The sequence below is a fragment of the Equus przewalskii genome, chromosome 20 (assembly GCF_037783145.1).
Source record: "Equus przewalskii isolate Varuska chromosome 20, EquPr2, whole genome shotgun sequence".
Lineage (NCBI taxonomy): Eukaryota > Metazoa > Chordata > Mammalia > Perissodactyla > Equidae > Equus > Equus przewalskii.
In genome coordinates this window covers 2,443,531-2,581,282 of record NC_091850.1, presented here as the reverse complement: position 1 = coordinate 2,581,282, position 137,752 = coordinate 2,443,531, and the positions used below count along the sequence as shown (strand labels likewise).

Here is a 137,752-nt window from a genome sequence, read left to right as displayed (position 1 = left end):
ATCCGAGGGACAGCCAGGATGGGGCAGCCACTCTCAGGGCCTCGCCCACAGCCCTGAACCCAGAGCCTGTGCAAGGGGGACGAGGCCACCGCTCTGGATCAGTTCACTGAGGACACAGCTGGGTCTCACGCGCAGGAAGCCTGCCAGATGCCTGGCGCCTGACAGCCATGAAGAGCGCCCAGCTCAGAGGGCAGCCAGGGCATGTGCACAATGAATAAAATCCCAGCTTTGGGCAAGTGGCGCCCGCACTCAAAACTGGGGACTGTGGCAGCGAGGGTCTGAGTGGAGCCTCAGGAGGAAAAAGCCACGTTGGCCATGGAAGGCGTGAGGGAGGCAGGAGTGGCAGAGGCGGAAGGGCAGAGAGAAGACAGGGGGACCATGGGCAGGAGGACAGGGTAGAGGGGAGCCCAGCAGCTATAGCCCATGGGCCAAACACGACAGACACCTGCTTTGTCAGTAGTTTTGCTGGAGTGCACACGCACTCACACAGCTGCTTCTGTGCTACAGCTGCAGAGCTGAATATGGGACAGAGACCGCCTGGCCTGCAAAGCTGAAAATGTCTACCCCGGCCCTTTAAGACAGGCTGCTGACACCAGCATGGAGGGTCAGTTTACCTGAGGTGGTGGGAATGGGAGACCCCAAGTGGCCAAGACCGTGGCCTCTCTGGAAAAAGGCCAAATGCCCCAGACAACAGAACTTTAGATGACCCCCACCCTCTGGGGCCAGCCTTGCCCACGGGCCCTGGGGGCCACCATCTCCCTCCCGCTGTGCTGGGAACCCCTGACCTGCCGAAGGGCCCAGGGGCCCATCAGGTGCCTCCTTTGGAATCTGCCCAAGAAAGACAAGAGGTGGCAGCTCAAGCAGGTGCTGAGGCTAGGAGAGAATCGAGAGCCCAGGACAGCCAGGAGCCAAGGACAGGTCACGAGGGGGGAGAAGCGGAGACGTCCACCAGCTCCATGAGGGCAGGCCCACCCCGGGCACTGGAAGAGGGCCCAGGCCAGGGCGAGCGCTCAGCACCATGAGCTGGAGGTGCTGCCTTCACCAGCATAACTGGTCTCTCCCCAGCCCTCCCTAGGCAATTCTAGGCCTGCGCTGACCAACGCAGTGGACAGCAAGCACTGCCACATGGCACGTGTGACCGAGACCAGCTGGGAGGGCACTCCAGGCTCTCAAGACGTGCTCTGGGAAAGAGAAAGAGGAACTATCGAGTCATTTCTTCTCTTGATTACACATTGAAATATCACTTTGGTGTAGTATGCAGGAAAGAACACAGCAAGAGGATTCTGGGACAATGGCACAGTAAGAAGCACCAGGAATCTGTCTCCTGTGCTGGCAGCCCCTCCCTGTAAGGGTGAAGCAAGCTACCTGCAATGTAAAGGACTGTGCCGTTTTGGGGGGGGGGGGGGGGGTGAGGAAGATTGGCCCTGAGCCAACATCTGTTGCCAATCTTCCTCTATTTTTTGTAGGTGGGATGTCGTCACAGCATGGCTTAAGGAGTAGGTCTGCACCCTGGATCCAAACCTGTGGACCCCTGGCCACCAAAGCAGAATACACGAATTTAACCACTGTGCCACTGGGCAGACCCCGGACTGTGCATTTCTTATTCTTCTTCCCATCCCCCCTTCATTTTTTTTCTTTTTCCCCTTTTGGGAGCCAGACATTTAAGGATTAGACATTCAAAAGCAACCGCATATATACGGGAATTTAGAAAGTCACCATGCGTGCCCAGGGAAAGGTGCAGGCACAGCAAAGATCTGAGAAGACCTTACATTCATACCCCAGACTGATGGCCAGCACAGAGACAGCCCACTACAGCTAAACAAAAAAGCCACAGCAAACCCTGGGGAAAGATGAAATTTGGATCACCAGAGTTACCACATTATTAAATTCAAATGACCAGTTTTCAACAGCAACAAAAAAAATCACAAGGCACCCAAAGAAAGAAAGAAAGGCCCATTCAAAGGGAAAAAATCAATCAAAGAAACCATCCAGATGGCAGACTTACTAGACAAAGACTTTAAAAACAACAGTCTGAAAGAGACTCAAAGAACTAAACGAGGACGTGGAGACAGCCAAGAGAATGATGTATGAACAAAACAAAAATAAGGAAACATAAAACAAAAAAATAAATGAAAAATTCTGCCACCAGAAAGCACAATAACTGAAATGAAGAAAATTCACTAGAGGGACTCCATTCAAGGTCTGAACAGGCAGAAGAACCAGGAATCCTGATGAGAGGACAATGGAAACTGAGTTCCAGGAAGAGAAAGAGAAATGAGTGAAGAAAGTGAAGAGAACCAAAGGCACCTGTGGGACACCCTCAAAAGGACTAACACACACATTACAGGACTCTCAGGAGGAGAGACAGGGCAGAAGGATCATTTGAAGAAATAATGGCCAAAAGTTCCCCATATTTGAGGAAAGACATGAATATAAACACCCAGGAAGCTCGATGCACTCCGAGCAGGACGAACTCCAACAGACCCACACTGACTGAGACACACGGTGCCAAACCCGCTCTAGTCAAGCTGCTGAAGACGAGATGAGGAGCAGCCCTGCGGGAGGAGCAGGAGAAACGGGAATCCACAGCTGTAGATGCTTACACCGAAAAGAGGCCCTCAAATCAGCCGCCTCACATTACACCTCAAGGAAACAGAACAAGAACAAAGAAATTCAAAGACAGGAGAAGCAAGGAAATAATACAGATTAGAGCAGAAATTCTGAAAGAGAGACTAGAAAAACAACACAGAAGAAAATCATCAAAACCAAAAGTTGGTTCTTTGAAAAGATTAACAAAATTGGCAAATCTTTAGTGGATGGACTAAGGAAAAAAAGAGAAGACTCAAATGAGTAAGATCAGAAATGAAAGCGGGGACGCGACTGCTGGTTCTATGGAAATTAGCATTAGGAGAGCAGAACGGACTGCTGCACACCAACAAAGCGGATAACCTCGAGGAAATGTTCAAGTTCCTAGAAACAAGAAACCCACCAAGACTGGATCACAAAGAAATAGAAAATCTGAACAGACCTCTAACTAGGTAAGGAGACTGGATCAGTAATCACAAGCCTTCTGGGCTTCAAGCAAACATTTAAAGAACTGACACCAATCCTTCTCAACGTTTCCAAAAAACGAAGAGCAGGAAACACGTCCTAACTCATTCTACGAGGCCAGCATTACCCTATACCAAGGTTAGGCAGAGACACCACCAAGAGAGAAAACTACAGACCAACATCCCTTTGGAACACTGACGCAAAAGGCCTCAACAAAATACCAGCAAACCGAATTCAGCAGCATATTAAAAAGATTACACACCATGACCAAGCAGGATTTATTCCTGAGATGCAGGGATGGTTCAACATATGAAAAACCAGTGTAGGAAGAATGAAGGAAAAACCCCATCTGGATCATCTCAAGTGATGTGGAAAAGGCACTTGATAAAACCCAGCACTATTCCATGATAAACACACTCAACAAACCAGGAACGGAAGGAAACCACCGTAACATAACAGCAACCACATGTGGAAACCCACGGCTCACATCACACTGTACGGTGAGGGACAGAAAGCTCCTCCTCTGAGACCAGGAACGAGGCGAGGGTGCCACTCTCACACTTCAAGACAGCGCTGGAAATCCTAGCCAGGGCAGCAGGCAAGAAAAAGAAAGAAAAGGCCTCCACACTGAAAGGGAGAAGGGAAGTGACCTCTGTTCACAGATGACACGATCTTACATGCAGAAAATCCTAAAGACTCCACACACATAAAAGAAACCTGTTAAAACTAATAGATGAAGTCAGCAAAGCAGCTGGATGCAAAATCAACACACAAAAATCAGCTGTGTTTCTACACACTACAATGAGCAATTCAAAAAGGAAACTAAGAAAACAATTTCACTTACAATAGTATTAAAAAGAATAAAATATTTAGGAATTAACTTAACCAAGGAGGTAAAATATTGGTACGTGAAAATTACAAGACATTGCTGAAAGAAATTAAAGACATAAATTAATGGAAAGACATCCCGTGTTCACGCGTTTAGACTTCACATCGTTAAGATGTCAGCACCGTACAAAACAATCTAGAGGGCCAATGAGACCCCAGTCAAAATCCCAATAACGTTTTTTGCAGACACAGAAAAACACACTCTAAAATTCACGTGGAATCTCAAGGGACCCCAAATAGCCAAGACAATCTTGAAAAAGAACAAAATTGGAGGACTCACATTTCCTGATTTCTAAGCTTACCACAAAGCAACAGTACCGAGACAGAGTGGTGCTGGCACAAGGACAGACATACAGACCCAAGGAACAGAACAGGGAGCCCAGAAATACACCCTGGCATATATGGTCAAAGGATTGTTGACAAGGGTGCCAGAGCTTCCAATGGGGAAAGCGCAGTCTTTTCAGCCACTGGCGCTGGAAAACTGGATCTCCACACCACAGCGATGAAGCTGGATGCTTCTTTAGCACCACGTACAAAACTAATTTAAAATTAATCAAAGAGAAAAATGTGACAGCTAAAATTATAAAGTTATTAGAAGAAAACATATGGCAAAAGCTCCCTGACACTGGGTTAAGCCATGATTTCCTGGATATAATACCAAAAGCACAGGCAACAAAAGAAAAACAGACAAACTGGACTCCATGAGAATTAAAAACTTTTGTGCATCAAAGGACACTACCAACAGAGTAAAAAGACCACCCACAGAATGGACAAAATATTTGCAAATCATATATCTGATAAGGGATTAATATCCAGAATATGTAGAGAACTCTCATAACCCGACCACAGAAAGACAGACAACCCAACTCCAAAACGGGCAGAGACGTGGCTAAACGCTCTCCAAAGAGACAGACGCCCGGCAGGCCCAGGAAAGACACTCCACATCGCTGTCCACCAGGGAAATGCCGATCAAACCTCAAGGCAGCACCAGCTCACCGCCACCGGGACGCCGCTATCAAACAGCCATGAGACAAGTGTTGGCGAGGACGCGGAGAAACTGGAAACTCTGTGCACTGTGGTGAGAATGTAAACTGGTGCGGCCACGTGGAAAACTGTGGCAGTTCTTCAAAAAAATTCAACATAGAATGACCCTATGCTCCAGCAATCCCACTTGGGGTATAAACCCCACAGAACTGCGAGCAGGGACTGAGAGGCGTTTGTACGTGCCGGTCCAGTCACCACAAGCTGGAAGAAACCCACGTGTCCATCAAGGGATGAACGAAGCGCAGTCCATCCACACACTGGAATACTGAGCAGCTCGAAAAAGGAAGGGAATTCTGCCACGTGCTCCAGCATGGATGAGCCCCGAGCGAGTGACGCTCAGTGAAATAAGCCCGATGCAGAAGGGCAAACACTGGGATTCCGTCAGACGAGGTCCCTAGAGGAGTCCGACTCACAGGGACAGAAAGCGGAAGGGAGGGTACCAAGGGCCGGGAGTTGGCATTTAATGGGACAGTTTCAGTCTCAACAGATGAAGGGAGTCCTGGAGACGGATGGTGGGGGCGGCTGTACAAGAAAGGGATGTGCTGAATGCCACTGAACAGCGTGCTGAAAAATGGCCAAGGTGGTAACTTTTATATTATGTATATTTCATCCCAGTTTTTGAAAACTGGAGAAAAAAAGCACAGCAGGCCTGAGACTCTGTCCTTAGAAGCCTCACCCTCTGGCCCTTGGCTGGCGTTTGGGAACCGACTTCAGAAGGGTTCCCCCTCTTCCGGAAAGGGTCGGGGTGCACGGTGCCGGCGTGGCTCGTGCTGAAGACCCGCCGCCCCTCCTGCGGAGTCCGCGATTCTGGGACTTGACCAGCCCCCGACAGAGACCCTGGGAGATCTCAAAGGAGATCCCGGGTGGACAACACTTCACACGTGTCATCGCAGCTTGTTGATGGGGGAGTTACACCCGCGGTGCGACTCCACCGCGAGAAGGCTCTAGAAGCTTGTGCCTGGTTTCCTGGCACACCCCTGTGCCGTTCCTGCTGTATCCTCTTGTTCTAATACACCTCAGCCACGAGCACGACGAGCGCCTGAGTTCTCCCTGCCAACCACAAACTGGGAGGTGGCCTCGGGAACCTCAACACAAACGGGTTAAAGAAAGCACAGCGCTGCCATTAGTGCCGCCCACTTCTCTTGCCAACCCGGCTACTAGAAGCAGCCCACTCACACGTGTGCTGTTTCCACTGACAGCACTGCCTGCACGCCCTGGAACCACAAGTGCCCCATCAGTGAGGCCAGAGCTTCAGTCTTACAGGAGAAACTGAGGTCCAGAGAGGGTGGCGGGAGTGGCGGAGGCCACACAGCAAGCAGAGAATAAGAGAACTTGGGCTGGTAACCCACTGCAGGACTCCAGCCCCCAGGTACTTACCAGATGGGCCCCGACTGGTGGTCTTGGGGACCGAGGACTTTCTAGACAGGGGTGCCCGACCTCCCTTGTCACTGGGCTCGCTCCGGGCGCTGAGTGGCCGACTGGCCCGGTCCCCACCAGCCAGCCCCTTGGTCTTGGCAGTGGTCAGTGGAGAGGCTTTGGGGGCAGCAGTGCCAGGGCTGGGGCGGGCCAGGGACTTCCGCGCACGGCTGAGGCCATCTGTCAGCCGGGCCTGCTCCGGGGGCAGCATCTCAGGGTCCACCATACAGATGCTCGGTGGGGTGGGCAGCGGTGGGGGGAATTTGAGGGGGTCGGGTAAGGGGTCACGGCGAGGGCCCCCAAAGCCCTCCGTGTCCTCGTCAGAGTCGGCAGTGCCAGGGGTGGCAGGCAGGGGGTCTGAGTCAGACAAGGTGGGCAAGGACTCGCTGACAGATGTGGGTGGTGTCTCCTCGGCCCCTGGGGCACTGGCCCGCTCCTGGGACCGGGCGCTGCTGTCGTTGGAGCTGCCTGGGGATGCTGGGGCCGGCAGCAGGGGCACGGCCTTGCGGTGCTCAAACTCGCAGGGCGACACCAGGCACAGGTCCACGTCATGTGGGGAGGCCGAGCGCCGTGCCCGCGGGCCTCGAAGCGGGAGGCTCAGCCCAGCCTCACTCGTGGTGGCGGATGGCGGTGGCAGCACCTGCTCGAAGGAGACGGACAGGGACTCGTCCACCTCTGTGGAGTGTGGGGAGCCCACCTCAGCAGGCAGCGAGGGCGTGGTCACTGTGGGTGAGGCATCCGGCCCGGCCTCCCCGCCCCGCAGCGGGCTTAGGGACAGCCGCCCGCTGCCCTCGGTCGGGCCCTGGGGGGCTCCGGGGGGCGAGGGTGTGCATGGCTGGGGGCTGCTGGTGGCCAGCAGCAGCTCCAGTGCCTTCTCCCCGAAGCTGCCGCCGTCCTCCCCGGCTGGGCTCAGCCCCAGCTCCAGGCTGCTCTCCTGGCTGGGTGTTGCCACCAGTGGGGGGGCTGGGGAGCTGCAGGCCTCGGCGGGTGGGCTGGCCTCTTGGCCCCGGAAGCTGGGGGGGCTGCGGGGCCCATTCTCCGCTGGTGGCACAGCTGGGTGGGGGGTGTTGGGTGCTCTGCGGGGCTTGGGGGCTGCCTGGGCACCGGTCTTCTTGACACTGACCACAGCAGAGGCTGCCCGGCGCACCTCCCGCGGCTGGGTCCGAGCGGTGCTCAGCTTGGGGTCCTTCTTCACTTCCCGGGGGGGCCTGGCCTCCTTCTCAGCCCTGCGAGGGGCCTCAGCCCGTGGGGGCTCCTTCCGGGCCACCGCAGGGCGCTCCTGGGCAGGCCTGGCAGGTGTTGTCATCCGGCTCTCTCTTCTCAAGCTGTCCCGGGAGCCCACACTTTCCTTGCTCTCAGCTCGCCGAGGCCCTGCCAGGTCCTGGGGGGTCACCACAGGCTCCCGCAAGAACCCCAAGTGCTGCAGGCGGACCAGGCCATCCAGGAGGCGGGCGGGCGGCGTGCAGCCAGGGAACAGCACGCGCACCACTTTCTCAGTGGGGCCCGCGGGGTGCCACACCAGCAGGGCACACACGGAGACCGGCGGTCTGTCGGCAGCAGCCGAGGGCGGGTGCAGCACGTACATGTCAAGCCGGCCCACGCCCATCTTCTGGAAGAGCACGGTGGGCTCAGCAGGCAGCGGCCCGCGGGTCAGAGGCAGGGGCGTGATGCCAAGCCGGGCCAGGAGGCTCAGGGCCAGCTCTGCCTCATCCTCGCCACGCACCAGACGCGAGGCAGCCACCCGGGCGTTGAAGAAGACGACCCCAAGGCTGGGCGAGACGAGCCTGCGCAGCCTGTCGTCCCCGGAGCCCCCGCTGGCCACTGCCTCGTCACGCTCAGCCAGCTTGCGCCGCAGCAGACTGTTGAGGCCGGGGAGGCTGTCGGCGCCCGCGTGGGTCACCAGCACGGCGTCCACCCGGTCCAGGTGCCGTACCAGCTTCCAGAAGCTCGACTTTGGGTTCGAGCCGCCGTTGACCAGCACAGTGAAGCCGTTGACGGCAAAGAAGGCAGCATCACCGAGGCCACCGGGGAAGATGTAGCAGCAGGGCCGGGCAAGCCTGAGGAAGCCCACGGAGGCCGGCGGCTCGAGCAGCTCAAAGGGGGATGGCGGCTCCAGCACCTCGGCCACGTACTCCAGAAACTCACGCAGGCCCTCAGAGGCCGGCCCCTGTGCTGGAGGGTTCAACCGCAGCTGCAGCATGCCCTGGAGGCCGGGCACCTCGGGGACCAGCTCGGCCCAGTCACCAAAGGTTGGGCAGGTGATGGTGAGCTTGGGCAGGTCTGCGTGTGGGGGTGCGGAGGCCAGGAGATCCAGGATCTGCAGAGGAGCAGACAGTTAAGGGGCCACCTGGAGCCAGGGGACACCCAGCCCATTGGGAGAAGAGCAAGGATATCCCCGCCCTGCCTCCTGGGGCTGGGAGGGTCGTTCGCCTGCCCTCATCACCCTCCGGACAAAACCCAACCCTCCCCACAGCCCTCGAGGGCCCATGGTCCTGCCTCACCACTGGTCCCCCTCCCTACCATCACCCTCACTCGCTACAGTGTGAACACCTGGCCTGCGCGAGTTTTTCCTCATTTGCCCCGCCCAGTCTAAGGGCGCTCCATAAGGGACCTGTCTAGCTCTCTCCCAGCTGGGACCCGGAATCTGGGGTGCCACTTGAGGCCTCTGGGACATCTGCTGATCTACAGCCCCTGCCTCGAACCACACACTGTAGTGGATGACGGGACTGGGCCCCGACAACATGCAAGGAGGGACACGTGTCAGCACCATCATTCCACAGAGAGGGAGGGGATGGGGCCCAGGGGGACAGCAGTTGGCCAGGCCACGCAGCCTGATGAGGATGAGGCAGGATTCAGAGCCAGGGAGGTGGCGGCTTACTTCTTTGTCCCCCAGGACCTGGAGGAAGTGGCGGGACGAGAAGCCCCCCGTCTGGAGCAGCAGCTCCCCCGTCTCCTCCAGGCAGGGCCCAGCCAGCACCAGCAGCTTGTGAGGGGAAGGGTCCAGCAGAAGGTCCCGGAGCTGAGGGGAGGGGAGACTGTTAAAGGCCTTATTCTGTGCAGTGACATAGCCAGCACCCCACTCTGGGGCAGCCCCCAGTCCCACATCTACGTATAACCACCCCACAGCCAGGCCAGAGAAGCTGGGAGGGTAGCCTCTGGGCACTCCCCTCCCCCCAACAAACCCCAGCTCATCCTACAAAGCCTGGCTCCAGTGCCCCCACCTCCCGGAAGCCCTCCGTACCCTTGATGGGCCCCCTCAAGTCCACCTCTCTCCCGGCCCAGCCCCAACGCCATGAAGGAGGTATCTGTGTCTGGCTCTGGCTCCTTCAGAGCCCCTTGAGGGAGCAAAAGGGAGTATTTTTGATGAGAGGAGTCAACGACACAAGGTCTCTGGAGGGGTGCCCCAGGGCTCTATCTTTCTCGTCTTCCTCACGGACGCGCCCTTCTCTGGGAGAAGGGTGCAGACGCCCAAAAGCCGGAAGCACTGCAGTCGATTCAGACAAGTCCTGGGGCTGGCTCAGCGCAAACATCTTCAGGTCCTACCTGCCCTAGCCCACTCCTTCCTCCCAAACTCCCACCTCTGCTCCACCCTCTCATCGCCGCTCCTGAGGAGGGAATAACTTGAGGCTGGAGCCCCCGGGGAAGGTTTCCCGGGGGAGGAGATGCTGCTGCTGGGTGTTGAGAAGAGGATTTCGGGCAGCAAAAAGTCCGGGACACAGGAGGTCAGGCCGGGGATGGCGTGCTTCCAGTAGCCCGCTCCCTCCAGCAGCTGCCCTTCCCTACCTCGTCACACAGCGACTTGTCTGATGGGTTTAGGAGGACCAGCGTCTCCAGGGTGTCTCCGCGGTGGTGCAGGCTCCGCTGGCCTGGGGGCAATTGGGCCCTGTGAGTTTGGGGCTGGGCCACGTGCAGGGGGTCAGGCTGTCCTGGGGTTGAACCGGGCCTCCCTGAGTTGACCCCAGGCAGCCCCAAGCCCCTCCAAGCCTCCATTTCCTGGGAACCCCAGCCAGGGGTCATCTGGGGGTTAACAGACACATGGCACAGCCACAGGCCTGGATGAGGCAAGAACAGGAAACCCGCCTTGGCAGGCCACACGCTGGAAACAGCAGTGACAACAGGGCCTCCACTGCCTTCGGGGCCCGATTTGCAGCCGTCAGCCCTATGGGGGAACACCATCGCCACCACCACTGCATAAGCAAGGCCCAGGGAAGGCCGAGGGTCCACCAGGAAGAGGCCACGGCCTCGCAGGCCTCGGCCCTGCGTGCCTGAGGGTCAGGAAGTGGTGGGTGGGGCTGGAATGAGGGCGGCGTGAGGAGCTGAGCACAGGGAGGCCTCATGGACCACGGAGAGGGGAGTGGGGTTAACTCCGGGATCCCAACCGTGGTCTGTCCCCAGAGCCCAGATGTGTTTCAAATCTGGCACATGAGGCCCTGGAGCTAAAGGCCAGGGCCCTCCAGTGCTGCTCTGCCTTCATCAGTTTACCACACGCTCCTGTCACAGGCTACTGCCGCACTCAGGAGAGAAAACCAAGGCATGGAGGGGGCTAGCGGCCACCAAGGTCACACAGAACAAATGGGATTTCCAGCTCCCCCCACCCTGTGAGGGGTCAGGAAGCCACCCAGAACCGCTGGGACAATGAGGTGATGGACACTTCCTTCCCCTCCTGCAGCAGCCGGGAGGTGACTCAACAGGCCAGCGGAGGCGGAGGCGCGGGCGCCACTGGGCTTGGCTTACCCAGGCTCAGCCCAGAATCCCCAGGGAGCCATGGGCCACGTGCCGCTGGCCCAGGCATCCCCACCCCTCCTTGATCTTGTTCCTTTCTTAACTCCCCATCTATTGAGCACCTACGGTCTACCTGGTCCTGTGCAGGGGTCACAGCCACGAACCAGACACGGTTCCTGCCACATGGGGCCCACACTCCACTCTCCAGGCCCCTCGGCAGCCTCTTACTTTCCCAGTGTCCTGTCCCTTTGCCTGAGCCCTTCCCTCCACCTGCCACCTCAGCCACAGCTGCTCTCATCCAAAATGCCCCCTCCTGGGTGGGCTCCCTGTCCCCCACCCCTCATCTGTAAAATGGGGACAAAACCACAAGTTCCTGCATTGTGGGTTATTGAGGACTGAGGAAGTCAGCGCTGCGACAGGGCTCACCCCTGCTCCGCCCCCGGCAGATCGCGCTGTACTATTACTGTTGTTGTCTACAGCCGTACCCAACCCCAGGCCTGGCACAGAGCTGGCACTCAGAGAACACTTGCCCAGTGAATGAGTGTACATGGAACAGCGGGGGCACCGGGGTGCCCAGCCTCACCTTTCACGATGCTGGAGAAGGTGGCCGAGTGCCGGGACACGAAGACCTTGAGCTGCTCATCAAGGCTGCAGACGCCAGGGTCAACGTCCCAGGACCGGATGCCTGGCAGGGGGTGGGGGTGCCAAGGGAAGCGAGGTGGGAAATCAGCTGGGCTCCCCAGCTCCCAGAATGTTTCAATGACTGGCACCTGGCAGGTGGGGGCAGCCCAGCCCAGGACAGCCTGGAGACTGAGGACCACCCGAGTGCTCTTGACCCCACTGTATCAAGGAACCCAAAGCGTAACCTGGCATTTTACAGAGACTCAGGACACCAGCAAGAACGCCCCCGCTCAATGGTCATCTTGTCCCCTCCATCACCTCCTCCACCCTGCCGGCCACCTTCCCACCTCTCCTCCTTTGCACCCGCTGTTCCCACGGCCCTGAGGCCCTTTCCCCGCTTCAGGTGCTAAGACCCACTGTCCTCTCAGCCTTCTGCATCCTTCTGAGCACTCCCGACAGCTCAAAACTTGCGGCATCTCCTCCCTGACTTTGGGTCCACTCCCCACCAGACTGTTGGCCTCGCGAGGGCAGGCCTGGGCCTGCGGGGGAGCATCCTCCAAGCAGGGGAGCCGAGCTGTGTGTGCCACCAGGTGACTTTCCAGGCGATGGACCCCAGGCCCTGCCCGCCTGTGACGGGGGTGTGAAGGCCCTCCGACCGCGGTGGCGGCGGCGGGTGCACCACGCCCGCCAGTCCCGCCACGCCACCTGCAGCAGGTGAACCTCGCAGGTGCACCTATGACTCACCCCCCGGGCGCGGGCCGGCCCGCCCACACCCCACTTAGCAGCTCCTCCCGGAGCACCAGAAAGTGGGCCCCGGGGCTGCGGCCCGGCCTCGCCAGCCCTGCTCCCCGCCCCGGAGATGCGGCTGCCCGGGCCCGGGGATTCCAGGCGACCCGGCCTCCCCTCGGCGGGCGGGACGCGGAGGCGGCGCCCACCCTGCCCAACCGCGGGGGGCCCAAGGCCGGGCCCGGGTCCCTCCCCGGTCTGCAGCCGGTGGGCGGCGCGGCCCCGCCCGGGCCCGGACGGCCTCCTCCGCCGGCGCCTGACAGCGAGGCCCCGAGCCCCGCCCGCCCCGGGCCCGGCCCCGGCCCCGGCCCCGGCCCCGGCCCCGGCCGCGCCGCCCGACCTCGCTCGAGCTCCTCCAGCACGTAGGCCAGCAGCCCCGGGCCCGCGCACTCGCCGCCCACCACGAGCAGCAGCGAGCTCGGCGCCCCGACCTCCGGACGCCCAGCCGCCGCCGCCATCTTCGCGCGCCCCGCCGCGCCGAGCGCCGCCCCGCAGGCCCCGCCCCTTAAAGGGCCGGACCGGAAGGGCTGCAGACCCCGGCCGGAAGCCCCTCCGCGGGCCTGCCGACCCCTGGACCTGGGAGCTGGGGGCGCGGGCGCCCAAGGGGTGGGAGGCCTGAGTCTCTGCTTTGGGCCCGCCCTCCCAGTGACCGTTCATTCATTCAACAAGCTTGACTACACGCCTCCCACAGGCCGATCACAATCCCTGCCCTCTGGGGGCTCACCTCCCAGCACAGTGGGCCCAATCAGAACCAGACCCAGATGCTCCCAGATGCTCCCAACCGCCTAGGTCGGGGCTGGAACAGAGAAAAGAAAGGCATCTTGTAGCTAGGGCTTTGAGGGATGTGTAGGAGTTTGCCAGGTATGGGTGGTGGGGCAAGAGCATGTGAGGCAGAAATTAGAGCAGGTGCAAAGTTTTAGAGATAGCAAAGTACATGTATGTTTGGGCCATGTTCTGGAGCACTCTGGGTCTAGAGCAAGGCGACACACTTACTCTGCACCTACTGTGTGCCAGGCATTTTACTCCATTAGCTCATTGTATACATGCACACACCTATAAAGTAGGCGCTGTTATTACAGTCATCTCAGAGGAATGGAGAGGAAACTAAGGCTTGAGGAGATGAAGTCACCAGGCCCATAAGTGGTAGAGCAGAGATTCAAACCCATGAAACTGAGAACAAAGAAGTTAAAAATCTTCCCTGGGCTAGAAGAAAAAAAAATGAGATAAGATTTGCTAACTGCAGGAATGCATACTCAGCACAATCAACTGTTGTTTAAAACTAACCAGGTCTTTCTGTCCCTCCTTAGTATAGGAGGGAGCTGTCTTTCCCAGGATGTCAAGGTCCAGACGTCAAGAAAAAAGAAAAAGGAGAGGCCGGACCCATGGCCGAGTGGTTAAGTTCACGCACTCTGCTGCGGTGGCCCAGGGTTTCGCTGGTTTGCATCCTGGGCGCGGACATGACTCCACTCGTCCCACATGCCACAACCAGAAGGACCCACAACTAAAATATACAACTATGTACTGGGGGGCTTTGGGGAGATAAAGCAGAAAGAAAAAAAAAGAAGATTGGCCACAGTTGTTAGCTCAGGTGCCAATCTTGAAAAAAAAAAAAAAAGAAAAAAAAGAAGAAAAGCAAGGAGATTCAGCCTCACAAAGCTAAACGCAGGCTGAGGATGAAAACTAGCCAGAAAAGTGAAGATAGTTAAAGAAAAAGAGAGATTCAGTGCTCAAGACCAAACAGGCTGAAGATGCCAGCCAGCACAGCCACGTGCTCCCCCTCCCCTACCTAAAACCCCAAATAAAAACCCCTCCCTTTTTCCCTTCAAGGAGGTGGATCTGAGTTCTAGCTCCCATCTCCTCGTCTGACTGCCTTTTGATAATAAACCTCTTTCCCTGCCACAAGGCTGACGTTTCAGTTAACTGACCTTCCTGTGCATTGGGTAGCAAGCCTGTGTTTGTGTTCGATAACACCCAGGTGGGTCTGATTCCAGATCCAGCCTGTGGAAGGACTGACTGCCTGGCTCACGTGGATACCCTTCCCGCCCCAAAGAATCTCATTCAGCCTTTTTACCTATGGCAGCCACTACTAGAAAAATTACATTGCATCAAACTTTTTGACAGTTGCCCATGCCCAGGAAGGACTGGACTGTCACCCATGGGAGTGAGCTCCCCATCTTTGGAGGTATACAAAAGAAATCAAGACAGAATCGGAAAGGTCTGACGCAGATCAGCCTGCCCACTCTTCAGTGTTTGGGTTGTTCAAGCCCAACTTCCTCCCTGGTCAGTGTGTAACAGTCTCTGGCCACATGCTGTCTAATGTTCTGGCTCTCCACTTCCTCTTTTTCTTTTGGGCCTGGCATCCTTCCTCTATCCTGGTCCCTCCCCCTTGGCGGCCTTCCCTGTGTCCTGGCTGCCTGTGGTTTCTTGTATTACTGCTCTGAGCAATAATGACAGTGGGAGCGTCTGTGTCAGACTGTCTCCCCCGCCTCAGGATGGGAGCTTGTTGAAGGCCAGACCCGGCAGAGGCCTCTCCAGGGCCTGGCCTTTGCAGGACAAGGCTGGGCATCCAGGAAGTGCATGATAAAGACTCGTAGAATGGAGGTGAAAAGCCCATTCATCTGCCATTCGTTCATTCATTTATTCCTTCACGTATATTTATTGACTGGGTCAGGACTCGAACCCAGGACCTTCTGAATGAAGTCCATGATCTTCCTCTGCCCAAAGCTGTGAGTTATGATTGTCGGTATTAATTGTAGCTGGCCATAAAGGGCCCTGGGGTTTCATGATGTGTCTCCACCAGGGGGTCTGACTGGGGGCAGGGTCCCTCCTTAGGCCTCTGGGGGCTGATGTTCTGAGTGTTCTGAAGCCCTGATGTTTTCCTGCCCCATAGCGTGCCCCAGCTGGGGCCCCTGGGCTGAGGAGTGTGGGGAGCATCTCCTCAGAGATGAAGAAGAATCTGGGGAGCATTTCTGAAATCCCAGGCGTTGGATTCAGGTCACCGTCCTCCTGCCTTCGTCCACCCCCAGCTCCATGTCTGTTTCAAGGTCGCCAGTCCCCAGAGGGGTCAGACCATGGCGTTTGTGGGGAAAATGGAACCCTCGGCCCTCAGGACTGCCAGATGCTCTCATCTTCTTCACCTGACAATTCTTTTCTCTTTTTAGCATTTTTGTTGAGATTAACATAGGCATGGTCAAGTTCACAAACGTCACAAGTAGAGGCTGATGAGGGTGATGACCTTCCAGTCTGGATCTAGCACATTCCCAGCCTCTGGCAGTTCTTGGACACGCCAGGTGATTCTCCCGTCCCAAGGCGACCACTGCCCTGACCTCTGTTGCTGTAGGTGAGTTTTTGCCTGGGTTTGAACTTCGTATAAATGGGATCACACAGGTGTTTGCTCTTACACCTCGCTTTTCATGCTTCTCATGTTGTGGTAAGGAGCAGGTATCTGCACTTCGTCAGGGCTGTGTAGTATTCCTGGGCACCACTGTTTCTTTTTATATTGTGGTAAAATATGTATAATATATAACTTACCATTTTAACCATTTTAAAGTATGTAATTCAGTGACATTTAGTACATTCACAATGCTGTGAAGCCCTCATTAACATCTAGCTCCAGAACACTTTCATCCCCTTAAAAGGAGACCGGGTCCCCAAGAGCAGTCACTCCCCACCCTCCCTCCCTCCAGCCCTGGCAGCCACTCCTCTGCTTTCTGTCCCTATGGATTTGCCTGTTCTGGACATTGCACACACTGTGTGGCCCTTCCTGTCTGGCTCCCTCCACTCAGCATGATGTTTTCCGGGTTCCACATTGTATTGGGGTGAGCACCTCCTTCCTTTGTATGGGTGGACCACAATGTGTTCACCCAGTCCTCTGTCAGCAGACGTTTGGGTTGCTTCCCACTTGTCATTGATGTGAACAGTTCTGCCGTGAACATTGGAGCGGAGGTTTTTCTTGAGTACCAGCTTTCCGTTCTCTTGAGTCTCCACATAGGAGTGGCGTTGCTGGGTCATATGGTAACTCTATGTTTAGCTTTTTGAACAACTGCCAGACTGTTTTCCACAGCGGCTGCACCATCTTACCTCCCCACCGGCAGGGAATGAGGGTTCTAACATCCTACATCCTTGCAAATGCTTGGGGTTTGTTCTTATTATAGCCACTGAGTACCAATTTTTCTCCATTTGTTCATTTCACCTGTTGGCGGGTATGTGGGCTGTTTCCGGTTTCGGCTATTCTGGATAAAGCTGCTTCGAGCCTTTCCGTCCACGTCTTTTGATGAATATCCCCTTTCTCCCTGAGTAAATGCCCAGGGGTGGACTGGGTGCATCGTGGGGGTAAGGCTGTTTTCCCAGCGCCTTCAGAGGGAGGCTGTGCCACCCAATGTCCTCACCAACTTAGGTTTCAGCCCTTTTAATATTTGCCTTTTTCCCCTCCTTCCCCCGCCTGACTCACCAACTCACCATATTCCTTAAACACATGTGTTAACAACACTCTTGTTCCGAGTGCTGTGAAGGCAAACACAGCTGCTGGTCTTGGGTGCAAGTCACTTCCAGTCGGGGACAGGAGGCAGCCGGAGGTCTCCCAGGGCCATATGCTTTATGTGTTAGTTCATCTCATCCTTGCAACCACTTGAGGCACAGGTTCTGAGCAAACATTTAATAAACGGGAAAGTGAGGTTCGGAAAGGCTGTGGGACAGACGCAGTGCCCAGCGCCCCCGGGCATCTGACTCCAGGTCCTGCAGCAGGTATTCATTCCTTCGCTCCTTTGTTCACTCACCCATTAGGTAAACACTTCCTAACAACTTTCCTGTGCTGGGTGCTGCTGGAGCTCCCAAGAGGTCTCAGTCCTTTTCCCAAGGAGACCTCAGTTTAGAGCTGGCTGCAGATGCCCCCCAGCCCTGTGGACTCAGGCCTGGACTAGAGGGTGGGGCCTGGAGCTGTCTTGGGAGTGAGCGCTCTGTCTTGGAAGACAGGAAATGTATCCTGGAAAAAGGGACATTAGGGCTGGGCTTTTGAAGAGTGCACAGGAGTTCATTAGGCAGATGATACATTCATTAATTCGACAAATACCCCCCAGCCAAATCCTCTGTGCTGACCTCACCCCAGCCTGGTCCCAAGGAGTCGCCAGGTGGGGGGAGACAGAACCAGACACAGACTCCCCAAGGGGTTGTGGAAGAACTGGAAGGAGAGGTAGGAGCTGAAGGCGCCCCAGAGGGAAGAACATGGGGGTCTTCAGGGGGCCAGCAGGGGGTCTCCTGGGAGGAGGCTGTGGCTCCAATTCGCCCCCCAGAGCGGAAGGAGCTGGTGCTGAATGTTTTTGCTTTGAAATCTATTGATTGGGTTGCATGAGGCCTCAAAGAAATGCCTGGACCTGCTCCAAACCATCTCCCCACATCAGAGCCTCAGTTTCCCCAGGTGAGATATATGGGAGGAAAAACATATTGCCCCTTCCCCACAGGCCTTGGTGATGTGGCAGTGATAGAAGGATTTCAATCTGTGGCCTGTGGATGGAGGCCCATGCATTAGAGACAAGCAGGAACCTGTGAATGGAACAGGGGTGTCCCAACCAGACCTGAAGGGATCTAGGATGACTTCCCGGGGGAAGCAGCGCTTGAGTCAGGATTTGAGGGAGGAGGAGGAGTTGAGCAGAAGTGTGGGACAGCAAGAGGAGGAGGACATGAAGGAAGAGCATCTCCCGTGGGGAGGAGGGACAGCATGTGGAAAGGCGCTGGGGCCCCAATAGGCTGCGTGTGTTCGAAGACTACAAGAAGACCACACTGGCTGGATGTGTGGCAAGGAGATGAGGCCACGGAGGTTGGTGGGGGTTGGGCCATGCAGGGCCTTCTAGTCACAGGAAGAGATGTGGGTTTTACTCTGAGGGCCATGGGGAGCAGAGGGGACACGGAAAGTGAACTGTAAAAATGACAGCGAGCTGGTGCCAAGCATTTTACGAGATTAACACGTATCCATCCCATTGTACAGGTGGGGAAACTGAGGACTAGAGAGGGTGAGTTATGTGCCCAGGACCACACAGACAGCACTTGCCAAACCCAGAATTTGAACCCAGATGCCCTCAGTTTTAGGGCCTGGGCTCTTAGACACCACGCCATGGGGCAAAAAGGAAAGGGGGATGGGAGCAGCCTGGGCGCCCCCTTGCAATCAGTTAACTCCGTAAACTCGCAAGGATGCGGTGAGGGGGGTAAGTGGAGGGAGGCTGCATTTTGTTCGTTTATAATCCAGTCCCCTCTGGGAACCCTGAGCCCCTTCCGCAATCCCCCAATTAGTGCAAGGACGCCCCCAGAAATGGCCACTCCCTCCCCTCTCCCGGGACAGGCTCAGGGTCCGGCCAAGCTCCACCCTCACGGGGGATTGGACGAGACAGAGCTCTGCACACCCAATAGAGGCTTCGGACAGAGTTTCCGCCCCTTCCTCTCCTCCCCTCCCATCCTCGCCCCGGATGGAGAGCGAGAGCGGAGGGAGGCGACAGCCTGGACCGCTTTAGGTCCCTGGGGGCTGCAGAGGCCCACGAAATGGTACCATGAGCCACCACTGAGCGCGTCATTGTCAGAAATGACGTGCGTCCCTTCCATCCTCCCTTCCATACACAGGTATTGAACGCCCACTGTGGCAGACTCTGTGCCCGGCCAGCGGCGGGCTCAGGACCTCCTAGCTCAGGGCTCTCAAGAGGGCCGAGAGCTCCCTAATCTTTGATACCAGATTCAGTCATTCAATTATTCCACTGAGCATCTATTTCTTGAGCACCTACTATACACCAGGTAATGGGGAGACGATGTCTTCTGAGACCCCTTCCTGTCTTCTAAGGAGCTTGCTGCCTGGATCGGGAAACAGACAAAGCTGGTATGATAAGAGGGACACGAGGTGCCAAGGGCCTAAAGGGGGTCTCCACCCAGCCTTGGGGGTCAGAGGTTTCCTGGAGGAGGGGGCATTTCAGCTGAGAACGGGAGAGGAAGCAGCTTATCCAAGAGAAGAGAGAGGCAGGAATGTTCCTGACGGTGGGAACAGCGCGTGCAAAGGCCAGCAGGCGAGGTGTGTCGGAGGAATTAAACGCTTCCCTGGAAGCCCAGTCTAGAGGAGGAGGATGCGACAGGAGATGGGGAGGCCCGGGGGCCAATCACCGCGCAAGGAGGGCCTTGTGGGCGGAGCCTCTCATTGGCCGCTCGCTGTGCTTTGAAGGGCTGCCGAGGCGGTTACACCCGCCCCGATCCAATCAGCGGCGGCCACAGGGGCGTGGTCAGGGGCGGAGCTGCACCTGTCTTTGGCACCCAGGCTCAGAGCCTGAGGCGACCTGTCTGGGCGGCTCCCAGGGGTGGGAGGAGGGTGGGGAGCGGGAGGGAGTAGGAGGGGACCCAGATGGGTCCCGGCCCTGTTTCCCACCCCCGTCCAGATCTGGACTCCTAGGCAGTGCTGCGTCCTGACAACCAGATCCGAACCAAGTCAGATGGTCACCATTGTACACACATCCCCTATCCCACTAAGGTCCCGGCCGTGAAACACAAGTTAAGGACAACACAGGGGTTAAGGGCGCAGACCCCACGCCTGGTGGGGTTCAAATCCCAGCTGTATCCCTCCCCAGGTGTGCGACCTCGCTGTGCCTCAGTTTCCCCATCGCTTGAGCCTGTGCAGTAACAGCCTCCACCTAGTAGGATCGTTATGGGGATTAAACAAGTAAAGCACTAGAGCAAGAAGCAGCCCCGGCACGTGCTAGACGCCCACCCGGTTAGTCTCGCAATTTATCGTGTTGCTTCAGCAGCCCCCTGGCCTGGGATAGCTCTCTTGAGTAGACAGCTGACTGTGTTTTGGCTGGGGTCTTCCCAGGAAGGGTAGATCCACCCCCAGGCCTGTTTTCGGAAGCACCGACTTTAACCCCAATAAAGCTGACTCCTGTTCCTGAAGGTAATGAAGCATCAATTCACATGGACTTTGCATTCCCCTTTTGCATCCTGGAGCCAAAGTGTGTATGTAGCTTGGTCTCAAACATTTCCATAGGACCCTGGCGTGCTTGGGACCCCGGCCGGGGCTCCAAGGGTCGGAGACAGCCCTGCATGAGAGTGCCTTTGTGGTAGTCCTAGAGACATTAGAGGCTGCAGCCCTGGGTTCGAGCCCAGCTGGCCTCACACTGCCTGGGCAGTCTGAGCACACGCCTTGGCCGTTTCCTCGCTGTCAAAGGTGACAGCATTGAAGCCCCTGCTTGGAGCGTTCCCAGCCCTCCACCGGGTCTGGATGCGAGTCCAGGGGTCTCCAGCCAGTCTGGAGTGGGGAAGCAGGGCGCGGAGAGGTGGCATGAATGAAGGTGCAGCCCTGAGCTGGGGCACGTTGAGGGGCTTAGCTGGGGGCAGTGGTGGCAGCAGGGGCCTGGAGGCTGGAGAGGGCAGAGTCTTAGGGTTCCTGCTGGCCCTTCCCCTGAGCTGGACCCAGGCCTGATGGTGGACGAGTCTTCCACGCTCCTGGGATTCTTATGTTGGGCATAGCAGTACCCTGGCTCCCAGCGTCACTCCTTCGTGCCTCAGTTTCCTCAGCTGTAAAATGGAAATGATTATACACACCTGGGGAGATGGTGCATGAGTAGGGTACAAGGAAGAGCTCAATAATTATTGAAAGAGAGCCCTTGCTTTTTCGTTTTCTAAAACCATCATTTTAGGGGACTTGGGAGAAGGAGAGCCAGTAGAGTGTAGGGGTTGAGGGCCCCAGCTGGGCTGCCTGGGTTCAAATCCCCGCTCAGATACTTGCCTGCTGTGTGACCTTGGGTGCCTGACTTCATGTTTTCATTCTCAGCTTCCCCATCTGTAAAAGCCTTTACGGGGATTAAACGAGCGCACATTTGTGGAGTTCTGCCCAGCGCCTGGCACACTGCAGGCGCTTGTTAAATAAAATAACTTCCCTCCAGAGGGTCCCAGGCTCCAGGAGGCCCGCCAGCCCTGGGATCGCCCATTGGCCCGGTGCTGCCCCTGCTGGTCACTCTGGGGACTTGAGGCTGAGTCCCCCGGCTCCCAGCCTGGAGCCCCGCCCCCCACTTTGTCTGGACCTGTCCCATCCCTTTGCCCCCTTATATGTCCCGCCTCATCTCACCCTCTTGACCAATTGCTGTCTTTTATTATCCGCTCTTCCCAGGCCAATCCAATCCGTTCGCTTCCTCCAGTTAAGCTGTGCTTTCCAGTCTGCAGGTCAGGACCTGGAACTTGCAAGGGGTCAGCGCTGCCCTCATACCATTAGTTCTCTAGGAAACTATTGTTTTTTATCCTCGTTTTATAGGCAATAAACCAAGATTGCCCTGATCGATTTCTATTCGTCGCCGCCGGCATGAGGGTCACAACCAGGTCCAAGAGGAGGTCCAGCCTCAGAGCATTGCCCTCGCCATGACCTCTGCCAGGAATGCCCTTCCTCCGCTTCCCACTGGGCCTGGTGAGACCTCCTTGCTCTCCAGCTTCCCCTCCTCCAGGAAACTTTTCCTAACATCCCAGTAAGAGCCCCCTTCCCCGCTAGCCCCTCTCCCTTCCTGTGTCCCAGTCCTGACCTTAGAGATGGGGTTCTGCTGCCCCACACCCGCCTCCCAGACTCCAAGTAGGACCCCTGAGCTTGGGCATGGCATGGACATGGGTATGGATCCAGGCTGTGTACACGAACATCTGTGTCGCAGAAACGGCCTATTCTGAGAGTTGGGCCAACCTCACTTCGTATCCCAGCCTTGCCTCTCCAACCTCTCAGAAACTCAGTCTGCCCATCTATAATGAGCACAATATCGCACCCTCCTTGGGTGGTAAAGGATTAAGGGAAATAGCATATGTGGGGCACCCAGCACATTGCCAAGCACACAGTAGGCCTTCAGGAACCACGTGAGTACTCTTCTCCTCTCCAATCATGAGATCCTTGAACGCAGGACTCACGTCCTACCTCTCCTCAAGTGCTCCCTCACCCCTACCCTGCCCCAGTACCCAAGGCCACGGACGACAGAAGTGTCGGGGAAGAAGAACGCATATGAGTTCCATGTTCCCTGCGCTTACCGTCGCCTGCTGCCCTGACAAAAGGGACAGGAGTTGGGGATGGACAAACATGTGGAGCATGGACCCCTGGGTTTGAAGTCTTGGTTTTGGTCTTGAAAGCCAAATGGCCCTTTACCCTCTGTCTACACTCAGTCCCATGTGGCCACACTCAATCTCATGTTGATATCTATCCCGTTTGTGTCACCAGCCCAACCTCTCGCCAGACTTCAGGCTCAAATATCCAACTGCTCTGGGCATTCCCACTGGGTGCCTTGTAGGCCTTTCAAATTCAGCAAGTCCAAAGCACAGCTCTTGGTTTCCTGCCCTGAGATCCGCCGCTTCTCCAATTGGCATGGCAGATGGCTCCGCCCTCACCCAGCTGCCCAGGCCCCAGGCCCTGGACTCATTCTTGTCACTTGTCTTTCCTTACCCCGTCTATCCAGTCCTTCAGCAGGTCTTATAGACTCAGCCTCCAGTGTGACCCTGAGCTCTTCCTGCACTCCCGCGGGCCCTGCCACCTCCTGCCTGGATGCTGCCTTGGCCTCCTGCCACTTATACTCCTGTCCTGGCCCTCCTTGCTCCCTGGGCAGCCTCAGAGGGATTATTAAAATCGTAAGTTGGATCATGTCCCTCCTCTGCTCAAAACCCTCCCATGGCTCCCATCACCCTTCAAGTAAAACCTATACTCCTCTCTGTGGCCAGGAGACCCCACGTAGTCTGTACCCCTGCCAGCCTGCTCACGTCCTCATTCCTCTATCCTTCTTTCACTCCAACATGTACTGACTCATTCACATTTATGAAGCACCTACTGTGTGCTGACATACAGGGCACAGGGCAGTCGCCCCCCCCCCAACCAGTGCAGTAGGAGCATCAGAGAGGGGTCTGGGGGTTGGGGGAAATGGATGCATGCAAGGCTTCAGAGGCCACAAGATGCCCATGAAGCCTCAGGTCCTGCTGGGCCCATGTCCTGCTCCAAAGTGTTGAGGCCCCATCTTTCCCTTTTACTCACAGTCTCCCTCTCTCGGTCTCTCTCTCTCTCTCTCCATCTCATACCCCCCCAGGCCCCTCACAGCCCCTGCCCATCTACCCCCTCCCTCACTCTGCTCCAGCCACACCAACCTCCTCAGTCTTCCTGCAACACACCAGGCACGGTCCCACCTCAGGGCCTTTGCACCTGCTTGCCATCTGTCTTGAATGCCCCTCCCTCATCTCCCCCACTGCCTGGCTTCTTCTCCTCCTTTGAGTCTCAGCTCATGTGCTGCTTTCTCCAGGAGGCACTTACCCACTCCTCCACCATTCCTCTCTGTCAGGGGATCCTCCCTGTTTTCTTCATCATTTTCCTTGTCTTCCTCCGGGCATGCTTACTTGTTTGTTGCTAATTCTTGTGCTAGAGACCGTGTCACTTGATGGAACCTGGTGACAAGAGTAGTCGCCAACATCCAGATGGTGCCAACAAATGTTTGCGGAATAAATTGATTGGCATCTGATTCATATCTGTCCCTTCTGTGGAGCTCTGCACAGTGCCAGAAATGTAGGATGTACCCACTAAGGATTAGGAATTTATTTGAAGACCAAGCAGGGTTGCCCTGGGTTGAGGCTTCTGGAGGAATTTCTGCTCATTCCCCATTAAAAAGCTGAGCTCAGCTGATGCTATAGAGGGAGCACTTTGTCACCCAAAGCCCAGATGTCTCCATAGCTGCTCTTGGCATGGGGGATGGGCAAGTTTTGATAAAAGCAGGGTCCCTGGGGATGGTTAGGAGCTCAGATGACTGGGAAGGGTGTGTGGCATTTGCTGTGTGTGTGTGTGTGTGTGTGTGTGTGTGTGGTTTTCCTCAGTTGTGTACCATTTCCCATCACTTCTCTGTCAATGATTTTTCCCTGTGGATTTCATAGGATGGTGGAGGGAGAGCAAGATATAGGAAGCCAAGAGAGAAGAGAGGTGGAAAGACAGAGAGAGAGAGACAGAGTCTGAGAGAGTTTGCAAAAGACACGAATGTAGATGCATAGTGCGGAGAGCCAGGAGAAAAGGGAGCCGCCGAGAAGAGAAGGCAGGAGAAAGACGGAGGCAGCGTAGCATAATTAAATGGAGAGATGAGATGGCTCAAATAAATAACTTTGGAATGAGCTGAGCGAAATGGGGTGCCAGGGCTTAAAAATTAAGTGGATCTGAGTGATCAATTTATTAAGGGCTTTGGTGGAAGAAGAGAGATGAGGTGTGGGTAAGAGAGACAGAGAACGGGAGAGATCAATGCATATCAAACATATCGAGAGAATGTAGCTCACACGAACAGATCAAAGATGAAAAGTTATATGGGCGTCCCATTGATGAGGAAATGCATTTGCTAAAATTCACCACCCATGTGTGATAAAAGAAAAAAATCTCAGCAAAATAGAGATAGAAATAGACCTCTTCAACTTGATTTTCTATTAAAAACCTCCAGCAGATATCATATTTAATGGCGAAAATTGAAATATTCTCTTTAGGATGGGGAACAGGCAAGGATGCCTGTTATTATGGTGTCTGAGATTGTGTTGGGGCCCTGGACTGTGCAATAAGACGGGAAAAAGAAACGAAAGGTCAAAGGACTGGAAAGGAAGAAATGAAAGTATCTTTATTTACAGATAATGTCATTATATACAACAAAAACTCCAAAGAATCTGCAGATATAATTATTGGATTTATAAAGGGTGAGTAAAGCTCATTAGATGTTAGGACCAATTGCATTCTATGCTCCTACAACTAACAAGTAAAAAAATGGAATCTTAAAAAAGGCCATTTATGTGTAGCATCAAATATACAAAGCATCTAGAAACAAATCTAAAAAAGAAAGATGTGCCACATTTTTATGGAGAATGTTGTAAACTTTATTGAAAGATAAATAAATGGAAAGATTCATTGTAGTCACACTTTGGAAGAGTCAATGTCACAAAAAGTGCTGATTCTCCCTGTTTGGTTTATAAATTCAACGAAATTCCAATCAAAGTCCCAACCAGGTTTCTCCATGGAACCCAACAAGCTGAGAAAAAGGCGAAGAATAACGCAGATGTTCCTGAAGAAAGAGAACAAGATGGGTGACTGGCGTAATGCACAAATCAAGGATTGAATAACGCTTCGGAACAGGGACAAATAGCCCTGGGGCAGGAGAGGGAGCCAGAACAGACCCCCAGGAGGGGCAGACGTCCTGCAGCACTGTGTACATTCTGGTTGGCGTGTGCCCACCGTTAAGTCCATACGTGCACAAAAACTTGCTTTGTAACAATTTCATTAAAGGGTATTGGGACAATTGATTGTCCACACGGAAAAATATGCAATTGGACCGTATCTCACTCCACACTCCCAAGTGAGTTCCAAGAGAGGCCAAGATTTGATTGTAAATGACAAAATTCTAAAACTGTAGCAGATGCTGTGAGAATATCTTTATGATGCTGAGACAGGAAGGAATTCCTTACACAAGACACAGTCTGTGTTCATCACAAGGAAAAAAAATTCTGTAACTATGTGTGATGACAGATGTTACCTAGACTCATGTGGTGATCATTTTGCAATATATACAAATATCAAATCATATGTTGTACACCTGAAACTCATATAATGTGTGTCAATTATATGTCAATTTTAAAAAAAGACAGTGTGCATACTGTAAAGGAAAAGATTAGTCAAGGTGAAGAATTTAAAATTAAATCCATAGAGACAGAAAGCAGATTAGTTGTGGCCAAGGGCTGGAGGAGGAGGGATGGGGATGACTGCTAACAGGTACCAGCTCTCCTTTTGGAGCGATGGGAATGTTCTGGAACTAGATAGCGGTAGTGGTTGCACAACTTGCAAATGTACTAAATGCCACTGAATTGTCCTTTTTAAATGGTTAAAATGGTACACTTTGTTATGTGTATTTTATGGCAGTAAAAAAAAAAAAAAAAAAAGGAATTTAGGGCCAGCCCTTGTGGCTTAGTGATTAAGTTTGGCATGCTCCACTTGCTTCAGTGGCCGGGGTTTGGTTCCTGGGCACGGACCTACACCACTCATTGGCGGCCATGCTGTGGTGGCAGCTCACATACAAAGAGAGGAAGATTGGCAACAGATGTTAGCTTAGGGCAAATCTTCCTCAGCAAAAAAAAAAGAAAAAAAGAAAAAGAAAAAGAAAAGAAAGAAAATGAATTTAAAATTAAGAGCTTCCTAGACCCTCCCTCCACAGGAGGTGGAGCATAATTCCCTGCCCTTGAAGGCGGGTTGGACTTAGTGATTTGCTTACAAAGAACACAGTAGGGAAAGAGAAAAATAATAATTGACAGTGGATAAACTTGGCAGACAGAGCCAGCCCTAGCAGTTAAGTTCGGCGTGCTCCGCTTCAGCAGCCCAGGTCCAGTTCCCGGTCTCGGAACCACACCACTCATCTGTCAGTAGCCAACTAGAATACACAACTATGTACTGGGGCTCTGCGAGGGAAAAGTAAGAAAAAGGAGGAAGATTGGCAACAGATGTTAGTGATATTAGCTTAGGATGAATCTTCCCCTGCAAAAAACAAAAACAAAACAAAACAAAAAACTTGGCAGACAGCACCTTAGCCAGGTGATCAAAGTTAACATCTCTGTGATGTCATGTGGGCATCAGGACCTCTGGTATGATGTGACAAGGAGGGAACCCCATCTCTGTGATCTTCTCCCCCAAACTCTATAACCCCAGTCTAGCAATGAGAAAACATTAAATAAACCAAAATCAAGGGACTTTCTACAAAATACCTGACCAGTACTCTTCAAAAGTGTCAAGGTCACGAAAAATAAGGAAAGACTTTACTCACAGATAAGAGGAAACCAAGGAGATGAGATGACTAAATGCAATGTAGGATCCTGAATTAGATTCTGGACTAGAAAGAGAACATTAGTGGAAAAACTAGTGAAATGTAAAGTCTGCAATTTCACTAATAATGTGTCAGTGTTCATGTTTTCCTACGGACATGTGACCACATGTAAGATGCTATCATTAGGGAAGCTGGGTGAGAGCATACAGGAATGCTCTGTTCCTTTTACAGCTCAGCACCTCTGCAACTTTTCTGTATGTCTAAAACTTTCCCAAAATAAAAAGGTTATATATAAAAAAAAAAGCCTCCGTTAACAAAAGGACACCATAAATAGAATGAAAACAAGCCACAAAATTGGAGATTTTTACAACACATGAAACCAACAAAGGATTCATATCTAATATGGACAAAGAAGTACAAATCAAGAGGAAAAGACAGTCAAATTTAAAAAAATGAATAAAAGACTTGAACAGGCATTTCACCCTAAGAAGAAATCAATAATCGCATAACAAGTTCCACCTCATGAAGAATCAGAGGGCAAATCAAAACCAAAATGAGGCACCACTTCACCCCCTTCACCTCAGCACAAGTCAAAAAACGTGGACACCTGGACAATCCAAAGCGTTGGCAAGGACGTGGAACAACTGAGTTCTTACGTGAGGCTGGTACAATGTAAATTGCTGGAGCCACATGGAAAAACAATTTGATGTTGTCTTGTGCAGCTGAGCGTGTGGCTGTCCTATGATCCAGCTGTCCTGACCTGTGTGCGCCTGCCTACATTTCTGAGAATGGTCATAAAAGCTTTGTTTGTAATAAACTCCAAGTGTAAACAATCTTAAGGTCCACCAACTGGAGAATAGATAAATAATCAATGGTGTACGCATCCAGAGGAATACTATATGGCAGTGAAAAATGCTTGCATTACAGCCACCCACAGAAACTCAGATGAGTATCAGCAGGATCCTGTTCAGCAAACAAAACAGGTTAGTAAAGAATGCGAACATTTTATTTTAGTTACATAAAGTTCAAAAATATGCAAAACTAAACCATGTATTGTTTGCTGACAAATAATATGTGGTAAAACTGTAAGGAAAATTAAGGGAATAAAAAACAAAATCTGGGATAGTTCTTCTTTCTGAGGGGAGAGACTAAGAAATAGGGGAGAAGCCCGTGGGTCTTCCTCTGTGATGGCTGTGCTCTTTCCTCGAGCCTGTGGTTGCTGCTCCTTATTCTTTGCACATAGCTAATGGGTATGTAAGAAACATTTAAAAAGCACTGAGAGTTACAGTGATGGCTAACATGCATTACGATTCCAAGGGATTTCAGGTGTCAACTTACATAATATCTCTGCAACTCTGTGAGGCAAGTCCTTTTATCTTCCTCACTCTTCACAGAGGGGAACGGAGGCACAGTGGTCACATGACTTGCCCAAAGGCATGCAGGTGCCTAGCAACAGAGTTGGGTTCTGAACACAGGCCTCACTTGCAACTACTCCATGTGCACTCCCCGTTTTATGAACTCCTTCCTGTGTGCTGCGCCCAGGGGGCTCTGTGGGGCTCAGCCTCTGGCGCTGTTCTAGGCACTGGAGATACACAGTCAACAGGTTTGCAGGGCTCTGTGCCACATGGAACTGCCCAGCTGGATACGTGGGGAATGCTGGGGAGCGGAGATGTGGGGGGTCAGGGCCAGACCAGAGGAAGAGTTTGGGGGCTGGGGGAGTCCAGACGGTAGAGCAAAGGCTCAGTATGAGAGAGTCAGGGAACGCTTCCTGGAGCAGAGAATGTTCAAACTGGGCATTGATGAGTGAATAGGAGTTTGCCAGTTACACAAGGGAGTGAAGGACGGGATCCAGTCTGAGTGTGTGCAAAGATCCACAGGCTGAGTGGCTTGAAGAGAGTGAAACAGAGACACAGAGAGCGACCTAGACAGGACGTGGCAGAGACACAGAGAGACTGGGCAGAGAGAGGCTCAGAGGGAGACACGTGACCGAGATATGGGGAGACAAAGAGTCAAAGGAACAGAGACACCCAGGGAGAGAAAGACACAGAGAAACAGAGGCAAAGAGACAGATGCAGACGTAGAGACGGAGGAACAGAGCTACTCAGGGAGAGCAGAGAGACAGCAAAGGACTGGAGAGCCGGAGGACCCACAGAGAGACTCAAGGAGAGACGAGAACACGCAGAACCGTAAGGGAACCTGCGTAGAGGCTGCTCTCCGTCCCCGCAGTCGGGGAGCTCTGGGGGCAGGGAGCCCCCGCCCGGCTCCGGCCCTTTAAAGCCCCCCCAGCCTGCGGCGCCCCCGCCCCATCAGGCGTCCCGGGCTCCGCCCACCCGCCGCGCGTCAGCGCCGCGTCAGGAGCTGTCCGCACCCCCGGTGCTGAACCAAGATGGCCGGCGGCGGAGGCCGGGCCCCGGCGTGAGCAGAGCGCGGGCTGCAGCTCCGGCCACGACCCAGCCCAGTGCCCACTGAGCCCGACCCGACAAAGCCGGCCCGCCGGCGACTCCGGAGACATGTCTCTACTTTGCGTTGGAGGTAGGAGGCGAGGTTGCGGGGCGGGGAACCCGTGTGGATCCTGACTGGGCTCGGGGTCCGTGTGTATGCGGCTGGGCTCCTGAGGGGGTGACCCGAGCACACGCGGCTGGACATTTGAGGAGGTAGACCTTGTAGACGCGTCAGGGCGCCTGAGGGGGTGATCCGTGTAGACGCAGCTGGGCTTTCAGGGGGTCCCGGTGGCCGGTGCTGGGGGTCGTGTGGACATGGCAGAACGCGGAGGCCCATGTGCACGCCAGGAGGCATTTGGGGCTCTATCTGGAAACGATCTAGACTGGGACATATGTGTAGACCGAATTATTAGGGGGTCCGTGTGGAAGCGGCTGGGCTGGGTAGTTCGAATGAATCCTACAAGGTACTTGGAAGGAGTCCTGTGCTGTGGCTGGGCTGCGGGTCCCCTCGGACGCGGACTGGGCGTAGAATTCAAGGAGGAGTGCAGGCGGAGGGGTCTCCAAACCCCGAGCGTGTCAGATTTGGGTAAGGGGGCCTGGCCATCTGCACAGCGCGAGCTCTGGGAATCCCCCAGCCCTGGGCGTGGAGATGACTGCGAAGGGGCTGAGGAGACCCTCCCTACGTCCTGAGCGGGCTGCGACTGGGGGTTTGGGGGCGAACCTCCTGTTAACTCTTTGACTTCCCCAGTGGGGACCGGGGGACCCGCCTGTGGGCCTCCCCCTCCCCTCCCCCTCCAGCGCTCCAGAACGCGATTCCGGCCTTCTCCGCGGGGAGCCGACCCCTTGGCCGTGCAGTGCCCCCCTGCACTCTCCCGGGCCATCCTCACCTCACCCACTTTGCGCTGAAGGGAGGGAGGAAGAGGTGGGGTGGAGCTATTTTGGGGCCAGAACGCCATCTGCACCGAGGCCCACGCCCAGGCCCACGCTCTGCGTTGGGGTTGGAGGAGGGAGAGAGACTCTGGAGGGGCATGACCATTCCTCCCCAACCTCTGAGGCGGGGATGGGTGAGAAGCCAGTGCACCAGGACCCGGGCGTCCCGGGCACTCCTGCCGAGAACGCGGGCGCCGGGAGGCCTTGGGCGGCAGGGGTGGTGGCGAAAAGATATTCAAGGCTTGTAATCATCTCAGCCTTGGGTTTTAAGGACTGAGGTCCGCCCCTCGCACTCCTGCTCCCTCCAAGAAGGCTGGGGTGGGGGAACAGGTGTGTCGGCCAAGGCTGAGATTTCAGGCTTCCGGACACCTTAGCCAACGGGCAGCGTACTGTGGGTGTGTGGGTGCGTATGAGTGTGTGTGTGAGAGAAAGCTGAACCCCGGCCTCAGCCTGGACCCGGGTGGGCAGGCCCAACAGCGGGGCACCGCCCCCGCCGCCCCTCCCCCTCCTTCCCCTCCCCCTCTGCCGCTCCATTCACAAACCCAGCCCCGCCCGCCGGCTCCCCGCCGCCGCGGCTTCCCCTGGGCGGATCGCGCCGGGCTGGGCCGGCGTGGACGCGGGTGTTCTTAAAGGGATAGGGGCCTCCTTTCCCTGAGCTCATTCCCCACGGGTGGGGAGAAGGGCCGGAAAAATCAAAAGTCAATTCATTCAGTCCCTGGCCTCTGGAGTTAGGGGAGGTGGAGGGGCCTCCCATGCTACCCCAACAGACTAGGCCTAAGGGGAGGGGGAGGTGAACGTCCAAGCCCCCTCTTGGCTTCTCCCTCTCCTCTACGCTGCCCAGCACCCTGGGCGGGGGCATGGAAGAGGGGGCCAGCGGGGGTGTTCCTGGCTGACAGCTCCACCCCACCCCGCCTCACTCTGCTTCACACCCTCTGAGTTGGGTTCCTCTGGAAGGTTTGCCCAGTGGTGGGGAGGGGGGGAATCTCACCCTTAACTCTGACGCATCAGGAGGCTGGGCTGGGGGGGGTGGTGTGAAGGGAGGGCAGGAAGAAGGGTGAGGCTTCCAGAAAAAGGCCTAGGGGAAGAATTGTTTTGGATGATTCTGTGGAACTTACAGGCAGGGAGTCCCCAGCAGAGTGGAGGGGTCGCTGGGAGGGGCGAAGCTGAGGGTGAGGGGGAGAGGTACAGTGCTGGGAGAGGCTGAGGGGGAAGTGCTGGGAGGGATGGGGATGATGCCCAGAGTGGAGAACTGGAGGGGACAGGGGGCAGAGCAGCAGTGGAGCTAGGCTGGGAGGGCTTTCCATGGATCTGAGCTCATCCTTGGGGTTGAAGAAATACCTGCTGCCCCAACTGGGGGCCCACCCACATTTGCCTGTCCCTGCACACATGTGGGCTGGCACGTTCATACCCAGACTCACCCTCTGTGGACAGAAATGCTTAGGATCCACCGAGGTCTATGAAGACTAGGTGCCTGTGACTGCACACACATGGACACATGTGCACTTTCCCATGCCTGTGGGAACGCACACACATACATGTATACAGGACACAGTCTGCTGCCACAGACATGGCTCCTGCCATACAAGCGTGCCTGTCTGCACGTGCACACACACAGATGTAACCACATGTGTTTGATGTGTGTTCACAATATCCGTGTCACATAAAGATCTGCTCATGCCCTAACTTGCAGGCATGTTCCCATATATGCCTGTTAGGACTCCAAATCCCAATAAATAGACATGTGTACACATAAGTGCATGCCAAGCCGTGTGTATGCACTTGGTAACACTTGCCTGGACATTCAAAGTAGCCCCTAACAGGGGCTAGTAACGGGCGAATGATGTTGCATACAGCCACATGTTATGGATATAGTTTCACATGAGTGTGTACATGTATGCAAGTAAACAAATACACATGCTGTACAACTGCAAAACACACACGCACACACACACATCCCAATATGTGTTTCTACTTAACACATCACCTGCAAGCCCACACGTACCTAAGCTCACACATGCCAGCATTTGCCACCTACAGTCACAGCCCACTCCCCAGCACACATATGCAGAGCCTCCTTGCACTCAGATGCTACTCATGAGCACATGTCCCTCCACACATGTACACACACACCCATGCACACACCCATGCACACACCCACGCACACACCCATGCACACACCCCTGCCTGCCCTGGTAAGAGGGACAAATACACATGCAAGCACACACAAATGCAAGCTCTTGCAGGCATGGCCTGCACCAAGACATAGGAGACCACCCTGTACAGGCCTTCTCTCTTCCCCCTCTCATTTCTTCATCTCTGTGGAGTCCCATTGCTCCCCCTATCCACTTGCTAGGTCTTGGCAGAGTTCTGAGGCTGCACATGCCAAGCACCACCTGGTTCCTTCATGAATTCAATCATATATTTACTCAGTAAGTATTCATTGAGCATCAACTATGTGCCAGGTTCTGTTCTTATCTCTGGGAACCCAGCCCCAATCCTGGGCTCATGCTGGTGGGGACAGAGCCAGAGAGACAGGGAAAGGCTGAGGGAGCCAGGGAGGGGGGCTTGCAGGCTCTCCTTCTCTGGGAAGCCAGCCCTGTCCTCACCCCTACTTGTCTGAGTCTCAGAAAGTGAGGGGGAGCTAAGCAGAAGGGAGATGCTTGTCCAGGTAGAGAGAACAGTATGTGCAAAATCGCGGTGGTGCGGATTCAGTTCTAGACCTTTCTATGTGCCTCACAGCATTTTGCCAGGTCACTCAATGTTTTAAAGGTCCCATAAATATTTGATACATGAATATTGCATACAACTTAGCGAATGCTTGTGAGGGTGAGTTTCTCTCACAACTAATAATAATATCAACAATAAGCCCCATTTATCTATCATTCTACAGGCAGTGTTGAGAACTTTTATGCTCATTGCTCTCTTTAATTCTCACAGCAACCCATTTTACAAATGGAAAAACTGAGGCTCAGAGAGGTTCAACAACTTTCCTAGTGCTGCAGAGCCAGAGATGTAGCAGTCTGACTCCACAACCTACTGGGAGTGGGGAGGGGGAGTGAAAGTTCAACCACCTCTCAGCCTCCAGGACCTGGGAGACACCAAAGTCCCTTCCAGGGGATGAGAATCTGTCGTAGGATCACCTTCCTTTATCCACTCAGTAAACAAACATGTCATGATCTTTCCATTCATCGTGGCTGTTCCCCTGCCCTGACTGCCCCACTCTGATACCGCCCAGTCAGTGGGCTGTACATCCAGGTCTTTGCTCTCACCATCCTCGTAGGATGCCCTCCAGGGTTGGCTATGATTCATTTCAGGGCTGCAATCTTAGCTGCTTCCATAGCATAGATCCCACTTTCCTCCCGCATACAGTGGAGTTCTTCTGTGAGGTGCCAACCGGGACATCCTGAGTCCAGCAGATCTGGATTTGAACCCCTAATTCCACCACTTCCGGGCAAGTCCCATACTCTCTTCATTCCTCGATGTGCCCATCTGTAGAATGGGCATACTAATAGCGCTCACTGCCTAGGTTTACTGGAACACTCCAGTGAGGTGAGGCACACAGAGCTGTTGGCACAATGCCTGTTCTGTGGAAAAGTTCAATAACTGTGAGCCGAAGACAGGAAAAATCAATGATGATGTTTTTATTAATGGGGACTAAAAGCTTTCTGGAAGGAGGTCCGTGGGTGTAGGACATTTCCTGAGAGCTCACAGCGTTCTCAAGTCTGAGGAGGGCTCAGTAGTACACCGGGGAAGGAGGGGCGGAGGGGGAGCGCAAAAGAGGTGCCAAGTTCATTGGAGGTACCCAGGCAGGGATGGCGAGTTCAGCACCGCGGACAGAGCAGGGAGACGGCGAGTTCAGCACCATGGACAGTGCCCTCACCTCGGGCCGCGTCTCAGGGCAGGGCGGCTGCAGGAGGACATGACGTCATTCCTTCATTGAACACTGTTTAATGAGCACTTGCTATGAGCTAGGCCTAGTTCTAAGTAGTACTTGGTAAACAACAGAGACAGAAATCCCTGTCAAGATTCTTGATGTGTTTGTTTTTTTCACCAAAGGCTTCAGTCGGGGTCTGGCTCATTCTGTCCATGGATGGTGAGAGTCCTCTCTCAGATGCAAAGCCAGCGGGGCCAATGTCCTTATCACAGACCGCATGTCCACCATCGGCATCACATATGAAACTACCAAACATCCTAGAATCTATGTCTGAATTCCCCATGCTTCCCTTCCCCGCTCCCCCTTCTAGTGTCTTCTGACACCCGGTAAGCATGTCCTGCAGGGGGCTTTCCGACTGCTTCCCTTGTTGTCTGGAATCCTCTACTGCCCCATCGCCCCCCACCCCAGGCCCGGCAGGTCATGGACCAGGTGCTCCCAGACTGGAGCCAACCTCAATTAGAATCCAGGGCCGCCAGGCCAGGGGCACACTTAAAACCCACCAAATAATAAAAATAGTCGTGATACTAGTCGTGTTAATGGTAATAAAAGTTGTAGTAATGATAGTATAATAATAGAAGATACTAATAATGAGAAGAAGAAGGGGGAGAGGGAGGAAGAGAAAGGAAGAAGAGGGGAGGAGGAGAAGGAAGTGAGACCGGCCAGCCCCACCTGGCCCCATTGCTCAGATGCAGAAACTGAGGCCCAGAGCTTGGCAGCGCCTGAGTCTCTGCTCCCGCCTCCGCCGGTTCTGCCCTTGCCAGCATCTGCATCTGCCTGTGCAACCCCATTAATCAGTCAGCGCTGACGGGGGGCGGGGGTGGGGGTGCGGGTGGGGGCTGGGGACCGCGGAGGCCGTGCAGGCGGCTGACCGGGCGTGACGCGGCGTCTCCTGCAGCCCGTCAGAGGAGCCGGCGGTGAGCGCCTCCTCCCGCCGCCACTCCCCGCTGTCGCGTCGCCCACGCCCTCCGCGCCCGCTTTATAAATAGTCTCGTTATAAATAGCCTCGTGCGTGTGACCAGGAGCTCGCCGGGAGGGGTGGCGCTTCCGCCCCGGTGACCCCGATACTGCAACCGCCGTGAGCAGGGGAAGGTGGCGGGGAGGAGATGTGATGACGAAGGCAGTGAAGGGACGATGACAAGGGTTCCACTTACTGACGAGGAAGAGGCGGGGAGACTATGTTCCTTCTCTGAGTTCTTTCCCACTGGCCCCTCTCTGACCCCCCTCCTTCCTCCAAGCCCTTCCCTCCCCTGAGCCCACCCTCCTGACTGTGCGTGGCTCCCTTCTTGAGTCCCCCTCTGCCCCCCCCCCCGCCCCTGCAGCCTCCTCCGCTCTCAGAGCCCCCTTCTCTTAGCCTCACCCCTCCTCTCCCATGCCCATACCCCACGATGAGCCCCCTACCCTTGAGACTTCCTCCCCACTCTGAGCCCCTTTCCCTGATTCCCCACTCCCCTCCGAGCCCTCCTCCCTCTGAGGCCCTGATAATGAACATGCCTTGTTGTCCTCACCCTGGGCTCCCTGAAGGGGCCTGGGGGCCTGAGCCTGGCCTCAGCTGTCAGAGCTGCTGCCCTCCAGCGATCTCCCACTGCTGGTCGGCCCCAACTGAGCCCATTACCTTCTGTCCCACAGAGGCTTGGAGAGAAGGAAAGGGGGTAGACCGAGGGAGTGGGGACCAGAGAGGCAGAGACAGAGGGAGAAGGAGAGGAGGAGAAGCAGAAAGACAATGACAGAGGAAGAGAGAAAGAACGGTAGGAGGGAGACAGGGAGAGATCCTCCCCCCAGAGGAGAGGATGGAGAACAGACCTTGGTCAACTGGCCTCCCCTCTGAGCCCTGTCCCTTGTCTGTAAAAGGGGGCACAAAGCAGGAGCTGCAGGGTGGGGCCCACTCCTCGGATCCCCCCTGGGCCTGGCACTCCCTCCCCACTCCCCGGGCTTGTCCCCTAACTGTTCTCTCTCCATTCTGCCTCTCCTCTCCACGGCATCACCCCTGCCTGGCCTCCCTACTGGAATCTATGTGTCTCTCTCCTCTGTCTCTGTGTCTTTGACTTTCATGTCTTGTTATCCACGCCCCTCTTCCTCCCTGCTTTCCTTTCTCCCCACGTTGGTCCCTCTGTGTGTGTGCCTTTCGGCTACTGTCTGTGTCTCTCCCCAGGAGGGAGGCCTGGAGCTCCTGCTGGGCACAGTCCTAAGTGCTCTGAGTCTCCCTCAGCCCCAGGGGTGAGGGGCCGGCGGGTGAGCTCCCTGTGCACTGGGTGGGGCTGAGGGTATGAGAAGAGGCCAGTGGGATGGGGGCCGAGCATCCATCAAGAGAGGGGCTTTTGCACAGGTAGTCATGTACCTGGAGTGGGAAGGTGAAGAAGATAGCACATGGTGACAGATTTTGGGTGTAGGGGAAAGAAACAGAAGGAGGGGGAGAGAGAGAAAAGGCCAGATCAAGAAAAATGGGGAGAGAGAAGAGACAGACATGGAGTAAAACAGAGATGGAAGCCCAGAGAGGGGGGTTCACTGGCCCAGGGTCACACGGCACAGTAAGCTGAACCCAGCTCCACCTGACTCCATGTTGAACGCGTGCTCACCTCCCCAGTGCCCAGCCAAGGGGTCCATCTGCGATCTACTTCCCAAATCCAAACCCAGGTGTGATGGGTGCGATGCTCAATCAACTCACATTTAAAGCCCGGGTCTTTTTTGTGGGGAGGTTAGTGTTGGCATCAGAAGGTGCTTGTTCCATCTCCCGCTCTGCAACTGTGGGGAGCTCACTCAGTGCTTCTGGGCATCAACCCCCCAAACACACACACACCCACACACCACCTGTCTGTGCTGGGAACAAACAGTGTTTACTGACAAGTGTTTAGAGTCACTCCACTCCCCTGCCCATGATGGGAATTCTCTTCATCAGCTCCATTCAGGCAATTTGCAAGACAGGAAGTCTCGAGTGATGGAGACAGGGATACCTAATGAGATGGGAGGCCACAGCATTTGCCCAGAAAAAGGCTAAACTTGACTCTCAAAAGAGAAGAAAGAACAGAAATACAATTCTGTTCCTCGGAATTTATCCTTAAATTTACTGGCACACACTGTGTGAGACGTACTGAGAAACAAATGTTCTACGGAGGGTTCAGGATGCTTCCATTTGTGTAGGAAATAAAACCGTGCACCGTGCACAGGCCTGCCAAGGCGCGCTCTGCAGGGTCCGGGGGAGCGGGCCGTGGGGGGTGGGGGAGACTGGGCTCCGGGGTGGAAAGAGCCTCTTCTCATGCATGGTATCATCTTTTGGCTGCTTTGGGTTTTGTAAAATGTGCGTTTATTGCCTTTGCAAATGTAAATATTCTTTTGAAAAGGAAAGAGGGAAAGAAATTCAGAGAGCAGGAGAGAGAGTTGTGTGGGGAGCAGGTTTTGGGAGGCGGAGAGAGAATGGTGGAGACAGACGTTGCGGGCAGCTGCCGGGTGCCAGGGGCGTTGACAGTGAAGGTTGAATGTCCTGTGGGAAGAGCCGGAGGGGAATTTCTTTGACTCACTTGGGACTGTGGGGTCCTGTCAAATCTGAAGAGCCTGGACCGCACGGGGCCCTGGCATATGTTCCAGTTGCCCTTCTCACAGGCGCCCGGGCTGGACAAGCTCTAACCACCCCTGGCCGGTTCTGGGATGTCTCTAGGTGTGTTGTGGAGCCAGCTCTGTGGGTTGTTCTGTTCCACGTCACCCAGTCTCCTTTAAATATTGGACCCCAACTCTGGGAGCATTTATTAGGACAGAATGAGCTGGACAGTTCGAGAATTCTCACTGGCTTGACAAGGGAGAAGGACAGTTCTCTTCTCTGCTTTCCTCTCCTCCTCCCCAACTCCCCTCCTCCCTCTGTGCAATCCCAGAGGCCTTCCTGTGAGAGGCCTCTCCTGCCACCTGCCCAGCTCCTTCTTTTGAATCTCGGTCAGCTTCGAGTAAAGGCACAGCTGGGGGTGGGTGGGGGAGCCTGGAGGGGTGTATGGTGGAGAAGGGGGAGGGGCAGGGACTGCTCCCAGGGTCCAAATTCCCTCCTGCCTCTACGTCTGCCTGCGCTCTGATGCTCCTCTCTCTCCCTCTCACCCCTGCCTCCTTCCTCCTTCCTCTCCTTGTCTCTGTGTCTCTGTGTCTGATTTTCTTGTCTTTCTCTTGCTTTTTTTCCCGTTTGGTCTCTATCTATCTCTTTTGCTCTCTGTCTTTGCCTCTCTTCTCTCTGCCTCTTTCTTTCTGTGTCTCTCTCCTCTCTGTCTCTCCCATTATGTCTCTTTTTCGGTGCATCTCTCTGTGTCTCTGTCTTTCTCCTCCCTGCCTCTCTCCCCCCGCCCCCTGTCTCCCTTCCCTGTCCCTGTCTCTCTCCACAGTCAAAAAAGCCAAGTTTGATGGTGCCCAAGGTAAGTGGTCTCTATTCCTGCCCTGTCCTGTGCTGTCTGTCTGTCCATCTCTTGGAGAGACGGGGGAGGGGGCCTGAGCCAGAGAAGTGGCTCTACACCTGCTGACATCGCAGAGCGTGTCAGACTCGGCCTGGGGTCCAGCGGAGGTGGGCTCACCCTGAGCCAGTGGCCCTTCCTGGGACCCTGAGGGACAAGGTGGAGACCCTTAGATGAGGCTGTAGGTGGGAAAGCTGAGGCTCAGGGAGATGAAGAGAGGTTCTTATACCCAATTTTGTTCCCCTGTCTGGGGCCTCGCTCTTCCCAGTTGAAAACTAAGGCCACTGGACATGGTCATTTTTAAGCAGCAGGATCAGGCACCCCAAGTTCCAGACCCCTGGCGCCCAGGCCCCTCCCTTGTGCTCTGGGGCGGGGGTGGGGTGTGCGCTGGGGGCTGGCCTGGGGGAGGCACAGACGCAGCACCGTATGTTGGGCCTGGGGCGGTCCCTGGGGGATCCTAGTGGGTTGTCCAGAGCTCGGGAAGGTGCACGGGGGTCCCTGAGCTCCTGTGCTGACCTCTGCTCTCACCACCGCAGAGAAATTCAACACGTATGTGACGCTGAAGGTGCAGAATGTCAAGAGCACGACCATCGCCGTGCGGGGCAGCCAGCCCAGCTGGGAGCAAGACTTCATGTTGTGAGTCTGCAGTGACCGCCGGCACAGCCCCACCCCTGCTGGTCCACAGAGCACAGCCCAACACCCAGTGTCGTCTGGGACTCCCCTCCCTCCTCCCTTGGCCCCATGTCCAGCCATTAGCTTTGCCTCCAAAGCACTTCTCGAGTCCAGCCACTTCCCTTTATCTCAAGGCCACCAGCCAAGCCCCTGCTGCCCGCCAGCCTCCGCCCTGGCCTCCTGCTCCCACCTGCCTCCCACAATCTGTCCTCCTTCAGGCAGCCAGGGGGATATTTTTAAAACTGCAAATCACGTCCTGTCACTCTCCAAACTTGCCCATGGCTCATGGCTTGTCAGCCCCAGAACAAAACCCACACTCCTCCCGCAGCCACCCCTCCCCAGGCCCAGCCTGTGACTTCCCGCCAGCATCTCCCTCCATCTCCCCAGTTCACCTGCCCCAGCCACACCCTGTCTGCACCAGTCCTCCCACAGGTCCAGCTGATTCCTGCCCCAGGGCCTTTGTACTTGTTCCTCTCTCTCCCTCCTTACCCCTCCCAGCTGACTTTTTTTCTACTTTTTTTTTTTTGAGGAAGATTAGCCCTGAGCTAACATCTGCCACCAATCCTCCTCTTTTTGCTGAGGAAGATTGTCCAGCTGGCTTGTTTTTGTCCTTCGGGTCTCAGCTGTGTCACCTCCTCAGGAGAGCTCTCCCTGACCAGCCCCTGCAAACTGCAATTGAAGAGTAATTTCAGACCTTGCCACCAACTGTTATTTTAGTCACTTGTGTGATTTTTTGACACATTTCTGGCTCCTGCCCCCCAGACTGTGAGCTTCAGGAGGGTAGGGCCCAGTTGGTCTCTGTCCCCACTGTGACCTCCATGCCAAGCACGCGGCCTGGCACACAGTCGGTGCTCAATAAATATTTGCCTAATTACTCAATGAATTCATGACCTGGACCCTCCCTTCAACCTGGAGCCACCCCGGGCCTCATGCTCTGTCCCACCTGCTCTGCTGACGGTCACCAGCACGCGCCACACCCTCTTCTGAGGCCAAGATTAAACTGATTTTGCCCGTAGCCCCAGCAGGAGGGAGCTATCGTAACCCTCATCTTACAGATGAGGACGCAGCCAGAGAGGCACAGCCACTGCTCACTGCCACACAGCCTGCATCTGGCAGAGCTGGGGTTTGGACCCAGCCAGCCCTCAGCCCCTATGCAGAGCGTGGCTGGGCACTGCCAGTGGTGGAGGCCATGAGAGGGCCCAGAGTTGGGGTCCTGGAGCAGAGGGGCATCGGGGCAAGGATGGAAGGTGCGGCCCTCTGACTCCAGGGGAGACGTGAAGGGGGAGGCGTCGGGTGGTCCCCAATTCCCTGAGAGCCAGTTCCTGAATGACCAGGTCGCAGTCAACAGATATATTCAGGGAGAACAGTCCTTAAGGTAAATCTTTGGTAAATTGGTGAATTCAGTGAATTGGACATTCACCGAGGTTTTCCCCCAAATCTGCATATTTCTGGGTGGGGCCGCAGGGACAGTGCTTAGAGGTGAGATCGTTCCCATGCTCAGGGGTGTCCCCACGTGATTGGAGAGGGGTGACATGCAAGTGCCCTTGTCCTGCCATCACAGGGGGCCATGGCAGCTGCGGGCGCCGCCTTGCTCAGCCAGCATTCTCGGGTCTGAGGGCTCGAGGAAGGGCCAGGAGAGTCGGGGTGCGGGAGATGTGTGATATCTGTCTCCCTTCTTCCCTCCCAGCTTGGAATCCTGCCTCTGCTGTGATGCCTAAGCATGTAACTTAGTCCTCTGGCCTCAGTTTCCCCTTTGTGAAACAAGAGCCTCTGTATTTCCAGTCTGGGACTCAGCCAGCCCTGGGTTTGATTCCCGTTGGCCGTGTGTCCTCATGTGAGTGAACCGATTTCCTGAGTCTTCCTTCCCTCACTGCTGCCCCTTCGTGCCCGTCCCCTCTCTCCACAGCGAGATCAACCGCCTAGATTTGGGACTGACGGTGGAAGTGTGGAACAAGGGTCTCATCTGGGACACGATGGTGGGCACCGTGTGGATCCCCTTACGGACCATCCGCCAGTCCAATGAAGTGAGTGGTGGACTGCAGACTGGGGAGGAGTGCCTTGGAGGGGCCCGGAGGCCAGTGCCCTAAACAAGATAGACACTTATCTCCATCCCCTGACAATGTTTGGGTAGATATCTGGGGCTGTGGTGGCGGCTCCAGAGTCACCAGAGTCTACACACCTTCCATCTTGTTGCTTTGCCTTTCTCTCCTTGTGGCATTCACCTCATGGCCCAGGATGGTTGCTGGGGATCACCACTACATCTGCATTCCCATCAGGGGAGGGAAAGGTGGCAAGGGAGGGGTTTCACCCTCCCAGTTAAGGGCCCAACCTGGAAGCTGCTCATGGTACGTCATTCACATCCCATTGGCCAGAACTTAGTCATGTGGCCCCAGCTAGCTGCAAGGGAATCTGGGAAATGTAGTCTTAAGCTGCACAGCCCTGGGCCCAGCTAAAAATGTATTCCTATGAAAGAGAAGGGAAGGGAGGTTGTGGGCAGTTAGCACTGTGTGTGGGCAGAAGGCTGCCCCGCCCCGAGGGTCCCAGATAGTAACCTCGACCTCCTCCCTGGCCTCCTGTCCCTCAGTCCCACCCGCTCCGTGCTGATTCCAGCAGGGTCTGACTACCCCAGGGCCCTTTCCTGCCCTCCCTGCCCATCTCCCTTGGGAGGCCTTCTTGATGGCACCTGCCCACATTGCCAGCCTTATCCCCACCCGCACCCACCCTCAACCTCCATCCCTTACAGGCCCCAAAGATGACCTCTGACCCTTCGCATGTGCTGTCCTCTGGGCTACAGGTGTCCCTTTCATCACCCTCTAAGCCAGGTTCCCCTGCCCTCCCCTCCTTCCTCCAGGAAGCCCTTCCTCACCTCCCACTGGCTTCCTCAGCCCCTCTCCCTCCCTCTGGCCATGCCCTGACCCCTCGGGGCTGGGGGTGTCTGTGTCAGGCTCTGTCTCAGGGTCTTGGAGGTCCTGACATTGCCCAGCAGGGACCAGGCAGAGAGGATTTATCCTTGAATGAATGAATGAATGAATGGAGAGGGAGGAAATGGGGGCAATAGTCCAGGCAAGTGAATCCAAAAGGAGGCCTTGAGGATGACCCAGAAGTTCCTTAGTGGCTCCTCCAAGTGGGAGGGAGGCTGAGTCACCCGGGGCAGCAGTGACCCATGCAGGGGACCCTGGACTACTACCCTCACCCCTGCCGGCCTCTCTCTGGGGCCGCAGAAAGCAGATGCTGCAGAACATCATTCTCATCTGAGAGATGAAGAAACTGAGGTTCAGAGTGAGCCCCATCTGCTCAAGGGCTCATATCCCTGAATCAAGGGGGACTGGTCCATTCACTTGGGGGGTTTCCTCCCTGGGTAGTGAGAGCATCAGGGTTTTAGCTGAAGCTAGGGCCACTTAACAGCTCATCAGGGATGAGAGTGGCTGTGTAAGGCTGTGACCGCCCCTGCCTGATCCCGCGGGACCCTTTCTCTGGGTCCCTGCCTCTGAGTTCCCTGGACCCACCACGTCGCCCTGGACTGGGGCCTTCCCTCTGAGTCTCAGTTTCCTCATCTGTAAAGTGGGGACGTGACCCTTGCTCTTGGGGTGGGGGTGAGATGGGGTGAGGGAGGCACTCGTGTGAGAGTAGGGGGCCTGCTGGCTGGCATGCAGCCGATCCCTGGTCCAGCTCGCCTCACCTAGGACCTGCCCCTGTCACCCCACCCCACACTCACCCCAGGAGGGCCCTGGAGAGTGGCTGACGCTGGACTCTCAGGTCATCATGGCGGACAGTGAGATCTGCGGCACCAAGGACCCCACCTTCCACCGCATCCTCCTTGACACCCGCTTCGAGCTCCCCTTAGGTAAGGGGGGGCGCAGGACGCCCTCCAAGTCCCAGGAGAGTGGCTAGGCTTGAGTGGGTCCAGATGACGCTCCCTGCCCAGGATGAGGTGTCCTCTCCCCAGAGGAGTTTCCAGGAGGCAGCTAGTCAGCAGACACGCGCCTGCCATATGCAGAGCACACCCGGCTCCTGCGGTGCCAACGGGCAGCAGATGCCGCTCGGCAGGCAGGGCTCAGGTCTGAGCTGTCCTGGCTGGTCCTCGGTGAGGTCTTAGGCTGCGGGGGTGAGCTGGGGACAGGAGGAGAGACAGAGAGACAGAGACAGGCAGAGAAGCCGAGAGAGCCCTGTAGAGACAACAGAGGCGGAGACACAGGAGGCCTCCCTTCCTTCCCGGAAGCAGCTCGCTTCTCTCCACGTCAGCCTTCTGAGAACTCATGGCTCCCCGGCCTTGGGACGCCAGGATGCATGCACTTGCCCGTCCTCTGCCGTCCCCAAGGTGGCTCTGGAGTGGGGGCAGTTGGGGCGCCCCTGGTCCTGCCCTGTCCCCCACCACGGCGCCCAGCCTGTGGGCCTGCGGGATGCACTGGGTGGAGGCAGAGGGCAGGCTCCCAGCCGGGGCTGTGCTTCCAGACATTCCTGAGGAGGAGGCGCGCTATTGGGCCAAGAAGCTGGAGCAGCTGAACGCCCTGCGGGACCAGGACGAGGTGGGCGTGGGGGACTTTGCTCCTGTGTCTGTCTCTCCGTGTCTCCCCGTGTCCTCTGCTCTGCTTTTCTCTCTGCCTGTGTTCCCTTCTGTCTGTGTCTCTAACTCTTTGTAACCTGACTACATCAGCAACCCATGTGGTCCAGTCTCAAACCACGATGTCACCAAGGAACAGACAGTCCATCAACGATGTAATGATTTCAGTCGACTCAAGTCCTGCGTTTGCCAAAATCCCCTCCAGGGGAGGCAGGGCCTGGGCAGGTCTCACTCCCCTCCACTCCTCAAGTCACACCTTCAGACCTTTGGGAGAGCTCTCCTCCCCCAGCAGCTCGAGCCCCTCACCTCTGCTTTTGGCTGCCTCCCCCTTCTTCTCGGGTTGGACTGACACAGTGCAAAGGCCCCGTGTGGCCCAGCAGGCTGTCTGCAGGGGGCCGGGAGGAAACAGCAGGCTAGCCGAGGCGGCTCTGGGGGCAGCACCCACACGATGATGACTGCTGGCCGACCTCACCTGCCATCGTCTTCTCCCTTCAGCCCCCTGCCCTCAGCTCCCTCTCTCCTCTCCGCTTCTTTCCCTCATCTGTGCCTCTTTTTCCTTTTTCTGTCTCTGCTTCTCACTGTTTGCATGTCTGTGTCTCCCTCTGTCTTCCTCTTTCTCTGGAGACGCCTGCATCCTTGTCTTCCAGAGGGAGGGGATTGGGGAGGAGGAGGGACTCAGGAGTGGGCAGAGCAGAGGACCGTGCTGGTCCCCTGGCGTCTGGCCTCCCCTGAGAGGAGCCTCCCTCCCTCCCTCCTCCTCAGTATTCGTTCCAAGATGAACAAGACAAGCCTCTCCCCGTGCCCAGCAACCAGTGCTGTAAGTACCGCTCAATCCTGCCCTGGGCATCGGCTGACCTGCTCCCTTCCCCGACACCATGCCTGTCCTGTCCCACGGGTCACTGCCCTCCAGGCACATGGGGCCCACGAGTGCACAGCATCTGCTCACGGTGTAGTGGAAAGAAGAAGAGATGGGGGACTTGGGGTTGAGTCCTGCCGTGCCGTGTGGCCCCAGGCATGCGGGGGCCCTCTCGGATGCTTAGAGCCCCACTCTTTGGAATGGGGCGGCTGACAGCCCCTGCTCTCAGGGGCCCGGGCCGTCTGGAGGCTGGGAAAACACTTCACAGAGTCCTCAGCTCCTGTAAGAGGGCCTGCAGGAGACACACTTTCCTGGGGCCGACACAGACCACCAAGCAGCCCAGAGGCCGATGGCGCGGATGACACTGGCAGGCAGTGCCACCGGCTCCCGGGCCACAGGCGCCCGCGCGATGGACAAAGGCTGTTCAGTCCACCCGCTTTCGTAGATGAAGAAACTGAGGCCCAAGAGGAGAAGCGGCTTGCCCAAGGCCACACCCTGGGCAGGAGGCAGAGCCAGGATTTGCACGCAGGTCTGAGGGACTCCGAGCTGGTTTCTCTCCCCACTGCACCACCTCTAGTAATGGCGATGGTGACCATGTTCCTCCGCCTGCCACCCCCCCACCCAGCCTGCAGTTTCCCAGAGCACTTCTCCTTGGCCCTGTGGATGCCCAGACGCACCCAGGCCAGGTCTTCACAGGCCGGGGAGGCGTCTCTCTTAAAAGCGCCCTCGAGTCCCCCAGAGTGGGGAGGACGTGGCAGGTCACACAGCTCAGGGCCGGACCCCCGCTCAGGACATGTCGCCCCACCCCAGCCCTTCAGCTCTTTCTCCTCTCCCAGCTGCTGCCCCCTCCTCCTTTCCTCCTCTCGCAGCCTCCCCTGTGCCCGCTGCCCTCCTGCCACATGCCCAGGACGGTGATGATGGAGCCTGGGTGCGGGCTGGGGGCCGCAGTCGGGGACTCAGTTCCTGCACCAACTTGCGATGTGACACTGAGGCAGCCCCCGGCTGCCCCGCCAGGCAAGGGGCCGTCGCTCCCCAGCAGGAGTCACGAGCCCTCCACAGGGAATGGGGCCGTTGCAGGGCTGCAGTGGGTCAGGGCCAGGCAGGTGGGGCAGGAGTGGAAGGCGGAGGACCCTGGTCGGTGGGCTCAGGGTGGGCTGCTCCGATTCAGGAGTGGAGACCTGCCAGCCAGCATTTACCCCGAGTCCTCTGGGGAGATTTCTTCATCCCCCTTTCAAGGAAGAGGCAGCCAAGGGTCAGAGGCGTCGGGCTTCTAGTCCACGGTGTTTTTCCAAGATGCCAGTGCTGGGAATGAGAGGCGAAGATGTGGTTCTCTGATGCTCAGAGGCTGTGTGACTTTAGGCTGCTCACTCCACCTCTCTGAGCCCTGTTTCCTCACCTGTAAAATGAACAGAATGATAAAACCCCACCCAACAGGGGTTTCAAAATTTAGAATTTCCGGTTCAGTGTTTCTTTCCTTATCCATGGGTGGGGGAGGGAAGGCGTGGGTAATGCTGACCCCACACTTCAGAACTGGAAAACCCTGCACCTAAATGTCCCATTGTTACTTCCTGGCTGGGCCTGTGGCCTCATGCAAAACAACAGGGCCATTTTGCCTTCCTCCCAAGGTGGCGAAGGCAGACATGACAAATGTCAGCAGTACAGTGACGCCCCGAGAACATGCTCTGGGCACGAGGGGATTGGGGTCGTGGGGTGGGAGGAGGAGCTGGGGAGAATGAGGGGGATGGGGAAGCCCCCTAGGGTCCCCCCCCACTGCCTGCTCTCTTTTATTGTCTCTGCCCCTTCTCTTTTTAGGCAACTGGAATTATTTTGGCTGGGGTGAGCAGCAGAGTAAGTACCCACCGATGTTCTGGGAGGCCACGGGGAAGTGGGTGCCGTGGTGACCCTGAGGCCCTGCCCCGCCGTGCAGGGGAGCAGGGAGCCTGCGGCTGGCACATGCTGCCCAGAGGACTGGCAGGACCCCTGTCGTGCCTTCCTGCCCCCAACCACTCACATCCGTCCTGGGGGTTCCGCTCTGTCTGGTGGGGGGTGGGTACCGCCACTGGGGGGGGTCAGCTGGGAGGAGTGGGCACTGAGACAGCCCAGCCTCCTCCGCCGGGCTGGTGACCCGCCCCCCCATGTGTAACCTCATCAGCTCTCCTAGGGCTCCGTCCTCTTTTGTCTTCCCACCTTCCTCCTCCCCCTGGAAACGGGCCCCAGTGTCACTCAGAGGTGATAGGGCGAGGGTCTCAGAGCAGCTGGGGAGGGACCCCAGGCAGACGTCATTCCTGAGACCTCAGGCCCCCTCACACATGCCCCTTCCTCCAATCTGCCCCCAGGGGACGGGGACAAGCCGGCCCCCATGTTGGATGCCCCTTTTTCTCTCTAAGGAATAGCTCCCTTTCCCGGACGTCCTGCCCCTTCTGGAGAAATCCAGTCCTCTGGTCTGAGCAGGAATCAGCCCCTCCCCTCCCCTCCTCCACCAGCTGGGGCTCCTCCTGCCCACCCGCTCGATGGACCAGCTCCCGCTGCCCTCCCTCCAGGACCGGGGAAACTGCTGACAAATACATGCATTGACCCCAAACCGTTTGTCAAAAACAAGTCAGACAGAAACCGCTTGGGCCCGAATAGGTGTTCGGCAGACAAGAAGACTCGCTGACACCCAGTTTGCCACAAACAAACAATACGGTCAGAAACAAAGAGACTTTTGGTTAAAACCAATTTGGCAAAAGCTGATAATTGGGTCAAGAAGAGCAAAGACGAGTGGGTCCAAAGCAGACCATTCTGTCAACATGACAATGGCTGAGAACGACTTCGCCGGGAGCAGCAGTTTGGTCAAAAATTATCTGATAACAAGTAGAGTCTGGAAAAAAGCAAAAAGAATCCAATAGAAAGCAGTTTGTCCCCAAAACAGACAATGTGTCAGAAAATCATGAATTTGGTGAAGGCACACACAGCCCCGTGCGATTTGGTTGGCGACATCGTAGCCCAGTTGAGGGCAGTTTGGTAGAAAGAAGGCCGATTTGGCTAAAGACGATAAAAAGACCGCCGCGTGGAAAACGAGTCGGTCAGAGACGCAGTTTGGTGACATTGACCAATAGTCGCGAGTTTTGTGGGGGACGGCCCAGGTGTCAGAGCCGGCGCTTCAGGCCTTCACAGCACCGCAGTGTCAGCCGTTGCCACAAATCTGAGTCGTGGAAATTAGCATCTGCCCGTGACGTCAGCGTCTTGGCGCCCAGGGTGTCAGACTGCCGTCGTGCGGGGCAGGGGCCGGCAAAGCTTGTGGTCACAGTGGCCCAAGTCAAACGAGGAGGCGGCGGGAAGCCAGGGCGCCTGGCGGGGCCGGCGCTGCAGGTTGGAGTGAGTCGAACATTGTCCTGAAGGCAAGATGACTGAAGAAATGCATCAAATAGCTTTCTACGTGAAGTGTGAAATTAATTTTTAACAGTTTACCACATTAGAAAACTTTGGACTTATTTTTTGAATAGATAGAAACAGACTCTATTAGCTGAAAAAGGAGAAGGTTAAAACAGTAGAGCAAAAAGAATATGCAAACACCAGAGAAATGAGCAAACATACTTTAAAGGCATAAAAAGGTATAAGCCACCCCCTTGAGGTTTAAAATCACAGCAAGTTCAGCCCGCGGCCGGGCACACCAGGGGCCGGGCACACCAGGGGCCGCCCAACCAGCAGTTAATTTTGTTTAGTTTTGTTTGCAGCCCAAGTGTTGCTTTCTAGATAAAGGGCGTCTCTCCCGTCCCACCACATTAGCATCCTTCAACGCTGTTCTCTTTTTATTAAGAAGGGAAACCTGTTTTCTATTTACTAAGGAAACCAAACCAAGCTAAAACATCTTCTAATTCTTAGTAAACGTTTGGAATTCGGCAAGCCGACTCCATTCCATTTAGCAATAGATTCTGGGTGTGTGGTGGCCTCGTCAGCCTTAGAATCTAATCCTTTGTGAGGGAGATGGCCCCTTGTCACAGCCCCTTCTTCATTCCTGCACTTTGAGTTCAGTTCCGGGATCTCCATCCTTGGACGTAAGAAATCTCTGAGGGCCAAAGGGTGTTTATACTCCAACTTGTCCTCCTGATCTCCCTCCAGCTTCCCCCAGAGTGTTTGCCTGACTTCTGTTATGGGAAGTTCACTGCCTGATGGAAAAACTCATTTTGTTTTCAGAGAGCCTGAAATTTAGCAAAGTCTGTTGTCACAGTTGAGCTGAAGGACACCCTCCAATTTGTCCCTGTCCACCTCACATTGTAGGACCTACCCTGGACTCCAGACTCTAGATCTAATATGATCCACATGAGGCAAAGCCGGATTATCACCTCCCCTATTCTAAAGCCTACACCTCTCTTAACATGACCCAAGATCCTTCATTCATTCTGGTAAAGATTCCTCTTCTTGGGTTAGCAGCCAGTGAAGACCCCCTAAGTCTGAGAGACTGCATTGGCCTTCATTGTGTTCTCTCTCTCTCTCTTCCCTCCTCATTGTCTCCCCTCACCTCCTCTCTCTTCCAGATGATGACCCTGACAGTGCTGTGGATGATCGGGACAGTGACTACCGCAGCGAGACAAGCAACAGCATCCCGCCACCCTATTACACGACATCCCAGCCCAATGCCTCGGTCCACCAGTATTCTGTCCGCCCACCGCCCCTGGGGTCCCGGGAATCCTACAGTGACTCCATGCACAGTTACGAGGAGTTCTCTGAGCCGCGGGCCCTCAGGTAGCCACCACAGGGCGAGGGATGCGCGTGTGTGCGTGTGCGCGCGTGTGTGTGCCCGTGTTCTGCTCTGGCTCCTGGAGTGAGAGAGAGGGAGTGGAGGGAAGTGGGGCTCGGAAGGCAGCGTCTACGCTTCTTGTAGAAACAGGGCCCTGTCTTTACCCAAATCTTGCATGAGGACGCCATGAGCTTGACACAAGGGAGTCCGCTTTGGCTGAAGAAAGAGGGGAGTCTGGAGGCCCCTGAGAGGTTCCCCTGAAGTACGGGGGCGCCTTGCATTCCCTTTAAGAGCCACTGGTCCCTGTGTCCTCTCCAATGGGGGCGGGGGGGGTGGAGATTAGTGTCAGTGGGGGCTGGGGTGTGGGAAGAAAGACAGCCAGCGAGGCTGGCCGGCGGTCCCAGGGCGGTCCTGTGCAGCCCTCCTGGTGGCCCTGCCCCTGATTCCTGACCACAGGCATGGGCTCCGTGACTGGGGAGCTGCCCCGCTCGGTCCAGCCACTGTCACCGCTCCTCTGAAAGTGGGCTGTCCCTAGACCTGCCCGGGAGGGGGGCCCCTGGCTGGCGTGAGCCACGGCCCTGCCCCGTGCAGCGTGCTGGTCCCTGAGCCCGTGAGGCTGAAACTTGCACCTGCCACCCATCCTCACTGCCTGGACCTCCCCAGTCCTGGTTTCTAAACAGAACAGTGACAAACACGGCACTAAACCGGGTGGGGATTTGTAAAGCGCTTTGAGTGGGGCCTGGAGAGGCCACGTAGTGCCTGTTAGGCCAACAGCACAGGTAACAGGACTCGAGCTAACTGGGTGTCCGGCGCTGGTCCAGCCCCTTCCCTTCATCATCTCACTTCATCCTCTGGGTGGGAAGGTTAGTGGACCCATTTGACAGATGGGGAATCAAAGCACAGAGAGGGCAAGTCACTTGCCTGCTGTCACCCACCTGGTAAATCATTGTAAAGACTGGTGTTTATGGTGAAGCAACTGGGTACCGACGAGTGGCTTGGTGATTTTTGTCATCGGTCTTCTTCCAAAATGTTTGTTCCCCAAAGAATACATTTCCTCCATTAAGCGGTGGGGAGGGGCAGGAAGGCTTCCGGGAGGCATGTGCCGGGGGGTGGCCCTTGAAGGATTAGTGTGGCAGCTGGCGGAGCAGGGGGGGTTCAGGCAGAGGAAACAGCTCAGCTAAAGCCTGGAGGGGGGCGCCGACCGCGCAGGAGGGCCCTGGCGGCTGCCTTGAGGGCACGGTGACCAGGGGCAGCGTCTGAGCTGGACCCCAAATGTCAGAGCCAGCGTGGGAGGAGTCTCATGACCGCCAGGTCCACCCCGTGCAGCCCTGGGCAATTCACGTGGCACCTGAGGACACGGGGGGGCGTCGTCCTGGGTTCCCCTCGCTCCCGAGGCCCCGCAATGTGCTAGGGTGGACGTCAGGGTATTTGCCCGCGGACAGAGCTTGGAGTCCTTTACAGCCGAATAGCACCTGCTGCCGCCCCACCGCTGCTGCTCTCTGTGAGGGCCAGGGCCAGCCCTACAAGCGATCAGCCATGTGCAAACTAGCAAACAGGACTAGAGGGAGGAGCCCCCACTGTGATTCCTGTGGCATCGCTGGGGCCAGCCAGGGAAGAGAGTCTCAGTCCCTGAGAGTGGAGGAAGTATGTAAGACAAGGAATGCTGTTTGTTGACTGACTAAATGATTAGAAAGGAGATGAGTGGTGGCCCATGGGTCATGCTGCCTGCCCTCCTTCCTCGAGGGGATTTGGCAAACGCAGAACTTGGGTGGAATGAAATCATTATGTCGTTGGTGGACCATATGCTCCTTGGTGCCATCATGGCTTCGAGACTGGACCACACGGGTCTCTGACTGGGTCGGATCGCAAAGCATTAGAGATACAGAGGGAAAACAGCGGGCAGAAAGAGAAACTGAGCCATCTTTCTTCCCGGTCATGTCGGGTGTGATCCAGGGCACATATAAGGAGCAGATAACGGGGAGGGAGAGGGCTTGACCTGGCCGGACAGTGGAGGAGAGCCCTTCAAAGAAGTGACGTTTCAATGGGCACTGAAGGATTTTGCTGGATGAAGCAGACGAGGAAGGGTGTTCCTGGCCAAGGGCACTGCAAGTGCAAAGGCCCAGAGGCGGTGGGTAGGTGGGCACAGGTGTAGGTGTTGGAGGAACAGCAAGGAGGCCGAGGTGGCTGGAGCAGGGGGACAGGAGTCGGGGGTGGGGTTGGAGGGTTTGGGCCACACTGGGGAGCAGGGCACGCCTCCAGTTTTGTTCCAAGGGCTCTGGGAGCCATGGTAGAGCTTGAAACGGGAGGAATATGATTGGGTTTACAATTCAAAGAAGCCCCTCTGCTGCTTCCACAGGAAACAGGGCCTGTCCGGGACTGGGGCGGACATGGGACAGCATCTAGTGGAGATGGAGGCCCGGACTCGGGTGGGACCCAGGGTGCAAGGAAGTGGGTGCGTTTTGCATCTGTCTGTGAGGTGGAGCCAAGGGCGCCCGCCACAGCTGGGCTGTGAATGAGGCTGAGGTGAGGAGCGGAGGCGAGGAGGCCCGGCTCCCTGGTGAAGGCGGGACTCAGCAGTGGGAGGAGCAGGTCCATGTGGGGGGACATCAAGAGCCAGGCGCAGCTATGTTCAAGTTTCAGGAGCACTAGGTCTCCAAGGGGGCCATGGCAAGGACACTGATTCGAGTTCCCCGTCATGTGGGCGGAGCCTCCACAGTGCCTGGACAGGAGTGGCACACAGTAGGTCATCGATGATCACTAATTGTCATCCATCTAGTTTTACTGCCTGCCCTCTCAGGGTAAATGCCACGAGGGCAGGGATTTTTGTCTCTTTTGTTCATGGGTGTGTTTCCCTGGTGCCTAGAGTGGGACCTGGTGCACAGTAGTGCTCAACCAGTGCTGAGCGAATGGCTGGGTGATGGAACCTGTGTGGCAGGGGCTGGGGTGGGCAGCAGCTCTGAACCCTGGCCCCTGAGGCCTGACCTGTCCTCACAGCCCCACGGGCAGCAGCCACTACGCCTCCTCCGGGGAGCTGAGCCAGGGCAGCTCGCAGCTGAGCGAGGACTTCGAGCCGGACGAGCAGAGCCTGCAGGGCTCCGAGCTGGAGGACGAGCGGGACCGCGACTCCTACCACTCCTGCCACAGCTCGGTCAGCTACCACAAGGACTCGCCGCGCTGGGACCAGGACGAGGAGGAGCTGGAGGAGGAGCTGGAGGAGGAGCTGGAGGACTTCCTGGAGGAGGAGGAGGAGCTGCCTGAGGATGAGGAGGAGTTGGAGGAGGAGGAGGAGGTGCCCGACGACATCGGTGGCTATGCCCAGCGTGAGGAGGTGGCTGTGGCTGAGCCCAAAGACTTCAAGCGTGTCAGCCTCCCACCGGCCGCCCCCAAGAAGGAGGACAAGGCCCTGGCTGTTCCTGCTGAGGGCCCTGACATGGCCAAGGCAGCCCCTGAGTCAGCTGTGTCCAAGGAGGGGCCTACAGCTGAGCGGGCGCCAGAACCTGAGCCCCCCAAGGCTGAGGAGAGGTAACGGGAGGGGCTGAGGGCTGTCACAAGGTCGTGGAGTCACTGGGGTGGCAACAGGGCCAGCGTGGGCCTGGGGGGTGGGGGAGGCTGTCCCAGGGTCACGGGTTTATTGAAAGGATCAGAAGTGATGGGAAGGTGGGAAAAGTCAAAAGGGGTTCACTGGGGTCCGAGGGGCTCAGGTGGGGTCATGAAGGGATCTTAGGGGTGTGAGGAGCCGAGGCCACAAGAGCATGGGAAAGACCCTGGGCAAATAGGATTATAAAGGGACAGAGGGGCCAGGAGGGTGGAAAGGGGAGCCGGGGACCCAAAGGTGTCAGAGAGGTGATGGGCATGTGGGAAGGGGGCAGTGGCACCAAGGCCACTCAGAGCGGGCACAGGCGGGGCATCCTGACTCTGAAGGGACAGGGAGCCCACGGAGGGCCCGGCATCGCTTGCAGGGTGCTGCTCAAGGAGAGCCTGCCCTGGAGCCTCATGAAACCCCTCGCCTCAGTTTCAGGCCACGAGAGGATGAGGAAGGCCAGGAAGGTCAGGACTCCATGTCCAGGGCCAAGGCCAACTGGCTGCGAGCCTTCAACAAAGTGCGGCTGCAGCTGCAGGAGGTGAGCGAAAGCAGCGCCAGCCCACCCCAGCCTGGCCGTGCCCAATGCCCCGCCACGCCCACGGCAGCCGGGCCACGCCCACAGCAGCCGAGCCACGCCCACGACAGCCGGGCCACGCCCACAGCAGCCGAGCCACGCCCACGGCAGCCAGGCCACGCCCACAGCAGCCGAGCCACGCCCACGACAGCCGGGCCACGCCCACCTCTCCTTTCCGCCCACGCCCCACCTACTCTGGCTTTTCACTAGCCTTGCCCATGCCAGCCTGACCATGCCCACTTCCCCACCCTACCCATCTTGCGTATGCTCCCATACATTTGGTCCTTCCTTGGCGCCCCCCACACCAGCCTCCCTACACACCCCCGGCCTGGCCCTTCCTTAGCCCCAACCGTGCCTACCCTGGTCGCCTGCCCTACCATTCCTGGCCCAGCCCCTGTCCCATCTGACCCCTCCTTGGCCCCACCAGCACCCTGACCCCACCGTGCCCAAAGAAGCCCTTCCTCGGCCTCACTCGTGCCTGCTTGCTCTACCCGCAACTAGCTGGCCCACCAAGGCCCCGCCCAACCTCCCCTGCCCAGCCTGGGGTTTCCTCCTGGGGAAGGAGGAGAGGTGAGCTGGAACCTGGAGCGGAAGTCAAGCTGAGGTCATGGCTATACCCATGTCAGGGGTCAAGTTCATGAACAGAGATAGAGATTAGGGATAGGGATGTAGGTCAGGGTCAGGGCAGCAGTCAGAGATCAGAGGTCAGGGTTAAAACTGGTGTTGGGGAAGAAGTCAGTGCTTGGGGTCGCAGTGTGGTCAGCGTCAGGGCTGAGAAGGGTCTGAGGTCTGGTCGGTATCGGAAAACAAATTAGGTGAAAGAGAGACTTGGCCTCAGGGTCAGAGTGACTGTCCAGATGGGCAGTAGGAGTGAGGCCGTTCACTTCTTCCTACATTCAGCCTGCTCTGGGCTGGGGACAAAGCCGTGTCACCATCCAGGATGACCTTCCAAACTGGGGTGAGGCCAGCAGGAGGAGATCCTAAACAGATGCCCAGAGTCTTAGGCCATCAACCATCAGAGCCACAGAGTTTCCAATCAAATTTCTTATTAGTTGTAAAATAGCATTTTTTTGACTAAGCAATACAATCTCATGGTTCTCAATTTGAAAGGCAGAAAAGGGTGTACAGCAAAGTCAACTGAATAACTCTCAGTGTCAGCAAATTAAATGAAAAAATAGGAGCTACCCTTGTAATGCAACCAGTGACACGACAAGAAAAAGAAACATGAGCAGGAGCTGTGGGTTTCACAGAAGGGGCATAAAACTGTTCCAAGCAATCAGGAAAACTTCCTGGAGGAGGTGACACTTAAGGAGAAGGGATATCCAACATACTTTAACAATATTTCAGAAGCGAGTCCTGGACCCTCCTCACCCCACCCCCACCATGCCATCCTTTAGCTGCAAGGGAGGTGGGGGGTGTTGACCCTGGGTCTACACTGAGACCTGAATGATAAGTGGAGGCTGGTCAGGTGCAGGTTGGAGGGCATACAAACAGGTGGCACAGCTCTGTCAAAGGCCCTGGGGCACAAGATCAGATGAGCCAGGGAAGCTGAAGGGAGTTTAGAGAATGACGGAATCGTGAGAGTGTTTGACCAGCTCTGGAGAATCCTAGGGCTGTGGAGCATGAGCTGCTGTGGGAGATGACACTAACGAATCCCCAGGTGTGACAGACAGGAGGCCAAGCCCCCTGAGGTTGGTGGCAGAGAGCATCTCCTCTCTCCCCATCTTACAGATGGACAGATGGAGGCCCAGAGAAAGCCAGTGAGCTCCCTAAGGACACACAGTGAGGACTAGGCCCTGGGCCTTCTGACTCCCAGGCCAAGGGGAGACAGAAGTGGGTTTGGTGCCTGCCCCACCCTGGGAAGGGGCCGCCACACTGACCATGTCTGTGTGTGTCCTGCAGGCCCGGGGAGAAGGAGAGATGTCCAAATCGTTGTGGTTCAAGGGCGGGTGAGTAACGGAGCTGTGGGGCGGGAGGAAGGTGTGAACCCAGAGCCTGGTGGCGGGTGCGCACAGAGCTTCAGGCCAGCGAGGGCTGGGAGAGGCTCCATTTAGACAGGGCCCGGGCTGACAGCATGGGTGACATCAGGTGGGCGCCGTCACAGAGCACTCAGGCGGGGCAGGAGCCCGAGATAGTAACATGTAGGATGCTCCCACAAACTCTTGGGGTCACTGCCCCTAGTTTACAGATCGGGAAACTGAGTCCGGAGAGGTCCTTGCCTTTTCCCAGTCACTCACGTGTTTCAAAGCCACTTCCCCCTGGAAATCAGTGTGAGCTAGAGGAGAAACCCATTCCTGCACGTACACCTGCGTCCCTGGAGGGCGCTTCCTCCTTCCATGCTGCTCGTAACTCTCGGATTGTCACCAGGTTGCTGCCTCTTTCATTGACACCAGTCCTTTGGTCTTAAATGGGGCGTTTTGTCTTATCTAACTTCTTTAGTTACTCATTTTCAGGGTTTTTTTTTTTTTTTCCAGAATTTGGGTGGTGAGTTTAGAAGATGCAAAAGATATTTTTAAATGACACTACTGTTTTAAAATAGCAGCAGAAGAGTGACCTCTTTCTGTTGTACGTCCTCTGCAAACGGGCAGGGAGATGGAGCCCTGACCCCGGAGGAGCAGGGGTCCTGGGAGGGGAGCCTTGAGGCGAGGCCGCCCTGGGCCTTCCTGTGACACGCTTTCTGGAGGAGGCGCTCAGGCATCCCTTCCAGCATCCCTTGCTGCCAGGCATCTCTCTCTCTCCCTCTCTCTCTCCCTCTTTCCCTCTCTCTCCCTCCCTCTCTCCCCCTCCCCCTCCCCCCCCCCCAGTGGCCAGTGGAGCCTTCTGGTGAGGAGGCACACCAGAAGACTCTGGATGAGTGCAGCTCTCAGGAAAGGGGGCTTGGACAGGCCCCCGTGGCATCGCCCCGGTGCTCATTTTCACATTCACCAGTTACGGCAAACCTGCCAAGTGGCGACAGCAGAAACGATTTCCAGTTATCTCCTTCCCACGGGCTCTGAAGTCGCTCCTTCCAGAATAGATTTTAAACACACACATGTATTTGCAATCTTGAGCATAAAAAAAGCTTTCATTGATATTTTAGGACATTATTTAGATGTGCCTTAACTCAAATTTTCATTAAACGTGAGCAACGGCATCATCTCCCATTTCCCAGATGAGGAAGTTGAGGCCCAGGAACTTCTCTCACTGTTCTGGGGGCCAGAAGTCCAAAGCCCAGCGTGAGCGGCGCCTCCTCTGACGCCTGAGGGTGAATCCTTCCTTGCCTTCCTAGCCTCCGGGAGTTGCCTGCGACCCTGGGTACTCCTTGGCTTGCAGACGCGGCACTCCAGTCCCTGCCCTGTCACACGCCCGTCTTTCTTCTATAAAGGCACCAGTCCTGTTGGATTGGGCCCATCCCACTAGGACCTCATCTTAGCTAATTACATCTGCAACCCTCCGATTTTCAAACAAGGTTGCTTTCTGAGGTAATGAGGGTTAGGACTTCAGTGTATCTTTGTGGGGGACACAACTCAACTCTTAACACCCTGGGAGATCAATTGTCCTGCCCAGGCCTCAGATGGTGTCTGTTGGAGGAAGGGGACTTTCCTGGGCCCTTGATGCCCTGTGTGTGTCTTGCAGCCCTGGCGGTGGTCTCATCATCATTGACAGCATGCCGGACATCCGCAAGAGGAAGCCCATCCCCCTCGTGAGTGATCTGGTGAGTGCCTGTGCCCTCCTCTCCCCCAGCAGAGCAGGCCTGCCGCAAGCAGTGCTCAACCTGTACAACTGCCCATGGCGGACCTTGGGCTGGGGGCTGGCAAGGCATTCTCTGGGACTAACGTAATCTAATTTCTACCCTGCGTGCTGCATGGACACTTCAGGCCATGGTGAGTGATGGTGACCTGGCCCCAGAGCCTCCTCCCCAGACTCCTGCACTGAGCTCTTCCAACTGGCCCCAACCCATGAGTTCTCGGGAGTGAACCTTTCCACATCCTACAGTTCATGGGTGGGGAAGAGAGCAGGTGACTCCCCACTTTGGTTTATGGTGTGGCTGGTGGTTCTGCTCTGTAGCTGGTGACCGCAGCCAAGCGTGACTCCAGAGTCTGGTCCATGATGGTGGGGGAGGGGTGAGTCAGGGGTGTGGGGCTGCTCACACCTTCCAGGGTCCCTTCTAACCTGGAGCCTCTGTCACTTCCCAATTCTTCACTGGTTCTCCCGCTCCTGTGACTTGTTTCCTATTCGTGGCTGTGGCTTGATTCTGTGGCCGGTGGCCCCAAACCCTGGCTGTGGATTCTGCTCTCGGTGACAACCCCATGGCTGTCAATCAACTTCTGTGACTCCCTCGGTGACTCGCCTGCCCCAGTCCCTGGTCCAGTCCAGAAAAGCAGGCATCACCTCCGCCTTGGCCTCCAGCACTTTGAACAACGAGGAGCTGGTGCGTCGGGCCCTCCTCCTCGCCCCGTTGGGGGGTGGGCTGGGCCGGGGGCTCCTGGAGGAAGAGGAGGAGGGTATGGCAGAGACAGGCATTCCTGGCCCTCCACAACTGGATGACGCAGCACCCAGCAAGCACAGACCGTGCGCAGAACCCAGGGATTCCGACAGACAGCGTGGGGCTGGGGAAGGACTGGGCCTTTACTGTACTCAGACCTGGGTGAGGGCGGGCAGGACAGTGTCCGCGGGTTAGGGCCCCGCGCCCCATGCCGCACGCCCTCCCTCCCCGCAGAAAAACCACGTTTACAAGAAGACCCTGCAAGCCTTAATCTACCCCATCTCATGCACGACGCCGCACAACTTCGAGGTGTGGACGGCCACCACGCCCACCTACTGCTACGAGTGTGAGGGGCTGCTGTGGGGCATCGCGCGGCAGGGCATGCGCTGCACCGAGTGCGGCGTCAAGTGCCACGAGAAGTGCCAGGACCTGCTCAACGCAGACTGCTTGCAGCGTGAGCAAGCGCGGGGCGCGGGGAGCGGGACTGGAGCCGGCTGGGAGTGGGTAGGGGGCGGGGCGGGGGCGGGGCATCGGAGATCGGCGAGGCTTCGAGGAGTGGGCGGGGATGGACGTGGAGAAGGGGCGGGGCCCCGCGGAGACGGGGCGGAGGGGCGGGGCATCGGAGATAGGCGAGGCTTTGTGGAATGGGCGGGGCGGAGGGCGGGGAGGGGAGGGGCAAACAAAGGGGGTGGGGCTACGGGGCGGGACTCGGTGGGGCGAGGATTAGGGGGTCAGAGGAGGGGAAAGGACGTGAGACGGTCAGAGACGGGTGTGGAGGGGCTCAGGGACGAGCTACACTGTGCAAAGGGCGGGGTTAATGAGAGGCAGCAAAATAGGTTAGGGTTAGCTCAAAGAAAGGAAGGGGCTACGAATGAGAAAGGGCTCAGTGTGGGGGAGAGGTGTCAGACAAGGGAAGGGGTCTTGGAGGGAGGTGGGTGGGGGGACTCACGAGGACTGGTGGACTGGAGGACAGGGAATGAAGGGCTCAGGGAGGGGACGGGGATTGAAGGGTGAAAGGCCTGGTGGGAGGGGGATTGAGAGAGCAAGTAGAAAGCTGTCGCAGCTGTAGCTTTTGCGGGTGGTTCACCTGAACCCCCACGGCTTAAAGTGCCCGTGGCCGCAGCCGAGGAAGCTCTGGAGTGGGAGCGGGAGTTCTCACTTGGGTGAGGGAGTGCGCTCTGGACAGTGAGGGGCGTCTGCGTCCTTAGGGGCGGCGGAGAAGAGCTCCAAGCACGGGGCGGAGGACCGGACGCAGAACATCATCATGGTGCTCAAGGACCGCATGAAGATCCGGGAGCGCAACAAGCCCGAGATCTTCGAGCTCATCCAGGAGATCTTCGCGGTGACCAAGACCACGCACACGCAGCAGATGAAGGCGGTCAAGCAGAGCGTGCTGGACGGCACGTCCAAGTGGTCGGCCAAAATCAGCATCACCGGTGAGGCCGCGGGGCGCCGGGGTGGCCACGGAGTCCCTTCGCCTTAGCCCCCTGTGCCCCCTCCCACGCCGCTTCTTCCCTTTTGCTGCGTGTACTTGAGCATGTCTATGTCTTCCCCACGTCCATGTGTGTGTGCATTTGTGCTCACGGGATGTGCAAGTATGCCTCCAAACGTGTGTGCCTGACACTCTCTCTGGGTGCGTCTTGGTGGGTGCCCCCCAGAACCAGACCCCAAGAAGAGGACTTGAGGGCAGCACGGCGTAGCAGGGAGGTGGTCCCAGGAAGCCCCAGTAGGGGGTGGAGACATGAGGCTGGGAGCAGGGAGGGAAGGAGCCCTGCAGGGGGCGCCAATGAGCAGGCGACAGCTGCTGCAGGCTGGATCCTGCTGGAGACCTTAGGGGAGCAGGGTGGAGCACACACTTGAGAATGTCCCACCCAAGGGTGGCCCTGGGGCATCTTTCCATCCTTCAGTGGCTGAGGGTTCCCTGGGTGTTAACTCTTCAGCAAGCCTAGTGTGCCCAGTGGGTGTGCCCTCTGGCGCCTGTGGCCAGAACCAAGCCCTTGGTCCGTCCTGGGCATCCCTAGCAGCAGCCTGGAGCCTGTGCCAGTGACCGTTCTTGGCATGGCTTGCTCCTTGAGCCCACGCTGTATCTGTCCTGTGTGTCTCCCAGTGGTCTGTGCCCAGGGCTTGCAGGCAAAGGACAAGACGGGATCCAGTGACCCCTATGTCACCGTCCAGGTGGGGAAGACCAAGAAACGGACAAAGACCATCTATGGGAACCTGAACCCCGTGTGGGAGGAGAACTTCCACTTGTAAGTGCCCGGTGGGGCCCCCGGCCCTCGGCGTGGGGCTCCCTGCTGTGGGAGCTGAAGGGGGCTCCTAGAGCAGCCCGTGCTGGCCGCCTGACCCCTGCCCTCGCCTCCCCTCCCCCCTGCAGTGAATGTCACAACTCCTCTGACCGAATCAAGGTGCGCGTTTGGGATGAGGATGATGACATCAAATCCCGAGTGAAGCAGCGGTTCAAGAGGGAATCTGACGACTTCCTGGGGCAGACCATCATCGAGGTGCGGACACTCAGCGGCGAGATGGACGTGTGGTACAACCTGGGTGAGTGAGGGTGGGGTTCTGCAGGGGCGTGGGCCCCAGGGAGCCAGCCAAAGTGGGGAACAAGGCTGGAGGGGAGAGACTCAGTGTCAGGAGTGGTCTAGGAGCCCAATCTGATGGAGGAGGCAGGGTCTTTGGGCTTAGTCTGATGGCGGCAGGAAGCACCCAGCCGGAGAGAGTGAGCAGAGCCCAGGAACCTCTTAGTTCAGTTTGGGACGGTGAGGGAGGGACAGAATCTGCACATCCCAGTCTTATGGCAGAGACAGGAAGCAAGACCTGGGGATCCTAGTCCGAGGAGAGAGGCACTGCCCCAGGGATCCAATCTAAGAAGGAAGATTGAACTTGGAGAATCCAGTCTGAAGGAGGAGGTATAGTTTGGGAATCCTAATCTGAGAGAGGAGCTACAGAACCAAGAACCCTATCTAAGAAGCTGAGCAGCATCTGTGAGCCCAATCTGATGGGGGAGGCAGGGTCTATAAGCCCAATCTGAGGGCGTAGGAGGAACCCAGTCTGTGAGGGGTGAGCAGAACCCAGGAACTTCTTAGTTTGGTTGAGGAAATCTAGATATCCCATTCTGATGGGGGAGACAGGAAGCAAGACCTGGAGATCCTAGTCTGAGGACAGAGGCACAGACTCAGGAACCCTGTCTAAGAAGATGAGTAGACTCTGGGGAGCTTCATCTGCTGGGAGAGACAGAGCCTGGAGGAGAAGCAGGCCTGGGGCTCCTAGTCTAACGAGAGAGACACAGACCTGGGAATTTAATCTGGCTGAGGAAGCAAGGTCTGGGGTCCTAGTGTGAACGGAGAGACACGGCTGAGCATTCTAGTCTAGCAGGAGAGACACCAGCCTCGGGAGCCAACTGGCGGAGAGACAGCCAGGCCTGAATTTCAGGGGGTCCAGGAGGGCTGCAGTCATGCATGCGTTGAAACAGCCCAGGGCTGTATTGAGAAGCTCTGATGCAGCCATCCCTTTCTGCCCTGCAGACAAGCGGACTGACAAATCCGCTGTGTCGGGTGCCATCCGGCTACACATCAGTGTGGAGATCAAAGGCGAGGAGAAGGTGGCCCCCTACCATGTCCAGTACACCTGTCTTCATGAGGTGAGACCCCCTGCCCCACCCTGCCTTCGGAGCTCAGCGTGACCTCCCACATTGCCTCCACTCGCCATTCCTGCCTGCCCCAGCTTCACCTTCCTCTTTCCAGCCACGCCATCCACACTCCCCTGGACCCCTGAGACTGTCCCACATGCTATCCTCTCTTCCTGGAAAACTCTCCATCCATCAAGGTCCAGCTTCAGGGCCCCCTCCTTGGAAAGCCTTCTCTGACCTCCAGACAGACTCTCACTACCCAGCTCCAGGTCCTTCCATCTGTCCCAGCCCCGAACACTCAGGGTTGGGCTGTTTGTGTTTTGGTCTGTCTCTTCCAGCTGCCTGCGGGCTCCTGGAAAGAATTCAGTCTGTTGAATAAATAAATGATTGAATGGCTGAATGAGTGATGAATAGAAAGATGGACAGATTGGCAGGTGGATGTGTGGTTGAACTACTGGAAGTATAGATGAGTGGATGGGTGAATTTGGGGGTAGTTGGATAGATGGATGGGTGAGTAGATGGGTATAAAGATGGATGATGGATGGATGGATGGATAAATTGATGGGTAGATAGATATATGAGTGGTGGATGGTTGAACCAGTGGGTGGATGAATTGTTGGATGGACAGTTAGGTTGTGGGTAGCTGCATGGGATAGATGGATGTGTGGTGGAGTTATTAGATGAAAGGACGAGTAGATAGATGAATTTTGGGGTAGTTGGGTGGGTGGGTGGGTGGATTTATGGATGGGTGGGCAGACAGGCAGTTGGACAGATGGATGGATGGATGGATGTGTGGAAGGACAGAAGGAAGGATGGGTGGATGGATGTGTGGTCGAGCTGTTGGAAGTATGGATGTGTGCATGGGTGAAATTTTTAGTAGTCAGGTAGATGGATGGATGACTTGTTGGGTGGACAGATTAAGTTGTGGGTAAATGGATGGGATGGATGGATGTGTGGTTGAATTGCTAGAAGGGAGGATTACTGGATGGGTGAATTTTTGCCTAGTTGAATGGATGGGTGGCTGGGCAAGTGGATATATGGACAGACAGACAGATGGATGGGTGGGCGGGTGGGTGGATGGATGTGTGGTTGAATTAGCGGAAGGATGGATGAGTGGATAGGTGAAATTTTGGGTAGCCGGATGGATGGGTGGGTGAAAGAGTGGGTGAATGAACTAATGCACAGACAGATGAATAGATGATGTAAGCTGCGCCAGACCTGGGATCTCTGGCCCCTCCTGCCCTCTTGCAGTCTCTGTGACACCTTTTCCCTTGTGGTGGCAGAACCTGTTCCACTTCGTGACGGACGTGCAGAACAATGGAGTCGTGAAGATCCCAGATGCCAAGGGCGACGACGCCTGGAAGGTTTACTACGATGAGACAGCCCAGGAGATTGTGGATGAGTTTGCCATGCGCTATGGCGTCGAGTCCATCTATCAAGCCATGACGTGAGGCTGCAGGCCGGGGTGGACATGAGGGCGAGGTGCAGGAAGCTGGGGGTGGGGGTGGGGCACCAAGTGGACAGAGTTCTTGGGGGGAGGAGGCAGAGGGGCAGTAGGTGTGGTGGGGGTTATGTAATTCCCCTGAAGGTTAGGAAAGTGCCATTGCTGGGGGCTGGAGTGACAGGGACAAGAGGCAGAGTTAGAGGCAGAAATAGGGCGACCCAGAGAGGAGAGAGGTGAGCAGGGAGGGTGGAATCAGGCAGAGGGAAAGGGGGCAGTTCGGGGGTCAGGGGAGCCACTCATGGATGCTGTCTCGGAGGCATTCTGGGGGGATGTGGCCCACCCTGGCTGGACACCAGGCCCAGCGCCTCCTGCTCCCTCCCACCAGCCACTTTGCCTGCCTCTCCTCCAAGTACATGTGCCCCGGGGTGCCTGCCGTCATGAGCACCCTGCTCGCCAACATCAATGCCTACTACGCGCACACCACCGCCTCCACCAATGTGTCTGCCTCAGACCGCTTCGCTGCCTCCAACTTCGGGGTCAGTCCCAGGGGTCAGGGCTAGGGGATGAGGGAGAGCCCAACCCTGTGCGGGTCAGACTCTGTGTGGTTCCTCGGTCCCCAGTCTGGATCTGACTTGCTGTGTGACTTTGCACCAGCCACTTGCCCTCTCTGAGCCTCAGTTTACTCCTCTGTAGAATGGAAACAGATGTTTTGAGGGTTCAGTTCAATGGTGGATGGGGTACCCTTAGTGTATAGTAAGTGCTCAGCCAACATGGCAGCCCCTTTAGCTGCTACATTTGACCCCCAAGTCCCCGCTTCCATCCATCTTCCTCCTCCTCTGCCTCCTCAGAAAGAGCGCTTTGTCAAACTCCTGGACCAGCTGCATAACTCCCTGCGGATCGACCTCTCCATGTACCGGGTGAGAAGTGCATGCATGACGACTTGCTCACCCCCCCGCACAAGTGTGTCCAGAGGAGACCGCTCCCAGTGGGCGTGCATGTGGGAGGACCCATCTTAACGTGTGGAATGTGTTCCTTTGACACGTGTCCACATATGTGGGCAGCACCTGCCCAACGTGCTTGGTGCATCCAGCAGATCCCCCAGTTGCCTCAAGGTGTTCTCATTGACCCCCGCCACCTCCTGAAACTTGGGGACTCTCGTGTCTTCCCTCAGACACTGTCTCCCAGCCCTCTTCCGTAACCCCGCCTCTCTTCTCCCTTCCAACAGAATAACTTCCCAGCCAGCAGCCCGGAGAGACTCCAGGACCTCAAATCCACTGTGGACCTCCTCACCAGCATCACCTTCTTTCGGATGAAGGTGGGGAAGGGGACCCAGCCCCGTTAGCTCTGCAGGGAGCCTCTCCAGGACTCTTAGCTCCTAGACGCGGAACATTTCGCCTGGAGGGCTGTGCCCTTCTCAGCGACCCTCTGCTTTCCTACTGCTCCAGCAGAGCCCAGAACCACTTGTAGCCGCTTCTTGGGCACCTCCTGTCCTGGCTGTGCCCACCCATGCCCGTCTCCCTCTCTCCAGGTGCAAGAGCTCCAGAGCCCTCCCCGCGCCAGCCAGGTGGTGAAGGACTGTGTGAAAGCCTGCCTCAACTCCACTTACGAGTACATCTTCAACAACTGTCACGAGCTGTACAGTCGGGAGTACCAGACAGACCCGGTGAGGACCCCAGGATAGGGAATGGCAACCAGACCCTGGCCCAAGCCCCAGATCTGCCCCCTCCCAGGTGACAGACTGTTCTGAGCCTCAGTATCTCCATCTGTGAAGTGGGGTCATAAACCCACATCTCAGGATTGAGAAGAAGATTTAATGAGACACAAGCTTTAGATAAACTATAGTTAAGTGCTTAGCACCCGATACACAATGGCTGCTCCATAGGTTTGGTTTTGGTAAAACTTCATTGAGTTTGGCATAACACAGCATGCCTGGAATAAAGTCAGCATTCAACAGATGTTGCGTTACATTGAATGGCTTGAGTAGAGTTCGGTTTTGATCATTTCAACTCAACTTATCTGAGATCCTTCAGCACATGTTTATCTACACATACAATGTCCCAAGATTGTCAGAAAGGGTTCCAAGACCTTAGACTCTAGTAGGAGGGAAAGATGTAGAAATCAGAGCTTTACGGCCCAGGGTGATTAGCACTGGGAGGGGGGAATCTCGGGGGCTGCGGGAGCTGGAGTGGCCCTCTCTCAGCTCCGGCTGATGGGAGAGAACACAGAAGCTGAGCTCTGTTCAACTTTATTTCCTCTTGTTCACTTGCATTCAGTTGACTTGAGTTGAAATCCAGTTGCTCTTAATTGAATTGGGTGGAGGCGAAGTGGATTAAGTTGGGTTGAGTTTAGTTCAACTACAGTCAGTTTAGTTCCATTTATCTCTATTTGGTTGACTTAAGATAACATTGTTCTCGGCTAATTAGTGAGCTGAACTGAGTTGGATTGCATTGAGTTTGAGTACAAAATCATTTATTTCCATTCAGTTGACTTGAGTTGAAGTTGTTCTTGACTCAGTTGAGTTGGCTTGAGTTAGGATGAGGTGGGTCATTGGGTTAGGTACAGCTGAGTTCAACTGAGTTGAGTTGGGCTCATTTCCATTGCATTTAGGTGCATTTATTTCCATTGATTGACTAAAGTTGGATAGAGTTAGCCTGAATATGTTAGGTTGAGTTGAGTAGGTAGGGTTGGGTTGGGTTGACTTGGATTGAGTTGAATTAGATTAAATTGGGTTGGGTGAGTTCAAGTCAATTTATCTCCATTATTTTGAATTAGGCTGATGTTGATCTTGGACAAGTTGATTAGGTTCAATCCAATTGAGTTTATTTGAGTTCATTTCAATCCAGTTAAATTCAATTCCACTCCATTCAGTGTAGCTGGCCCAAGTTCAGTCCCACTGAATTAACTCTGAGAACTGCCATCTGTTAAGCTAAGTGGGTCTGATTTGCATTCATTTCTGTTCCATTTGGTTTAGTGGGTCTGAGTTTGTTCAACTAAATTCAGTTCCATTCAGTTTTATTGAGTTGAGTCTAATTAAGCTTCTTGGAGCTGTGTGGACCTGACCTCTGTTTGGGCTAGTTTACACGAGTTCAGTTCCTTTTCATGCAGACCTCCCAGCTAGACCACACATGTTAATGGGGCCCCTTCCTCACCAACCTCCTACCCCTCCATAATGGACTGAGTGAGGCCCCCACCCCTAGACCCCTTGTGGCCAACGTGTCCACTGCCTCTTCCAGGCCAAGAAAGGGGAAGTTCCCCCAGAGGAGCAGGGCCCCAGCATCAAGAACCTCGACTTCTGGTCCAAGCTGATCACTCTCATAGTGTCCATCATTGAGGAAGACAAGAATTCCTACACTCCCTGCCTCAACCAGTGAGTTGTGTGTCTGCGTAGTTAGTTATCTGGAGGTCATTGTGTATGTGTGAGCACAACTTTGTGTCTTATATGCAAAGGTGGTCATGTCTAATTACACACAAAATGTTGTGGATGTGGGTGCGCCTGGATGAGATGTGACATAATTTGCAAAGAGAAACAAAAAATTGTGTGTATGTACACAATCCTGGTGTGATTAGGTATGTATTTTGCACATGTTGATTTGTGTAAATAACAGTATTTATATGAATGTATATAATTTTGTCTGCATGTGTAGGTTTATGAATAACAATAGACAGTGTTTGAGTATTTACTGTGTGCTAGATAGTGCCCCACTAAACGCTTTACATTTAAATCACATTATATCTTACATGCGTGGATGTAATTTTGTGTACAGTTGTGGTCTATGGGTTTAATTGTGTATCTGTGTTCACTTGTGGAATGCACTTCAATATACAATGTGGTATGTTGTGTAATTGTGTGTGAGTGTGTACCAGTTTTGGTTTGTGGAATTATATGTCTAGAAAAGTTTCATCTGTGTTAGCTGAATGAGCTGTTGTGTTTTGTTTCTCCCTGAGGTGAGCACTAAAGGGGCCCGTAACTCTGGGGTGCCAACAGCTCTTGGTTACTTAGATATGGAGTTCAGATCAGGGATTTTGGGTGGATGGACAGATGGATGGAGATGGGTGGATTACTAGGTGGATGGATAAAGAGATTGATGGGAAGATGGCTGGGTGGATAAAGGAATGGATGGGTGGATGGATAGACAGGTGGGCGAATGAATGGGTAGACAGATGGAGGAGGGGGTGAATGAATGGGTGAAGGGAGGAGGGATGAGTGGGTGGAGCCTCCGGGAGAAGCAGGGCCCTAGTGCGGAGTCACTCAGCAAGTCAGCGGCTCTGAGGGAGCTTGACTCCAGCTCTCTCGCCTGTCCCACACAGCCCTCTGGGCTGGGAAGGCCCAAGCAGCCTGTGCCGTCTGGCTTCTGTCTGCCAAGGTTTCACGATTCTGTGGCCTTCGTCAGGTTTCCCCAGGAGTTGAACGTGGGTAAAATCAGTGCGGAAGTGATGTGGAACCTGTTTGCCCAGGACATGAAGTACGCCATGGAGGGTGAGTCCCCTGCCTCCGTGTCTCCCGGCCTGGCTACAGCGGCTAGCTATGCCTCAGTGTCCCCTCCAAGGCTGTGAGTGTCCTGGACCCTCATGCCTGAGGTCGAACACCAGTGATGGCCAGAGCTGGTACTGCTGAGACGGGGGTGGCGGACGCTCCTGACTGAGCCGCCCCTGCTCCCCCGCACAGAGCACGACAAGCATCGTCTGTGCAAGAGCGCCGACTACATGAACCTCCACTTCAAGGTCAAGTGGCTCTACAATGAGTACGTGGCGGAGCTTCCTGCCTTCAAGGACCGCGTGCCTGAGTACCCCGCGTGAGTCCCCTGCCCCAAGCCCAAACCAGAACCACGGCACTCACTGCCAGACTGAGCTCGGAGGGGAGGGCTGGCCTACACAGGCTTCCGTGGGCGGCTGGGACCAGGTGGGGCTCAAACTCACTGTTCTCCATTCTCAGCCATTGAACTAAGGATTCCAGTAACAGCCCAGACAATAATCATAAGTGTCAGGAACTGCGCTGAGCAACCCCATGTGCCTTTTCTCGTTTAATCCTTTCGACAATTCTGTGAGACGGGAGCCCTGTGATTCCCGTTTTGTGGATGAGGAAATGGAGGGTTGAATGCCCGAGGTGATGTCTGATGTGTCAGAGCCGGGGTTTGGACTCCAGCTGTCTGACTCAAGGGCTGTTTTGCAGAGTGGGAGGTGGCCACCATTTACCGAGGACCTACTATGTGCTGTGTCGTTCATACCCACAGCTGCTCTGTGGGGTAGAGACTCCTCTGTGGTCCAGGAAATGGGATCCCAGAGAGTAAATCCACTTGTCCACGGACAGTTTATCTGAACCAGGATTCCCGCGAGTATAAGGCTGCACTCTCACAGTGGTCACTTGGTCCATTTCCCGGATGAGGTAACTGAGGCCTGGTGGGGGAGGGGAGCAGAGGGGCAGCCACTCAAGGCCACAGGGTGAGTTCCAGGCGGAGCAGGACCTGCCCCAGCACCATCCAGCACTCGGTCAGAACCGGGCAGAGCAGAGAGTCAGGGGACAAGAGGTGGCGGGACCCACCCTGGCTCTCCGTTCCAGGTGGTTTGAGCCCTTCGTCATCCAGTGGCTGGATGAGAATGAGGAGGTGTCCCGGGATTTCCTGCACGGGGCTCTGGAGCGAGACAAGAAGGATGGGGTGAGAAGGCTGACCCAAGACCAAGCTCGCAGTCTACTCCCAGCGGCCTTATTTCCTCTGGGGTTCATTGGGATCCAGTCCGGGGATAAAACGTGCCCTTGGGATGAGGCCAGTCTCTGAAAGCTGCCCGTCATCGTTGTCTTGTTCGCAGTGTGGAAAGTCTTTTGTTCATTCAACCAATGAATGCAAGTCCATCAAGCCTGACCCTCCACCCACCCCGCAGCCTCTGCGCCCCCCAGAGCCTTGGCTCTAAGCCAGCCTCGCACACTACCCATCTCACTTGATCCGTCTCCCTGGGGCCGGCGGGAGGGTTGGGCTCTGGGAACTGTGTGGCTCTGACCCCGCCCCGGCCTCCTGGCCTCCCTCCCACGGCAGTTCCAGCAGACCTCGGAGCACGCCCTGTTCTCCTGCTCTGTGGTGGACGTCTTCTCCCAGCTCAACCAGAGCTTCGAGATCATCAAGAAGCTCGAGTGCCCCGACCCCCAGATCGTGGGGCACTACATGAGGCGCTTTGCCAAGGTGCAGGAGTGTGGGTGGGGCCGGAGATGGGGTCCAGGTGGGGGATGCGGTGGGATAGGGTCAAGGTTGGGGTTGGAGTTGAGTTTGGGATTGGGGTCAAGGTCAGGATTGGGGTTGAGGTTGGGACTGAGGTCAAAGTTGGAATTGGTGAGGTCATTGGTATTGAGATTGGGGTTGAGGTCATGCCACAGAGGTTAGAGATGTGTTTGGGGCCAGGGTTTGGGTTGAGGCTGGGGCTGAGGTCAGGGTTGGATTTGGCAATGTCATTGAGGCTGGGGCTGAGGTTGGAGTTGGAGCTGGCAATGTCACTGAGGCTGGGGTTGACATTGGGACTGATGTTTGGGTTGAGGTTGAGTTTGAGGCTGGGGTTGAGGTCGGGGTTGTGGTTAAAGTTCGAGTTTAAGTTGGTGCTGGGGTCCAAATGGGGCTGGAGTTGGGGGTGGGGTTGAGCTTGGGGTTGGGTTTAGGGTCACTCTTCAGATTGGAATTCTGCTTGGGGCTGAGGCTGGAGTGTGGCAGTTCGTGCAGAGTTTGAGCAGGCATTGGGGTGAGTTTGGAAGCCGGGACTGTTGGGCTGCAGTTGAGGCTCAGCTGGAGTGGCTTTAGGCCCGGTTGAAGTTGAGGGTTGAAAGTAGGAACTGGGATTCCATTTGGGATCGAGTCATGCTTATGGCTGGGACTGGGTTAATATAACGGTTAGCTGCTCTTAAAAAGAGCTGGGTCTATGTGAAATAATCACCTTCATCTGGTACCATCTCCCCTTTGCCGTGACGGCCATCTTGGGCAGGGAATTTGCCCAGGCCCAGTGGTTCATCTCAGGTGCTAACAGGGGTTCGGGTTCATCCCTAGTCTCACCAGTGGCTCTTGATGGCACCTGGTAGCCAAGGGCCCATCCCGCCCCGGCCCCACCTTGTCCTCACGCCCTCTGTGTCCTCCCCAGACCATCAGCAACGTGCTCCTCCAGTATGCAGACATCATCTCCAAGGACTTCGCCTCCTACTGCTCCAAGGAGAAAGAGAAAGTGGTGACCAGCGGGGGCCCCTGTCCTGTCCTCTCCCAGTCCCGTTCTGCACCCCCGGGACTCCATCTTTCCCTGGGCTCTGATACCTGTGTCTGTGGGTGTGTCCAGCTCTGTGTGTCTGCCTGTGTGTGTCTGAGGGGATCTGGAGGTGAGGGGACCTCAGTGTGTCATTGTGTGGTTGTTGTGAATGACGACTGCAGGGTGTATGTATGTGAATGTGCAAAGCTTTGAGCCCCATGTGGGAGAATAAAGGTGTGTGACAAGAATTCCCCTTTCTGCCTCTCCCAGAGTCCTACCCCTCTCACCAGGCCTGCCCACCCCAGAGACCCCCATCTCCAACACTCCTGGGAGTCTGCTCCCTAATGCTGTCTTCCATTCTCAGATGACCCTGTGGGACCTCAGCTTCCTCCAGACCCAGACCCTGAAATGATCCCGGGGTCCCTGGCAGGCGGGGGGAGGTGCAGGGGAGGGGTCCTGAGCCCTGACTCCCCGCTCTGTCCCCTCCCCAGCCCTGCATCCTCATGAACAACACTCAGCAGCTGCGAGTTCAGCTGGAGAAGATGTTCGAAGCCATGGGAGGGAAGGAGGTGAGGTGGGCCAGGTGGGGTCACCACCGTCCCCATGTCCCTGTCGGCCCTAGAGCTCCTACCCAGTGAATTCCAGCTCAGCCACTCGCTCAGCGCAAGCAAGCAGCTTTGCCATCTGTGCCTCACTTTCCTGTCCGGCCCTTTGGGGTCCCTTTACCTGGGTTGGATGGGAAAATTCCCTGTACATGTGGATGCCCTATAAACCTGACCTGCTGGGGGCCGGCCTCGTGGCCGAGTGGTTAAATTCGTGTGCTCCGCTTCAGCAGCCCAGGGTTTCACTGGTTCGGATCCTGGCGTGGACATGGCACCACTCATCAGGCCACGCTGAGGCGGCGTCCCACATGCCACAACTAGAAGGACCCACAACTAGAATATACAACTATGTACTGGGGGGATTTGGGGAGAAAAAAGCAGAAAAAAAAAAAAAAAAGATTGGCAACAGTTGTTAGCTCAGGTGCCAATCTTTAAAAAAAAATAAAACCTGACCTGCTGTCCCTTCTCCCTCCTCAGCTGGATGCCGAGGCCAGTGACATCTTGAAGGAGCTCCAGGTGAAACTCAACAACGTCTTGGATGAGCTCAGCCGGGTGTTTGCTACCAGGTGGGGGCACCTCCACGGCTGGGAGCAGAGGGAAGAGGGCAGCCCCGAGACCTCTGCACCTGGGGCATCCAGAGACTCAGGAGGTGTAGGGGCCAAGACCTCAGGCTAGGAGTTAGACGTGGCTGAGTTTAATCCTGACTTCGCCGCTCACTAGCTGTGTGGCCTTGGGTGAGTCGTTGAACATCTCTGAGCCTTAGTTTATTCATCTGTAAAGTGGGGATGCTGATAATGACGGTACCCAAGTAGGACTGTGCGATGAAATGAACAACACAGGTAAATGTCTCAGCCTGGTGCCCGATTCTGCTATTATACAGCACCCTTGCTCAGTCGTGTGCCATGGCTCCCTGACCCGGGTGACAACAGATCAAGGTCCACAGATCAGCTTCTGTGGCCTCGTCCAGTCCTTCCTGCAGAGGCCAGGAGAGTCTGATCTGAGCTGCTCCCCTCTGTTTCCCCAGCTTCCAGCCACACATCGAGGAGTGTGTCAAGCAGATGGGTGACATCCTTAGCCAGGTGAAGGGCACAGGCAATGTGCCAGCCAGTGCCTGCAGCAGCGTGGCCCAGGACGCCGACAACGTGCTGCAACCCATCATGGACCTGCTGGACAGCAAGTGAGCCAGGCCAGGTGGACTGGGTCCGCCAGGGAGGGTTCAGGGGTAGGGCCTCAGAGACCCGGGGCCGGCCTGGAGAGGACACTGGGGGCATGTTTGCTTGGTGGCGTTTGAATGGTTTGGACAGGTGGGTGGGTGGAGGCATGAAGGGATGGAAAGATGGGTGGGTAAATAACCGGAAGGATTGGTGGATAAATAAATGTGTGGATGAATGGATAGTGGTTGGAGGGATAGGTGACATGAGGGATGGGCAGGTGGGTAGAGGGGTGGATTGAAGGATACATGCTTGGAAGGCTGGAGGGAGGGCAGATGGAGAAAAGGGTGGATGGACGGATAGGCAGGTAGTTGGGTAAGTCTTTGGATGGATGAATAACTGGATGGATCGATGGATAGATGGATGGACAGATGGAAGGGAATAAGGATAAATGGATGGAAGGGTAGATGAGAGGATGGATGGATGGATGGAAGGAAATAAAGACAAATGGATGGAAGGGTAGATGAGAGGATGGATGGAAGGAAAAAAGGAACTAAGGACAAGTGGATGAAAGTATAGATATGAGCATGAATGGAAGGAAGGAAAGAAAGGACATAGGAAGACAGACGGATAAATGGATGGGAAGATAGAAGGAAGAAGGGAAGGGAGAGAAGGAGGGAGGAAGGAAAGAAAGAGATGGAGGGAGCATTAAAGGAAGTTGGAGGAGGGATTGTTCAGTGATTGGGTGGGTCAGTTGCTAGATGGACCGTGGTGGATTGCCCTCTGTCCTTCAACCCGCATATATCCAATCATGAATTCTTTGTCATTTTCCCTCTCAAGTCTGTCCTCTTCCTACCATTCCCTTCCCCTTCTTCCTGAGCACGGCCCAGCCCCCTCATAGTCCATGGTCTCCAGGCTTCCTCTTCTAGTTCATCCCCCAACTCCATTCTTTCTGACAAGAAGTCTGGCTGTGTCTCTCTCTTGAACACTCCATGGCTCCCCAGTGCCCTCATGCTAAGACCCAGGTCCTCCTCCTGGACATTGAGGCCCTTTCCAGTCTGGCCCCTGATGACCTGTCCTGCCACCATTTTCTCTTCTGCACATGCAGCATGCATCATAGCCCCATCAGACCACCTAGGGGTCCCGGTACAGGCTCTGCTCCCTCTTGTGTGTCCATGGAATGCCTTCCCACCTTGCCCGTCTGTTGGGGGGAAGGGCTCTGTGGGGTAGGGCCAGGTGGGCGCTCTCTCAGACCTGCCCCTTGCCCCCAGCCTGACTCTCTTTGCCAAAATCTGTGAGAAGACGGTGCTGAAGCGGGTGCTGAAGGAGTTATGGAAGCTGGTCATGAACACCATGGAGAAGACCATCGTCCTGCCGCCCCTCACTGATCAGACGGTGAGCCCACGGGGCCAGAGGGGGCACCTGGGCCACCTCTCCTGCGGGAGCCCAGGAAATTTGGTGCTAAAGGCATTGGGGCTCAGGTCATTCAGGCACAAAGGCCATTTGAGGGTCATAGAAGCCACCAGAGGTCAGCGGGGCCATTCAAAGATGAGAGAGGTCACTTACGGGTCAAAAGTCATCAAAGGGTCAAAGAGGTCATTCAGGAATCAGTTATTCAAAGGTCAGAGAGGCCAAGTAGAGTCAAGTGACATCCAAGGGACATAAAGGTCACATGGGGGTCAAGGGGTCACTCAAAGGTCAGAGGTCATCCAGAAAACAGAGAAGTCAGCTTGGGGATCAAAGCCACCCACGGGTCACAGAGGTCGTAGGGGTCAGTAGGTTCATAAAGGGCTTAGGGAGTCAATCAAGAAACAAGGAAGGGAGACACCATGGCCTTCAAAGATCAGAGACGGATAGACCAGAGGGCTCCTGGAGGTCAACCAGAGGTCACGGAGAGCATCCACGGTCAGAGAGGTTAAGCAGAGGTCAGCGGTCATCCAGAGACCAGGACCATGCCTCTGGGACCCTTCTGGAAACCAGAACAGAGGCAGTGATCCCCAGGGATCAGGCTGCAGGGCGGGAGTGGAGCGACCGGTGACATTTGCGGAGGGGTGTGGCTGAGTGTGGGTCCCTCCAGGGAGGCGTTGGGGGCCTGAGGACAACGGTGGCACAGCACAGAGTGGGAGGACCATCCTGGGCGGATGGGAGAGGCCTGGGCAAGGTGGGCAGGGGGCCGCCAAGAGGCGATGATGGTGGGGGAGGCTCCGGCCTCCTGCAGGCTGGGCTGGGGCACGGGGTCCGCCCCTCGGTGCCGTCTCTGCCCCGTCGGGGCCTTCCCAGGAGACTCATGGTGACTTATTCCCCCCTCCCACCGCCCTGTCCCCATCACGGCTGACAGATGATCGTAAGTAGAGGCCCCTCTGTCCGTCTGTCTGTCCCTCTGCTCTGTGTATGGACTCGGCCCTCTGCGTGGCTGCACCCCCTCCCCAGTGCCCCTCCTCACCCAGTGGCCCCCCACCCACCGTTCCACCTCACGCCTAGATGTGCCTGTGTCTGTCTGGGGGGGCATGGGGAGGGGGCGGGGCTGGGAGGGAGGGAGGCCGCGCCACCCACCCCGCCCCATTATAAGTCCTGAGGAGCGCCCCCGGCTCCACATCCCTGGCCAGCGCCTGCCCACGTGCCCTGTCCTTTAGCTGGAATTCACCCTTGCTCCCATGCCCAGATGCCACCAGGCTGGCTGGGTCTTCTCTCGGAGCTGGAAGGAGGTTCAGGGTCAGTGCAGCCCCTCTGACCTCCCCTTTGGGCTCTGAACTGTAGCAGCCCCTGCAAAACACAGGCCATCCACACCGGGCTCGGCAGCTGCTCAGTGCAGGCCCCTAGAGCACACGCTCTGTCCCTCCGTCCCTCGCCAGCCCCGTCTGCCCCAGTCCCGCTGCACATACAGACACACACACAGGCACCCAAGTGGGAGACGGCGTTGACTTTGGTGTCAGGCAGACTTGGGGTCAAATCCCAGCCCAGCCATTCTCTTCTCTGTGACCTTGGGAAGTCACTTCACCTCCCAACCTCCGTTTCCTTGTCTGGAAAAGGGGTTAATTGTAGCAACTCTCTGAGGGTTGTAAGAACGAAATGGAATAATGCATTAACGTGCTCATCTCCAGTGACTAGCTGAGGCAGCGCTCACTAAATTAGAGCTAGTGTGATGGTTGTTCTTGGTGATAGTACACAGACCCACAAGGGCAGAGATCAGTAACACCACTTCAGAGTCCCCCTTTGTGGGCAAGGCAGCGCTGTTACAAGATTTCACCTTGTCAAAAGTTTACAAGTGCTCATCTCACTTCTTGGTGGCTGCAGTCTGGGTCTTTGGCTGTAACTACCTGGTGGCAGCGTACCCAACCACAGACAGTGCATGTGTGGCCAGGGAGGTTAGGGAATTCACATTTATTGATGCTTCCCTACATGCCAGACCTTCTCAGAGCTGCTCACCTTCATGACAGCCCTTTGAGTGAGGTGGCTATTATCATTCCCATTTTGCAGATGAGGAAAGCTGAGGCTCAGAGATGAAGAGTCACTTGCTGAAGGCCACATAGTAAATATATTTCAGAGTCAGGATTCAACTTCAGGTCTATCTGAAGCTGGAGCCCCTTTGCTTTTGAGAACCAAGAGCCTCACGTATACAGTAAATGTAAATGGACTATATTTTGGCAGTGACTTCTCTCTGTTCTCTCAGGGCCTGTATTTCTATTTCTCCTTCTCTCTCTCTTTCTCTTTCCTGTCTCTCTGGGTCTCTAACACCTTCTAAGAGTCGGTCATCAAGGCACACACACTGCTCCATGCAGCCCCGTCACCAGCCCCCGGTGCAGTGCAGGTGCCTTTTCCTTCCGTCCCTGTGAGTTCATGTGTGGTCACCCCAGGTGCCCACCCACATGGCTTGCCAGGCTGATCACCCTGTGACATTGTCTCTGCAGGGCACCCTCTTGAGAAAACATGGCAAGGGATTAGAAAAGGTAATGAGGGCCTCATCTGTGCTGAGGTCCCGAGCTCTGGTGTCTGGGTGTGTGTGTGCCTGTGTGTGTCCATGGGCATGGGCAGGAAGGTCGGCTGGGGGTGACGGGTAGGAGGTGGGGTTTCTAACCAAGTTCCACAAGACCAGAAGTCAGAGACGAGGTGACTCCCCAAGGATGTGGCTTGGAGCGTGTGTGAGCAAATGTGTGCACAAATGGCTGTCATCCTCTTACATAATACGCATGGGCTTATCCCATCCCTGGGCTCAGCTGAAATTCCGGGCCTTCCAGAAGGGCCCAGACACTGGACTGCTGCCTTGGATTGAGACATGTTGTTTTTTATGTAGATTTTTTGTTGTTGTTGTTCTAATGGGTGTTTATTGTAAGCAGATGGCTGCTATGGCAACACATGGACAGTTGCCCTTGCTGTGCACTCATACGGGCGCTATTATAGTTGTTTACTCACAAGTAGGGTCTCTGCTTCATGAATGGGGGTTGTAGGGCCTCACTACTCACTAATCCAGCCCTTCAGGGGCACGTTCAATGTGCCAGGCACCGTGTACATGTATGTGCATCCATGTAGGGGCGAGAGCGTGTGGGTTTATGTGTGTGATTGTGCATGTGTGCAAATGTTTTGGAGTGCACATGCGTGTTTTAGCATGAGTTCTGCATGTGTGTGTGTCTGTGTATGTGGAGCCAGGTGTGTGCGCACATAAACTTTCTGCACACACGGATGTACCTGGGTGTGTCTGTGTGTCGAGTGACCTCGTGATGCCTGTTAATACGTTTCTTTTAGTTAGGCCTGGGGATGAGGTCTTGAGAGCTGGGGAGGAGAGATACCAAGGCCCTCTCTTCTCTGCCCTCCCCAGGTGCCCCATCCAGGCAGGCTGGCTGTGGGTGGGCACCCATCCCTAGGCCAAAGGCTGGATTAGGCCTCCCAGCAGTCTGGAGTCTGGCCCCAGCCGCCCTCCCCGCCCCAGGAACAAGGGAAGGCGCCCCCCTGGGGAGGGGGCCGGGCATTAGACCCGGGACTGGGAGGGGCTCGTGAGCGGGCGCTGGGGCTGTGCTCTGAGGGCAGGGAAGTCCCAGCGAGTGCCCTCCCAGCAGCCTCCGGAACTCTGACCTCCGCCTGGTTCTCTCCACAGGGCAGGGTGAGACTGCCAAGCCACTCAGATGTAAGCCCGGCCCCTCTGTGTGTCTGGCGCCCCCACCCCCCCCACCCCGCGCCTCCGTCCGCCTCTGTGGTCCGTGCGTCCGGGGCGTACTGTGAACCCGTCTGTCGGTCTCTTCTTCCTTTGTCTGTCTAACTTGCTCGTGAAGGGTGGAGGGCAGGGGGAGGTAGGTGGGGAGGAGGGTGTGGCAGGGAAACTGAGGCCCAGACAGCTGGCTCCTGAGTGTGCCTCGTGAAGTCACAGAAAAGGCATATGAAGAGCAGTGGCAGCCAGGATGACAATAATGATCTGAGCAGCGGCAGGATGCCCAGCTCGCACCAGCAGCTGGCAGACCATCAAGGTGGTTCCAATACTCCCCACCGTAAAAGGCCCCCTCAGGGGACCCCAGACCCCCCGGGGCCGAGGCATGCTGGCCTCCTGACCTCATTGATACTCAGCCCACCCCAGCCCCCCAGCTAGCGCTGCTGCCTCTGTTAGCCAGGGGAGGAAACTGAGGCCCAGAAAGGGCCAGGGAAGTGCCTCAGGTCCCCCAGCACAGTGACGGAAGAGGCAGGACATGTGGCTTCCAGTCCGGCTCCGTCTCCCCCCAGCACCGCCCGTGACCTTGAGACCAAGTCATAATAACAGTGAACACTGAATAAAGACACATTTAGTCCCAGCTGAACCACAAAGTAGATATGATTTCCCCCATCTAGTTGGGAAAACTGAGGCTCAGCGAGGTTAAGTGACTTGCCCAGGGCCACACAGCAGAGCTGAGATTTGAACCCGGGCTCACCTGGCTTGAGGGAACCGTGGCGAGGACGCCACGCTGCTGGGGTCTGCTTTGGGGGCGGTGAGGGATTGGCACTGACGTGTGTTTTCCGGGGAGGATTCTTCCCTTAAAAGGTCAGACTGACAGCCCTCCAGAGTACTGGGGAAATCCTCCCACAGACAGAAGGGCCCATGGGGGCTCGGGGGGCCCCCAGAGCCCATCTCAGGGTTTCCTCCAGACGCAGCTGGCAGGCCCGCCCAGACCCACAAACACCCTCTCCGGCTGCCCCACGCACTGCCGCCGGCTGCCGCTCTCTGTTTCTCTTCTCTGTCCCACAAACCTGAAGTCGTAGTGAAGGGGGGCAGGGGTCCCCACGGGACTGGGGTTTCTGGGGACAAGGTCACCACCTCCTCCCCAGCACTTCCTTAAGGGCTCCAGACCTCTGTCCCCGAGACGCAACCATCGCCCTGCCCAGAGCCTTTGGACAAGAACCAAGAAGGCCTTCGGGGCTGGCGTATCATCAGGGGCTTGGGGGCTGGGCTGGAAGACCCCCCCTCATTCTGCTGCGTCTGTTGTCGCCCACAGGGAACCCAGATGATCTTCAATGCGGCCAAGGAGCTGGGCCAGCTGTCTAAACTCAAGGTGAGGCAGGGATGGAGCAGGAGGCCGAGGTGGGCAGGCTCCCTGGGGAGAGGGCCCAGAATGGGGACACGCTCTGCAAGCTCACGGGACAGAAACCCTTCTCAGAGTGGCTTACACACAATTTATTTGCTCCAGTCTGTTGGAAAGATGTGCATGGTTCAACTTCAAATGCAGCTTGATCAAGGGTACAAATCATTTATTCAACAAACATTTATTGAGCACCGGTTGTGTGCCAGTCACATGCTGGGCAGCGGGGACACGACGATGAAAAGACAGACCTGCTATCCAGCGCCTCAGAATTTTACAGGGTGGAGACCCAGAGACAAGCAGATCCCCAAGGCGGGGCCTGCTCTGCCCACCCGGGCCCCTCTCTCCATCCATCCAGGACCACATGGTACGAGAAGAAGCCAAGAGCTTGACCCCGAAGCAGTGTGCAGTCGTTGAGCTGGCCCTAGACACCATCAAGGTGAGGGGCCCCACCTGGGCGCCATCCCAAGTGGGGCGGGCAGAGGGGTGGCTAGTGGGACATGGACCTGGGCTCCCACCCGCCTTCATTCATCCCATTTAGAAACACTCCCAGATGGCCCTCTATGTCAGTGCCGGGCTGGCTGATGGCAGGGCCCAAGGAGCCCCAGTCTTGTGGGGAGAGCTGGATGCAGGTCTCTGCGGCCCTGTGGGGTTAGGGTCGCTAGAGGGAGGGATGGGAGCTGGGGGAGCCCAGGGAGGGAGCAGCAAGGACTTCTGGGAAGAAGGCACGTGGGAGGTGGGTTCTGAGGAATGCACCGGCGCTCACAAGGCCGCCCAGACAGAGCATCCTAGGCAGGGGACCAGTGCACGCAAGAGCAAGGAGGTGTGAGAGGGGCTGTCGTCTCGGTGAAAAGAAAAGCGGGAAGACTGCTGGGAAGGAAGCGTTTTGCTGAAATGGACAATTGCGGTGAACTAGGGTTGGCAACGTAGTGAGCAGGGGCAGTCAAAGGAAGGCGAAAGCTTCAGCAAAGGCGCCAGGAGCGGGCCGGGCCCGACGAGGGTGACCTTCCTACCAGGGGGCTGCGGGCGGGCAAAGGCCCTGAGACAGCGATGTTCTAGGGAAGACAGCTGGGGTTGCAGGTTTGGAGCCACAAAGGGTCTAGGGAGGGGCTGAGGCATGGGTGGGGCACGAGGCGGGGGAGTAGCAGGATCTGACATTTCAAAGACCTCCGGGTCATCGGGGGAATCACCGCGGAGGGCAGCGGCGGAGGGGAGGGGGCGACGGAGCCCAAAGAGCGGGTAGGGGTCCCTCCAGCCCCACCTCTCCCACCCTGTCCCCACAGCAATACTTCCACGCGGGCGGCGTGGGCCTCAAGAAGACCTTCCTGGAGAAGAGCCCGGACCTTCAGTCGCTGCGCTACGCCCTGTCCCTCTACACGCAGGCCACCGACCTGCTCATCAAGACCTTCGTGCAGACGCAGGCGGCCCAGGGTAAGGGGCGGCCGGCTGGCGCGCTGCACACCCCGCCCCCGGGGGCAGCCCAGCCCCCGCGCCGGACCCGCGGCCGTAGGCTCACCTCCGGTGTGACATCATAGGCAGGGCCTGAATCGGCACTCCAGGGCGCATGAGAGCTCCGTGATGTCATGGGGCCAATGCGTGATCCCCAGCTCAGGGGGGCGGGGCCTCTGACGTCATCGGGCCAGGAGGTGGTGTCATCTCCTGGGAAAATCTATGACGTCATGGGCCAGGAGGTGATTGGAAGCTCTGGGGCGGGACGTCGACGTCATGGGTCCCGGGAGTAGTTGACAGAGAGTGATTGACAGCTTTGGGATGGGCGGGACCTTGACGGCTGGGGTCAAAGAATGATTGGCAGCTCCAGAAGAGGGGCCTCTGGAGGAAAGGTTGAAGGCCCCTGGGGCGGGACCTCTGTAATGTCTGGGGCTAAGCAATGACTGACAGCCCCAGGGGTGGGAGGGACCCCGCCCTGGAAGGGGTGAACCGAGAGGGAGTTCCCGTTTCTCTAAGTCTCTCTTTCTCTTTCTTCGCTGGTCTGTCTCCCTTCCCTGTCTGAGCTCACACACAGCAGCTGGAGCTGGGGGGCGGGACTCCAGGTCCCAGTTCCCCTCCCTGGGGATCCCCTTTTCAAAACTGGCCCTAAGAGTGCAGGCGAGGGAGAGAAGTTTTGCCTCTGACCCAGGCTTAGTTCTGGCAGTGGAGCGGCTGGGGCGAGGGGAGCAAAGCCCTGGGGCCACCGCGGCCCCTCCCGCCTGTCAGCCCAGGGCCGAGGACCCTCCCTGGGCGTCACGTCTCTGCGCTCAGCTTCGTGCCCAGTCCACGCTGCTGCTTTTAGTGTCCCTGGTGTCCCCCCGGAGCGGGAGGCCGTCCGTCCGTCCGTCTGCAGCTGACGTTTCTCTCTCTCTTGTTTCTCCTCCCTCTCACTCGCCGCCCCCTCTCCGCGCTCCCCCGCTCCCCGCCACGCACACTTGCCCTCCATCCTCGCCTCTCGCTCGCTCGTCTCTCCCTCCACCCCACCCTCCCCTCCTTTCTCCACCGCCCCCGGTGATTAGTCCATGGTGGAAAAGGGACTAGGTTTACCCTTAGTGAAGACATTTATCCTGAGAAGGGTACGTGCCTCCGCCGCCCGCCCGCCCGCCCGCCCGCGCCCGGTGCCCGGTGCCTGCGCCCCTCCCGGCCCCGGCTAGTAAAAGGCCCGTCCTTCCGCCTCCCCGGCCTGCAGGGCCCCGCCCAGACCCGACTGGTTGCGGGGACCCAGGCGGACGAGGGCGAAGGACGGCTTGCTGGTTCCACGCTGGGAAGGAGGAGCGATTCCAGTGTGAATCCGTTTCTCCCTGGGGACATCTGTTAAGCCAGATCCCGGGTCCCCCCGACGGGCGTCCGCGCGGTTGGGAGCGGGCTCAGATGCCAGCTCCGCCGCTCCGCCCTGGGCGCCCCCGGCAACCGTCTACCTCCCTGAGCCTCGGCTTTCTCATCTGTAAAATGGAAATAGTCAAGGACCCTAATTCATAGGGCTATTTTTAGGATTAGATGAATTAAATTGGGGCAGTTCCTGACAGGTAATCGCTCACAGCTATTTAGTTGTTACTGCTGTGGCTACTATTATTATTCTTGATGTCACTTTTCCCAACTTAGAAAACCAGCATTTTTCAGGCTCCAACTCTGAGTCAGCCCTTGTGCCAAGCATTTCTTGGGGATTCTGGCAAACTTTCCGTCCAATTGCCCCACAGGGCGGTCCATCATTCCGCAGATGAGGAAGCTGGGTCTCACAGGAGCTTAAGCCACCCGCCCCAGGACTCCTCCCCTTCGGGGGCCGGGATTTGGGGAATGGGGGGTGGAGTTGGGGCTAGCACAGAGAGGCCCGGGAAAGACTCTTCCCCTTGGAGCCAGCAAACTACGGGATGGGGGCGCCCAGCACTGCCCCCCTCCCCCTTCTTACTAGCTTTGGCCATGGTCTGAGCCCTCACCCCCACCACCACCCCCCCGGTACCCTCAGTCTGGCCCGGATTGAGCTTGCTGTGAAGCATCGGCCTGGGGGGTGGTGAGGCTGAGCATGTGACTGGTTGCGGGGGAGGGGGGTCGGAGCCTGAGATGACAAGGAAGGCAGCCTGGGGTGGGCAGCAAAGAGAGGGTGTGCACGCCCCACTACTGGGGTGATGGAGGTCTCCAGGCCCCTCTGCCCCATGAGCCTCAGTCACTTCCCACCCAGCACCGGGCAACCGGTTTCAACCTTGGACTGACCTGTTCTCCTTCCCCACCCGCACCCACCCCCGACTTTACCCCTCTTCCTTCCCCCATGCATGGGGTGCTCCAGGCGTGGGGAGCTTTCTGAGGGGCAGGGGAGGGGCCTGGTGGGAGTGCTGGCGGTCACAGGTCGCTAGGCCCCACAGGATGCCCTTCCCAGCGTCACAGAGGGAGGGACAGCGATGGAAGTTTTTAAGCTGCCCCTTCAATCATCCCCATCAGAACTGCACAGTCAGGACGCTGTGGTGGCCGGAAACAAGTGCACTGCACCCTGACTCAAGCAGACAAGGGAATTTGTTGGCTCGGGAACTGGAAGATTAGGGGTTGTGTTGGCATCAGGAATAGCTAGATCCAGTCTCCAACAGTGCCTTTGGTCGTTGGTCTCTATTGGGACCTCTCTGGGTTGGGCTGTCCCCTCCTTGGGCAGAGACAGACTTGCCAGCTCAGCGCCAGAGCTGAGATTCTTTCCTAGCAGTTACCACTGAAGTCCCAGGGCCATCTCCTATTGGCCCAGGTTGAGTCACATGACCCTCCTCGAGCCAGTCCCTGCAGCCAGGGGCAGCAAACGCTCTGATTGGGCAGCTGTGGTTCACTTAGCCAGACTGACGTGAGAGCCACGAGGGCCGGGGGAGGGGTGGAGGGCGTTTCTCACTGGAAAGGAGATTGTCTATTGAAAGAGGCTGGTGTGGGGGCGGGGGAAATAAAAGATGTCCCTTCCGGAGAAGGGAGGACAGTGTGTTGGAGGAGCAGTGAGGAGGCCGTGTGGCTGGAGCAGAGTCAGTGAGAGTGGAGGTGAGGCGAGGCAGGAGAAGTGGTAGTGAGGACACGTGGGGAGTGACATTGCCGGTCACCAAACGGACTGAGCACTTCAGAGTGAGATGGGAGCCGTGGGAGGGTTGCGGGCACAGGAGGCATGTGATCTGCCGTAATACGATTTCTCAGGCTAGTGTGTCGAGAGAAGCTGACCAGAGGCTGCAGGGAGACCTGGAGGAGCCCACTGCAGTGGTCCAGGCGTCCAGCGATGGGGCTGGACCAGGGTGGAGGGCTAGGAGGTGGCAGATTCTGGAGGTATTTTGAAGGTAGAGCAGGCAGGATTTTCCACTGTAGCCGTACTTGGGGAGGGAGTGAAGACAAAGAAGGCATCAAGGATGAGGTGTGGGGAGCCCCAGCAGATGGAGGATCGACAGAGGAGGAGGAAGCAACAAAAGAGGGTGAGGAGCAGCTAGAGTGTAGGGTGAGAAGCTGGAGAGTGTGGCATTGTTGCAACCAAGAGGAGAAACTGAGGCACAGGAAGCCAGGGTGTCAGATGCTGCTGAGGTGGTATATATGATAAAGACTGAGTTTTGACAACATGGTGATCAGCTGAATGAGAAAAACAGGGGGCAGATGCATTAGGCTCAGAGAAGTTAAGATATCTGCCTGAGATCACACAGCAAGGCAGTGAAAAGCCAAAACCCAGATTCTTGGCCTCTCCAAGAGCACCTGCCATCCCAGCCCCCCCTTCAGGGCCACCCTGTCAGGACTGATGACCTGGTGCCGCCAGCACATGGTGGGTGGGAGGGGTCCAGGTCCCTTCTGCTGGGTGGGAAGGAATGAAGCTCACACCCGGCATCCTCCCTGCCCTGCCCAGGCTCAGGTGTGGAAGACCCTGTGGGTGAAGTGTCCGTCCACGTTGAGCTCTTCACTCACCCAGGAACTGGGGAACACAAGGTGACAGTGAAAGGTGAGCAGCCTGAGGCGGGAGGGGGAGTGCCTTGTCAGGATGCACTAGGTTCGAAGAGAGAAACCAAACTCCAACCAGCTAAAGCAAGAACAACTTTTTTCATTAAAAAAAAACTTTTTTTCCATAAAACTGAAAATTCCAGAAGAAGACCACGGGGTTCAGGCATGTCTGGATCCAGGAGTACAAACAGTGTTATAGGACTCAATCGCACTTTCTCTCTCAGCTCTGCTTTCCTTTTGTTGGCTTTTGTTTTGTTATGTAGAATATAGATTGGGCCGTTTTATCCAAGGCCCAAGATAGGATCTTAAACAAGATAGAATTAATTTCTCACCTAGGTAACTGCGAGCACAGTCAGGCTGGAGCTGACACGGAGGCCTCACAGTCTTGCGGATCCTGGATCCTGCCATCTTTTGTTGCACTTTCACCCCTAATGTGTTTTCCTCCTCTATAGGGTCCCAAAGAACTCAGCCCCCAGCAGCATTCGAGCCCTGCAGCCAGGGGAAGGAGGTAGTTTAGGGCACTCTCCTTGCCTTTTAAGTCACAACCAGCAAGTTGTACCCATCACTTCCTCTCACATCTCATTGGCTGGGACTTAGTCACACGGCCACACAGCAACAAGAGCATGTTGGGAAATGTAGTCTTTCAGACAGGCTTTCAAAACCACAAACACATACTGGGGAAGCCTGAACTTTTACCTCCACTAGCCTACCCTCTACTTTCCCCAACAGTGGTGGCTGCCAATGACCTCAAGTGGCAGACTTCCGGCATTTTCCGGCCATTCATCGAGGTCAACATCATTGGGCCCCAGCTCAGTGACAAGAAACGCAAGTTTGCGACCAAATCCAAGAACAACAGCTGGGCCCCCAAGTACAATGAGAGCTTCCAGTTGTGAGTCTGGGATGCTTCGGGGAGCACGGGGAGGGGACATCGGCGGGGCGGAGCTCAGGGCCCTCTAGGCAGAAGGAAGGTCTAATGGACCGGTGGCACCTGGGTGCAGGAGTGACGTCAGTGAGGGACGCTGGGATGGAGGTGACCACCTTGGGAGACAGGCAGGTTCCAGGGAGGCAGTGAATGTGATGTAGAGTGATGATGACGGCTTGTGCAGAAGGAGTCTGGGCAGAAGAGGTGTGTCAGGCGGGGCCATTTCTGAGGCTGGAGACTGGTCTGGTGAAGGGTGTGGGTGGTCATGATGGGGCAGAAGGCTCCTGGGCCAGGGGCTGAGGGGCGTAGGCACAGGGACTCCTGAAGCCAGTTGCGAGCCCGGTCAGGGCCGTTGGGGCAGGTCATCTGGAGGAGTTGGCCCTCAGGGACAGGAGTGGGGCGTGGCTTGGTCTAGGGGATGGGGTCCCGTCCAGATGGGGCCTCCTGGTGAGCAGGAGTGAGCCTGGTCAGGGGCTTTAGGGGTCTAGAGGGGTAGGCAACCTGGGGGCGTAAATAAGTCCCCTCAGGGTGTAGAGAAGGCTCCCTAGGGCGGGCAGATCTCTGGTCAGTGAGCCTCACTGGGGCAGCAGTATATGCCTCCCTGGGGGTATTCTTGGGGGACAGAAGTGCAGAGGGGTAAGAGGGCATCAGAGCTGGGGGAGGGAGGCCCTTGAGGGACAAGAGCCTGGCCAGTTGTGTCAGGAGGGCTCTTGGTCAGAGGACTCTGGAGTGGCAGGTCACCTGATGCAACGCTCAGGAGCAGTAGCAGGGCCTAGTGGGGGCGGATGTCTCCTGGGGTGGGCAGGCATGCAGCCTGGGAGGAGGACGCGAGGGATCCGTGTGGGTGTGGCCCCAAAAGTGGGCGCTTTTGGTCAGCCAGCGTCAAGGCAGGTGACCTGGGTGCAGGAACCCAGTGTCCCTGGGGTCTGAGCCTGGGGGGAGGGGGAGGCATGCTGGAAGGGGCGGTCAGGGTAGGGTTGTGTAGAGAGCATCTTGGGGTAAGAGGGGTGGGTTAGGGAGCCTGGGGGAGAGACTGCGTCAGAGGGAGAACTTGGGTGGGAGCCTGGTCAAGGTGCTTCTGGGAGGGCCATCTGGGGCAGGGTGCTGGGGGCAGCAGCTCTGCTGGCCAAGGGCGTGGCCGCAAGTACCTCAGGGTGGGAGCACGGCGTAGCCAGGGGGGCCTGGGGGAAGGATTACTTGGGGTGAAGATGTGATTTGGCCGGGGGCTGGGCATAGTCTGGTGGGGGCGTCGTTGGGTGGGAAGGAGGCAAGACATCTCAGGGACAGCACTTGGGGCGGAGGCAGGGGCATCAGCTGGTGTGGGCGTGGCCCAGCGTGGAGGCGAGTCGCCGGCCCGGGCGGGGCCTGCCCTCACGCCCCGCCCCCTCACGCCCCGCCCCCTCACGCAGCACGCTGAGCGCCGACGCGGGCCCCGAGTGCTACGAGCTGCAGGTGTGCGTCAAGGACTACTGCTTCGCGCGCGAGGACCGCACCGTGGGGCTGGCCGTGCTGCAGCTGCGCGAGCTGGCCCAGCGCGGGAGCGCCGCCTGCTGGCTGCCGCTCGGCCGCCGCATCCACATGGACGACACCGGCCTCACGGTGCTGCGCATCCTGTCGCAGCGCAGTAATGACGAGGTGGCCAAAGAGTTCGTCAAGCTCAAGTCAGACACGCGCTCCGCCGAGGAGGGCGGTGCTGCGCCTGCGCCCTAGCGCGGGGCGTGCGGGGGCGGGCAGTACTGCGCCTGCGTCTAGCGCGCGGGGCGGGGCGGCGCCTGCGCGCTGGGATCTCCCGGAGGCGGAGTCTCCGGGCTCTGCGCCGGGGGCGGGCTGCGCCTGCGCCCTTGACTTAGCTCCCCGCTCTGGGAAATTGTGACCGGACGACGCCCCGCCCCCTCGGGAGGCCACGCCCCAGGACGGGAGGAAGGAAGATGCCACATCCCCTACTTGAGGCCGCGCCCCCGCCGCCTAGGGGGCTGTTCAAGTGGGATGGGAGGAAGCCCCGTCCCCTATGGAGGAGGCCAGGTCCCAGGGCTCTGGTGCCGGGAGGCCCCGCCTCCTGCCCCCCGGAAAAGCCATAAGACGGGTCCCCAACCTCTGGGGCCCAAGACCAATTGCCAAGTATGGAACTGTTAGCTCCCTCGAGGGGCGGGCCCTGGGTCAGGGGCTGGGCTTCCTGGGGCGGTCTGGAGGCTGGAGACTCTAGCATGCTGGGTGGACTGGAGTCACTTTTGATGTTTGTGCAAAAAATAAACGGGGAGAGTGGGGAGGATGGGATTTCAAAAGCACATGCGCCCTTGGGCGCCCAAACCCTGGGGGCCGGGGGACGGCTCTTGAGCACCCGGCGCTGCCCCCACTTCCCTGTGGGGGTTTGCCTCCCCTTTTCCCCCCACATACCCAGTTCTCTTATCATAGAGTTCAACCCACCCATTTGACAGATGGCAAAACTGAGGCCCGGAGAGCTGCTTGAGACTCGGCCGAGAGTTCCAGCGCCACGCCCTCTCCCTACTCTCTTTGGCCTGTGGGCCTGTGTTACCCATGGAAGGGTGGGCTGAGATCGGATGACCCGACACAGCTCCCCATTGCTGCTAACCTCCCTCCAGGGGACCTCCCCCAATCGTTATAAGGGATGGGGGTCCTGGGCCAAGGCCCCCTCTGCCCCCTCCCACCTCTGGCTGCCAAGCAAAACTCCTGCCTTCAGCCCTTCCCACTGGGAGGGGCCCCGGGGGGGACACCCTAAGAACTCTTGACCTCTCGCCAACAAAGAGTGAGGCTTTGGGATTCCCTGGACCCAGGCTCCCCCAACCCCTTCTTCCTCTCCCAGAATTCCCCAGACAGAAAAGGGCAGAAAGAGACCAGAATCTCTAAGGGTGTGTGTGTGTGTGTGTGTGTGTGTGTAATTTGCTCGGAGCTTGGTCTCTAAAACCTCATTCATTCATTCAAACTCGCAGGCCACAGGGTGCCTCCAGCTGGGGCCCCGAGCTGCCCAAAGCGCTTCCCGCAGCGGGCGTTGGGGCATCTGCCCGGGGTCCGGCTTCCCCCCTTTACTCAGGCGGGGAGAACCTTTTGGGAAAGGTTGGCAGCGCTCGTCTTTGCCCAGGATCTGCTTTTCGGCGTTGGACTCGTGTGCGTTTGCCGTGGATTTTTCTGCCAGATTGCTAAGTACAGGCTGGTGCTGGGCTAGGGAGAAGTTACAACAGAGGGAGGAGATGCGTAGCGAGACTCCTGGAGTGCTGAAGACGACATCAGACAGGGAAGGTGAGGGAGGGCTCTCCGTGGAGGTGGAAAATGAGGGGGAACCACCCACTGAAGAGAAATGAGCTCCAGGCAGAGGGAACAGCAGGTGCAAAGACCAGGAGGTGGGCAGGTTTGAAGCTTGGCAAGAAGGTCCCCACGGCTGGAGCTGAGCCATTAAGGGGAGGGTGGGGGCGGTGAGGATGGGGAGACCTGCAGAGATATCGACCTCGTGGGGCCTCCTATGCTGCCCTGAGGAGTTTTGATTTTACCTAAGAAGCATGGGGAGCCCCAGGAGGGTTTAAAGCTGGGGAGAGCCTGCATTTCAGGTTTCCAAAGCTTCCCCCAGCTACCTCATCGGGATTGGCCCAATGCAGTGTAGGGGGAGGACAGAGTGCTCTCAGGACACCGAAATTAATTCTTGGAAGGATTTTTGGAGGATATATTAAAAACAAACAACAAACCCTGCCCTTAGATGAGCCTGAGGACTGCTGGGTACAGTTGTCCCAGTTGTGCACTGCCCAAGGATTCGGTGTCTCTACAGAAGCCATGTGCAAATTCCAGGCATTGAGAGTTGTATGTTTATGGTGATGGTTTCCTGGCATGGAGACATGAAGGTTCTGGAAGAAGTGGCACTGTTTTCTCATTTACCTGGAGCGCTAGGTGTACCCTAAATTCAGGCAGGTTCAGGTGACTGGAGGTTCTGAACCAGAGATTAGGACGCAAATTCTCACACAGGACGGTAGGAGAGGGGGGTTCCAGCCAGGGGGAAGGGGCAGGCTAGGCAGTGGCGAGGGGGGCTTGGAGTCTGTCACCAAGGGGACCAAGAGGCAGATTTGAAATTTGAACCATCTAAGAGGTGGGAGTGGGAGTGACGGAGGTGGATGACTTGGGGCGGAGAACACTAAGAACACCCAGAGGGAGGCGACCTGTGATCTGGGCTGGGCCCTCACAGATTTCTGAATGACTCGCAGGAAAAAGGGGCGCTGAGCTGCCAGGTATTTCCCAAAAGCTTCCTTGGCAATGTCTCTGGTCAAGGCCTGTGTGCGCACACGTGTGTGTGTGTGTGTGTGTGCGTGTGTGCGCATGTGTGTGTGTAGTGTTCCCCAGCACTGGTCCGGGCACATAGAGGGAGCCTCAGGGAGTATTTTTTGAATGACTTTTTCTGACTCCCAGGCTAGAACTGTTTTGGAAATTTCTTCCCTCTTCTTTCCCCAGAGAACTCCTACTCATCCCTCAAAACTCATCCACAAATATCCCTTCCGGTAGGAAACCCTCTCTGCTCCCCCTCAGGACTTCCCCAGCCTCTATCCATCTTCCTCTGTCTGTCTGTTCCCAAGCCTCTGTCCTCACCTTCTGTCCCTGATGCCATGGGGCCAGGGGGGTCTGTGACAAGCTGTTTCCCCCCAGATGGGAGTCTGAGGCCTCTCAAGAGCCCCAAGTTCACCCAGCTCAGGCTGGGCACAGGGGGATGGGAGGCTTGGATTATGTCTTGGGTGGGGGTCTGTGTGTGTCCACATCCACATGTGTGTCTGTCCCTGTCTGTCTGTGCCAACCTTCCCTTCCCACACAGACATGGACACACAGGAGGTGTTCAAGCCAGACTGTGGCTCAGCCACAGGACACAGAGTAAGAGAGGATGAGAGAGGACGGGAGGAGCCAGGAGAGGAATCCCGGGGGCTGGAAGCATTTGAAATCAGGAAGTTCCTGTCCTGGAACTGAGCCCAGAGGAGCAGGCTTTCCCTCAGGCCACCCAGCAAGCGGACGCCTCGGAGGACACCTCCGGGCTTTCACCACCTCACCTGCAGTGCGTGGGGTTCTCCGGTGGGGCCTCAGGGTTGCACACGAGGAGCTGGCCCCAGATTTCCTTGGGTCAGGGGAGGGGTGAAGTTGGGTCAGCCCCGGACGAGGTGGACGAGGTGACGTTAGGGACGTCTTGGACAGAGACACAGAGGAAGGACACAGAGAGAAGGCGAGAAATCGAGAGGGGGAGCTCACACCCTGCTGGGGGCAGAGAGCAGAGGAGAAGCAGCGCTGAGGAGGGAGGAGGCAGAGGGACTGCTGCTCTCTGGCTCTCACCAGGCCCGCCTCGGAGGGTTTACCTAAAAAGATGAGTGTCCACCGCGCCCGCAGCCCTCGGACCATCGGGCCCCAGAGCCTGGAACCTCACCGTGCCCCCATCAGAGATGCAAAAAACTTCACACCCAACGAGAAATCCTTGGGACCTCTCTCTGCTGGGACCTCAGAGCCTTTCTGTCCCCATCCCATGCTGTCCATTTTGCAGATGGGGACACTGAGGGGCGGAGCAGAGTGGGGACAGCCCGGAGGCACCTCCAACTCTGCTGCCCGGGTGGAGAGGGAGGGAGCCCCCGGGGCTTGGTCCACATCACGACCCCATCTGCCCCCTGCACCCCCTTTCCCAGGAATTGTCAAGGACCAAAGTCGTCTTCGCTGACACGTGTTGCTTTTCTCTTTGCCTTTTATTTTCTTAAAGAGAGAAATCAAGTTGACGGTGTCAAGTAAGACCTCCCATCTCCCGCCCCCGCCCAGCCACAGTGGCTCTCTCGAGGCACAGGCCAAAGGTGGAGGGTCCCCTGTGCATCCCCGGCCACACCGCCAGGGGGACTCGGACCCCACCCCTGGCCCTAGCCCCGTCCCCCCTCCCCCCAGACCCCCAAAGCCGGCGCACAGTCCAGGGAGGTGCTTCCCCACACACCTCTTAGCATGTGATTGCAACTGTGAACTCCAACGCTGTTCGTTTTAATTCCATCCCGTCGGTCCGGCGTCTGCACAGATGCCCCATTTCTCTGTAAATATGTGACTTGGAACAAATGTTTAAAACCAACGAGAAGTGGTCATGAATGCATGGTGTTGAGATGTTTTGCACTATTCTGACTTTTTGGTCTCTGTAAAAATATTTTATTAACAGCAAACATTAAAAAAAGACAAGCACACAACCTCGGACGCGTGGTAGTGTTCTCTTTGCACGCTCATATTGGCAAAAGACACACATGGCACCTGCTGCGCGCAGACACTGTCGGACGCGCCTCCCGCCCACGAGCTCGTCCACGACCAGCGGTGCCCGAATTTTCCAGAGCGGGGAACAGGCCCGCGGAGGTGCGGTCTGCGGAAGGGGTGGAGCCGGGTTTGAGCCCGGCCCCGCGCCGCTACTGCTCTTGGCTCAAGCTAATTAGGACGCAGATGCCAGGGCACACCCTCCAAATTGAGCCGACACCCCGATGTTTGCTGGGTTTTTTCCATCTAGCAGATGAGCATCTCATTTCATAAACTCGGATGCGCAAAGAATGAAGCTTCATTTTTCTACAGCTGACCTTAATTTCTGTTTTGAGCCCCGTCCCACCAGAGAGCAGAAATGGAATCTGACTCGGCCCAGGGCTTCCTCGGTGCATTCGGGGACTCCTCCCCCACGGCCCGCGGTGGTTTCTAGACTGCAGCGGCGAGGGTGGCAGCGCCGGGAGCCACCCAGGGAGTGCGTTCAGCGAGTGCTTTTGGCTGCAAAGAACAGCCAAAAGGGCTGAAAGTGGAACAAAAAGTGGCGGAAGCACAAAGATACCCTACGCCTCAGCGCCTGTGCTCTGAAGACTCTCGCGTGTGGCCGAAGGGACTGGAACAGCCTCTGTGTGCGGGGTCTTCACCCTGGGGAGCAGTATGCGGCCGTGGAAATGGGGGAGCCACAGCTGTCTGCACGACGTCAGAGGAGGCAGCCCGCCGGGGTCCCGGCGCCGCTGCGCGGCTGGCTGACTGCGCCAGGCTGCAGGCCTCGTCCTCCTCCCGAGGCCGAGCAGGTCCCCAAGCTGGAGACGCGGGCTGCGGCGTGACTGCCCGTAACAGCTCGCTCTCTGACGGAGGGCAGCTGGGCCGGGCGCTCCTTGCCACAAATGGTGCTCAGCTCCTGGCCCTGTGTGCTCAGTATGGGGGCTCCATCGTGTCACCATGGGGCCTGGGGACCGAGGCTCGGGCTGCCTCCTGTGCGGCATATGCCATCTTGCTGTGCTGCGCTGAGGCTCACAGGCGACTCTGGCTCCTGTGGGTCAGGACAGGCTTCCTTCCGCCATCCTGTGTGAGTCGGGTGCTTCTCTGACAGATGACACCAATAATCTTAGAATTGTGATGTTGAATGAAAAAGACAAGTCCCAGACGGCTTCAGAGAGCATGACTCCGAGTTTATAAAGCTCAAAAACTAGCTGTATATATTTACGCACAGAAGATGCATCCACAAAGATGTAGTTTAGGGAGACGTAAGTATGATTAATGAAAACAATAAGCATGAAACTAGCATTAAAAAATTGGGGATTCTGCCTCACACCCACCAGGATGACTACTATTACAAACAAACTAACTAAAAAGTGTTGGTGAAGACTTGAAAAAATCGGAACCCTTTGGCGCTGTTGGTGGGAATGTGAAATTGTGCAGCCGCTGTGAAAAACAGAATGGAGATTCCTCAAAAAATTAAACCTAAAATGACCGTATGACCCAGCAGTCCCACTTCTGCATATAAACCCAAAAGAACTGACAGCAGCATTACTCACAAGAGCTAAAACAGGGAAACAACCCCAGCACCCATCAAGACATGAATAGACAAGCAAAATGTGGTCCATCCACACAGTGGAATATTATTCAGCCATAAACAGGAAGGAAATTCTGACACATGCTACAGCATGGACGGACCTTGAGGACATTATGCTGAGTGAAATAAGGCAGTTACAAAAAGACAAATTCTGTATGATTCCACTTATATGAGGTCACTAGAATAGTCAAGATCACAGAGACAGAAAGGAGGATGGAGGGCATCAGGGGCTGGGCAGGGGGACAGGGAATTAGTGTCTAATGGGGCAGAGTTTCAGTTTCACAACATGAAAAGAGTTCTGGGGACTGATGGTGGTGGGGGCTACACACCAATGTGAATGCATTTGATACCACTGAACTGTGCAGTTAAAAATGGTCAAGAGGGGGAGCGCCGTGGGCACGATGGTGGAGTGAATTTTCCCGGGACTCTCGCCCTCCAACATACAATAAAAAGGGGCATCCACACTCCAACGGAGGACACCCTAACAGAGCACAAAAATGTTGGAGAGACATGCAGGCACACGACGGAGGGCAGAGAGGCTGGAGCCCCCTCGGAGGAGCTGGAACAGGGTAAGAGAGAACTTTGTTGTCATGGCTGCGCAGGAGGATCTGTGAGGAAGGAATGGGGGAGGGGTCATTTGTTCACAGTAACATCAAGGACTCCCTAGGGCCCTTGCAGCCTAGAAGGAAGCCCTTTAATGAGGCGAGAGCTTTCACGAGGGGTGACCTCATCAAGCCAAGAACCCAGGACAGCAAGAGTGAGAAATCCCAGAGTGCATGCAGGAGAAAGCGCCCCTCTCCCCACCGGCCCCAGGCTGCTCCAGCCCCTGAGGTCTTGGCTGAAGGCAGTGGGCTCAGAATATGTGGCTCTCGACCCCCACCCAGTGGCGATAGGCAGTAACTGCAACCAAATAATATCAGAATGCGTAAGACTCGACCTACCTTTAGCAACATCAGACACCACATCTAATCTCCAGACAGAGAGAAAACGACAAGCATCCAGAATTCAGTCCTGAGGACAGAGAATATGTAAGCTAAATGACAATGAATTCAAAATAGCTATCATCAAAAGCTCAATGAGGTAAAAGAGAATGTAGAGAAACAATTCAATGAGTTCAGGAGCTACTTCACAAAAGAAAGTGAGTCTATAAAGAAGAATCAACCAGAAATATTAGAGATGGAAGACACAATGGAAGAGATAAAACAAAATACGGATTCCCTGAGTGCTCGAGCGGACACCATAGAGGAGCGTATCAGCATAACTGAGGATAGACAGGTTGAAATGCTCCAGACAGAGGAGGAGAAAGAATGAAGATAAAAAGAAATGAAGAAAATCTCTGAGAAATATCCTACTCAATGAGACAATGCAATATAAGAATTATAGGTATTCAAGAAGGAGAAGAGAAGGAGAAGGGAGCAGAAAGCATGTTCAAAGAAATAATAGCAGAGAACGTCCCAAACCTAGGGAAAGAGAGGGAAATCTGTGAGAAAGAGGCTTCCAGATCTCCTACATATGTCAATGTAAAAAGACCTACTGCAAGGCGTATAGTAGTAAAACTGGCAAAGATGAATGACAAAGAAAGAATACCAAGGGCAGCGAGGCAGAAGAAGAAAATAACCTAAAAAGGAACCCCCATCAGGCTTTCAGCAGATTTCTCTGCAGAAACCTTACAAGCTAGGTGAGATTGGAATGACATATTCAAATCTTTAAAAGACAAAAATTTCAGCCAAGAATACTCTATCCAGCAAAAACATCCTTCAGATATGAGGCAGAAATTAAAACTTTCCCAGACAAACAAATGCTAAGGGATTTCATAGCCACGAGACGCCCCCCCCCAACACACACACACAAGAAATCCTCAAGAAGACTCCCATACCTGAAAAAAGAGAAGGGAGAAAAGGGTCACAAAACACAGAGTAAGGAGATAAATAGTTAGAATCAGAATAGGATAGCAAATATTCAACTATAGCATGAAGCTAAAGGGAAGGAAATCACCAAAAACAAAGATAATCCTGTCATTTTAACCACAAACTCACAACACAAGATGGAATAAGATATGAGAAAAACAACTTAGGAGGGGAGGAGGAATGGGACTGAATCAGTTTAGACTAAGGAAATAAGAGGCCGTCTGAAAATGGACTATCTTATACACAAGATTCTGAATAAAAACCTCAGGGTAACCACTAAACAAAAAAGCAGAACAGAAACACAAAGAATAGATAAGGAGAAAACAAAGAAACATATCATAAAAAAACTACATAATTCAATGGGTAGACCAAAACACACAGGACGAGAAACAAAGGAAATGCAAGAAAACCAGAAAACGAATGCTAAAATGACAGCATTAAGCCCTCATACATCAATAATCACCCTGAAAGTAAATGGATTGAGCTCTCCAATAAAAAGACACAGAGTGGTGAGATGGATTAAAGAACAAGATCCAGCAATTTGTTGCCTCCAGGAAACACATCTCAGCTCCAACGACAAACACAGGCTCAGAGTGAAGGTGTGGAAGACACTACTCCAAGCTAATGGCAAACAAAAGAAAGCAGGTGTCGCAATACTTATATCAGACAAAGTAGCCTTCAAGATAAGGCAGGGAAAGTGAGACAAAGAGGGGCAGTATATAATGATCAAAGGGACATTCCACCAAGAGGAAATAATGCTTATAAATATCTATGCACCCAACACAGGAGCAGCGAAGTACATAAAGCAACTATTAACAAACCTAAAAGAAGATATTAATAATAACACAATAATAGGAGGGGACCTCAACACCCCACTCACATCAATGGACAGATCATCCAGACAGAAAATCAACAAGGAAACAGTGGAGCTAAATGAAAAGCTAAAACAGTTGGACTTAATAGACACATATAGAACACTCCATCCAAAAACAGCAGAATACACGTTCTTCTCAAGTGCGCATGGAACATTCTAAAGGGTAGACCATATGTTGGGAAACAAGCAACGCCTCAATAAACTTAAGAAAATTGAAATCATAACAAGCATGTTTTCTGACCACAATGCTATAAAGCTAGAAACTACTTACAAGAAAGAAGCTGAGAAAGGGGCAAAGATGTGGAGACTAAACAACATGCTGTTAACAATCAATGGATCATTGAAGAAATTAAAGGAGAAATCAAAAAACATCTGGAGACAAATGAAAATGATAGCATGCCATACCAACTCATATGGGGTACAGCAAAAGCTGTATTAAGAGGGAAATTTATCACAATACAGGCCCACCTTAACAAATAAGAAAAATCCCAAATAAGCAATCTCAAATTACACCTAACTGAATTAGAAAAAGAAGAACAAACAAAGCCCAAAGTCAGCAGAAGGAGAGAAATAAAAATCAGAGAAGAAATAAATGCTATTGAAACAAAAAAGGCAGAAGAAAGGATCAATGAAACAAAGAGCTGGTTCTTTGAGAAGATAAATAAAATTGACAAACCCCTAGCCAGACTTAGAAACAGAGAGAAAGCTCAAATAAACAAAATCAGAAATGAAAGAGGAGAAATAACAACAGACTCCACAGAAACACAACAGATTATAAGAGACTACTACGAAAAACTATATACCAGCAAAATGAGTAAGCTAGAGGAAATGGACAAATTCTTGGACTCCTACAACTTCCCCAAACTGAATCAAAAATAAATAGAGAATCTGAACAGACCAAGCACATGGACAAAGAAAACAGTTCAGTGGTCACCAGGGGAAGGGGGTGGGGGCGGGCACGGGGGGGGCGGGGAAGGGGAGCACTTATGTGGTGACAGACAGGAAATAATGTACAACCAAAATCTCACATTGATGCAAACTATTATGAACTCAATAGAAAAAAAATGTTTAAACAATAGAGAGGGTAAACTTTATGTTACAACGTGTAGTTTAACACAATAAGAAAGTTGAGGATTAAAAAAATGAGAAACGCAAAACTCAAGGCAGTGGTAGTCTGGGGGCCGAGAGGCAGGAAGAGCACGTGATGACGTGAGGAAGTTCTGCGGCTGCAGCGGCAATGGCTTTGCAGGAGCTTGTTTCGCAGTTTGCAATGTGTGTTCTTGTGGTGGAGGTGGCTGGTTACCACTCAGCAGCCCCTAACACTTTCCCTTCCTTTCTTCCCTAAAATAATGGAAGCTTCATTTGTGGGCACAGCTGGGCAACCAAAGACATTTCCCAGCCTCCTTTGCAGCTACCTCTGGTCATGTGACTAGTTCTGGCCAATGGGATGTGAGCAGAGGCCACACGGACAATACCAGGTCAGACCCCTAAAGGGAGGGCTGGGCAGGTCCGAGGTCGGACAAAGCTCGCTGTCTTTTCTCTGATTCTAGTGGCATTTCTTGCAACCCCAGAATGGCTGTCAAAGCTCCAAAAGTCACCCACACACATCTTTTTTTATCAGGAAGTTAAAGTTTTCCACAAGTTCCCTTTTGTACCCTTGGCCAGAACCGGGTCACTGTCCACTCCTAAACCAATCACGGACAAGGCCAATGGGTCCCCGTGGTCGGTGAAGAGCAATCAGGGCCAGCCCTCGAGTCCTGTGCCTTCTCCTACCAGGCCACCCCGCCCACGGAGCAAACAGGGCTCCTGGGTAAGCTGCCCCAGGGCCAGCCATTTTCCTTAACCTTCCTCCACACTGTGACAACCACTGTATTAGTTATCTACTGCTGTGTAACAAATTGTCCCCAAACGTAGGCACTTCTAACAACAAAGTTGTTACAAGTTTTCTGCGGGTCGGGAATCTGCCTCAGCCTCCAGGCCTCACACAGGCTGCAATCAAGGTGTTGGCAGAGCTGTGGTCTCATGTGAAGGCTCGACTGTGGCAGGAGCCACCTGCCAGTTCACTCGTGTGGCTGTTGGCAGGATTCAGCTCCTTGCTGGACGTGCTGCTCAGCTCCATGTCACGTGGGCCTCTCCATAGGACAGCTCACAACATGGCAGCTGGCTTCATCAGAGTGGGAGAGAGAGAGAAGTCCTTTGCAGCCTAACTTTGGAAGTGACATCCCATTGCTTGTCTCATGTTGCATTGGTTAGAAGCCAGTCGCCATGTCCAGCCCACATCGGGAGGAGGAGGTTACACAAGGGCCTGGACACCAGGCAGAGAGCATTGAGGGCAGTCTTGGGGACTCCCTAACTTTGGTGACATTCCCTTTAGTTTCAAATTGCTGCCCTAGCTCTGAGGCGTACAGGCCTTTGGTTTGTGAGCCTGTGTCATTTTTGCCTGCCTTGTCCACTGGAACAAATGCATTGGAACTGAGTGACAACAGAGCACAATTCGGCATCAGAAATAAGGTGAAAAGATGATCCAGCTACAGCTTTCCGAGGACTCCACCAATGATTTTTATCAAAAGGAAATGGGGGTTTTGTGTCGAAAATGAAAAGTCAAGCATTTGAGAAACCCTGGCCTACACAACATGACACTATACACAAAACCCAATTCTGAGTGTATTAAAGATTTAAGTATGGAAAGCAAAACTATGAAGATTTTAGAAGTTAATGTGGCAGAATAGCTTCATGACCTTGGCACCAGGAAACAATTCTAAACAAGACACAAAAAGCATGAAAGGAACCTATAGGAAACGATGATCAACTCCATCAAAATGAAGACCCTCAGTCCATTGAAAGACGCTGTAAAGGGGGTGAAATGACAAGCCAATATTGGGAGAAGAGATTTGCAACACACAGCCAAGACAGGACTAGTATCTGTAACGAACTCTGAATCAATAGGAGAGAACCACACAGATACTTCCTGACCGAAAACTTGATGGCTCATAAACATGTGAAAAGATGTTCACCCCTCTGGGTAATCAGAGAATTGAAAAGGAGAACCACCGCGAGATCATATGCCTGGGAGCCCAGCAGCCATGTGGGACCCCGTCTTTCCACCTCGCATCTTCCACCTCAGGGTCCAAGATGCTGCTCCAGTTGGCAGTAAGCGGAAGAGGCCAGAGGAGGGCAAATCCCTTCCCTCCAGGCGAGACCGAGAGGCTGTGACCATCGCTCCCGCTAGGGGTCCTTAGACCAGAACCTACTGACTGCAGGCGCCTAGCTGCAAAGGGTGCTGGGAAATGCACCCTTCCTTCTGCCATTTTCCCAACTACAGTTACAGTTCCTAAAGAAGGAGGAGAATGGTTACTGGGGCAAAACTAGAAGTTTCTGCAACCCAATCTCTCTCCCAAACCCATCCATCTAGCAGTCAATGAACTTTTTCTGTAAAGAGCCAAATAGTCAACATCTTAGGCTTTGCAGGCCATACAGTTTCTGACACAAGTATTCAACTCTGCCCCTGGAGCATGAGAGCAGCCACACGCCAGCGAGTGGCAGGCTGTGTGCCAAGAGAACTGTACTTGGAAATACAAGCAGGTATGGTCAAATCAATCCTCGTCCGCCCGTGTTCACAGCAGCACTGTTCACAACAGCCGAGGGTTGGAAACACCAAGGTGTCCATCGGTGGATGATGGATGAACGCAACGTGGTCCCTCCCGACTGTGGACTGTTAGCCTCACAAAGGAATGAACCTCTGATACACGCTACAACATGGATGAACCTCGCAAGCATGCTGAGTGAGAGAAGCCAGACACATAAGACCACATAGTGTGTGATTCCATCTATATAAAATGTCCACAGCGGGAGACAGATGGCAGATTAGTGGTGGCCAGGGGCTGGGGGAGGGGGACAGGGAGCGACTGCTCAGGGGGGACGGGGTTTCCTTTTAGAGTGATGGAATGTTCTGGCACTAGATAGACATGATAATTGCACAATGTAATGAATGTATTAAATGTCACTGAGTTGAACAATTTAGTTGGTTAGTTTGATGTTATGTGAATTTCACTTCAATAAACAAATAATTTAATTGAAAAAGAATTGAAGCCACTAGGAAAACAGTATGGGAGTTCCTCAAGAACTTAAACACAGAACGACCACATGATCCAGCAATATATTTCTGGGTATAGACCCAAAAGAAATGAAAGCACATATGGAACAGATTTTTGCCTACCCGTGTTGAAGAGCCAAAAGGTGGAAGGAGCCCAGGCGTCCACGGAAGGATGCTGGATAAACACAATGTGGTGCAGACACCCAATGGGATACTATTCAGTCTTAAGAAGGAAAGACATTCTGACACGAGCTATGGTGGGAGGAACCGTGAGGACATTATGCTCAGTGACGTAAGCCAGACACAAAAGGACAAACACTGTGTGATCCCACTTATACGAGGCCCATAGAGGAGTCACACTCGCAGAGACAGAAGGCAGGACTGAGGGCGCCAGGGGCTGAAGGAGGGGAGTGAATGTTTTAAGGGGACAGAGTCTCAGTTTGGGACGATGAGCAAGTTCTGGAGACGGATGGTGGGGACGGCTGCGCAACCACGTGAATGGCCCTAATGCCCCAGGATCGCACACTTTAATACGGCTAATTTATGTTGTCTGAATTCACCTCAATTACAAAAAACCAGACCAGGTGGCTGCTCAGATTTGGCCCATGGGCGGCAGTTTGACACCTCTGACCTCATCCACTCTCGTCGGCCTCCCCTCCTGCGTCTCCTTACTTCTCTCAGCCTCAGGCTGAACTCCAGCACCATCCTCAAGCTCGCCCCACCCTCCGCTCTCGCCACCAGCCCCAAGTCGACCCTAATCCCCCCCATGTCCCCTTGTCTCCTCATCATGCCACCTGCCAATGCGGCTGGATCACCCGTGGACATCACCAAGTGCACGGTAGTTTCCTGGAGAGTGTAACATAATTACGTGATTGGCAATCTAGGTGAGATAACATTTCAATTACACGACTTCTTATATTGCATTATAATTACTCTGCTCCTAATCCTGCAATTACATATAGTGGTTTCCGTGATTATGCATCCTACAATTACACGCTTGTTCTGAGCATTACCATAATGTGCAGTAATAAACAAGGGACAAGTGGTGGGTTGACATCAGCGCCCTCCCCAAGCCAACTCCTTTCCAGGCAGAGGCTGGAAAGCTGCAGCCGTGCCCTCAGACTTCCCCGAGGCTGGGCGCTCACGGTCCCCCGGCCAGAGGCGCCTGTGGTAGGTCGGGAGGCGGAGGGACCGGAGCTGTCTCGGGTTTTGCTTCCCTTTCGCTCTGCCAGCAGCCAGGTGTGGAAACACCTGGCGTTTTGGAATTCACGTCCCCGTGCCCAGCGGCCAGCTTGGTGGGCAATGAGAAGCAGTAGTGGAGGTGGAGGCAGCGTCCTGTCCCTGGACTGCGGATCCAGGGTGTGGGCCCAAAGTGAGAAGCTTCGAGGACTCCTGACTCCCCGCCTTCCTCGACTGGCCGGGTGGGAGCCTCAGTTCCCTGGTGAGGTAGTTCGGTCCCGCTCCTCTGCACTGGGAGTTGGCAAACTACAGCCCTGGGCCAAATCTGGCCCACTGCCTGTTTCTGTAAATAAAGTCTCATTGGCACACAGCCAGGCTCATTCTCCCATTCGACTCAGTCCGCGGCTGCTTTCACACTACGACAGCAGAGCTGGGTCGTTGTGAATTTCCTGTATGGAACCCCTTTCTGTCAAAGGACTTCGGGTGGCTTCTGTTTCCTGCCTTGATCCTGACTGATACGCTACGTCATGATGCATAATAAATTATGATACCTCCATAGAGCCAGACACAATTGCAGCCAGGACGAACGTCGTGGACTGAATAATGTCCCCACCAAAGGTGCCCACCTACTGTTGCCCAGAACCTGTGAGTATTACTTCAAATGGCAAAAGGAACATTCCAGGTGGAATAAGGATCTTGAGATGATGGGAGATTACTCTGGATTATTCTAGTGGGTTCTTACTGTGATCAGTCACAAGGGTCCTTGTAAGAGGGGTGAAAAGGTCAGATGAAGCAGTAGATGAGACGATGGAAGCAAGAGTTGGAGGGAGGCAGGAAGGGCCCGTGAGCCCAGGAGCGCCAGCAGCCTCCAGAAGCTGGGAAAGGCAGGGACACAGAGTCCCCCTCGATCCTGCAGAAGGACCCGGCCCGCACGCCAGCCGGACCGTAGCCCAGCGGGACTGATTTCAGACTCCGGCCTCCAGAAACACACGGGAGTAAACCTGCGTCGTTCTAAACTTCCAAGTGTGTGGAAACTTGTTCCTGCAGCCATAGACGATGAACCGATGGACCCGCTGAAGGGTTTTCCCATCAACACCAATCACTTTCCAATGACAAACAACAGATTAACCACATGAAGGCAAGAAACACACGCACTGTGTGTGTGTGTGTGTGTGTGTGTGTGTGTGGAATGTTCTAGAGGGAAGGACTCGGCTCTCGGCGGTTCGGAGAGCGAAGGAAAGACGGTTGTTAGGTGACTGGCGGGACAAGCGGAGCGGCACTCAGGTCCCGGGCCCCCAGCTCCTGACTCCTCCGTCGGGAGGCGGAGCCCGAGAGCCGGGGCCGCGGCGGAGGCGTTCGCAGCAGACGTCCCTTCACTTCCTTCCACGAGGACGGCCCTCTGGGGACCGCTGTCCCGGGGTCCCCGACGTCGTCTTCCGGGGCGCGGGCCGGTCTGCCACCGCCCGGGCCGAGCGCCCCCCGGCTTCTGCGCCCGCGACGCCGGCAGCACCCGCCCGTCCGCACAGCCAGGAGCGCGGACACCGCCGCACGGCCCGAGGGACGGAGCCGCGCGCTGAGCTCGGCGAGCCTCCGGGGCCCGGCCGGGACCGGCGAGAACGCCGCCGGGGCCTCCGCGGACGCGCGGGCGCCGCCCCCCCAGCGTCCCGGCCGCGGCCGGAGCCCCCACGGCCCGCCCGAGCGCGAGCCGCCCACAGCCCCGCGCGTCCGCCGCGCGCGTTAAGTTTAGAAGAAAATTGCAGCAGGAGCGGGTGTGACCTGACCCCAGGCCACGCATGGAAAATGCGCTGGGGGAGCCGTTTCCAGCGGCTCATGTGACACGATCCTCCTTTTGAACATGTGTGTATGTTTGCACCATGCAAACGGTAAGACCGGAAGGTTTGTCACCAAAACGGTAGTTGCTGTCCCTGAGGACGCGACCCCACTCCGCTCTCCGTTTGCTGGGCTGGGTGCTCTGTTCGCCCACGAGCACCGCGCACCGCGGCGGGATGGTGGAAATGCGTGCGCACCGCCGGCCGGAGGACCGCGACAAGCCTCGAGTGTCCGCCAGAGATCCGACCGCGCCCGGGCGCGGACAGACGGACTCCTCACCCCGCCCCTGCGGGGACAGACGCCCCCAACCCCGGCCCGGGGCGCGGACAGACGCCCTCCCCTTCCACCCACCCGCCCCCAGCCCGGCCCGGGTGCGACCCACTGAGGCGCCCGCTCCGCTCAGTCCCCGGGTCCCCGCGCCAGCTGCTCGCGGGCGCCCCCCGCAGGGCTCCTTCGCTCCAGGTCTCGGGTCCCCACCCCGCCCGGGGCTTCCTGGGTCGCCTCCTGGAGGACTCCCGCGCCCTCGAATCCTATCTTGGGGTGTTTTCTGAAGACTCCAAACCTTGGCAGCCCCTCCTCGTTGCAGGGACCCCGCAGGCGGAGGGAGGGGGCCGTCTGACGGGGCGGCCGGGAAAGCGGGGCTCCCACTAGCCCCCCACGCTCACCCCACTGGCGGCTTCTCTCCAGCCCCGTTCCCGCCCGCCTCGGCCGGCAGCAGGGGTGGGAGTGGGAGGCACGTGGGGGCGCGCAGAGCACTGGACCGAGAAGACAACCCAGACTGACGTCAAAATTAACCAGGAACATTTAATAAAAAAATAGGCGAGTCATCTAGGACCCGGCCCGGCGAGCAGTGACCCTTAAAAGAGCGAAGCCCGGCCGGCCGGCTCCGACATTCATCCCGCTGAAGGCACAGCAAGTCCTGCGGCCTGTGCTGGGGACACTGCCGAGGCCATGGGCGGCCCGGACACGTGAGGCCGCCACAGGCTCGGACAGAGGAGCCCCTGAGCAGCCCCAGAGCACAGCTGAGACGCAGGCCGGGAAGTCAAGCCCACGGTCGGAGTGGGGACGGGAGCCCCAGCCCCCATCTTCATCCCTCGCCCCCTCCAGGGGGGCTGGGTCCAGGGGGCTCGCATGAGGCCGTGTGGTCGCTGGGACCCACCACTGCCCCTGGCGAGGGAAGTCACCCCCCTCCTGGGTGGTGGCAAGATGTTGTCTGCACACAGCTCAGGTGACTGGGGAACGAGGGAGAACAGAACTCAGTCAGCTTTTCTCCAACCCCACTGGGGGTCCATGAGGTCTGGTACACAGTAGGCCTTCAATCAATGCCTGCTGCATGAAGAAATGAAAGGACTCGTCATGTTCATCTCTGTGGCCCAGCACGTGGGTGAGGAACGCTGAGTGAGCACTGGCAGTGTTTTGTGTCACTAACGCCTGGTGCACACTCAGTGTTCTTCAGACGTGTGGGGCAGAAACCAATTAGACCAAGAAGCACCTTGTTTCCTTCCATCCCCAACTCTGAGCTCAGCTCCCAGCACACAGCAGGCACTCAATAAGTGCAGAGTCAATAAGAACTTGTCTTTGCATCACAGGTACCAGGTACATGATAGGTGCTCAACGGGTTTGAATAAATGTTAAAATGTCTTGTTTATCTCAATATTCCCCAAGCCTGGAGTGGTGCTCCATATACAGTAGGCACTCAATAAATACCTGAATTAATTTAAAAAATGAATGCATACACTAGTGCCTGACTCTTGGGGGAAGCAATAAATGCCTGATGACTGAATCAATCAGTGACTGAGGGGATAAGAACGCGTCATTTGCTGCCAAAGCACAGGAAACCGGTACACAGTAAATGCTTGAAAAGTTTCGAGCGCACGAAGAGCTGAACGATGGATTGCTCCCACCCAATGCCCCGGTGCCGAGCCCTGTTCCTGGCATACAGTAGGCACTCCATTAATGCTGCCTGCGTGCATGTGATTGCCGAGCGAAAACGGGCAGGCCGCCGCCCTGCCTGGAGAGCCCTCGTGGCCTGCCAGGGCTCCACAGGGGCCCCGCTGTCCCTGGTGAGCAGGCAGAGGCCGGGCCTGGGGCGGCCGCCCCTCAGAGCTCATCACGGGCCGCGCTGTCCAGCGGCGACTGCAGCACATCTGAGTTCTTGGCCTCGCGGCTCAGGGCCTGCTGCTCCCGCATCTTCTGGGATTTGGCACGGTCCCAGTCGGTCTTGACATGCTCGTTGTCCCACACGACCGAGGTCTCTGTGTCACTCACATACCCATCGTCCCCCGTGTAGTGTGTGGGGTAGACGAGCAGGGGCTCCACGGAGAAGGCGTGCAGGTTGCGGGGGGAGAAGTGGCTCTTGTACTCGGACCTGGGGGGAGGGGGCCGTGAGGGGTGGCAGTCCCTCCCCCTGGGGAAGGGACAGATGGAAGGACAAGTGGCCAGAGGAAAAGACCCCTCCCCGGGGTCTGGGAGCCCCGCCCCACCCAGGACAGCCACTCAGCGAGACCCCAGCCCGCCTGCCCGTGGCCCTCACACTGGGTGCTTGTCGAACATGACGGGCAGGAACTCATCGACGGGCAGCATCTTGGCGAGCGGCTGGGCGGCCAGCAGCTTGCGGGCGCCTTGCTGGGAGAGCACGTAAGCCAGCGTCCAGTAGGAGTAGTCGGCCTCCACCAGGTTCCTCACTCGGGGCACGGCCTTCTCAGGGCGCTCCACTTGCATGCGCTTCCGGCCCACATAGCTGGGGTGCAGAATGGGGGCACTGTCACCCTCCTGCTCACCAGAGAACACTAATCCAGAAAGCCAGGGATCCAGGGAGCCGCTGGCCCTGGGGTGGGAGTGGGTGGGGCGGGTTTGGAGAGCAATGAGGAGGCTGGTGTGGCTGGACCGGGAGGATGACAGGGTCTGGGGCCCACAGGGAAGAGAGTAGGTTTTTACCATGGGCACTAGGGAGCCATGGGAGGATTTGGAGCTGGGGAGAGTAGGATACCTATAACATTTTCTGAGGCTGTGCCACAAGGCAAGAGAGTGGGGCTGAGGGGGACGCTGCTCTGGGTTCAGGGGGCTGTGGGGCAGTAGAGCAAGGGGGATGGATATGGTGAGCAGTCAAGAATGAAAGGGTACAGCTACTATTCATATTACTAGCATGGTCCAGAGTCTGGGGCCTAGAACCTGGATCGCAGTCCTGCACACAGGAGGGGGAGAAAGAGGGCGGGAGGAAAGGCGAGAAGGACAGAGGGAGAGAGAGGGAGAGAACAAACCAACCCCCCTATAAGGAGATTCTAAAGTACTCTTGCAGAAATATGCTGGCCACACCCCACCTGGGGCTGGTCTAAGACCCAAGCTTCTTGACTACGCCCCACACTCAGCCACCCCCAGCTTCTGACCACGCTCCCAAGCGCTGACTACAGCTACCCAAGCTCCCCAGCCACGCCCCACTCCCTACAGAACCCCCTCAAGTCTCCAGGCCCTGACGAACCCGCCCCCCACAGCTGGGTCCATAAACTGACCTACCCCACAGGCCTTAGGCCAAGCCCCATGCACTGACTGCTCTCAGGTCCAGGACCACGGAGTGCCTCACACAGGCCACATGCCAGTCCTCCTAGCATACCCCCAAGAGCTGGCCCAACCCATTAACCTGCAGACGCCCTCAGACCTATAGGGTCTCGGCCACACCCCCAAGCCCCATACGCACATGAGGTCCCAGTCCAGACCCTCCCGGTCCACATCCCGCATGAGGTTCATCAGGCGCCTCTTGAAGAAGATCTCAAAGCGCAGGTCGTCCTCAAACACCAGCGACTTCTGCAGCCCCCGGTCGACGACCTGAGGGAGGACACCCGCCCAGGCCCGGGGAGATCAAGGCTCGGCCCTGAAGCCGGCTCTGCCTAAAGGCTCTGGGGCAGCAGGAAAGAAGCAAACGCACCCCTCCCCCACCACTTTCTGGATCCACCTCCTCCACACTTGGCTAGACGCCCCAACCTGGCCTGGCTGCTTCCCCACCCCGGGGCCAGGGCCTGGGCTGTGTCTTTGACACAGAACGCCCTCCTTCAAGTAGCAGCAGGCAGGCTCCCTCTCACCTCAGCTCAAATGTCATCCACCCAATCCTCCCTGACCACCATCCAAATATGCCAGCTGAGGACAATTCATAGCCCTGGGGCCTCTCCTGTAGACACAGCTCACTTATTTCATTGTAGTTTATTTCTTTGTGGTTTATCATCACTCTCCCCACCTTGCGGGGCTGTGAGCCCCCTATTGGGGGTGGGGGGGGTCTCTCTTGGTGGCTGTTGTCCCCAGCACCAGCCCTGGTGCACAGTAGGTGCTTGGCAAATGTTCCCTGAATGAATGAACTTGAGAATCTTCATGACTGCCCCCCTGAGACTGTGACTCTGTCATCTGGGGAAACTGAGGCTCAGACTGGGAAGTGCCTTCCTTGCTCACAGGGCTCACCCCTCTAAGAGGCAGGGCCAGACCTGAACTAGGGTTCCCCCAGCTCCAGGGCCACCTGGACACCACAACCTCTGCCCCATGCTATCCACCATGAATCTCAGGAAAGGAGGGCAGGGGAGCCCCTCCCCACACACCCTCCCACCCCGCAGCCAGATGCCGCATCTGGCCTCACACCTGACAGCCCCAAGTTCAAATCCCAGCCTGACGTCTTCATTCATCACAGCCTCTCCCTCCAAGGGTGGCTCACGAGCCCCCAGGCTGACAGGTACCAATGAGTGGGGTCCATGATGGCTAACGTCACCAAGACTGTTACTTCTATTAGCAAGCATTGAGCACAGAGCCCAGGCTCCAAGGACACTGGACAACAGCTGGGCATGAGGAGGCCTCAGACCCCACCTATTCCAGGAACTGGGCTCCCCGCCCTGTCCCCAGGCTGCTTGCACAACGGCACAGTGGGGGACAGCAGCTCCCCTGCCCAGGGGTCCGGGCACGGGCCGGGGAAGGATGCGCTGAAGAGGCCGTCCCGCTGCGAGTCTGGAAGCCCGCGTGGGGCGCAGGCAACTCCCTCCCTGAGCCGTAAGGAGGCTGAGGGCCCCACCCCGCCAGACCCACCTCCTTCCAGATGTTGTAGTGGCTGAGGAAGCAGCCCAGCTCCCCCTTGGTGAGGGGCCGCCCGTGGTAGGGGTCCCGGTAGCCAGGCAGCATCTGGATGCCCAGCGCCTCCACCTGGCTGGTGTTCATGGCCCTGGAAGGGCAAAGGAGGGGTCGGCGGGAGACCACCCTCGAGTCCACCATCAGCGTTCCCCTCTGGCTGAGCCGCCAACTCCGTCTCCCGCTGTTAGCACCCCTGCTGGACCCCACGAAGCCAGGTCTGCCAGGGCGGGGTCCACCTGAGCGCACGTCGGCCAGCCCCTCTAGGGTCGGACTCCCCTCCCCTCCCCTCCACGGTGCCACCAGCACAGTCCACGCCCAGGTGTGGAGCCACCCCTCCCACCGAGGCGGGACTCACTTGCCGTCCACAGCCTCCACCAGCCGGCACTCGATCTCCTGCGCCCTCAGCGCTTCCAGCATGCGTGTCCGCCGGTCCTGCCGTCGCTTCAGGTTGATCATGAAGACCTGCGGCCCAGAGACTCCGTCAGACCCACGGGCCAGCGCATCACCCCACCCCCCGGAAGGCCTGGCCCACCTCATCAAAGCCCATCTTGTCAGGCATCTTGGTGGGCACTGAGATGAACCGGGAGGGCTCCACTGGTGGATGTTTCACTGTGGGGCAGAGAGAAGCCAAGGGGTCAGTGGGGTTACAGGGGGGCTCCAGCCTCTTTCCAGTGCCCCATCCACAGCCCCTCCTTGGCTCCATAGCACCCCAAGCTCCTCAGCCTGTGTTGGAGACCCTGCCTGACCTGGCCGCACCTACAACGCCCGTGCTAGTCTCCCCCCTACGCCTACTCATTCTGGCTGCTGGTACCCCAAACTCACCCATTCCAACCTCAGGACCTTTGCACAGGCTGGGCCTCTGCCAGGAACACCCTTCCTTCCTCCCCCTGAATTCTCAGCTAAGAGGCCTCTTGATGAGGGCAGGGGAGCCTCCTAATGTCCTAGGCTGAGCCGGGTACCTCCTCCATCAAACCCCTCGCCTTGCTGTCCCAACTCCCTGGCTCCCTGTCCATCTCCCCTCAGCCTCCCAGGACAGATGCTAGGTCTGCCCACTCACACTGGGTCCCCAGTACCCAACACAGGGCTCAGCCACAGCAGGCGCTCAATAATTACTCAGCATGAACACAGAAATGATGGTGAGCTGTGTGGCTTGGAATGACGGCCTCCTCTATAAATGGGCTAATAAACCTCTCAGAGGTTTCACAAAAAGATGCCGTGAAATCACACGTTGTTATGGGTTGAACTGTGTCCCCTAAAAAGGTATGTTGGTGTCCCAACCCACACAACCTCAGAACACAACCTTATCTGGAAAGAGGGTCTTTACAAAGGTGGTCAAGTCAAAAGGAGCTCATCAGGGTGGGCCCGAATCCAACAGGGCTGGGGTCCTTAGAAAAATGGGGAATTTGGATGCAGAGACACACACAGAGGGAAGACGGCATGAAGACATGTCATGGCCGTGGGACCGCAGTGACGTGTCTACAAGCCAAGGGACACCAAGATTTCAGAGTGCTCATGGTGTGTCGCCCTTGTAGCTGCCGTGAGCAATGCTCAGGCCACAGCCCGGGGCCTGGCTTGGCACGTCTCTGATGGTTTGCTGAGAAGGACTGGATCCACACGTGAACATGGCCTGGCAAGGTCCCTGCCTGCCCACCAGGGTGGCCCCGAGAAGCCCAGCACGACGGTGAGTGTGGCAGCCGCCTCGCCAAGGACGAAGGCTCAGGTGAGCTCGAGGGACAGACTCCAGCCCTCTGTCTGGGAGAGGCCTGGGCAGCCCTGGCCTTCCCCAGGGACACCATAGCCTGGGGCCTCCTCCCACCCAGAACCCTTCCCAGCTCCCGACCCCCCGGGCTCTCTTTGGAGAAGCCGGAGAACCCAGGCCAAGGCTTTGGGATCCGAAGACTCGAGTTCAAATGCCAGGTGCCCTTTCCCTCCTCTGTCTGAGCCTCTGCCCACACTGGTGGGGGGTGTGGACAGCCACAGTACCAGGCTGTGGGGTGGAGGGTCCCTTCTCCCTTCGTCAGTTCCGGGAGAATGGGGCACATCAGGCATCCTGAAGGAGCAGAGCAATGCTGCCTTCCCAGAGGCCCGGGTCACAGCGACAACCCTCAGACCCATCACGGGGTGAAAAACTGAATGTGCCCAAAGAGAGGCCTGGCCGGGGCCCCCCGCTCCTGGCGGTGGGAGCCCTCAGAACGTCCTGCCTGATAAGAGCGTCTGTTTGAAACCAACGCACAGACAGAGACCAGACCAGTGGTTATGGGATGGGGAGGGGGTGGTGGGGGTGAAGGGATAACGGGGCACGTGTACGGTGACGGCAACTAGATTTGGAGAACACGATCCAGTCTACACATCAGTCGAAATGTAATGATGTACACTGGACACCTACAGAACGCTATAAACTAAGGAGACCTCAATTTTTAAAAAAAGACTATCTTTGTTTGCCTGGGGCCTTGGGTCACACTGGGTGGTCTATGTCAACAGTGTGATTTCGGGTGGGGGTCTTGGGTCATGTCTTTTCAGCTCCCCTCTGTAGGGGCTGGAGACAAAGGTCAGCCATGCAGGCAGTCAGCCAGGTCCACCTCTGTGAGCCCCCATAAAAACCCTGGACACCGAGGCCTGGGGAGCATCCCTGGTGGCAGTACACCATGCGTGCGGTCACACATTGGTGCTGGAGGAAGTAAGCGCTGTCCCCATGACTCCATGGGGAGGGGACAAGCAGAAGCTCCGTGCATGGAGCTCTCCTGGATGCCGCCCCATGCACCTCGTCCCTTTGCTGACTGCAATCTGGCCCTTCTGCTGTAACAAACCCTAACTGCATGCACAACAGCTTCAGTGAGTTCTGAGAGCTTTCAGCAAATTATCAAACCTGAGCTGGGGCTCAGAGACCCTGAGCCTGCGACGGGGGTGAGAAGTGAGGGTGACCTCACGGACGTTCCTAACCTCGCGCACAATAATGCATGTGCAGAACCCTCTCACACGCAGGTATGGAACTCATTGCAACTCTGGGAAAAATGAGAAACGCGCTCCATGTCCCTCAGGAGGAGAGAGAAAGCGACATAGTAAAGTGACGTGGGACACAGCCAAGAGGGGATAAATCTGTGGTTGAAAGTCCCCATGGACTACTACGCGGCAGGCAAGGGAGCAAGCCACAGCCGCACACGGCAGCCGGTGATGGCAGAGACAGGATGCTGAGCGGAAGATGCCGCACACGAGTGGCACAAGGTGCAAGTCCTCTGACACGAAGCACCAGACGGGCAGAACCCGTCCGCCAACGCAATTGGGACAGCGCAAGCCCAGGGGAAGCCAGGGCCTGGCCTGGAGCTGACGAGGAGGTTGTAAACAACCATGCCGCCCATCACCCATCCCTACCGTGTGCCCTAACACTCGACACACAGGATTCACAGTGAGCTGGGTTTATGGGGCCATTGGCAAAGATGCCCATCGTCCGTGAGCAGGTGGGGCGGGACGCAGCTGCAGGTCCCTGGACGCAGGGCCCATCACTCCGAGCTTTGCTGCAAGTCTGAAATTTCACTGCGAGAAACGTTTCTGCAGACGTGAAAAATCACGAGCACAGCCCGGTCCGGGGCCCACACGTGCATGGGAGAGAAAAGGCGGTTTTCACACGGACCGTGAGGCAGTCTCTGCACAAGTGCCTGAAACCCCCGAGCCTGCTGTCCACCTGTGTGCTCTGCCCTGGCCCCGAGACAGGAGAACATCCCCGCCTCCGTCGTGCCTGAGCTGTGACAGTGGCGTGAACAGCAGCCCCACGGGACATAACAGAAGCACACGTGAAGATGCGAGCTAGGAAACTGGCAGCTGCAGCCGCACTCCTCTGGGCCTGGCCGCTGGGTCTGGGGGCCACAGGCAGGGACCCGCCCTCGTGACTGCGGCCCAGGGCTGCAGCTGGGCTGGGGCCTACGTGTAACAAGTGCTCAGGGGCTGCCCCGAGACAGAGGGCAGGGTGCCATTCCATACTCAGCCACCAGAGGGAAACACACACACACACACACACACACACGCACATACACACACACAGAACCTTCTAGAAGCAGTTAAGAGTGGGAAACAGCCCCAGCAGAGGCCTGGCCCTCCCGGCCCCTCCCCATGGGCGCTGCCTCACAGCTCGGCCAGGACTGAGTGTCTGTTGCTCCCCAGCCAGCCGGGGGGCGGGGGGCAGCCCTCCTCCCACAACCTGGGCGCGCTGCCCAGGGGCCCACCAGAGGGACAGCTGCCAGTTTAATAGTTTATGGATCTATTTACACGGTATCAGAAGAACAGAGACTTGCACTTGTGGTAAAAATACATAGTTTCCTTTTTAAAATAAATATATTCAAGCGGAAAAAAGAGGCGTCTGCTCAAGATAAATATTAAATAAACAGTGGGCCTGAGGGTTGGAAACGGCACTTGAGGATTCCTCAGTGACGACCGCCCTCCCGCCCTGCTCCCCAGCCTCCAGGCCCCCCCGGACTGCCCTGGGGAAAAGGCCTGCCCGCCCAGCTCAGCCCCCTGCTGCCACACCCACCTCGCCCGTTTCCAGAGCCCACGGCCACCAGCCTCCCGGCCTGTGCACGAGCTGCTCCCTTGGGCTGCAGGCCTCTTTCTGGCTAACACCTACTCACCCTGCACCTTAATGCCACCTCCCCCAGGAAACCCACCCTGACTGCCCCAAGCACACCATGCATAGGTACTTGCAAAGCCAGTGCTCCATGAGAGCAGGATAATGGTCCACCCTATTCCCGCCAGATCCCCAGTGCCCAGCCAAGGGACGGGCAGCCAGTTGACAGCTGTGAGGGTGCCCAGCGAGGGGGTGGCGCGGGCGGACTCACCCATGACCTCCAGCTGCACGTGCAGGAAGCTCTCGGCCTCGTCCTGGAGGGTGCTGTGCGCCCGCAGCGGCACGGGCAGGAAGCCGTACACCTCCCTGTTGCACGCGTACATCTGCACCTCTGCACGGGAGAGCGTGGTCAGAGCCGGCACGCACGCGAGGCCCACAGGGCCAGGGGCGCAGAGGGGCCGCCAGACACCCGGCCAACGGCGGGACTGGCGCCCTCTGGGCCCATAGGGCTCGTGACGGCGGACAGCCCAACCCTCGAAGAGGCGCCCTTACGTGGGGCAGGGGACACAGTGCCCGTGAGGTCGGTAGCGCCACCTCCGCCTGCGTTTGTCCTTCTCCAGACGGCTTACATCCTTACAACAAGGACGCATCATTTTTTAAAGTGCAAAACCCAACGGAAATGATTTTCATGTTAATTGGCTAACTTCTCCTGGAAAGAGCCGGATGGGGACCATCTTTAGCCTGCGGGCACCAGTGTCCGTTTCAGCAGCCAGGTCTGCCGCTGGGACGCAGCAGCCCTGGACCACGCTTACGTGGTGGGCCTGGCTGTGTGTGACGAAACTTTACCTATACACACTGAAATTTGAATTTCAGATAATTTTCAGATGTCGTAAGATATTATTCTTCATTTTTTTCTAACCACTTAAAAACGTAAAAACCATTCTGAGCTTGTAGTCATACAAAAACAGATGGTAGGCTAGATTTTGCCCCAGGCCATAGTTTGCCAACCTCTGGCTTAAAATAAATGACAGGTCAGCATATGGCTGTGTTCTCTTTCTTTTTAAAACTTTCTTTCCCCTAATTATCTGATTAAAATATGCTCAACTACAGAAAACGGGGAGAGTATAGAAAAATGTTGAGATGGAAATAACCTTTAAGAAATAGGTCTTAAAGATCTGGGGAGTAAGGCAACCAGCAAAGCTAGGGCTGCAGAGAGACTAGGTTCTGGAGACGGCATCCAAACACCTGGATACAGCCACACCTGAAGCCATCCCTGCACCCTGAAGTTTTGGTTCTGTGAACCTTCTGTGGGTTGTTTGAACATGCTCAGCACAGGTCCCAACAAACCAGCCAGACGATGCCCCCATGATGGCAAAGCCCCTGTGGGCTCACCTGCCTGCTTGCAGGAGAAGGCAAAAACGATGATGTCGTCGAAGGACCAGGTGTAGTCCGGGTGGGGAGGGTAGAACGCCAAGTTCCTGGAGGCCGCCTTCCGCAGGTCGATGAGGAACGTCGAGTGCACCATGGGCACTGCGAAGCAGCCGCGGCGCTCGCGCTTGCGAATGGGGATGTATGCAGGCGTGCGCCTGTAGTAGCCCTGTGCGGAGGGAGTGGAGTTCTGCACGGGCCCGGACGGCGAGGCTGGAGGCCCGGACGGCAGGCGCTGGGAACACGGGAGAGAAGCCCGGGCGCCAGCCTCTGGCTGCGGCGGCACTTCCTGAGCCCCGGGCTCTGGCGCGGCCAGTCGTCTGCCCCAGAGCCGCAGCGACGGGCCGTGGCAGGTCGGCAAAGGGAGACGGCCCCCCCTGCAGACCCAGCCAGAACTGCGGGCCAGACGGGCAGCGTCTGAGGGAGGAAATCAGACAGCTGCAACAGGGCCTGACACTCGCCACCCTGCGATTTACACGGACAGTGAACACCAGAGTGGCTTCAAGGAAGCAGCGGGTCTTGCAGAAGAGAAGTTTTGAAAGCTTCTGGAACAATCTAGCATTGGCCTCTCTTCCTTGTTCCTTTACAAATTGGCACTGTCAGCGCATAACATTTAGATTTATGCTACATATTTTAAGACATAGAAAACACTGAACTGCTCACTTTAAAATGGTGAATCTTATGCTATGTGAATCACACGTCAAGTTACAACAAAGACAGGAGGAGACAGGCTGGGGCAGCGTCCTGGCTCCAACCACTGACCCCGTCCTCTAGCATGGCCCCTGCTCCAGCACCCACCCCTTCCCTCCCCCTGGCTTTGCCTGCAACCCCACCCCCAACCCTGGAGACGGACTTGTGGCCCAGGCCTGGTCAATCAGAGCCCGGCATGTTCCTGGCGTCAATAATTGGTTCAGGGGTAAGAGGAGACGCCAAGGCCAAATCAGAGAGGATTCTGGCTGCATGCTGCTGGGATCGTTCCCCAGGAGTCTGAAAATGAAGCCACCCAAGGGATGGAGGAAGACAACACTGCTGTTTGAATACCTGGATCAAGCCTTGCTTGAAGTCCTACCACTTCCTAACTGTGTGGGCTTAAGCAAGTCACTTCCTCTCTCTGTGTTTCTGTTCCTGCCTCAGTAATGGGGTTGGGGTCGGGGGGAGATAACACAATCATGGACCCTCCCTCAAGGAGCTGCTGAAGGATTATCACGATGGTGGTGTAACATGTTCACCATGAGGCACTGTGAGGCTAAGTTAGACTCCAGCCACCGCCCCTACTTGCTCGGCCCAGTCCCCCCACTGCCGGGCCCCACCCGATGCCGGCAGCCCCCTGACCTGGGAAGTCATCCCACACCAGAAGTTGGAGTAGGCGGCCCGGGAATCCAGCATGGGGGCCACCACCGTCTTGTTCTCAGCGATGAGCAGGGACAGCGTGTCGGGGTTGAGGATCAGGTTGTCTGCGTCCACGAACTGCAAAACATGCGACACGGCATCAGCACCAGCCACCGGAGGGATGTGGGGGGCGGAGGTCAGCGTCCTGGGGGTCCGGGCACCCTGAGCAGTGCCGGGGGCCCCAGGGCGATGCCCGGCCCCTCCACCGACGGCACTGCCCTCAGCAATGAGCCAACCGTGGTGTACACAGGAAACACACTCGAGGAAGAGGAGGGAAGGGCCACACGGACCCAAGTGGGCCGCAGACACGGCGCTGGCGACAGCCTGCACGGGGTGGTGGGTGCGCCACATGGCTCTGTCCATGGGAGCTTCTAAAACGGCGGCGCTGCTAGAGGAGGCCGGGTGGGGCAGGCCCGCCTCTGTGGGGTGGCTGGAGGAACACACTGCTTTTCCAGGTGAGTCAGATGCCAATAAAGTTCGTAAAAATAGGATCTTTACATGAGGCTCTTTTCTTTTTCTTTAACACCTTGAATGTTGGGGTAAATAGATGATAGCTTGTTTACTGCCACCTTGAAGGAAATTCACCAACCCATTAACAGCCTCCCCGGGAGGGGGTGCCTGCAGGCTTCCCCACAACCGTGTCACCAATCCCATCCAGAAAGGCCAACCGGGATGTTTGTGGTCATGCTGTTTGTCACACGACCTTGGGGATGACCTGGAGTCTCGCAGCAGCGGCTCAGCTAGAGAAAGCCTGGCCCGCCCCGCTGCGGAATGGCGGCCTGGCACACGGTCCCATCTCCACAAGACATCCAGGACGGGCACCCGGGAATCATGCACAGAAAGCGGCTAGGTAAGGACACGCCTGTCGACCGGGACGTGAGCACCAGCCAGCCTGGCACAGAACCGCTGGGAAGGCGCGCTTTACTGCATCTGGTCCACAGACAGGGTTCCTGTTACCCACGTGGTATTTTCAGAACACCTGAATCACTTACACACAACACCAAAAACGAGAAGTCCGGCCTCCTCCAGCAAGACGGGACGGCGCTCCCCGTGGCAGCCACAGCGGGAGACGGGAGGCAGCCGCCCCAGGCCAAGCCACGCGCTGCGGAGTGTCCCTGCCCGGCCCCTGCGGCCCTCTGGACATACATGCAGTGAAAACAGCACAAGAGTCTGGCGGCTCCTCAAAGAGTTAAACACGGAGCTCCCGGACCCAGCGCCTCCACCCGGGGGGAGAGACACGAGAGAACCGGCAACAGCGACTCCAACAGATGTCTGGCCACCACGGCCACACGGGCAGCGAGCCAGGCATCCACTGACAGATGACGGATGCACGAAACGTGGGCCATCCACACAACGGAACAACACTCAGCCACAAAAGGACGAGGCCTGACCCGTGCCGCCGCGTGGATGGCCCTCGAAAGCCTGGAGCTGGGGGAGAAGCCGGCCCAGAGGCGACGGCGGGCGAGCCCGTCCCTCCGAAGCGTCCAGCACAGGCACGCCTGCAGCGAGAGGCAGCACATCGGTGGTCTGTGGGCTCGGGGAGGGGCTGGGGGGGCCGGGGCTCCTTCCAGTGTGATGGAAACTAGTTCTGGAACTAGCAGAGGGGGTGGTGGCCCAACGTGACAAACGCGCCAAATGCCGCAAACATCCACCGGAAAACGGTTACTGTCACGTTACGCAAACTGCACCTCAAGTAAAACACACAAAAAACACCCAGAAAGTGAGTCTCTCTGGGAGATAAGACTGCAAAGTTTGGGCTTGTTTTCCTTTCCTAAGCTCCTTATTTTTTCTTGTATATTTTCTTACAAGTAACACCCGTAGTGTTTATAAAGAGAGGCCTTTTAAATAAGAATTTGAAAACATTAGGCAAACGATTTCACACCCCCCTGTGGATTTCCAGAGCCCCGGTCACCACACTGCAGCGTGTGTCAAAGCTGCTTTGAGTCTGGAGCCAACACCTTGAGCTGCACCCACATTTGCTGAGGGAAGGAGGTGGGGACCAGGCACCGTCAGTCCATGGAGCACACCCCACGGAGGCGGATCGGCAACCCGGGAGGGGCCAGCCCGCCTCCGTGCCTCCCTGGTTCCCAGGCCCCAGCCCACCCTCCCCAAGCCTCCACTTTCCCATCTGCAAAATTCCGAGGAGGCGGCGGCGGCAGCCCACAGGCCCCAGGGAGAGCATGTTCCCTCCTCCCTCCTTCCGGGAGGCGGCTCCATCCTCCCCACTGGCTCTGGCAGGACGTGGGGACCTCCAAGCACCCTCCCAGCTGGTCCCCAAGCAGGGCCTACCCCCTTGGACTCAGAACACATCCTGAGCCCACAGGCCATTCCCACAGCCCCCGCCCAGGCCTGCACCCTGGCTTCCTGCTGCCCCACTCCGGCCCCAACCAGCCTGCTCCCCACGGCAGGCACAGGGCCTTCGGAAACTCACAGATCAGAATACGGGCCTCCCGGCTCACACTCACTGTGGCCCCCACTACCCTCACGGTGGAAGCCAAACCCCTCCCTCAGCCTGTGTCGTCTGCCCCCACCCACCACTTTGGCATCATCCTCTCCGTCACCCACTCAATCACTCCATTCCAGCCAACTGGCCTCCTCGCCAGGCCCTGAACGCCCCGAGTCGCTCCCTGCTCGTCCCTCTACCCCAGACACTGTCCCCCAGCACCCCCAAGGCTCTTTTGCTCCTTCAGGTCTCTGCCAGGGTCCCCTGCTAATGGAGGCACCCCCAGTCTGCTCACTCAACACCCCGGCCTGGTTATGCCAGCTGTCGTGGGCTGAATGGTGGTCCCCCAAGAAGATACGCTGAAGTGCTGACCCCGGGAGCCTATGGCTGTGACCTCATTTGGAAATAAGTCTTTGCAAACGTCACGAAGACCTAAGTTAAGATGTGGTCACGCTGGACTAGGGTGGGCCTTGAACCCAATGACCGGTGACCTCAGAAGAGCAGAAGAGACACAGAGAGGAGCCGTGTGACCAGAGCAGAGCCTGGGTGACGTGCCCACAAGCCAAGGGCGCCTGAGTCCCTAGAAGCTGGAGGAGGCCAGGAAGGACCCCGCAGAGCCTCTGGAGGGAGCCCTGCGACATGTGTGCTTCACACTTCCAGCCTCCAGAATGAACTGCCCGTGTTTCAAGCCCCCGTTTCAAGCCCCCGTGTGTGGTACTTGTCACGGCGGCCCCAGGACACTGATAAGCCATCAGCTGCCTTTCTATAGTCTCCTCCTGGCGCCAGCTGCCTTCCGCTACTTCCTCACTCAGTTCTGCTGGCTTTCTGGTCACGCCACCTTCCCTGGGGCACTCGGAGGCGGGGCTCAGCCTGTGCTGGCCCTCACCGTGTCCCCAGGTCCCACAGCAGGAGGGCCCCGGGAAGGACCTGCAGATGTATGCTGACTGACAGATAAAGGAGGCGCAGACGCGAGTTCGGGGCCTGGCGCTGCCAGGCTGGCGTTACTGCGTTCAACCTCCACGGGAGCAGCCGCGACACTGCCCTCCCCACCCGCACGAGGGAGACGTCCACGGGGGGTGGGGGGGTCACGGGCTGAGGGGCTCGCAGAAGGCCCGCGGGCACGCGGCCCAACACTACTGCGCTCAAGCCTCGACGTCCCCTCCTCCCAGAGGCAGCGCCAGCCCGGGGAGGAAGCGAAAGTCAGGCCTCAGCAGTTCGCCTCCGATGCCCTCACCCGACCCCTCCTCCAACGTCTCCGAGTGACCCAAGGGGCGACATCGTGGGACAGGCAGGGACAGCGACAAAGGTGGAGATGACACAAGTGTCCGACCCCCAGGTGACTGGGGACACAACCTGATGACCGAGAACCCAGGCAGCCCAGCAGCCCTCCAGCAGCCAGCTGTGTCACCTCTGACAGCTCCCTCCCCTCTCAGAGCCTCAGTCTACCCCTCTGTAAAATGGGGTCAAGGATGCTCCCTATGTCCTGCCGCCCGGCCTTCCCTCGGGCACCGCAGGCCTCCAGCCCCGGAACTCACCAGGATGTAATCAGCCCACATGTCCCGGGCCGACTTCAGGGCCGCCTGGCGCAGCTTCATGACATGCTCGTAGCGGGAGTCGGACCAGTGCTTGGGGCCCTCCTCGTCTGGGTAGGACCTGCGGAGAGGCAGCCGTGATGGGGGGGTGTCAGAGGGGGCTTCCTGGAGGAGGGGATCTGTAAGCTGGATCTGAAGGCTGGGAAGGAGCAAGAGGAGACAACAGGAGGAGGGGGTGTCCCGGCAGGGGTACGAAGGTACAGAGGTCCCCAGTGCTTCCTGCCCAAAGGTAGGAGAGCCCGAGGCAATCTGTAGGGTGGAGAGAAGGCTCAGCAATCAGAACGAGGGGGAGCAAGGGGCCGCAAAGGCCACTCCAGGCCACCTGAGGGGCACGGGGAGCCAGGGGAGAGGAGAAACTCTGGGGCCTGTCTTCCCGGACTCAGCAGCTGGTCGGGGCAGCGAGGGGGACAGGAATAAACCCAGACAGAGTGAAAGGAGCCCGGTGGGCACTGCCTGGGGTCTCCCGGGGAAGCTGGCGGCAGAGCCGGTGCGGAGGCAGCACTGGGCGGCCACCAGAAAGACCAGGAGAGGGAACTCCAGGTGGAGAGCAGGCCCGGGCCAACAGTCTGGAAGGGGATCACGGCCGCTGGTGAAGCTGAGGGAGGTGACAGGAGCCAGGTGGCAACAAGGACTGCAGAGCCCTGGGCTGCGAGCTGGGGTTCTGCCCAGAACCACAGGCAGTCGTGGCGGGGGAGGTGGGGTGTAGCCAGTCCCACTGGGCACTCACCTGGGCTCCTCCGCCGGCCGCCACTCCACAGAATGGTACAGACTCTTCACGGCCACGAGCCACTCCCGCAGCACAGCTGACGTGTTGTCTGAGTTGTGGTCTGTGGCCACCCTGTCGGTGGAGGGGGACAGTGAGCAAGGTTGGGGAGACTGAGGCCAGAAGGGGCAGCCGCCATGCAACCTGGGCTCTGAACCCGGCTCGGCCGCCGAGGCCAGAAGGGGCAGCCGCCATGCAACGTGGGCTCCGAACCTGGCTCAGCCGCCATCAGCTACACAACCCTGGGCAAGATGCTTCCCCTCCCCGTGCCTGTTCCCTCATCTGTTCCCTGGGGTGAGAGCAAGGCCCACTTCACTCCATCGGCACAGGCAGAGGGAATTAAACAAGCTAATTTCGGAAAAACACATTAGACACTATTAGTACCACTAAGCATCTAGGCTCTTACAACCAAGTTCGGCACTAAGTACATGCGATTTAATAAAAATACATAAATATCATACACCCCTGCCCCACCTTTCTCAATTCTCTCCTATGAGCAACACCACCTTATAGTAGGCTGTGATCATTCATTCATTCAACAAACATTTCTTAAGCACCAACTGTGTACTTAGATTATCCAAGCTGAGGAATCTCAGGAAGAGGGAAGAGGGACATTTGGGAGTCTAGTTTGACCATGGAGCCGAGAGCTATTCTCCCAAATGAATTGTTACTAAGTCGACAAGGACAGCAGTGATGACAGTAATAATAACCACGGCACCAAGTCCGTGATGCCAGACACAAGGGCTTCACACCCGTTAACTGGTTAATCTTCAGAGACAAACCAACTGGAGTTACATTAATACCCCCATTTTCCAGATGAGGAAACTGAGGCAGGAGGTGGGAAGTCATCCATCGGACATGTTCATGGCTCTGCCCCATCCTCCTTCCAGGAAGGACCCAGTTACCCCCTCGGATCCAGGCCCACTGGGGTCACGGGGCAGGGGACCAAGGCGGCAGCAAGGGCAGAAAGACTTTTAGTTAGGGGAAGCAGACAGCGGCCGAGGCAAGGCCCCAGGGCGCTCAGGCGCCCCTTCTTTGGAGCTGTGTGTGCTCCGCAGGGGGCAGGCGCCAGCCAGCAGGGCAGCGGCCGACACAGCCGAAAGGGCCGGGGCGGCGGGCAGGGCGCGGCCGGGGCGGCGGCGGGCGGCGGGCGGTGGGCAGGGCGCGGGCCGGGGGGCGGCGGCGGCGGACGGCGGAGGGCTGGCAGGGCGCGGGTCGGGGCGGCGGGCTCACCACAGCGCCGTGCGCTCCCGCGGGTGCCGCAGCCGCTCGATGGCGCCCAGGGTGGCGGGCAGCGCGTGGGCCGCGTTGCGCGCCAGCAGCGCGATGAGCACGCGCGGCGCCTGCAGCGGCGACTCGGGGCTCCAGCGCTCCTCGGGGAAGTAGGCGGCGGCGCCCGGCGGGCCCCCCAGCGGCGGCAGCGCCAGCAGCAGCAGCAGCAGCGACGCCGCGAGCGGCCGCCAGCGCCGCCGGCACGAGCGTAGGGACGCCGCCATCGCGCCACGCGTCGCCTTTAAGCAGCCTTTTCTGCCGGCTGGCGCGGACCGCGCCTTAAAGGGGCTGTCGGGGCCCCGCCCCTGCCGTGAGCCTTAAAGGGGAGGAGAACGCCTGACAGGAACCAGCCGTCAGGGCCCGCCTCCGGACGGCCTTAAAGGCACAGAGCGCTCGGAACCCTTCAACGGGACGCGGGTCCGTGCCTTAAAGGTCTCAGGGCTCAGAATGTGCCCTGCCTCCGGGCGACTGCTCTCGCAGGGACCCCCCCCCCCCCCCGATTCGCCGCCCAACTTCCATGTGTGTAAGACCTGGGCTGTGTCCAGCAGGCGGACCTGGGTAGTTAAGACCTAGTTCGGGACTTGAAAGATCTGAGCCTCAGTTTCCTTGGCTGCAACATGGGTTTTAGTGTCCTGGTTCCCGACCCCGCTGAGATGTCCTCGGGGATGGCTGGGTGTTAAGCACGCGGGCCCCGGAGTCTCCAGACCTGGCTTCAGATCCAGCCCCCGCCTGGGCTCGCTGTTTGAGCCTCAATTCCTCTGTCTGTAAAATGCGGTCATAACCCGCCGAGCAGGGCTGGTGTGAAGGTGGAGCCGGATGAAGCTTGTAGTGCGGAGCACGCCCTCCAGAGACAGGGTGGGCGTCGCCATAGAAATGCTACCAGGGGATTGTTTCCCAGTACTTCCGTGTAGTTTCTGATTGATCGTTTTTCTGTCATTCTTAGAAACTAAGTTTTAAGAATGATGCTCAGATGTACATTGCTAACATGAGTGGTGGGAGGAGGCTCGATATTGAGTAGAATTCAGGGCACAGGTAGCGTGTCCTCAATGTGTGCATGGAACAGTAGGATGAAAGTCAGGAAAGGTGAGGAAAATCTCATTCTCTTGGGGGAGGCTGACCACTCCAGGGCAGAATGGGAGGAAACCATCTCCATGGGCTGTGCATGTCCCCTCTGAAAGCCAAACGAGAAGAACATTGGGGAAATCCCTCCCGGAACCTACTCCGGAAGCAGCTGGAAGGCTTGTTACGTGGAGAAACTGCCAACCTCCAGTGGAAAGATGAGCTTTCTGGCAAGCAGAGGGAGTCAGTGAAAGCTCTACTCTCAGCTGGGAAACTTGATGCCAAGTTAAGATCTGGAGCAAGTAAACAAACCCGAAAGGCCCACAGAAAGCTGAGAAAAATATCTAGAGCCTGCGTAATGAAGCGTTAATATCCTTATACAAAGAGCTATTAGAGATCAATAAGAAACAGATAAAATCTCCTGAAGAGAAAAGCAGGTAAAACCTATGAAGAGGCAATATGAGAACTAAAACAAAACCCACAAACATATAAATGGCCAATAAACATGTTTTTAGGTTCAATTTAGTCATCAAAGAAATTAAAAATAAAACAGTGAAATTTGTGTGTGTGTCTATCAAATTGACAGCTTTTCTTTGATGAAAATTGCTAGAGTTTGGACAGGACATGGAGACGATGCACCAATGCTGCTGGTGGCAGTGAGGAAAGGCCTGGCTTTTTTGGAGAGCAGTGAGGGGGAGGCGTGGGGGTTACAAAAGCCTTGCAATGGGGCGCATGGTTCAACTCAGAAACTCTACTAGTAGGCGTTTCTCCCCTGGGAACGAGGACGAATGTGGCAAAGATTCAGCTCCGGAATGTCTCTGGAGCAGGTGGCAGGCAGAGTGGCTGGACCTCAGCTCCGGGGCCTGGCTGCCTGGAGCAAGTCCCTCTCTGAGCCTCGGTTTCCTCATCTGTAAAATGGAAAGTGTCATAAGGAGATCAAAACCTCGGATATGTCAAATGCCTGGCCCATAACAAATGCTCAGAAAATGGAAGCTTAGCAACAAAAACTTGATAGAAGTTTATAGGCACCCAGAAGATCAGTGGGCCAAGGAGAGGGAGAGGTTCACAGAGAAGCTTCCAAGCTCACAGAAAGACTCTCAACCATCCCCACTAAGACATGCTCATTAAAATGATGCCAAGACACCATCTTCACCCAGAAGACACGAGAAATCCCCAGTCAGCTGAGAGCCTGTGCAGCCTGTGGGGAAATGGGCCGCCTGCAATCGGCTGGGGAGAGTATCAGTTAGCTCCTGCTGCATAACAAATAACCCCCAAGTTAGCTGCTGAAAACAATACACGTTTTATCTCAGAGTTTCTGTGGGTGAAGAATGTGGGTGCTGCTTAGCTGGGTGGATTCACAAGGCTCTCACAGCAGCGATACCCAAAGGGGCTGAGCTGGCAGCTGTTCCAGGATCCCAGCATCTGCCCTGGGTTCTGAGCACCTAGATGAGAGACATCCTGCACACTCGTCTGCTTCTACTGGACCAGGTGCCTTCTGCCCCATTTCAGGGAAGCCCCCATAAAACATGCCCGTCTCAGGGCTGGAGCGGAGGGTCCCTGTACCACCAGCAGTGTCGGCCTCAGCCCTACACACATTTACTTTTCCGACAAGGAGCTTGCTTTAGGGTCCTACAGTAAGAGTCCCGGCTGCCCCTGCCCCAGGCCCCGCTCACAGGAAACCCAAGCTTCCCGTCACCAAAATCTTCCCTTCAAGTGTTGGGAACCAGTAGCTGCTGGGAGAAGCCCTACTGAGTCCTGGCCAGAGAAGATGGGCCGCCAATTCATGTGCATGTCAGAGGTTCCCTTTGTGGCTCAGGCACACTCCGTGGCTCCCCATTGCCCTCGTTCACCATGAGCATGGCCAGCCAAGCCGCATCAGGAGACCAGGTGCATGCTGTTCCATCCAGGAACCCACACTCTCGACCATCCTGGAGACCCTGTGCAGGCTCCCAGCCCCAGCACTCACTGGCATGCTCCAACAACCTGTGATGTCCTCACCTGCTCCCACCTGGTCCCATGGGGCCTCTGAGCAGCCATCCAGAGTAGAGGACACATCGGCGGCACCGAGGGCCTTTTTCAACTCTGAAACAAGAGACGAAGCCCACTTGGAGAAGCCCCGGCACCCACGGCTCCTGCACATTCTCCCCGAGAGGCCACGGGAGGGCGAAGGAGGGAGGAAAGGTCTCAGCCAGGAACCCTCGGCAAGTGCTCCACTTGCCAGGCAGTCCCCACACCGTCACTGAGCCTGGACACTGCCAGCCCTCCCTCCCTCCACTGTGCTCCACGGAGACGCCACAAATCAATTGAGGATGGCACCCCCTAAGGACGTGTAAAACCTCTAGGAACGGGTACTCTCTGAGCTTACCTGTTTCTGGATTTTTCTTTTCAATCAGAAAACAGCCTTTTCCCATTTAAAATGTCCCCTTTCCTAAGGGAGCTTGGTTGTTTTTATTTGAATGCCCACAAACCAAGGAGGCATCCTCATCCTTACTTCCTGGCTCCCAGAACCGCCTCTGGGTTCCTCCCACCTCTCTAAGCGCTCCTTCCACAGCCCTTCTTACTCTCGGTGTCCTTCAGATAGAGGCTCTTTGTGGAGTGTCTCCTCTCTCTGCACAGCATCCCCGGTTGTGGCCCGCTCCTGTGCATGCACTGACATCCAGCTCAACACCTCCCGGTACCTCCAGCTCCTGCCTCACCCTCCCGCCTGGCTCTGTCCTCTTGGCACCTGCCCCTGCTGGAGCTCATCCTTGCTCCCAGGACCGTGCTCTCAGCCTCCTCCATCAATTCCAGTTTGGCCACGGTTATCCTCTGCTCACACACCTTCCATGGCTCCCTATCGCCTACCCAATAAAGTCTAAACTCCTCTGCCTGTCATCCACAGCCCTGCACGTCTGCCCCAGAAGCCTCCAGCCTCCTCTCCTGTTCCCCTCATACCCTCTGTGTTGGCCCCAAGGATGCCCTGACGCCCGCTGAATCGCCATCCCACGCTGCTCACCCTGTTAGTGCATGTGTCTCAGCAGGCACAGGCGCTGGGTCACGAGCGAACTGACAAGGTAGGAGCAAGAAGAGAGAGTCGCTTCCCAGCCCAGGAGATCCTGAGAGGCCTAGCCCAAGTCCAAGAACTCTCAGGACCTTAATGCCAGCCCAGAGAAAAACAGGGAGTGGTTGTTGAATGAATAAATGTGAATGTCTATCCCCAGTTTTTGCATTTTGTCTCCTTCGTCGCATCCTGAGAACTCCTACACATCCCTCACAGCCTTGCTGCAAGGCCCCTCCTTCGGGTAGCTCCCCCTCACTGCACCTCCAGGCTGCCCCAAGCAGTGGCTATCTGTCCCAGTCCTGACCCTCAGGCCAGGGGGGCTAGTGTTCGCAGGAAGTGAGAGGGGACAGAGACCCCAGCAGGGTTCAGTACTCAGCCGGGGACCACCTGGCTTCCTTGAGGGGGGGTGTTGGGCGCACCTCCATCAATCCTCTGCGACAGGACCCCCCGGATGACGTCTTCATAGATGCCTTCGATGGTCAGGGCTGGGCTGCCCATGGCAAGGACGTCTGCTTCGAACGCAGGCAGCTCCTGTCACAGAGGTGGGGAGGGCCTGGCCTGGGTGGGCTGCGACTCGGCTTGAGCCCCAGCCCTGACCCTGATTAGCTGAGGGCCTCAGGCCCTAGTCTTTTAGATGGACTCCTTGACCCGTACTCCCTGGGGCTGTTGCGAGGGGTGCAGCGACAAGCATGTCGCACCTCAGCAGGAGCAGTGCTGCGTCGAGAGGGTCTCTAGTGCCTGGGCAGACCCCTGCCTGGTGCCCTTCGCCCGCGTGGGCAGGACCCTGGCTCAGCCCCGCTGCGCCGGCACTCCGCCTCCAGGTCACCAGGCCCGACCTACCGGGGCGCCCTCCGGCACGGATCGGCCTGTAGCCGCCGCTTTTCCAGGGTCGTCTTCCCAGGAGGGCCTCCCAGCCCTCTGTCCGCCTGGCACGCGCGACGCACACACACGGATGCGCACACACGCACGCGCGGGCACACCCCCAGCCCCTGTCTCTCAGGCTGCGGCGCCTGCTGACATGTGGCGCCCCGGACCCCACCCTCAGATGGCCGAGCGCCGTCCTGGGAGAAGAGAGGGCGCTGGGGCAGCCCGGGAAAGCCAGCCGGCCCACCCAGGGCTCAACTGTCGCAGTAGCTCTGGGCGGGAGAGCGCGCCCCGCCCGCCTGTCCCCCGGCTCACCACTCGGCGGCGGCGCTGCTCCAGCTGGCTCAGCACGAAGGGCAAGAAGATGCCGAGCAGCCACCCGCGGACACGCCTACTCCGCGCCGAGCCGCTGTCCGACCGGAACTTCTGCAGGACACACGGGGCGGTCCAGCGGCCGGCGGGGCGCGGGCACACGGCCGCGCCCTCCCCCGACCTCACCTTCAGCACGCGCGCCCGGACTTTCTCCAGCTGCCGGGCGGCCTGGTCGCAGTCCAACGCCGTGGTCAGACACTGGTCGGCCAGCTGCAGGAAGGTGGCCACAGCGTCGGCCATGAGCTGCGGGAGGAGGAGTTGGGATGACCTCGCGAATCCGTGCTCTGACATTCTGGGCCTTGCACCTGCCTGCTGACCCCTTCTCAGCATCCAGCCTGTCCCCAACCTGCCACTTCCCCCAACCTCCTCCTTATCTCAAGAAACAGCACCCCTCTCCTCTCAGGACCTGGGGGTCATCCAGTCAGTAGGGACCTATATGCAAACAGGCAGAAAGTGCCCTCCGCTTTGGAGGATGGTGCCAGGGTGCCCAGCCTGGGAAATAGACAGTCCGCCAGAGTTTAGCCTCCGCAGCTGAGTGATCTTGTGCAGTGTACAAATTGAACAACTGTGCCAGGCAGTAGCGGGTCATCTCAATCTCTGTCTCCTTCACTCGCCATGTCCATCAGCAGGTCCAGAAGGGACCTTCAAAACACACCCTGCTTCTCTCCACTAACAGCACCCATCCTGGTTCAGGTCTCCTCCCTGCCTCCCCCACTCCTGCCCCCACAGCCCCTGCTCCCCACGCAGACGGGGCTTCCCAAACCTCGAGTCTGGTCATGCTTCTCCCCTGCTCACACACCTGCTGTGGATCCCCATTGCCCTTGGGACAGAGCCCGGCTCCTTAGCCCCACACTCAAGGCCCTGACCCACCTCACTGGCATGTCTCCCACCCTTCTGCCCTCCCTTGAAACCTACAACCCGATGTCTCTAAATCGCTTCATTTTCCCCAAATGCAGACAAGCTCTCTCACCTCCCAGTGCTTACCCACACTCTTCCCTCCACCCAGGACATGTCCCACCCCCATTCCTCCCACTGCTGCCCCAGCTTGGAAGGCCCCTCCTCCTGGAAGCCTTTCCAACCCTGGAGATGGGCCAGGGCCTCCTCGGGGCTCCCACAGCACTTGTGCATCCCAAGCACAACCCTGTACCCCCGGTGTGGTCACTGCCTGGCCATGGGTTCCTGTCCGCATGACGCTGGTGGCCTGGCAAGGCCAGGCTGTCTGGGCCATCATGGTCTCCCTGGCACACACCTGGCCCCTACTCAGTACAGGCTGCTGTTCTGGCCTGGCCTCCTGCCAGCCTCCCATTGCCCCTCACCTGCTGTGCGAGATCCTGGGCCCCAAACACCAGGCTTTGAGTCCCCAAGAAGCCAAATGGCGCCACCAGCCGCCCCAGGCGCCTCCGACTCTGCTCGGCCTCTTGGTAGCAGATCTGCATCAGCTCTGGGTCCCACGGCATCTCACCAAATGCGTAAACCTGGGCTCAAATAGCAGCCAGGTGAGAAAAACACCATCAGCTGATGGAAACGCAGGGCCAAGGTTTCCCCAGCCAATTCATCAAAGGAGAAGCAGCAATGGAAACACATTCCACCTCGGTTGTCACCAAAACATGCATAGAAAGTAACAGTGAGGTACAACGTGAAGGACCTAAAATGGTAAAACGTGAAAAAAAATGATAACATGCAGTGCTGGTGTGACTGAAGGGAAATGGGCACACTCAGCCCTTGTTGCACCTACACCCACCGCCTGCTGCCCTCCCTGTGCTGGGCCCCAGGGCTGCAGAAACAGAGTAGTCCAGGCTTCAAGGAGCTCACAGAAAAGTTGGGGGAGGTAGACTAGACAAACAACCACGGGGCTTCTGGTTGTTTCTGTGAGGAGGGAAGCACAGGCAGCTGTGGATGCAGAGGGACCAGGGAAAGTTCCCGGAGGAGGTGATTATGAAACGGAGGCTTAGTGAATTGAAAGTTTCCTGGCACGTAGTAGGTGCTCATTTAACATCAGAAGACCTAAGCTGACCTGCATGGAGTAGAATTCTCTGGCTCAGGGCATGAGGCTGAGCTCTGGACAAACATGGGAGGAGAAGGGGTTTGGGGAGAAGTTGACTCCAGACTGATGTTCCTAAAATGCTACTCTTGCCATCTTACTCCTTCCCCTCATGTTTTGAACTGTGACCCAATGACCATACAGCACGGTGGTCCACAACGAGTAAAAAGCAGCCTAGAACAAAGTTCAGAGAAGGTTTTCAAACAAGAAAGAGGCAAGGTTCACGGAACCCTTCTGCAAAGTTTACACATTGCCCATTGCCAACGACGCCCCACCCACTGGTGCTCACCTCCTTGCGCAGCTGCGCGCCCGAGGAGCTCCCACGCAGGTGGCGGGACAGGCGGTCCACGCCCCGGGCTAGGAGGGTCTGCACTGCCACCAGTGCGGCTTCCACGGTGCTCACCAGCGTCCGCGTGATCCGGGGCAGCTGCACGGCCACCTTCCCGCGCAGGCACGACTCCAGGGGGCCCTGGACTTCGGCTGGGAGTGAAAGACAGGGGCCTGGGTCTCCTCGGCGAGGGGCTCCGCACACGGTGGGGGGGGGGGGCCACCATGGGCTCAGCAGGGTGACGTGGACGGGAGCGCAGACTCTGGCCACCCTCTTCTGCCTCGTTTTACACATGAGGAAACAGGCTTGGAGCGCGCTTGGGACTAGCTCGAAGGCGCAGGCCGGAGAGGCAGAGGCCGGATTCCAATCCGGTTCTCTTTGTTACTGAGCTGAGTGGGAGCCACTGCTGCCGTCTGACCCGGACAATTCTGACCACCCAGGTCACGGCTGTCACTGCAGTGCCTGCGCCCCTCTCCCGCGGCGGGCTCTCCGCTTCGTCTCTGGGCCGCCCCTGCTCCGGCCCAGCCCCCCGTCTTGACCCCGCCCTGGCCTCGCCCCCTCGAACCTCAGCCTCAAGGCCACGCCCATTCTCCTCTTAGGCCCCGCCCTCGTGCCCGGCCGGGTCTTCAGGTCTCTGACTCTCGGCCGCACCCCTGACACCGCCCTGTGCCCCTTCTTCCTCTCAGGCTCCCGGCCCCGCCCCTCCGGCCAGGCCCCGCCCCCGGGCCTCACCCCGCAGCCTCCCCGCCACGCGCGCCCGCAGCCGCAGCATCTGGTCCACGTCGGGACGGATCGTCCTCTCCAGGGCCGCGAGCAGCTCGTCCTTTTCGGGCTGGAAGGCACGGAGCCCCGCGGAGGCCCTGGCCAGGACGGCGGCGTGGACGGCGTCCAGGAGCTGCCCGGACCCGCCGAGGGGACCCCACACGGGCCAGGGGGCAGGGGTGGAGGGACAGAGAGACAGAGACGCCGACAGATTTCAGGCGACAGTCGCCCCCACCCCACGCAGCCCCCCGCATGTCCCTGTCCCCCCTCCGTGACCCCGCGCGCACCTCGGTCCAGGCCCAGGCCCGGGTTCGGCCGGCCCCCCGCAGGCCCGGCAGGGTCTGGGCCCGCAGCGCGGGCAGCAGCTCCCGCATCAGCACTGCGGTCAGCACCTGCGGGAGACGGGGCGTGGGCGCCGTGGCCGGCGGGAGGCGTCTTGGGGCTCCCTGGTGCGGCCTCGCGAAGCACTGACCTCGGCATCTGAGCCCAGGGTCACGTCGTCATCGCCAAAGTGGCCTTGGTGCTGCCGGTAGAGCCGGACGGCCTCCAGGAAGGCCCAGGCGGCAGGGGCCTGGCTTCTCTGTAGGACTGAGCAGCAACACTTCAGTGCCCGCGCACACCTGCCCTGCTCCGACGTCTGCCTAACTCCCCATCACCTGAGGAGGAAGCCGTCCGACTCCTCCCAGGTCCCAGAACACCCAAGTCTCACCCACCTCCAGACCTTTGCACAGGCAGTGCTCTCCGCAGGGAACACGCTCCCCCAAGACCATCACTAGCCCGTAAGGTGCCTTTACACTATTTAGGAAAAGGCATCCTCTGCGGGCAGTCACAGCCCAGGAAGCTCTGCAGTCCCCAGCTGCCCCTCTTGTTAGGTACATTTGTGCAGTCAACAACCTACCCAAGGTGTATGTGTTGGTCCTGTTCCCCTTCTTCACCTGGCTGGACCTTTATCTTTTTCAGACCCCAGCTTTGCCGTCCCCTCCTCTGAGAAGCCCTCCCTGATCCCCAAGGCTAAACTCCCACTGGGTCTTGTGTGTCCCCATCACAGCCTTGGCCACTCATAACTGCCTGTTGTCCCCTTTGTCTCCCCCAACTATCCATTTTATAAATAAAGAAACTGAGGCTTGGAAAGGGTCCCCCAGCCAGCAGGGGCAGAGCCATCAGACCTCAGACCTGGAGCCCTCCCAGGGTCCCACCTGTTCCGCGAAGCCGGATGCCACCCTGCAGGGCTAGCCTCCAGGCACGCTGTGCCTCCCTTGTGGCCGCAGAGAAGCAGAGGTGCCGGCGGAAGGGGTGCTGCAGGAACAGAGGGCAGCCAACGGGCATTTCCAGAAGGGGGTCAGCCTCCTCCTGTGTGTGGGCTCCTGAAAGCAGACAGAGGAGGTCACATCTTCATTCATTCATTCATTCATTCACTCTACAATCACTCATTCACTAGGAGAAAATAAACAAAACGCTTCGAGGAGCCCCTGGCATGGACGTCACTCCATCAGTGTGAGCCACGCTATTGCAGTTGCATTATCCTTGTTCCAGCTCGGCCCAGGGAGGTGTGCCCGGGGCAGACATCAGCACTCCACCCCCAAGTTGTTCACAGCCTCAGCATCCTCCTGAACACAGCCGCCTGGGCCACCCCCAGCAATCTATCTGAGTTGGCATATGACCTGAGCCCTGCTTGCCATGGGAGCCAGAGTCAGCCAGGCCCGGGTCCAAACTCGGCCAAACCATTTCCTCCCTCTTTGCCTAGGGCACAGGTTCCTCTCCCTGACCCCTGCTTTTCCTGCCTGTCATCTGGGCTTCAAAGTGATTCCAACGACCTAGACCTGTTAGGAGGACAGAATGGGGGCATTTACGTTTGGTTAATTTATTTGGGGTCTCCTAAATCCTGTCTTTTGTTCTGATTTCCAGCGTGATACACACAGCCTGTAGGAAGACGCCGTGATCCAGGAGTCCCTGGTAATCCCAGCCCTTCAGCTGCAGCCCCAGAGACAGGAACAGCTGCTCCCATTCTGGGGGCATCACTCCAGGTCTTAGATCTGTACAGAGCTGCACGGGCGCCTTTTGTAACAGGCTGGGTTTTCTGGCCTGTAACAGGCCCTTCGCGGCTGCGGACGTCTGGGACACCTCCAGTGCCTGCACTCCCCTTTCCAAGGCCTGGGCCATCATTTACTTAATCAGTCCCCCGGGATGGGTATTTGGGTGGATTCTGACGTTTTCAACATGATCGACAGTTCTGCAGACTGTCCTTGTCGCTACACCTTTGTGTCATTTGGCAACAAGATGGCTCCACAGCGAAGCAGAGGGTGCACTTCTGGCTTCTGTCCCTTCCTATGTGACAATCCTCAGCCTCAGTATCCCCGTCTGTGAAATGGGGCGGTTAGCGGCGGGGCTGCCTGCTGGCAGACTCGATGAGATAACCCGGGCCTGGCACTGGCCCAGTAACGCTGCTCCGGACCCTGTTCCTGGGCGCCACTGTGGTAATGAGGGGGGAACCCTCCTGGAAACGCTGGGCAGAACACGACCCCCTGCGGCAGACCTGCGCCGCCATCCTAGCACTGGTGCCCCCAGATGCTTGCTCACACCGGGTTTCACTGTTTTGCTCTTTGCTCCTCTGACTCTGGCCCGGTGACCTAGCTTCTCTCTTTCTGGTGAGAGCGGCTGTCTCCCTTCCTAGAGCCGGAGTGCTCACCCAGAGGCCACTCTGCCCTCCGTGGGACGCTTGGCCACGTCTGGGGACACTTTTGGTCGTCATACTTGGGCGGGGGGAGCTCCTGACATCAAGTGGATGGAGGCCGGGGATGCTGCTCACATCCCGCAATGCGCAGGGGCCCCCACTGAGAAGAATGGTCCAGCCCCAACTGCCGGCAGTGCTGAAGTCGACGGACCTGCTCAAGGTCCCTGGGAGCCTTACCTGAGGCGTCTGGGCAGAGAGTGTCCAACAGGCGGAGGTATTCGCGCTGACAAGTCAGGACTGTGTACCCGGTCAGGGCTGTGGAGCCCAGAGGACGACCCCCGTCCTCATATTCCTACAGAAGGCATTCAAAGAAGCAGCTTGGGACAGGCCTGAACTGTGGCTTCCATGTCCCAAACGTGGGACGAGGGGGAGGCCTGGGGTTAGCTGCACCCGCCCACCGCTGCCGTCCTCCCTCCCTCTTCTTGTCCCCCGTCCTGCCGGGTGGGGGGCGGGGGGGGGGCATCTGCTGTGCTGTGCGCTGCAGGAAGATTCTCTCACCGAATCCTCACAGCCCCATGTTGTGTGGACTGTCATCCCCCCTTTCACAGAGGTGGAAACTGAGTCCCAGGGAGACAAATGGCCTGCAGGAGTCCCCCAGCCTGGAAGCAGGGCACAGGCGTGACTCGCAACGGCCTCGTGTGGTTTCAGCCTCAGCTCCACTGCTGACCACCAGTGAGTCCCTACTCCTGGCCTGGGCCTCAGTTTACCCACCCAGCACAGCAGGAGGTGGTCCCCAGCCCTGGGCCAAGTACACAGGGGTGCTTGATTCATCCTGGATGACTGAAGAGCAGAGGGGGCTATGCTTGGAGCTGGACCGCAAACTCAAGATGGAGAGGGCAGGATGCAGAGGCTGGAGGCCAAAGGAACACAGGCCACTCACTCACCTCTCTATGGCTGAACCACTCCAGGCGGCCGTCCCCACGCAGGACACAGAAGACCGGCTGCCACTGGGGTGGGTGGCCCCGCAGATGGACCAGGGGCCCTCGGTGCTCTCGAACTCGGGGCAGCTTCTGCGGGAGGGGGGGCCGGCAGATGTCAGGGCATGGGCCAGTGTCCCCATGTCTGGAGGACCCAGGTGTCTAGGGCACCACTGCATGCAGGGTACTCAGGCGCTACTGCTATGGGGCTGCCATCCTGTCTCAAGCCCATGCAGGGCACGCTCTTGTCTGTGGCACTTCCAAATACGACCTGATTGATCCTCCCACAGCCCTGGGAGGCATAAACTCTTGTCATCCTCACTCCCCACCCGAGCCTCAGATGAGCCCCCAGCCCTAGCCAATATCCTGACTGCAGCCCGTGTGGGACCCTAAGAGAAAGGCCTGAGAAAAGCCACACCCAGATTTGGGAGCCTCAGCGCCCCATCCATGCGTGTTGCTGAAGCCCGATTGTGTGGCTGCTGTCACGCACGTCTGCTAACTGACACGAGCCGGCTCGCTGGCGCGGGCAGGCAGGCCTAGCTCTGCCTCTGTGCACACAGCCCTCCCTCAGCGGGGCAGGACGTCACCCGGCCTCCACTCTTTGTCCCTCTCCTCACCACCTGGCCGCCTGAGACCTGTGGTTTTTGTTTTGTCGCTGGGCCGGGCACAGGGCCCGGGACACAGGGTGCGCGCGATCAATACTTGATGGACAAACTCACTGCTTCTCTGACGGCCTGATGCTCAGGCAGGACAGCGGGAGCCTGGTGGTGTTACTCAAGTCTCTGGACCGTTTCCATTTCCTGGCTCTGAGACTCTTAGTAATTGTATTGTTAAAGCCTCACGACAGAGTACACACGCAGCGCAAACTATCCATGAAGTCTCAAACAGAAGCTCCCCCCAGAGAGAGGGGAAGCCTCTCCACGCTGCTCCAGCCCCAGCGGCAGCGGGCCCCGTCCAGGTGGTCGCCCTGGCAGGTGGCAAAGGTGCAGGTGGGGGAGATGCCCCGTCCATGATGCCCTGAGTGGCCGGGGGACAGTCCCAGCCAGGAGGGGGCTCTGTCCACAACGAACGGCCTATGAATGCTTGTCCAAAGAATGACTTTTTCACGATGAACCCAGGTCTGGGCACCAGTGCGAGCAAAGGTAAAAGGAGGCCCCAAACCCACCCCCCAGCCCCCAGCCCCCACCATCCCCAGCCCACCCCCTGCAACGGCCCCCTCCACCCCCCACGGCACCCCCTCCCCAACCCTCCCACCCCCGTGGCACCCCCCTCCCCAGGCCCCCGGCACTTCCTCCCACCCCCGGCCCCCCTGCCCGCCCCTGGCACCTACTTTGCTGCGCAGCAGCTGGCATCCGGCTGGCTCTTGGGGGCTGAGCTCACAGGCGACCTGCCGCAGGACAGAGGCCGCCAGCTGCCCACGGTAGCAGGGCAGGAAGCTCCTCAGCAGGGCGTCCACCCGGTCTGCAGGGACAGGGGCCGGCGAGAGGGCTGGTCAGGCCCCGCAGACCTGCCTGCGGAGGGCCAAGAGGGGAGAAGCCACTGGTGGGCTCCCACCCTCACCCCAAAGCTGCCAACGAGACCTGCTCCGAATTCCCTTTGCCCTTCTCCCTCCATTGCCTGTTCGCATCCACATGGGGGCAGGCAGTTAGGCGACCCAGTCTTCTCTGATAACTGGCGTGCAGTAAATTTAAATCATATAAAGCACACAATTTGATGAGATTTGACACATGCACACATCCATGAAACCATCACCGCCAGCAAGATAATGAACAGATCCGTCCCACCCGAAGTTTCCTCTCGCCCCTTACCTGGGAAGGTTTTCAAAATCTTTTAAAAGCCCCACCCTGGTGCAAGGGAACTTTTTGAGGGGATGGAAGTGTTCTGTATCCTGATCTAGGAGGTGATCACACAGGTGTTAGATTTCCTCAAGCTCTTCCCCTAAGATGTGTTCACTTGACTGCATGTAAAACATATATCCATCCTGCTCCCTAGAATGTGGACCCAGATAGCTGGAGCTTCAGCAGCCATTTTGTGCCATGAGATAACCTCAGACACAGAAGCCATGGATGTAGAAGCACGAGATGGAAGAAGTTTCATCAGCCTGCCTGCCTCCATACCCCTCTACAGGAGAGAGGAAATAAATCTTTATCTTGTTTAGTCCACACTTCATAAAGTAACTCGTTGAACACATTTGCATAATGATAACTTGACCATCTTTCCTGGTCTAGATTGTGAGCCCACAAGGGTGGCGCCATTCCCAACCCCACTGTGTCCCAAGTGCCCAGCACACAGTAGGTTCTCAACCATGTGTATGGAGGATGGAAGGCACCAGCCCCTCTTAGTCGCAAATCAGAAACTGACACACAGAGAGGGACCTGCTGGTCCCTGCACAGCTGAGAGGATCATCCTGCAAGATCTGGCTGGGCCTGGGGCACTGCCCACCTGGCTCGAGGACCCCACCCAAAATTCACACCCTGAATAAGGTTACCAGATTTACCAAATAAAAATATGGGACACTAGTTAAATTTAAATTTCAGATAAATAAGGAATAATTTTTTAGCATGTGTTTACCCTCATGCAAAATTTGGGACATACTTATACTAAAAACATTATTCACTGCTTCCCGAGACCTCACACTGACACGGCTCGCAGTGCATCTCACAACCGTGGCCCAGACCCCCACTCTTGCCTCCCCGTGCCGCTCACCCGTCACGTGCTGCTGCTGCCGCTTGTCCAGGGGGCTTGAGGGCCGCCCGCCCATCATGCGGCCTCCTCCTGGGGCTCCCCTGAGAGCAAAGCAGACACTCGCCTCCCCACGGCCCCCAGGTTCCTGAGCTCAGGGGCACTCTGGGAGCGAGGTGGCCTGTGAGGGGCCTGGGTGCTGTGGAGACCAGCTACCTCAGGTCAGAAGCCAGAGCACGGTCCTCACGTCTCCGGGGAGATGCCCGCCCCGCCCCGCCCCCTGCCACGCCCCCCAGCACCTGCTTCTCCTGGTTCCCCCCCGGGGCCAAGGTCCCCAGAGCTGGCAGTTTCTGTAAGGGCCCTGGGGCAGCCCCGGGGGTGGGGGAGCCATGTGGAAGACAAAAGTCCTAACTGGCCTTGGAGGAGGGATGCAGGGCAGACATCTGGCAGGACCAGCCAGCAGTTGTTGGTGTGTAGAGATGGCGGTTGAAATCCTGGCGCCCTCCCATACTGGGGCCATGTCGTGCCCACCTATGCTGGGCAATGGTGGGTCCTGAGAGGATCCAGCCCTAGCCCACCCTCAGGAGCCCCCAGGCTGGGGAGACAGAGCTAAACAGACACCCCAGTCCCTGAGGACAAGGCTGGGGCAGGGGGAGTGGGTGGGGAGCAGTTGCTGTGTCCCGGACCGGCAGGGCCTGTCCCGTGCGTTCCTACTTTGCCGGCCCGTCCTCCATCAGCACATGTAGCACTGGACTGGGGGTCTCCCCACCCCTTCACCTTTTTTTCCAGTGCCTGGACCAGAGCAGCCCTCAGTGTTTGGCTACGAAGGAAGAAAGGAGAAAAGAAGGGAAGAAGCAAAAAGGGAGGGAGGGAGGGAGAAAGAGAAGGAAGGAAGGAAGGAATGGGGCAGAGTCTGCACACCAGGCTGAAATGTGATCTAACGGGGGATCTCAGAGGCTTTCAGATGAAGTGAGTGTCAAGTTCCCGTGGCTGGCACATGGGACATGATGGCTGGAGCATAAGCAGTCACTTTGGACCATGAGGTAAAACCCACATGATGACAACAGCAAAACTATGGTGTAGTTTGGAGAACCAGGGTCCCCAAAGAGTTCATGACATTGCTCTAGCAGCCCTGGGTAGCCTCCTTTCAGAGAAACAGCTACACCTTCATTTTACTTAAGCCACCAGGAACATCTGCTTATAACACTCACCAATGCCCCAGGATTCATTTCTTCTTTCAACAAACATCAGTCCATGCCAGCCCCTGAGCAGAGCACTGGGGATACAGAAACGAGCAAAACAGACCATAGTCCGCCCCCCAC

General features: G+C 56.8%; 4 protein-coding genes across 17 annotated transcripts in view; 1 reads left to right on the top strand and 3 right to left on the bottom strand.

Moving 5' to 3' along the window:
• MAP1S (microtubule associated protein 1S) overlaps window positions 1–13,028 on the bottom strand; it is a 14,881-nt gene extending 1,853 nt beyond the window's left edge. The window contains exons 1-5 of one of the 4 annotated variants that reach the window (XM_070586545.1): window positions 12,869–13,028; window positions 11,705–11,806; window positions 10,183–10,265; window positions 9,278–9,418; window positions 6,361–8,716 (exon numbers count right to left, since the gene is read on the bottom strand). In XM_070586545.1, coding sequence (XP_070442646.1) covers window positions 6,361–8,716; window positions 9,278–9,418; window positions 10,183–10,265; window positions 11,705–11,806; window positions 12,869–12,986 — 2,800 coding nt within the window. In that variant the 5' untranslated portion in view covers window positions 12,987–13,028. Of the gene's footprint in view, window positions 1–6,360; window positions 8,717–9,277; window positions 9,419–10,182; window positions 10,297–11,704; window positions 12,478–12,868 lie in introns of those variants that run through there. The other 3 variants (XM_070586546.1, XM_070586547.1, XM_070586548.1) reach the window with 3 other exon arrangements.
• A 16,655-nt stretch (window positions 13,029–29,683) lies between these two features.
• Window positions 29,684–91,462, top strand: UNC13A (unc-13 homolog A). 4 transcript variants are annotated; one of them, XM_070586541.1, is made up of 44 exons: window positions 29,684–29,852; window positions 38,978–39,007; window positions 39,580–39,679; window positions 41,622–41,739; window positions 43,436–43,559; window positions 44,168–44,241; window positions 45,039–45,093; window positions 46,945–46,980; window positions 49,650–49,857; window positions 52,847–53,374; window positions 53,865–53,973; window positions 55,912–55,958; window positions 57,625–57,703; window positions 57,867–57,872; window positions 58,349–58,420; window positions 58,709–58,928; window positions 59,683–59,910; window positions 60,582–60,723; window positions 60,849–61,018; window positions 61,999–62,114; window positions 63,386–63,549; window positions 63,932–64,082; window positions 64,395–64,463; window positions 64,772–64,861; window positions 65,075–65,209; window positions 66,780–66,913; window positions 67,938–68,023; window positions 68,213–68,339; window positions 69,104–69,200; window positions 69,576–69,719; window positions 70,660–70,743; window positions 71,250–71,327; window positions 71,838–71,926; window positions 72,385–72,537; window positions 73,783–73,906; window positions 76,420–76,458; window positions 77,601–77,630; window positions 78,964–79,020; window positions 79,406–79,486; window positions 80,331–80,478; window positions 81,555–81,611; window positions 84,377–84,469; window positions 85,198–85,357; window positions 86,800–91,462. In XM_070586541.1, the coding sequence occupies exons 1-44, from the start codon at window positions 29,831–29,833 to the stop codon at window positions 87,098–87,100; spliced, it is 5,175 nt and encodes a 1,724-aa protein (XP_070442642.1). In that variant the 5' UTR covers window positions 29,684–29,830; the 3' UTR covers window positions 87,101–91,462. The 4 variants fall into 4 exon arrangements, with proteins under 4 accessions (XP_070442642.1, XP_070442644.1, XP_070442643.1 ...); XM_070586543.1 differs by lacking the exons at window positions 57,867–57,872; window positions 81,555–81,611 and having other exon boundaries at window positions 70,660–70,740; XM_070586542.1 differs by lacking the exons at window positions 57,867–57,872; window positions 81,555–81,611.
• A 12,414-nt stretch (window positions 91,463–103,876) lies between these two features.
• On the bottom strand, window positions 103,877–121,972 carry COLGALT1 (collagen beta(1-O)galactosyltransferase 1). The gene is made up of 12 exons (XM_070587384.1): window positions 121,596–121,972; window positions 120,327–120,437; window positions 119,543–119,660; window positions 115,508–115,642; window positions 114,140–114,344; window positions 113,019–113,138; window positions 108,725–108,801; window positions 108,548–108,654; window positions 108,151–108,283; window positions 106,787–106,914; window positions 105,626–105,832; window positions 103,877–105,460 (listed from the first exon to the last, which is right to left on the bottom strand). Exons 1-12 carry the CDS (start codon window positions 121,856–121,858, stop codon window positions 105,193–105,195), a joined length of 1,872 nt encoding a protein of 623 aa, XP_070443485.1. The 5' UTR covers window positions 121,859–121,972; the 3' UTR covers window positions 103,877–105,192.
• Window positions 121,973–122,614: 642 nt separating this feature from the next.
• On the bottom strand, window positions 122,615–136,723 carry NIBAN3 (niban apoptosis regulator 3). 8 transcript variants are annotated; one of them, XM_070587389.1, is made up of 16 exons: window positions 136,455–136,584; window positions 135,079–135,209; window positions 133,716–133,841; window positions 133,009–133,123; window positions 131,297–131,464; window positions 130,573–130,688; window positions 130,388–130,492; window positions 130,071–130,233; window positions 129,300–129,490; window positions 128,286–128,444; window positions 127,096–127,212; window positions 126,916–127,023; window positions 126,153–126,264; window positions 124,692–124,775; window positions 124,303–124,308; window positions 122,615–122,986 (listed from the first exon to the last, which is right to left on the bottom strand). In XM_070587389.1, the coding sequence occupies exons 1-16, from the start codon at window positions 136,510–136,512 to the stop codon at window positions 122,730–122,732; spliced, it is 2,016 nt and encodes a 671-aa protein (XP_070443490.1). In that variant the 5' UTR covers window positions 136,513–136,584; the 3' UTR covers window positions 122,615–122,729. The 8 variants fall into 8 exon arrangements, 4 of the variants coding, with proteins under 4 accessions (XP_070443490.1, XP_070443488.1, XP_070443487.1 ...); XR_011530526.1 differs by lacking the exons at window positions 122,615–122,986; window positions 124,303–124,308 and adding exons at window positions 123,183–123,601; window positions 125,689–125,825 and having other exon boundaries at window positions 126,913–127,023; window positions 136,455–136,723; XR_011530527.1 differs by lacking the exons at window positions 122,615–122,986; window positions 124,303–124,308 and adding exons at window positions 123,183–123,601; window positions 125,689–125,738 and having other exon boundaries at window positions 126,913–127,023; window positions 136,455–136,657.
• Window positions 136,724–137,752: the final 1,029 nt, after the last annotated feature.

Coding starts and splice junctions, on each gene's coding strand:
- UNC13A (XM_070586541.1), top strand. CDS start 29,831: ATGTCTCTACTTTGCGTTGGAG. Junction 49,858..52,846: donor TCTGAGCCGCGGGCCCTCAG/GTAGCCACCACA, acceptor CTGTCCTCACAG/CCCCACGGGCAGCAGCCACT. Junction 84,470..85,197: donor ACACAAGGTGACAGTGAAAG/GTGAGCAGCCTG, acceptor TTTCCCCAACAG/TGGTGGCTGCCAATGACCTC.
- COLGALT1 (XM_070587384.1), bottom strand. CDS start 121,858: ATGGCGGCGTCCCTACGCTCGTGCCGGCGGCGCTGGCGGCCGCTCGCG. Junction 108,655..108,724: donor ACAAGATGGGCTTTGATGAG/GTGGGCCAGGCC, acceptor TCTGGGCCGCAG/GTCTTCATGATCAACCTGAA. Junction 108,284..108,547: donor GTGGAGGCTGTGGACGGCAA/GTGAGTCCCGCC, acceptor TTGCCCTTCCAG/GGCCATGAACACCAGCCAGG.
- NIBAN3 (XM_070587389.1), bottom strand. CDS start 136,512: ATGATGGGCGGGCGGCCCTCAAGCCCCCTGGACAAGCGGCAGCAGCAG. Junction 131,465..133,008: donor TCTCTGCCCAGACGCCTCAG/GTAAGGCTCCCA, acceptor GTCTGCTTTCAG/GAGCCCACACACAGGAGGAG. Junction 127,024..127,095: donor TCCGGGCGCGCGTGCTGAAG/GTGAGGTCGGGG, acceptor TGTGTCCTGCAG/AAGTTCCGGTCGGACAGCGG.